This window comes from Haliotis cracherodii, unplaced genomic scaffold (genome assembly GCF_022045235.1).
Source record: "Haliotis cracherodii isolate W230 unplaced genomic scaffold, xgHalCrac1.p SCAF_1, whole genome shotgun sequence".
Lineage (NCBI taxonomy): Eukaryota > Metazoa > Mollusca > Gastropoda > Lepetellida > Haliotidae > Haliotis > Haliotis cracherodii.
In genome coordinates this window covers 76,900,970-77,017,085 of record NW_027266264.1, presented here as the reverse complement: position 1 = coordinate 77,017,085, position 116,116 = coordinate 76,900,970, and the positions used below count along the sequence as shown (strand labels likewise).

Genomic DNA, 116,116 nt, shown 5'->3' with positions numbered 1-116,116 from the left:
TTTTAACAGTATTCCAGTTATACCACGGCGTGTCAGCTTAATGTGGTAGGAAAGCCCCAAGTGATGCAGATCTGAGACGTTTACCACTTCGGTAAAACCCACGAGCACGGGTATTGTCCTGACAAACCTAGAAACATAATTGTGGCGAACCGGGATTTGAACCCACAATCATAGGTTTCTGGCGTGCCCAAGGGACGCACTTCTGCAAAGCGCATCGCGGCGCCTTAAACGTCTGGGCCAGTCGTGCCCCCGCTTGTAGAAAGAGGCGACGTAAATCGGTGGTCACACTTTGTGACTTGGTTTATAGTGTGTCTATATTCTTCGCCATGTACAAGTACGCAGACTTTCAATAATATTCAGTAAAACATCAGTCAATTTACGGAATCTATTGTCCAAGACGCCGCCATTTGCTGTGCAGGGCTGTGTCCCTTCGCATGCCAAAAACCTATGATCGTGGGTTCGAATCCAGGTTCGCCCAGAATATGAAGAAGATTTTCTTATTAGAGTGTCATGCATTGTACAGCATAAAATTGCAACGAAGCTCGGGTACATGCGTACAATGCCCGCCCAGTATGACCCTTGAGACTCTAAAGTTATTAAAATGTTTAAAAAATGTAAAGATTAAAAGATCTTTCCCCACCCCAAATCAATACAACCATCCCCCAATATCTCTGTCGGCCCTCTTGGATCCATACGCATGCCTACATACATACTCCCTCCTCCCACCACACCCAACAATCTCCGCCATATCCCTGCATCCGTCGTACTATAACAACATCCGCTCTCATATATTCCTTCTCGTGCTTTCACACACACACACCACTCTCGCCATACCAACCGTGCGTGTGTGCGTGCGTCCGTCCGTCCGTGCGTGCGTGCGTGCGTGCGTGCGTGCGTGCGTGCGTGCGTGCGTGCATGTGCTTGTACTAGTTCGGACTGATGCCGATTTATAGTGCTAGCCCACTGAGATCATGCCGCAATACCCCACTTAGACACAGTATACTGACTCCGAGAGTACCAGTCCTTGTTTTAGCCCCTTTATGCCGACTCAACTCAACTCGAAAGGGTGCACGGGAATCACGCACGCACGAATACGGGGTCAGCGTTGGGAGTTTCAACGTGCGTGATTCCCTTTCGTGTTGAGTTGATTGGTTCAACTGTGTCATATGGCCCTGTGACGCAGGGGTAGCATTATGCAGATGGCTGTTTCAATGAATGCTCGTTCCACCCGTGACGAACAGGTCTGGTTGTTGATGAAGTATAGTGATAGCTAAATAGACAGATTTTTTTATTCATGCACCGATTGTCATTAAATGTAATATCCAGTTATGTATGACTGTTTAATAATCTCATAACAACTCTGACTGGAGCAGGTCCGATAGTTTTTAGATATTGTAGTAAACGTCGGTACCTTAAATTACCTTCCAGTATGTAGTTGTCCACATACCTCTATGAGATGCAAAAATCTATGTGCTTGTCTAAAAGCTCCACCCACCCGTACTGAGAATTTGTTGATTTGTTGATCAGAGAATTCACCTGAAGCTACCCCCATAGCGTGAATCAAAGGGGTAAATGTCTAGCATCTGCGTCACTTTGGATTTTCTTTTCACGAGACCGCCTCCGTTCGATCCCCGACCGCGTCATACCAAAAGATGTTAAAAGATGGTACTTATTGTTACCCTGTCTGGCGCTCGGCATTAAGCAGCTAAAACAAGGACTGGTCGGCTCGGAGTGAGTATACTGTGTCTGAGTGGGGTATTCATGTTAAACTGCTGCATGGTATCTCAGTGAGCTAGCACTATAAATCGCCATCAGTCCGGACTAGTGCAAGCAGCCACACACACACACACACACGCATACACGTGCATGCACGTCGCTATATAAGAGCAATTATCTTGTACGCGACGTTAAACCCCATTTCACCTCACCTTTTCACGAAAAGGTTGTCGTGATCCTACTGACATACTCCTCAAAACGGCGTTAAACCCACTCACTCACGCTGGCATCTACATTGAAGCAGGTGAAGACAGAGTGCAGCTACAGCTTACATTGACACAATCAAAGACTAAAAATACATGATTCAATCATAGCCAGACAAACATCGACATGAATTACAACCGTTTAATCACTTGTTACAACAAAAGAGTACATAAATATAATCTTCTTGTGGATTCATTATGACAACATATCGGGAACAGTGTAAACAATACATTCTTTATTTCTGTAATTGCAATTATTCACTACTTATCAAATCCAATTTCCCTGCTAAATGGTAACTATCTACACTGTATCAAGTGCTTGCTGTCAAGATTCCATCTTCTTGCATTTTAGTTCTGAAAAATAAGCGCAAACACGTACTTTGAACTTTCAGTTGGCGAAACAAAAGCTGATGTAATCTTGTTCAAAATAATCCATTAAACTGCTCGCTTAAATATGTCCTGTACGTTTGATTCTCGTGAAAAATTACTAATACATTTAAATAATCAATGACGACTAAATGGGGTTTGTACAAAAACAATAAGCACTTACCTCAAACACAGATCAAGCTATTCTCTCCGCCTCGTCTAGTAGCTTATCGAGGTCAGCCATGAGTTCTCTTCTCTTTGGTTCTGCAATAAAGATAGGGCGGAACATGAAGTAAGATGATAGCATAGGGCGAAAAAATCAGGATGCTTTGAACTGTATGTTCGCTATATCACGTCGTGTAGCTTAAACAGTTGCGGCCCGAAATGACACAGGTTGTTAACTTTACAATTTGGTGAAATTCACGAGCATGGGTATGATGTAGAAAGAGGTATATTTGGAACGAAAAACCAATATTTCATAAGAGATACACAACTGCACACTGACTAAGGTCACTGATATAACCCTGCATCCTTTTGCACTAAGAAAACATACTGAATAACTTTGTTATGCGGTCAAAAAACATATTAAAAAGCATTATCTTTACCTGTGGCATGTCTGGATGATATTTTCCTTTGGCCAGACAGTGTGCGCTTCGAATGAGGCTTCCCTGTCTTAGTTGGCTCCATGATCCCGGCATTAAAATGTTCTGTGCCAATTATTGGATGTGAATCCTCGGAGCTCAATGTCGTCACACCATCTTTGTTCTTCGTAATCGTGGAATCACAACCTGCTCTGGCTAGTGACTGAAACTGTGAATAACTTGTGATATCACCAGCTTGCAGGAATGTTTGGAGTTTCTTCCTTTTGGATTGAGCGTCATGACCTGTCGACTTCATCTCGCCAAGTTTGTTTGCCAGATCTTTGATGACCACTGCATACCCAGTGCTTTGTTCGGTGGTCTGGAAGGCTGACAGGGCTCCGGTGTTAACCTTGCTGACAGCTGAACCTCCTCCATACAGCATGTTAACCATATGACGTTGACTTAGTTGAGAGCTGCAACTATGAGATTTCATTTCACCAAGAACATTTGCAATGTCTTTAATCGTGGTTGCAAATCCCGGTGCTTTTGGAAGTGTAGGCATCTTGGTCTCGTTATCTACAACTTCTGAGAGATTTGAGTTGCCAGTGACGATATGGTCATCATTATCATCATCAACATCATCATCATCATCACGATCATCATCATATTTAATTGCATTTAAAGGTACACTGCACCTCTGCTTGTAAGAGCATGGCATTGGTGTTGAGTTACCAATGACAATGTCGTCATCATCATCATGATCATCATCTCGGTTTAAAGGTACACTGCACTTTTGCTTATAAGAACATGGCACTGGTGTTGAGTTACCAATGACGATATCGTCATCATCATCATGATCGTCATCTGGATTAAAAGGTACACTGCACTTTTCCTTATAAGAACATGGCACTGGTGTTGAGTTGCCAATGACGATATCGTCATCATCATCATGATCGTCATCTGGATTAAAAGGTACACTGCACTTTTCCTTATAAGAACATGGCACTGGTGTTGAGTTGCCAATGACGATATCGTCATCATCATCATGATCGTCATCTGGATTTAAAGGTACACTGCACTTTTCCTTATAAGAACATGGCACTGGTGTTGAGTTGCCAATGACGATATCGTCATCATCATCATGATCGTCATCTGGATTTAAAGGTACACTGCACTTTTCCTTATAAGAACATGGCACTGGTGTTGATTTGCCAATGACGATATCGTCATCAGCATCATGATCGTCATCTGGATTTAAAGGTACACTGCACTTTTGCTTATAGGAACATGGCACTGGTGTTGAGTTGCCAATGACGATATCGTCATCATCATCATGACTGCAATAACCTTCAATGTGATCGTCTCCACAGGTTACAGATGACCTAGACTCCTTCATGCACCTCCTGCCAGTGGCAATCCTTTCATCAATATGCTTAATGCCATCTTTTCTGCGGGGTCGACTACCGGATCTTACATGTCCTGGCGCACAGCTTGGTTTCATTGGCTTAGGGTGGAGTCCATTCTTTTTAGACTTGCTATCTGCCACTCTGCCGTTTGATCTGTTCGTGAATGTCCCAACTGTTTCTGATTTTCCAAACATTTTGTCAACCTTCTCACGAACCTCTTGGTCAATCCTCTTCATCACCACGTCTTTATCTCCAGCGTTGGCAGACACGTGTTCATCGGCATTACGCTGGTGTACTTTTGAAGAGAGACGCAGTTTGATCTTGTATGGGTCGTGCTGAGCGTTGACGCAGCCCTTGCATGGATGAGCTCCCTTTATCTTCTTGGTAGCCTTGGCAGGGTCTACTTTGCCTTGTTTACATCCAGAGGTGAAAGGCTTTGGGAGTGGTCTACCCTTAGTACATGGGAAATCTCCTGCATATGTTCTGCTGACATCAGTTGTTGATTTTTCTGAATTTGCAAAAAAAAGATTCAATCAACTTAAATTTTATAATCAACACACATCATAGATGATAAATGTTAAACCTTGTTTCGTAGAAGACCTCGATAAATCGAAGAAAAGCCGTGGTCCTATATTAGATTAAAACGAAATATATCGTGTTGATCTATATATTAAGTTCGAGTTTCTTTCGAGCGATTTTTACTGTAATTACCAAACGTGATCAAATCAGTACACATGACATCATCAACAAAAATGATATTATAACAAATGGTATAATCAGCTCATGTGATGCGTCCCAGTAATAGTGACAATAAAACAATATTACGTTGGGGGCACGGGTGGTCCAGGTATATTCACCGTGCAGAGTTACGTCCCTTGGGCACACCAGAAACCTATGCTCGTGCGTTCGAATCGCGGTTCGCCCCGATTATATTTCCAGGTTTGTTAAATGGTAAACATCTAAGACCTGCATCACTTCGGGGTTCCCTCCCACATCAAGCTGACACACCATGGTGTAATTGGAATACTGTTCAAAGCGGTGTTAACCCAACTCACTCACTCAATATTACGCTTCAGGCATGAGACAACCTTAGTGACATTGTACCTTTAGGATAAACATGCTGTGGCGAGACAGCAGTAGACTTGATCCTCCAGAATTTCCGTGGCTTTCTCTTCTTGGCTTTTGCCGGTCTTACATCGACATCATTCCCAGATACACACGATACACGTAACTGTGAAGAGAAACAATGCTATATATGGGTATATGGGAATTCGAGTCTGTTCCGAATTCGTTTGGTTCTTGAGTACAACATGGTGGTAACAGCCATGCTCTATCAATGAAATGGTGAATAATACCTGATGGAGTGAGTGAGTTGGGTTTAACGCCGCTTTTAACATTATTCCAGTTATATCACGGTGTGTCAGCTTAATGTGGGAGGAGAGCCCGGAGAGATGCAGGTCTCAGACGTTTACCACTTGGGTGAAACCCACGAGCACGGGTATGGTACTGACAAACCAAGAAACATAATCGGGGCGAACCAGTATTCGAACCCACAATCATAGGTTTCTGGAGTGCCCAAGGGACGCAACTCTGCACAGCAAATCGCGGCGTCTTAGACGACTGGGCCACCCGTGCCCCCGTACCTGATTGAAAATATGGACAATATTCGTTTTGTATATGCCACAATTAAACATCCACACTGTTTTGCGAGTCTGCTATAATTTTTCAATAAACGAATGTTGTGAGTTCGCTATTTGCCTTTAAACATACCTGAAAGGATGACACAATCCAGTCGGAGACGCGACCCATGCTGGTTGGCAGAATAACTTTTGTCCTGGAATAGAAATAAATAAGCGTTTCTTAAAGCTTGCCTTTACGATTATAAATGGCCTTCTAGATTGTCATGTATTAAAAATATGAATTCATAAATGGATATAAATCTTACTTACGATGGAATGGTTGTTTTTTAGGTGTAGAAATAAATTCTCTCTCTGTGCTGATGAGAATATTTGTTACAAATTCTCAGCGTGACAGTACGTGTTGCAATTCCAAAGAAGGATGCGTCAACAATGCCGTGACGTCATAAACAAACGAGATCTCGCGTCAACGTTACTGTGAAGTAACAATGTTCTGACGTCACATGCAAGCGACGTCTATACGCTCGGGGTCATTCGGGTTGACGGAAATAGCCGAACGTGAGATTGGCTCGGAGTAACAATAGCGTGACGTCACAGTACTATCGAAATAATACGTATGTCCAGACAAATTCAATATTATCCATATGATTCATTTGGCATAATCAGTATTGGTTCGAAAATGTGCCATATGGAAAAAATGTCATTATGTAGTTTCTAATTTTACTTGGTTTTGTTTGTTAAAAATACGAAGCTGAACAATAGTTAACATGATTCAACACAGAGCTATACAAAGATAATAATCAACTGAAAAAGTGCATACCTCAATATCACGAAACAAGTCGGTGGTCAGGTAAATGTATACGCTTGTCAGACGCTGTTGACAGATTATACGAGAGCTTCCAATAACTTCGTCCTTCCCAGCAGCAGCCGTATGCGACAATGAGCTGACGTCATTCACCATCGCTACGCTTCTGTGACGTCATTATCTCGTGAGATTATCCTTCGCTAATTTGTTTTGACAACAATACATGTTCATAATAAAACTTTTATACCTTATTAGCAGCACAGTTTACAAAAGTAAAACAGTTCAACTTTCGTGTAATTTTATTAAAGGTGTGTGGATATTGTGTTGTTACTGGTTTTTTTTTGTTACCTTCACAATCCGATTTAATGCCTTTATATTGTATTTTCAGGACGAAACATTCGTGCTATTGTCGTAATTGGACATCAGTTCGTTCATTTGTTTTGAGACAACGGAAACAGGAGATGTGTTAATGTGTTAAATCATATTGTACGCATGCTAGGAATCAAACCTATCCGCAAATGCTTGAACAACTATGCTATCCCTCTGCCTCTTATTTCAAAGAAGAAAGACAAGATATATTCCCTAAATTTGATGCAATCTCACAGTACACTTAGTCTAATTGATCCAAAATACATCCAAAAATGTGTTTAATGAAAACAGTAACATTTAAAAATGACTCATGGATAACTTACATACTACTTATATAACTTCTAAGAATGTGAGGTGAGATGACTTCAAGATTATTGAACTTATATAGGACGGGAATGTGTGTCTGCTTAGACTTGTCCGGACTAATGCCGGTTATATGGTGCTAGTCCTGAGATGACATGCCATAGTTTAACATGGATACCCCACCTAATGACTAGTCTTTGTTTTATCCCCTTAATAAGAGCCAGGCAGGGAAAGAACAAGTACCATGAAACGGCCAGGGGATCGAACCACCGACCTTCAGCTCTCTAACGCTCTTCCACTAGAGACGGTCTCCAGCATTGTACCTTTCCATGTTTAGTGGAGCCTACTCGTAATCTTCAGAGAGAAGTTAAAATAAAGTTTGCAAAACGTGTACTGACTGAATATACGGTCAGATCTACATGTAGGCCTATAGTGAGTGAGTGAGTGAGTGAGTTGGGTTTGAACAGTATTTCAGTTAAATCATAGCCTACCAGTTTAATGTGCGGGGAAATCCCAAATGGATGCAGGTTATATGGTCTATACGAGCACAGGTCATAAGTGCTGTCTACTTTTTAGTCAACCCCATGACCACAGGTCATAAATGCTGTCTACTATTTGGTCAACCCCATGACCACAGCACAGGTCATAAGTGCTGTCTACTATTTGGTCAACCCCATGACCACAGCACAGGTCATAAATGCTGTCTACTATTTGGTCAACCCCATGACCACAGCACAGGTCATTAGTGCTGTCTACTATTTGGTCAACCCCATGACCACAACACATGTCATAAGTGCTGTCTACTTTTTAGTCAACCCCATGACCACAGCACAGGTCATAAGTGCTGTCTACTATTTGGTCAACCCCATGACCACAGCACAGGTCATTAGTGCTGTCTACTATTTGGTCAAGCCCGGGAGCACAGGTCATAGGTGTTAACTATTCAGTCAACCACACAAGCACAGGTCAAACCCATGAAAAAAGTGATTATGTCATGAAAAGGGATGCAACTCTGCACAGTGAGTTATGTCAACTAACAACCTTAGGCCACCTATGAGCCCGACAATAACACCAACAAATATCAAATATAAGATTAAATAATCATTTATTGTAGTTCTGTGAATAAATCATGTAAAAATATGTAATCCAAACATTTCTTTGTGAACATGTCCATGAATACTGTCTCTTGAGCAAAACACAACACAATGAAGCATGCTAATACTGACTGAAGCAAACAATTAATAAATTAACATAATCAACAGTGATACAAAATCATCACAGAGCTTCTGTTCTGTAAACATAGTATCTGGCAATAGCAATCATTGTTCTTAAATAGTTTAAAGTGTAAATAAATGTAAACATATAATCTGGCAAAAGTAATCTTTGTACTCAAATAGTTACAGTGTAAAGATGAAGAAGTCAAGCACTGTTACCACATGTGTTCACCCAGATTCTGGCATCAGTTTGTGGCTTCTTTTGTTTAAACTGTAGGTTTTCCAGTCATAAGACTTAGTGTATGTTCACAAAATAACTACACTTCTCTTATGGTGCTCTGAGAACATAATTTGCGAAATTCTTTCCTTTCCATTTCTTATGTGTACAAAAATCAAAGTCAAGATAATGTTTAAACTTTCCCTCCTTGAATTTGAATCATTACGGCTTTCTGATCACTGACTTTACCCATAAACATGGAAAGCATTCAACATGTGCAAGGAGACTGAATATTGTTTGTTGTCTGGGATACGTAAACATCACATTAAATGGAAAAAGTAGGTGATATTCCTCTTCCTCAGGGATCCTACAACCTAATTAGGTGTTGTTTAATAAATTTATAAGATAATGGTATACATGAAACAAATATATATTTAACAACAAACCATTCAACAAGCACTGCATACAGAGTACAGTTGTAAACACTAACCCACTGATAACAAAGCGTCTTACTAACACTCAAACAGTTAGTAAGACGTCTAGTGACCCACTGATGAAGATGTGTAACTGTTATGAAAACAAGATTCACACGATGAAGGGGCAAGAAGTTGCCCTGAAATATCATTACCATCAAAAAAATAGTTATCAAAGTTCCTTATTATCATGTCTTCATGTTCTTCAAACATCAAAGTGCCAATCAACGATTCAACCTAAGGTTACAAAATCTGTTCCCGAAACATCGGTCATCCAATTGAAAGTCAAATTGTTTGTGCTTTCCTTACAAAATAATAAGCCAATACTAGCTGCTTTAATATGAAATTAATGTTTGGTCAGCAGTTTTACCTTCATGGTATGTCTATGTGTGAAGTCATTTTTATTCTTGACATTATCAATTTGAGGAACTTTCTAATCCTCAGCAAACCACCCACACTTACGCATATCACAGAGATGTTAACACAATGCAAGGGATTTAAATTCTACAACTGTGTTTGTAAATTAGTATGATTCTAATCTGGTTTTCTCAGCAAAAGCTAGGGTTGGGCCCAGCAATTCAGGTCTTTGTCCTGGGATATCATTATCCCGATTTGCATCAGCTCTGGACCTTAGAACAGATTTTCTCTTTGATTTACTCTTTGGTGTTCCACTTCTTGAGTCTACACTCCAGTTGTCTCCCCCTGAATCTCCTCTCTGACCAGAGGGTGGCAAATGTGGAGATCTTTTCCCTGGTGGAGCACTCTGAACTTTGTAGGGTGGCGCTGTGGTGGAATCTGACCCCCAGTCAGAGTCAGAATCATAACACAGGCCGGACAACATACTAGATGCTGAGCTGATTCTTTTGGACTTCCATTTCTCAGAATCATTTACAGATTTGGTCTTTCCAGCAGAGCCTATCCCAGAATCCCTACTTGTGCTAAAGTCATTCCTGTCATTTTCACTGTTACATTCTTCTACAGGAGCCAGAGAACCAGTCTTTAGTTTGGAGGATGGCATCTTTGCATTATTGTCTACACAATGCCAACCTGATGCCATGAACTCAGAACCATTTGGTACCTCATTATTTTCGTCCCAAGACATTGACACCAACACATCTTCTTTTACTTTTGAATGTTTGTCAGCATTTGATGATTGAGCATTTCTAAATTTCTTGATTGTCTTATTTTTTTCCTGCACACTTTCCTCAAGTTTCTTTATTTTGTCTTCCTGCTCGGACAGCTGCTGTGACAGATCCAGGATCAAGGTCATGCTTCCACTCATCTCACCAGTCAACCCCACAGCAGTGTCGCCAGATGTTGACGAAGAGGCATCAACTTTGTCTGAAACAAGCAATTCACAAACTTTGTAATCAGCCATGCCTTCTATCAAGAATAATGTGTATGAGAGTACCGTGATGGGATCCGAACCATAGACCTTCTGATCTGAAGTCAGGCATCTTTTCTCCCTGGCCAAGAGGTTAACCCTGTCAGCAAACTTACAAGGTATGGATGTCATCTGTGGGATGACTCAACACCCTGATACATACTCCCCTGTCAATAGAAGGCATGTCCCAGGCCTCATAGCAGGGTAGTAAGACTTTTTTTAATATGAGATGCTCAGCCCACGTTTGGCACAAATTTAGCAGCCATAAATATTTCTGAGTCCCCTGATGGGATTCGAACCTCAGATCTTCTGATCCGAAGTCACCTTTTCTACATGGCCAAGAGGTTAACCCTGTCAGCAAGCTTACAAGGTATGGATGTCATCTGTGGGATGACTCCAGGCCCCGCTGCATATTTTTTCATACAAATATAACATGATTGATTTGAGTTGGGTGCATACGTTCTGGTGACCATATTTCACTCCTGGTGTATGAGATATAGAATGGGGTGTTTGATAATAATCATAGTAAAAGACATACAATTTCATTATTTCTGTCTGAACAGATTACTGGCAACGCACCATATCCTGGGCTTATGTAAACCTTTGGTACAGATGATTATATTTTATAGATTTATTCATTTTTACTGTCTGAGCTTTGCAATGAAGCCTTTTCTTGACAGTCTCAGGCAATAAAGTCTACAGCTGCAGCTCATTCAAGATTGTCTTACTCTTGACAGTCCCAGACACAAAGTCTACAGCTGCAGCTGGAACATGATTGTCTTACTCTTGACAGTCCCAGACACAAAGTCTACAGCTGCAGCTGGAACATGATTGTCTTACTCTTGAGTGCGCTGTTCTCCTCCCTGAGTTTACTGATCTCCTCCCTCAGCTCAAACGTCTGAATCGACATCTCCTGCCTCGTCTCCGTCAGCTGAGAGTTCAAGGACTTCAACTTCTTTTTGTGTTTCATTTTCTGAAGATGTCACACAAAACATGAAAAAAAGCACATCTTGACATAATTTGCATTATGGCTGCATTCATAAGTATCCTAACTAATAATGGCATCCTACAGAAACAAATTTACAGGTAGTGCATTCAGGAAAGAATCACCACTGCATTTTAAATATCATTATTATTGAAATCATCACAAAGTTAACCAACATCTGGAAATTATCTGTGTATGTCATGCCTTGACAAACAAGCCCTATTACTCTGTTACTTTAATTAAACACATATAGTTTGTATTGTATTTTATTTTGTATCAAGACTCCATTTGGAAACCTTTAATAAATCCTTGGATATTATTACTGCTATTTTTGCTTCTTCTATCAACAACTGTGGCATCAAATATTCTTGTAAGTTTAAAAAGACCACATAAGCTTTGCTAGATTCTGTTTGCCAGCAAACCAATCTGATGTGAAGCAGCCATATATATAGTGGTGGTACGTGGTCTTGTGCATAGAGCACAGGTCACAAGTCAGGTGAAGTTAAGCAACGTCTCTTGCAGAGTCCTTGGATGGGTGACCGCATTTTGGCAGCTTGACTCCTAAGAGTTTCTAGGGCTTCGGTCGTACCCCACACTGAAGCACATGTGGCGTCTCCTTGGGCAAGTGACTTTGTTCGAACATGTGCCTCTGTTCACCCAGCAGTGAATGGGTACCCGGTAGGTGTTAACCTTCTAGCATCTAACAGGCAGCATGGGTTGTATATTCCCCAGGGAGATGAGAATGATTGTTGAGTGCAAACTTATCCAATGACAGGGGAAATAATAGCTCTTTGAGCCCTTTGTGGAAATATACGCAATATAAATGGCCAATTATTATTATTATCTTATACCTACAATGTCTGCAACTCACCAGCTTGCTGTTCTCCTGCTGTGCGGCCTGTAGCTCCAGCTCCAGCTTAGCGATGTACTGATCCTTGACCTGCAGGGTCTCCGTACACACCACCTCCCCACCAGCTTCCTGCAGCTGCTCCGCCAGCCTCTCCTCGAGCAGCTGTATCTGGTCCTGGAAGTCCAGCTGTTGACTCTCACTCTCTGCCAGCTGTGATAGAAACAACTCCTGTGTCAGTTTAGCCCTCACCCACTGCCAGCTGTGATATAAACACAACTCCTGTGTCAGTTTAACCCTCACCCCCAGCCAGCTGTGATATAAACACAACTCCTGTGTCAGTTTAACCCTCACCCCCAGCCAGCTGTGATATAAACACAACTCCTGTGTCAGTTTAGCCCTCACCCACTGCCAGCTGTGATAGAAACACAATTCCTGTGTCAGTTTAACCCTCACCCACTGCCAGCTGTGATATAAACACAACTCCTGTGTCAGTCTAACCCTCACCCACTGCCAGCTGTGATAGAAACACAACTCCTGTGTCAGTTCAACCCTCACTCACTGGAAGCTGTAAAGCAGCTCTTAATCTACACTCACATAATAAATCAATATCAGGGTCTTACAAATTAAAGGTACCTACATTGAAACTTAAGATGGACCAACAGATAGTATTTTTGAATGTTCAGTTACACAACTGCATCAGGGTAGTAGATGAGTATACATCTTCTGATCTGTCCCTTGAATTGCCACTCAAAGAGAGTGGATTGCACATTAAACTACGAGGGGGATGCTGGCGAGGGGAACAGCTCAAAAACATACCTGGTCTTTTTAGTACACTGACTTTAACTTCAATATTTACATGGAATAAATTTTATTCTCCCCCTAATATTATTATCCTAGAACTGTAGCCATCATGAAAACATTTCTGAAATGATTCTTGCAACCCTATTTGAGAAAATCCTTCAAGTACAGCTTATGTTTCACTGTGGTTTCTAATTTTTTATCTTCTGTGAAATGCATGCATCTCTGTTGAGGTGGATTTACTTATAAATATTTTATGATCGGTCCTTGGCCCCGTTCCACAAAGCGAACGTCACGCTGAGATCATCACAACTTCCATACTTTAACATAGACTTATGACAATCAAAGTGCTAAGATCGCTTTGTGGAACGGAGCCCTGTAATGTATATACCTGTTTCTCCAGATCTTTGAGCTTGGCATCTGTATCATTTCGATGGCTTTCATTTGTTCCACTTTCAGTTGTCTGAAAAATGATCATTAGAATAATGTAGTGAAATACATGGAGAAAGTCTTGTCAACATGGTCACCAAACAAGCATGCTATCGAATTCTTTTTTACGTCAAAGCATCAAAGTAAACAGGCTACTGGAATCTCCATACATCAACCTAATTGCTGAAAATATTTCTTTTACATGTTCTGGAATACCGGTAATCATGGTAACTGATGGCTAATTTTCCAAATGAACGAAAGGTTCGTTTTATTTCAGTTGGTGAACTGGTTTGATCATAATATATTGACCTCTTTGATTGACATAATCATCATCCATAAACCATTATAACAACATACATATTGTCTGAAGGAATATTACATTTGTCCCAAAACCAGATGATCTTAAGTAGTTGTGCAAGATAGAAACTTTGTCTGAAAACATGTCCATGATATATTGTTTTGAAACATAACATGATTCACCAACTTGTTACAACAACACTGACTGTTTATATTGTTATGGCTGTCAGACTTTAGTCCAAATAACCACATTTATAGCTGCACTGTAGCATTACTATCAGCAATACTGTACATCAGCATGGTGAATAACATACCAAGTCATTTGTCCCTGTCACTGTAGCCTGGATCTGTCTGCCTGCAGTCCTGAAAGAAAGAACCCAGATACACTTTTAGCGTGAGCTTGCAATCTCAAACCCAACTTCTATTCATGCTTGGGTGTATAAATGCAGTTTTACTACAGCAAACAGAGGATATCTGTAAATGAACACGTTTCTACAAATAAATAGCGGGAGATTATTTGGATAGAATTCATTTATGAGGATATTATCAGATAAATTCCTCGAACATACATATTGTATACTTACGAGTACTGAGTAATTCCAGTTATGATAACTGCATTTAATTTTCTATTAATTTCCTGTGGTACTGAAATTACATTCTAGTTTCCTTTAGGTGAGTCAGGCATCAGTCCTTGTTTACAAACACCTCTTCATTGATTTAATACAAGTGTAAACACATGAAATGATATGAGTGAGTAAAGTTTTACGCCGCTTTTAGCAGTATTCCAGCAATATCATGGCAGGGGACACCAAAAATGGGCTTCACACATTGTACCCATGTTGGGAATCGAAACCGGGTCTTTGGCATGATGGGCGAACGCTTTCACCACTAGGCTACCCAATCACCCCGAAATGATATAGAAATCCTTAGTCATAATTATAAAAACAGAACTTTTTGGCAACAATAATAAAATACCTAGCAACTGATGGCATCCTGCAAAGAATCCTACATTTTATAATTAAATAAACCCCCACAGACAAAGGTGTTTACAAACAACATGGATTCTGTTGAAGTAAGAGACATGTTAAATAGTTAAAGGGGATTGCTGTAGTATCCTTAGTGTTGGCTATTAAAGGTTAGATGTACAGATTGACGGTATTAAACTGTAATTGACTTTCACCGATGTCTCAACTACTGATGACATCCTTGTAAGGTGCACACTTTTGACATGAATAAGTCTTGCAACCACTAGTTTATCAGAAGTATTATAAAAATATAAGAAATTCCTTTATCGCAAATATCTTACATGTGTGAAGCAGTCAGACTCCAAACATCGCAACCATTTACAAATCACTGTGCACCTTGTCCGAAGAGTCGGACAATAATGCTTCACCAAATCAAAACAAGCAGAAAACTGGTTACAAAAACAACCTTTCTGTCATCTGTGAACTACGTTTGTCACGTTAATCCTGATCAACAACAAAAAAATATCCAAAATAGTTTCAGGAAACGTTCGTTCCAATGGAGTTACATCAGTAACACCCACTAAAATGTACTGTTGTGACCTACAGCCGCCCATATGACATTCTGCAAGTGAGTGCATGGCTTGGTTTGATTGAATTTAGTTGTGGAATTATATCACTAGATCTATATAATAAGCAAATGCCACAAAATGAAATGCTTCCATTGTCATTACCATTACTACAAATATTGTGCAACATATCTTCAATTATTGTTTTATCAAATAGTTCATGTCAGATGGATATTGTTTTTCATTCACATGGCTAAGGAATAAATTATCTCTTGCATTCTGCGCCATAATGCGCCAGTGTAATTGTTTGTAAAACACCACTCATGATAAATCCTCTCTTTACAAAGATAGCAGCATAACCTTTTCTCCGTATAATCATAAATACGAAGTGAAGTTATTAGGGCATAGAAGTGATATCATGCACGTGATATTTCACTTTTCCCCTTGGTTCTAATAGAATTGTACTTGGCGACCATGTCATATATCTCTTATTTACCTTGCAGACTCATTGTAACCTTTTTCCGTTTCACTGTGGATAGTTTTAACTTGGGTGCTCGCTCCGGAACCCATTCTATCTTAGTAATTTATTCATTAATTAATAAAGTCCATATGTTATAGAGGCACTGCTCCCAAAAATGCGCTCTTGTCAGCCATTTTGTCGGCAATGAAAACAACACATTCGGAGTTTCTCGTGATGAAATAGATCATCAGCTCCAAACAACGACCCTACCATTGCTTTCCTTCAAAAAGTAGCACGCGTTGGTATGGAGCTTGACTACAACTGGACAATCCGAGTTGTGCCGAATGAGGAATTATGTGAATATTACCCACAGAACTAATAATATTTATTGTAATGTGTACTTATGATGTTTATCAATAAAGCAATAAATTAGCTAGATAACTTTACATCACATAAAATATACAACTTAAATTAAATGTAAATGTTACTACAATTGATATTAGTTGTATGATGAGTAGCAGTTTTTGTTATATTTTATGGAATCTAATAAGTTGTCCTAAATATAAACTTGTGTAGTTATTTATATACATTTAGCCAATTTAACTTGTCTATATTATATGAGTTTGTAAATTATATAAGAAACTAATCCATTTTTTAGCAGTTTTATCAATTGTGACCGTAAAAATAATTATAAGAAATATTGTAAACAAATGGGTTGTGACCATCAAAATGGCGACGGACAAAATGGATTGTTATCAATCCTGTTCAGGAGCTCAAGTTTTGAGCAATCCCATCATCTTAAAAAATGTGTTATCGTGCATTCCAATGAAATCTCTTCAGAAATGCGCTAGGTAATGGCAGTCTGAGCTGTTTCAAAAACGGGTAGTTTATTTTAATGTAGACTTAAGATTTTTTCGCCCGATGTAGTGCATTTCCTAACTATTGGTCACTGAATGAGAGTACCGGAAAAAGGCCTACGACGCGTTAATCAAAGACATATATAGATTGCATATACGTCTTTGCGTTAATGAGTTCGTATCTGTACACACTGTACAATTATATTTGTGTGACATTTGTATCCTGGTGGCACAACAGTACCTTATATTATCTCGACAGTTGTCGTTTCTACCGGAATAGAGATCACTGAAGAAGAAGAGATCGCTATCATTCATTTTAGCAAGCAAATGTCAAAACATTGACATAAACTCTTTGAAATAGCATTTCTCATCTTTGCATGCTTCTCTGGTGCAATCAGTGTAGAGACAGTTTGTTAGTTTTGTGCCTGGAGCCAATGAAAACGAGAATGCTACCTAGTATAATTCATAGAATCAACCAAATAATCTGGTCAACATTTATAGGTCACACTAAGAATATCAACATGTTTGTTGAACAACTGTTTGACAATTAAGAGTTGCATCTCTTGCCACACCAGACACCTATGATAGTGAGTTTGAATCATGGTTTGCCATGCATCACTTCAAGGTTTCCTCCCACAGTAAGCTGACCCACGGTGATTTGACAGGAACCCAATTTACTCACTTGACAGTTGTACAGAGTTGTTCGATAGTTGTTCAGCAACTGTTTGACAACTGTCAAAAGTATTCTAATTCAAACGGACATTGTGTCAATATTATTGACAAAGTGTGACCATGAATCTTTTCTTCTGAGAGCAGTTACCACCCTTCAATAGGCACCATCCACTAAATGGCCCTGCAGAATTGTCACTGAACGGCCCTGCAGAATTGCCACTGAGGGATATGCAACATGTATTAATATGGAATATTTTAAATAGTTCCTGCTTTCTTTCTGTTAATAAATTCATCACAAACTCACATTATTCCATTATATTTAGCTCTGACCTTAATTACAAGCATCACATCCACTATTACAGCCCATGCACAAGACAGCCCTATCAGCATCAGTTGAAAGTTTCATCTTACCATTGACACTTATATATTTAGCAACCATGATCATACAAATATCCTCTGATGATGAATCTATATGTAGATAATCCAAGCAACAAAGTTTTTATTTGTTCTTGCAGGTGCTGTTTTCATGTTAGTGTTTAGTTAGTGAAGTACTCAGCTCTATATATATGTATTTGTGTTACTGAACATGTAAGAGATATTATTATTAAACCATTAAAAAGTTCATGGAGAAATGGGTTGTCACACACATAAACTAAATTGACACAAAATATCTGAGCCTGCCAAAGAATTACAGAGCAGGACCCAATAAGATTGGCAACTGCTTGAGTGCATACACTAAAACATTTTCTTTTCTCAGATCAATTGAGTATATGGTGAAAATACCTGGCTGCATCCCTTGGTTGTGTTAAATCTGTATAAATGATCTGAGGTCTACCATGGATCGGAGTCTAACATTTTTATGTTTGTTTTGTTTGTGTGTTGTTTAACACCGCACTCAGAAATATTCAAGCTATATGACGGTGTTCTGTAAATAATTGACTCTGGACCAGACAATCCAGTGATTGGCATCATGAGCATCTATTCACGCATTTGGGATACAATGACATGCATCAAATCAAGTCATCGAGCTTGACCACCCGATCCCGTTAGTCACCTCTTATGACAAGCATAGTCACCTTTTAAGGCATGTAGGGGTTGCTGAAGACCTGTTCTAACCCGGATCTTCACAGGTCCTAACACTTTTACTACATGCTGAGTACTGAACAGTCAATATTTGTGTGGGCGGAATGTTAAGCCAGTTAAAATACAAACAGGTTACTACACAAAGACAAATCTTGTGCATCTCGCTGCGATCCATCGGTCTGTCTGCTAGAGTAACTGCTCTTTGTCAAAGGGAAGCTACTCTAACCCTAGTCTATGAGACGTCACGGCCACGGTCAGACGTTGTTGACAGTCGGTCTGTCCTGTCATATCGCTAAGAAGTGTAGTCAGATGTACACACAGCGACAAAACGAAACAAGGTAACAATTCAAATATATTTCGGCCAAATGAAACTTTTTTAATTTGTGGAGAAGGTTTCAAGCGGTCTACAAGCACAGATATGGCTACTCGTGCCCTCGCAAAATGTTTCGAAATTTATATCTCCAAAGTTGCCAAAACTTATAAAATGCCTTAGCTACGTCACAGTTAGAAACAGATTTTCAGTATATTAGACTGTTCTTTTAATAATGACAGCAATTATCCCTGTAGTTTATCCAGATTCTCGATTGTTAATTCTGACTCGATCGCCGAATGACGAGGGCGACGCCATGTTTGTTTATAAACAGTGAAAGTAGTCCCTACTTGACCTTTGATATTTGCATCTCTATCCGCATATGGCCCCAACGGATATCGTTTTTATCCGTTGGCTTTATCCTGCCGAGAAACCTACCCGTTATATGATAAATCACATTATTACCATGTTACTTGCACAAGGAATATGTTTAATGATAGAACATAGCACATGCATAAAGTTAGAACATTTATAAGTTAAAATGTTCAATATGTTAAGATTATTGATATGTGTCAGACCCCAAGACTGGTGACAGTCATAAAGGTCCTGTAACATTTATTTGTGGACCACCACTTTTGCCATTAGCTGTTGCCACTGTAGATAGTGTAAGGGGTCTTAGAATAGTACCAGTTTCAAGAGTCAATCTCTGAGGAGTCTGGCTTAGAATTGGTCCCCAGCAACTTATGCAACAAACAAACAAGTCAGTGGCTGTGCTGTAGTTGTATGTCTTTTAGTGTTAATTAGGATTCTTGTATCGAGAACACAAGCAGCAAGTCCCTTTGTGTTTTAGAGTATGCCGACTGTGGGCCCTTGAAGTGGAAAAAATCAAGAAGACACGGCATGGCATGGTCTGGCACTACTTCAAGTGTCCCGAGTCGGAGCAGGGGACAGATTTGGATAGCCTTGTCAAGGAAATGGAGGCCTTTATCGAGGTATTGCATTTATAGGCTGATATCAACATAAAGAAATGTTTGTAAGTTAATTAACATGATTGAGAATTCACATTTTTCAAGGTTCAGTGCTTATGTATGTTCAACTGAGTGTAAAGAAATTCCACTGGCTGTATTGCGCAAGAGAAAGATTTTTTCTGGGCCTATTCATCATGAACGTTTAATCATCAAATTAGTGGTGATGTTTTCTTCTGCATAGTGCATTAAAGTACACAGGTATTAATGGAATCATTAAGTCGTCTGTTTTGTTGTAGACTCGAGCAGCCTCCATATTATTAGAATAAAATGGCATAAACATGTTTTTACGTTTCACTGGTGTGTTCACATGTTACCAATGGTTCAGGTTACTGTCCTTTGGTATTTCAATTTGTTGGTTGGATTTTTTATTTTATTTCAAAAAGTCAATTTTGAAAACAGGGACTACTGTGAGTCTAGTTGTGTGCCAGAGTACTACATTATTCCCTGTACCTCAGAAGGTGCAGGAAATGATTTCCATGCATCTATCTTGCATCCTGCTTCACACTCTTCATTTTGAGAGCAGAAATATGAAACAAATGTAGAAAATATCTATGTGACTTTGGTTATTCTTCGAACGTTATGGGCTGGAGATCACAATTGTTCAGTTGTATTTAGTAGGGCTGGGACAAGTCCAAATTTACTACCCCAGTATCCGACCCCCTATTACCAGACCCTACCCGGATACCCTTTGTAGGTCTCAAGAATTGGGAACAAAATGTCCGATTGGGATTGCTTCACCGCAGCCCTGGCAAGAACTATTTCGATACATGTATCAAACAGTCAGATCATATGTACACTGATGTTGACTGATGCTTTACATTTACTCAAACATATACAAGTCCAATGGAAGGTGTGCATCATCAGAAAGAAATGCGAACATTAACAACTTGTAGTGTAACCACTGAGCTATAGTGAGTTTTTGTCAGTAAACAATGTATCACGTGACTAACCAAGGGTCTGGGTAGTACTGTGGGTACACGGGTCATACTCAGGATCTACCCGACCCTAGTACCTGAATTACCCAATCTCATTCAAATCAGATCGCTATCGCTAACGCATTACGGGTCATGTCAGAAGGACCTTTCATCCAACCAATCAGAGCATTGCTTACCAGACCATGAAAGTGACAGTCGGAATGTGTTTTCTAATCATGCAACCACGATATATTTAACACAGGGTATTCCGAATGACAGTTACGGGTTTTATGATAATATCCATAAAATCTAAGCCATCTATAAGCCATTCCAGAATGTTCTTCTTATCAGTTTTAAAATTTTTAATCGAGAATACGTCAAAATATATTTCGAAGCGCAGTCGCCAGTTTGAAACTAGTGTCGTAAAGCTTGAGAAAGCTGCTTTCTGATTGGCCAATGTCGATTTCTTGTCAGTCATTTCATTGGTCGGTCAAAATTCGCGGAAGGTCGTCCTGACGTGACCCGTAATGTGATGTCCTCAGATCTTTGTTTAGCGGTAGATCTGATTTTAATGAGATTGCTGAATTACCCATCCCAGCCCTAGTATTTAGAATGTGTAAAATTTGTTATTATTTCTCTCATATCTGTAGTCACAAGGTCAGTGGAAGCAACATTTGGAATTTTACTTGAAGGGGACGAAGATGCCATGTTCTGCTTGGTTTGCTTTCCCAAGTAGAGATTGATCTGGGGTACAAGGAGTTGCCAGCACCTGGGTTGTTTAACGTTGTTGAATGTTGTGTAATCTAACCCTCACTCATGCTTTGTTCCAGAACCTGTACATCGAGCCCCATGTTTCATTCATCATGTGCTCTACAAATCTACACGAGGAAAAGATTGAACATCAGCGGAGCAGGAATGCGCGATCTGCTCGACGTCGTACAGCTAGGAATAAGACTGAAAACTTAAATGTTAACAGTTTCTTGGTGAAACTGCTGCCATCAAAGTGCAATGTTACTGCAATTACAGCTGATGGCATCGTTGGTAAGATATTTACTGGATCTATGAATGTGTATGAATATCTTTCTTAATGTAAGGGGGAGCACAGACAACACATTTGTCTCTGGTCCTGATGATGTTTCTAGGTTTGTCAGCACCAGGACCCCTCCTCGTCAATCTCATTAAAATCAGACCTTAGTTTCCTGCTACCGCTAAACAAAGATCTGAAGACATCCCATTAGGGGTCACGTCAGAACGACCTTTCATCCGACCAATCAGAGCGTCGCTTACCAGATCATGAAAGTGACAGTTGGAATGTGATTTCTAATCATACAACCTCGAAAACTTTAACACGGTATTCCGAACGATAGTTACAGGTTTAACAACTGATTCCATACAATCTAGACCATCTATTAACCATTTCAGAATGTTCTTTTGTTGAGGTTTCAAATTTGTAATCGAGAATTTGTCAAAATATGTTTCGAAGCGTAGTCGCCAATTTGAAATTAGTGCCGTAAAGCTCGAGAAAGCTGCCTTCTGATTGGTCATTCTATTGGTCGGTCAAAGTTCGCGCAAGGTCGGTCTGACGTGACCCGTAATGGGATGTCCTCAGATCTTTGTTTAGCGGTAGCGAGAACTAAGGTCTGATTTTAATGAGATTGCTTCCTTGTGGGTTTCACCATTGTGGCAAACATAGAAGACTAGCATCACTTATGGCTTTCCTCCACATCATCATACACTATATAACAGGAATACTGGAATACTGTTCATTGTGGTGTTCAAAAGCAAGCTAAATTGTTAACAATGAGAACTTCAGCATGTGACATGAATATCATATCATGTTTTTAGTTTGATTAATATTCAGCAGAACACCCTTGGTGTGCTTGATTTGTATCTACATCCTTTGAACCAGGTACTCCAGTTGTCGTGAAGTATGTGATGTCGTCTGTGTCAGGATTGTTTTGCAGCTGTTTAATTAGATAGCTGTACGGAACATTAGGCTTAAAAAAAAATAAAAGAATTGGTTCTCAGGCAATGGCTTTTGAAAATATAGTGTGGGCAGGCGGAGTTTTTTGTTTTGTTTTTGTTTTTCAAATATACAGTTGTGTACAATCAGCTTGGGGAAGGGCCTCCCCACTGAAACACGGTATTTGACTACCGTTGGACTTGGACTTTTTAAGGAGTTTTGGGTTTTGGTTTTAAAATAGAAATAAAAACAAAACGTACAGCGAACTTTATGATGATGCGGGCGGTGCCTGAGAACCAAGACTATTATTTTTTTCAGCCTTACAGACAATATTTTATGTATTCTGTGTAGATTGATATTGAAACCTCCAGCTAATGCCAACTGTTCCAAAATACATACTTGGTTACAATCTAGGATGTCTAATCTAACAGTTTGATCCTCAGTGGACTTTTAAATACAGAGGAATCTGTCTAAACCAGATTTCTTTGGGATGGAAATGTAAGTTTGGTTCAGACAGAGGTCTGGATTGGTGATATTATGGCAGGAGACAAACAAATAAGAAATATAGATGAGGTTGCATTTTTTTCATTATGAAAGTATTTTAGGGACGTAGCTGTAGTTTGGTATTGACAGAATCTGGATTAATCAGAGTCTGATTTTGACAGATTCCACTGGATTACAATAACAGCAATATATTTCTTGAGTGTAATTATTCCTACAACAACAGGAAGTATAAACAAGTAATGTACCTGTTTGTGTCCTGAAGGTACAAGCTCCGACATGAGAGTCACGGAGGAGATGGAAGGGAAACGATGTCTGTCTCTCGTTGTGTTCTCCCAGTTCAACAACATCAGAATCCAATCGATCTATTATGATCAAGATGAAGGAAACAAGATCGCTAACTGCTGGTCAAGTCGAACAGACTTCAATAACATTGACAAAAGGGTTTCTGATGATGAACAAGTGAAAGGCATCATCTTCCTCTCGGATGAAGCATTTTGTCCACAAGAAATTGGCTTTTCTTTGTACAAGATCTACAAGTGTCCTATGATAGCTGGTGGATTTGTTGACAATGTTGTGTGTCCGTCGTCTTGGTTTAATGATAATTCGTAAGTAACATTTTTGTTGGTTGGTTCTTTGTTAACGCCACACTCAGCAATATTCCAGCTATATGACGGCGGTCTGTAAATAATCATGTCTGGACCAGACCACCCAGTGATTGATATCATGAGCATCAATTCACGCATTTGGGATCCATGACATGCATCAACCAAGAGCAAGCCTGACCACCTGATCCCGTTAGTCACCTTTTATGACAAGCATAGTCGCCTTTTACGGCAAGCATGGGTTGCTGAAGACCTATTCTACCCTGGAATTTTGATTTGGTTCAGGTGCAATTATTTGTGGTTACAGTATAGGTCGCATGCATAGGCGACTAACTTGGATCAACTGGTTGTGTGTCACCGAATGTCTTTTGTCATTGCTCATGTCATTTTCCTGTGGTTCAGACTTGATTATTTACAGTCCACCATTTTGTGAGATTGCCAAACAGCAGTCCCTTACAATTACGGTTGGATAAGATAATTTTCAATAAGCACTTTCTCTAATAACATGAAGACAAGTCCCAAGTAGAACATATTGAAGGCACTACAAACAACGTCTTGACTATTACTGGAAATTCGACCAAACAACACTATTTACAGTGGTAAAGGGAGATAACTCTTTAAATCTTAGGTCATCTGCATAAACTTGTCATATACTGCTCTTAAGTGGGTAAATCCAGTTTGTAATTATTAAACAAGATGTCAGATGGGTTGTTCATCAAAATTCTGGTGCAGAACACTGGTCCCCAAGCCTGTTCAAAAGCCAACTAAAATTGGGATCATTTATACAATGTGATATGATTTACTGTATCATTGTGTCTTCCTGCGAATCATTGTTCATGCTATCATCTATTAATTTGTCGGATTGATTCTGTACAGACTGACATGATGTAGCTGAATATTGATGTCTACAGCATGACACTCACTCATTCATGGTAAACAAAGATTAACCTTGATTGCAGGCGTGACTCCCCGTTCCTGTGCTGCATGGCTTTCTGTGGGAGAGTGCAGGTTGCCTCAGTGGTCCTTAAGGACGACGTAAAGACAACAGAGGGTGTGGACAGAATCATCAAGAAACTGAAAGACAGTAAACTCCCTGAGAAGAACAGTATTGGGTTGATGTTTGCCTGTGTGGGGCGGGGAGAGAACCACTATGGGGAGATCAATGTGGAGTCAACCGTGTTTCGAAAGTACTTTCCCAACACGCCACTGGTGGGCTTCTTTGGCAATGGTGAAGTGGGCTTTGAGTATCCTCATGTGAAGCCAGCAGATGTGCAGAACTGTAGTGCAAAGGACGAGGATGGGAGGAGTAATCACAAGTTCGTACAGGAGCAGTCTTCGTACATAGCTTCACACCCTCCCAAGATGTACCATGCATACACAACAATCATGTCATTGTTTTCATTTCAGTGATTTCAGCCTTCTGTGATTTGAAGTGAATGTGGGGTAGTAAGGCATATTAATTATCATACATGCGAGCAGTTTTGATGATAATTCTATCCATTTTAGCTATGATTATCATACATTGTACATAGTGGATCTGCAGCTGTGTACTGTTGCACATGCTGATGTTTTACAATGTAAAACAAGTGTGAAATGTGCTCCAATCTGATTGGTTGAAACATGGTTATTGGTAAACAGGACTTGAACGTGACCAGATTAATCAGTGTAGAAATGCCTGTTGTGCTATACAAAAGATTTTTTGAAAATAGTGCCAACATGGTAATTGACAGGGTGACATTAAGTGATATTTAGTAGATTGCAAAATGACCTATACATCACCATGTTACTTTGCATAGTCATCCATTCCTTGATATTATTGCATTTTACGAGGTAACATTTCTTTTCATACAATTTTAATGTTTTGAATGGTGCCTAAGGTGCTGCAATTCGCTGTGCAGAGTTGCATCCCTTGGGCCGGCAGAAATCTATGATTGTGGGTTGAATCCTGGTTCACCCTATTGGTTTTAGGTTTGTCAGCACCATACCGATGCTCGTGGGTTTCACCAAAGTGGTAAACGTCGGAACCCCATCAAAGACCTAGATTACTTCAGACTTTCCTCCCACATGAAGCTGAAACTCTGTCATATAACTGAAATACTCTTAATAGCGACACTAAACTCATATCCTCAGTCCATGCATTTATGTCGGCTCCACATCATAATGAGTAACTAAAATTAAAATTTCGTAATTGTCATTATTGAATTAAATAAAAATAAATAAATAAAAATCAATAAGTGAAATTAATATCAATCATATATATATTTCACTTGAGGGATGACGAGTATTAAAACTAATAGTTGCAAGGAACCAGACAAGCAGTTTAAAATCGAGGCTGGTGAAAGATTGTGTATGAGCCAAAAAACCTCTTCTTGCCGTCCCCCTAAATCATTGCTGTAATTATGCTAAATGGTTTTCCTGATGTAGAACATCACTTTGACAGTTATTTAGAAAGTATGGCTTTTTCTCAAATTGGTGCTACAGATAGATACATTCTTATCCATTGACTGTAACCCAGCAGTATGTACAATTATTAATTTGTTACTGTGATTGATAGATATCAAATAATCTACCAGACTATTGCCAAGCATGCATGAATCAACACAACCACAGTATTGTGTAGGAGTTACAATACCAGGGCTGGCTAAAAAGATCCATAATCAGAATTATCGTTGATGGGAAGAGCTATTAATGATTTTCGATATGAAATTGTCATTGATAATAACTTACATAAACTATCATGAACTATTGTGATGAAATAAAGTTTAGATTTACTGAAACAGACTTGTTAGTGTCAAAAATGTCAATTGTCAAAGACAGAAAGCAACTGTTTTTGTTATATCTCAAATGTTCACAAAAAAATGTGTCACTGCTCACAAGTGGCGTGAAATATGTTGATTTCTTTTGTGACTTTCTTGCATATTTGCTTAAAGTTACTTCTCAGATATTTATTGATAATTGATCAATATTTAGTTAGCGATTATCGATCTCTATAATCTAAATCTATGGCCCGCCCTGTACCAATACAATACATTTATTTTGGGCATGCATCACAATCAATTATAACCATGTATCGTGACACCCCTGCTCTAATGATTCCTTATTTGGTTATTGTCTATGCTTATGAGTTTACTCTTAATTATGTTGATGTAGCTTGCATGGAAGGATGCCTCAAAGCACAAATGTATGATGATGATGAAAATATTTGAAATCCATTTTCCTCCAGATAGCTATTACTATATTGCTTTCTAACATTGAATTTCTCTAAGATGCAGTTCCAGCTCTGTAAAATCATCAGCTCTGAAATGGCTGAGGAATCTAAACTTTTACATGTATATTTCTCCTCATGACGGGGGATTGTCGGGTAGCCTAATGGTTAAAGCGTTCGCTCGTCACGCTGAAGATCTGTGTTCGATTCCCGACATGGGTACAATATGTGAAGCCCATTTCTGGTGTCCCCCGCCGTGATATTGCTAAAAGCGGCGTAAAACCATACTCACTCACTCACTCTCCTCATGACGGCATCATATTTTGTTGAAATCATAAGCATTGTCATGTTATTTTTTCATGTTTTCCTCTGTATTTGTGCAGAAAAAAATAATTGAATATCAATATCAATACATAATCTGTTGACTACATATCCAGGTGAGCTACAGTGTTGTCACTAGTGTTGTCACTAGTTTTCCCCTGAAATTTCATACTTTACCTTTTGCAGGTTAAACTACATGTACCTCGAAGTCTAAACATGATGTTTGGGGTAGAGGTGAGGCGTGTGTGTTTAGCTGCATGTCCTAATTTAAGAGTAACACTATTTTTCAGGGCATTATCATTGGCAGAAGCCCTCCGTCTTCCATTAACTGCCCGATGAAGGACGGCAGTTGTAAAGATCAAGGGCTTCTGCCATTGATAATGCCCTGAAAAATAGCATCACCGTTATTATAGCTAAAATGGAAGGAATTTGTTATCAAATAAAAAGAAACAAGATTGGTTTTGAAACATTTACTGCAATCATCTCAAATGACACTGACAAATATGGAAACGTCATAGAACAAATCAAATAACGTCACTATTGAACGTGACGTCACCTATCCCTACCCTATGACGTCACCTAACAGGCGTGATAATGGCCCGTCGTCAAGCAATATGAGGGCATCAAGTTACAGTGGCCCGCTGATTTCTGATAATTCTATGCATTTTAGCTATGATGCCGGATTTATGGTGGGGTCTTGCCCACTGAGATACATGTACCATGCTACAGTGTTAACCAGTACTAACTACAGACTCCTTGTTTCCCTGCCTGCGGCTCAACATTAAGGGTATCAAACAAGTACCATCTTTTTGTATGAAACGGTGGGGATCGAACCACCGACCTTCTGCTCTCCAGGCAGACACTATCCACAAGACCATCTCTTTGGGTTAGAATAGGTCCCCGCACACTATTGGCTGATGTAAGCAGGGACTCAATGAATACAGTAATACATTAAGTTAATTCTGTTAAGTTGCCATTGTTGGTATGACTACTCTTTGCTATGCCTTGCTTTATATTAGTCATTTGAGTTGTGAAAAGTAAATAATGCTGTATGTAGTTTTTTACAGTACCTGTACATACGCGAATATTGAATGCATAATGTACACCTTACAGGAATAAACCTGTTGCTTTCAGATATTTAGTGCTTAAATGGATATTATTTCACACAGGCAAGAGATTGACAGAACACCAGGTACTTGTTTAAACTTTATTGCAGATTTGTAGTTGTGAGTCGTACATTCACCCTGTTTGAGAACCAGCTGCAGTATATTGTCAACAACCCACTGCTGGGGGCATAACTTGGTAAGCGGTAACAGATTGCACTAAGATGTCAACACCGTTGTGTCAAAGCAGTAAACACAGATAACATGTACATAACCATCACCTGGATAGTTGACATACAACTGGACATTCCCTCACCTTGTTGCACAACACAACTGGGTGCAGTTGTACAGAGCAATCTTTGCGCTAAGGTGGTCGTAACTCCCATACCTTAACATAGACGTACGACAGTCATAGCGCTGAGGTTGTTTTGTACAATGGCGCCCAGGCACGGGTCATTTCACCTTCAGAGGGGGCATGGACTGAGACGCCGGAGAAGTTTCCCAAATAAATAATCTGTCCATGTCTATAATTTTCAATACACTTTCTTATAAATTAATAAATAAATTAGAAATTTCTGTCATTTCCTGAAGGTAAAGATAGAACTCAAATGAAAATACCAGAACCCTCATGAACGTGATGTGACATTATCTCTGTTGGTGAATTGTTACGGAAGTTCAGGTCAATTATGAAGGAAACCTATTCATGCTGGAAGCAGTTTTACACTCTTAAAAAATTGCACTTTCAAATAACCAAAATTTGAATGGTTTCACAAAGACAATATCAGAGAAATATTAAATCTTATCTATGCTGAAACTCAACATACTGTCCTTGTGCAACAGGCACATGAAATGACAATTCTATATATGTTCCCTTCCAAAACAAACTGTCCATTCCTCTAAGAATGAAAGGCTGCTCTGAAATATATGATATATTATATTATATACCTTGTTACAGGTACATCATTATTATTTGAGTTTTTCCAAACTCAAAGTCCTAGATTATTCAAAATTACAAGCTATGATCAAAATTGCATTTCCAAAGTAGCAGTGAATAATTCTAACAAATTAATGAAACAGATGAAAATTAATCGTTCAGAGTCTATGAAGAAACCAGTCATAACATGGTACGGATGACTGAACTTGTAACAGATAACTGTAACTGAGAATCTGACCACGAACCTCCGGCATCAGATCACTGGTATTCATGGAGATGGCAAGGCAAGCTAGGGTGTGTCTAACTGGCTGATACACAAAAAGTGTCATAACAAAAACAATTGGTAGTTCAACAGCATATGACAACAGGAGTAGAAGAGTGACCAATCTCATAATGTACATGTTGAATGTATGTTACAGAACAGACTGCTGCAGTGTCATCCAGTATCACAAAATAGTCTATCTGTGAGGACATATTGCTAATTACATTATGTACAGGACTAATTATGTGCAAAGCATAATTGCATGATCGATATTGACTATGATAAATGTCTGTCACCATTATGAAAGCCTTTCAAAGCAGGAGTAAAGTGAGATCTGGAAACATTTTGTATGCTGAAAAATGGCAACATTTCCTTCAAAGTGACGGAAGGTTTCTAATATAATTTTCTTTTTTTTTAAACTATTCACTAATATTGTAAATTAAATGTACCTTAAAAAGAAGTGATGAAATCAAAACATCTTCAAAGAACAAAAAAAACTTGCTACAAGCCCATGCCTTTATCACAATGTAGCTTAAGAGATTGCTGAAGTGATTGAATATTAACTAACTCACAAGGTCATGCCACTAATCTAATGGCTATTAAAGGAATATGAGTTATATCTAAACAAAGTAAGTGAATAATACAGTTAACAATACGAAGGTAGGTTTGGCTTTGCATGAAGAACAGGTGTCATCCATTGGGATGTGCCATTCATTAAGAATCCATCTAGAAGACAATATAATACCCATCTGACTTCAGTTATCTAAATAATATAGACTCTCAGCACCTAGTTCCGTATCTCAAGACAATAACTCCAAGGTGATCAATCCTGGTAGCACAAACACTATTCATAACGCTGCATTGTTGGTAAGAGACTCTGTAGAAGTATTGCATAGGTAAGGTCCAAACCTCACTGGACTAGAGGTCTTTTCTATGGCAGACATTGTCTGGTTCTCAGGAAGAGCAAGCAGCAAATTCCCCCTCACCACAAACAGTAAAGTCTTAAGAAACCAATTCTCATACTTATATCACAAAGGATCTTTATAAGAATTTTAGGACAATATTCTTGATGATTAATTAACTTGCTGGAATATGACAGTGATAAAAATGAGTGTTATGCAGCTTAAAGGAGACGCGGTCTGGGTAAATTAACCTATCGCCAGATATGAGTTAACCATGCCCTAGACTATCAGGCAATAATTATTCATCCACAGATTCTTTTAAAAAAAAAATGACAATGTCCCAATTTCACAAATGAAACATTACAAGGTCTAAGCCTTCATTTTAAAAGGGGCCAAAACATTGGGTATAGTCTCGCTTAAATAAAGAATAATGAACATTAAACGAAATACATCATGTGATATATCACCATATGTATAAAGTGTTTCTGCTCGTCTGGGCATGCATGATATGAGAAGCAGAACAGAAATGCTTATGACACTGTTAGGAATGGGAGTTGAGACATGAGAAAATATGTGAACTTTGCAGCTGTGGCTCCTAATTGAGACAGTGGAGATAAGCAAGTTGCTAAAGCAAACAGCAATACCAATGTATGACATGAATTGCAGGAATAAATGTGGCACAATTAGGAGATAACCCTACTGTGTTTTGAAATTTGATGAAGTCCCACTGTAGAGTACATACCTCATATTTTAATTTGGAACCGAGCGCTTCAGCTCGAGGTTACAAATTCTGATTCACCAAACTAAGTATGACATGTTTTTCTTGTTTCATAGGGAGTAAACAATGTCTTCTTATCAAATGCTCTTGAACAGTTTCTCCCTGTCTAAATGCAAATAATGTATCATATTTGACCAACTTAGAATCTTGCCATCCAATTACAAAGGCAGGGGAAGGTATGATAAGAAACATATTTGGCCTGCAGATCTGAATAAACCGAGCATTGGTTATAGTAACAGTTATGAAAGTTATAAGACACTTCAAATCAAGTAAACATTAGACTTTGTTTATTTCAAAACTTCTGTTGAGGATTTCTATAACACCAACTCTATAAACATAAAGATAAAATGTGTCAAAAAGGTTGAGGTTTCCAGAAACCTGTTACAAATATTTAAAAATGAATAAGTCTTAACTATTGTGTGTCTTAGGTGATGAAGGTTAAGACAGAACAACATGGTGAAATTTTAAAAATATCAGATATATATATCCTACGAAAGCCACGAATGTACTTCTGTGCTATCTCATGTTTCGAGTACAAAAAGGCTCACATGAACTTGTCCGCTAATATTTATAACAATATATGAAAGTTCTTGCTTCAATATTTGACATTCCTAGTGGGCCAAAACATGCCTTTATCATACCTTGTCCTTTAGTCATGATGAGATATGAATCTGAAATAGATTAATAAATGTGCTGATGAGGTCACAAGTATCCCTTGCCTTGCAACTTACATACAGTATGCAGAATACATAGGTCGAATATGGTAGCTAGGACTGCATTAGAAACACAAGACACCAAAACTGACAAGATAATTTGATCAACAGCTGAGCACCAGAAAAAGACCTTTGCACAAAAGACAGTGTATAAGTATAAACCAAGTGGACAACAAAACGGGTAAATAATTAACAAGATGTAAAATGTTTGACAAAGTGACCACTTTCTGAAACAAGGTCATGTATTCCTCTTTCACCTAAACCATAATTACAAACAGATTTGGGGGAAATCGGATAAGATAGTTATGATGTATAAATGCAATTAATTCAGTGTTAATAATTCATAAAAAGGACAGCATTTTTACCTGGCTTACAGATTCACCAACCTCTTATTTTCTCATAATCTTTTCCTCTTGCCTGTTAATCAATTTCCATGATGAAATACAATATTAAAAGATCAATATGAGAAGAGAAATTAGACTCTATATTTATTTTCATAAGGGTTGTCAGAATGACTCTAGGTTTGCAAGATCAAAATATACCAAGATTCTTCAATTTCAATATTTCCTAACACAGCCCAGTTTGTGGGAAATTAAAAGTATTAACGTTTAATGTAGATATTAATAGGTCTGATGAAAACGACAAGCATGTCTGCATACCTTTCTGCGCACAAATGCTTGTTGTGTTTATGACATTTTGTAAATGGATCTCATGCAGTGCTTATATATAGGAACAGTACTTGGACCCTGGCCATACCACGCCCCCTTGGTGAGACTGCCGAAGGTGATCCTGGAATACATAACCCTGATTCTTAAAAGCAAAAGCTGATATGGAACATATCATGTAGCAAGAACAAAAACAGGCAACCTCAAATAAGAGCAATATATTATCGCAAGTATGGAATATTTGAAATATAAATACATGGCCGTGATTGATGTAGACATAGTTATCTATGGAACATGATGTATATAACATTCATACATGATGTGTTGCATATGTTAAAATGAAAGACAATCCACCACGGCAGGTTAACCCTCGTCTCAATGACACACTACTTCCACAATGAAAGTCTTGCATTCTGAAATTAGACATCATACAGTGAAACCCAATATCATGTGTGGTGCTTGAAACAAACTGGACCCTAAGCACTATGATTTGAGATTATTTTTTAAGATAGAAAGTAAACCCTTTACCTCTTGCATCTAGCAATGGTACCACAACAAAGGAAATAACATAGTGAACCAGCTTTACATTACCAATATTCCATATTACTTGACATGCCAAAGGCAGCTTTTCCGAATGTAACCTTATTGCACATTTATCGCTTATCATATTCATCAATTGAAGGATTATCATTTCTCGGTCTAGTAACTATTTAAAATATGAGGTCCTGTAAGGAGTATCAAGATTAAATTTGCCTTTCTATTTTTAGAGAAGGTTAAGGGGAAAGGCAACAGTTAGTGAATACTCGGTTGACAAGTTATAATATTGCAATAAAAATAACAGTTCCTAATTATAAGGTAGATTACTTATCCTATGCAGCATCTTGTATCTAAGAATGTGTAAAGAACTAGCACCACACTTCATTCTGACCTATGATAAAACGAAGTCGTCTACTAGTATTCACAAATCAAACACAAAAAGACGTACCTGTCTTCGTGTTGATAGTTCAATACAACCAAGACCTCTATGTAAATGTAAACCACACAAAATAATAACATCTTCAAACAACAATATAACAACTTAACATTGGACCCCATTTACTATAAACTCTATAATCTGCGTCCCAATACCAATTTCCAAACAATCCCTCATTAATATTACCAAACACATTTCACCACGAGCTATCATGATTTATCATGCCATAAATACAACCATAATGTCAACGAATGATCGGATACTTAATGATATGGGACTCAACCTAAACAGAAAAGTCAATTTAAAATCATTCTAAAATTAACTCTGTACCAGATTGCAGATCACCACAAACATCCAGCTCAAGGATGATCAACAAGTATTCTTGTTTTGAACATTAATACAGGGCAGATACATTATCATTACTGGCATCTTCTTTATCTATTAAATAATTTCCTCAAGTTTGGAGAAATCATAAACGTCTGAGAGTTGTGAACTTTTGTCCTCTGCTAACATGGATTTTGTTATAAGGGTATTCAAAGACTCTAAAATCATGAAGAACAATTCTTATAGATGGAAATCTCTAATGATGGAAGAAATATGGTTCAATACAAACAGCTTGTTAGCACTGGTTTCAGCACAAAGTATAACTCGGCATAATGATGTTGGTCAATAATACAAATTCCAAAATCATATTAAAGGAGACCATTCCATCAACTTTAACTGATAACCCTTAAGTTTGTTTAAAACAATTAAATCAGTTGGAATGAAAACGATAATCTAAATTTTGAGCCAAAAGGTCAACTCCTGACATATTTTGTAAAACATTGATTAAAACAAGGCACAAAAACTGATAACACACAGAGAGAAATAATCTTACACAAACTTCACGTTTCAATTAAATATTTTTCTATGTACAATGTTTAGAAAATAAGATAAAACACAAAGCAAACCCATATTTCTGTTGAAATGATGGATCAACACAACCGTTTTCAAAATGCAGTCATACACTGAGTCATACACTGAATGACATGCATGGCAGCATCCTACATACACAAGCACTCATTGAAGGCCACACCACCTACTTCCAACAAGTCACCTCAGTCACACAAACATAGCATTACCATCACCTTCCTTGAGAATGAATAAATAAAACAGTACAATCAAATCAGTGCAGTACTATATGTCTATGTACAGATCTGATACCCACAGGTATTGTCATGTTCTTATTACAAACATTATATTCATCACATCATTTGGTATGCAGATAGTCTTAGTGGCCCAACAATACACCTGTATCATATAGAATGGTCAAATACATTAGCCTAAATTTTTTTTAAAAGAATTGGTTCTCAGGCAATGACTTTTGAAAACATAGAGCATGTGTGCGGGTTTTTTTTGGGGTGGGGGGGCAGTTCAAACTAGTATGTAACCAAATAAACAGTGGTGTAACCAAATAAACAGTCTTGTACAATCAGCCTGGGAGAGGGCCTCCCCACATAAATGATTTCCTTGATGAGTAAAATACTGGAATACAGTATTTGACTACTATTGGACTTGGAACATTTAAAAATTCTTGTGGGTTTTTTAAATACTGGAAATAAAAACTAAACATGCGGCAAACTTTATGATGATGCAGGCGGTGCCTGAGAACCAATACTATTTTTTTTTAATGCAACGGTGCCTATTAAGGAAAATCCAAAGTCAACAATGTCTGAAAGTCCATAAAAGAAGGCTCTCCATACTGACTGTGTTAAAGGTTGAAACAAAATTGGTTTAATGATTTTATTTCTTGCCTACGGATTGACATTGCGCATTTTCTTGACAACTAATTTAAAATAGACCTGGAAGCTGTTGATTTTCAAAAAGTCTGAGGTTTAAGTCTACTTCAACAGACACATCATGTTACAGATTTTGGTTGAACAGTCATGTCTTGTAGTGAATCATTAATGTACTCCGTTTGACTCATGAAGACAGTATGAGTGAGTGAGTTAATATTTAACGTCACAAAGACAGTATGAGGAAACTATAGATTGAAATGCTTTGCCCTTTGTTATATAGATACGGTAACCCTAAAGTTACATATGGATTATAATGTGCATCCCTTGTATTGTCACATCTACAATATGTTTTATACATCTACATGTTTCTAAATATATTTTTGGCATGTGGATTTCATAGTTTGCACCATCATCTTGTGTTTTTCAGGTGTTTTTTTATGCATCAACAAGTTGTTTCTTTAGGTCCATGCTAGTTTGCATCATATGAATAATAAATACAACATATTTTACCATAAAACATTTGGTCTCATTTGAATACGAATTTAAGATAATGATCATTGGTCTTTTTTTGTTTCACATTGTAAATGTGTCATTTCAATACACTTGACATAATAATCAGATCATTTTTTATTATGCTTCTTTCTAAACACAACAATATGCAATGACGTCTTTTCCCTCAAAAAAACACATGGGTTGGTCCAAGCAGAGACCATATAATAGATGGTCTCTGGTCCAAGTCAACCGAAGCACTATAAATGCTATCTTGTCAATTATAACTATAAGCACACTTCCAAATAGGATGTCATGAGATTCATTGACTAAAATGCTGAACAGTACATATATAGGGATATTTAATGGAGTATTCTCAAAATAAACAAACCTACAGTCTACTTGCTGTAAATGAGATTCGCCCCCAGCTGTTTAATTGCATTTATTACAATAAACCATTATGTAACTTGATTTTTTGATAGGTTTTCAAACAAAAGAGATCTGAAAGCATCAAGTTCTAGGATTGCAAGGATCTCCCTCCTAGTTGGATAAAACAGCCTATATTATCAACAATGTATATCTCTGGCCGACAAGTTCTCCTGGTTTGTCACTTGTAACAAACCTTTTGACAACTTGCTTGTACTTGAGATCCTTGTACTTAGGCCCTTGTTGTACTTGAGATCCTTGTACTTAGGCCCTTGTTGTACTTGAGAGCCTTGTTCTTAGGCCCTTGTTGTACTTGAGAGCCTTGTACTTAGGCCCTTGTACTTGAGAGCCTTGTACTTAGGCCCTTGTTGTACTTGAGAGCCTTGTACTAAGGCCCTTGTTGTACTTGAGATCCTTGTACTTGAGATCCTTGTACATAGGATCCTTGTACTTAGGCGGCCCTTGTTGTACTTAAGATCCTTATACTAAGGCCCTTGTTGTACTTGAGATCCTTGTACTTTGGCTCTTGTTGTACTTGATATCCTTGTACTAAGGCCCTTGTTGTACTTGAGATCCTTGTACTTAAGCCTTGTACATAGGATCCTTGTACATAGGATCCTTGTTGTATTTGAGATCCTTGTACTTGGGCTCTTGTTGTACTTGAATCCCTTGTGCAAACAGTCAAACCAGATTAAATGGCACTTACTGGATTAATGTCTACTTTGAATAAGTGCATAATCCGTGTATGTATACATGCAGCCACGACAATTTAGTGTTAAATACCATAAATGCTTGGTTCCATATATCATATACAAATATAACATCAGTACTACAGTAATAACCTTGGCTCTTAGGAGTCCTAATCCCATGTTCCATGGATTGTGTAAGTCGTCTATATCCAAACTCCTGCATAAGTTCCACTGGACCGAGATGTGGTTGGTGAATGTCACATATAGTAGCTCCATTGGCCTACATTGTCACCAGCTGTAATAAGGTTCCTGTGTCAGGTAAATACCATGGCCCTGTAAGACTGTGTACTATGAGTAGAATGTGAGAACACTGGTTTGATTGCCTCTAAGTAGAAGTATAGGTGGCATGTCCCTTGTGAGGGTGTCTATCCATGACATGTACAGCCCAGCAGAGCAGGTGCCCTTTCTCGGCATAGGCAGGGTCCTGGAACACAAAACCAGAGAAATTATAGAAAAAATATGTAAATGTTAATGATTAATCAATGTTATCATCCAGAAGAAAGAAAGAGATTATGAGACCGACAAACAATGAATTCAAACTAAAGTGCTGAGTCAATAGCTTGCAAACATTATAACTTATAGCAATATTACTTAGGATATATGTGGAGTTATGCATCCCTCCCTTTTATACAACAAGCCGGAAGCGAGTGGCATAAAACCTAATGCAGTACACATTAGCTTGTGCGATGTCACGTGACTTTCATTGACAACTTGCAGGTTTTTGGTTCTTGGCAGGGTGCAATAGATTCATTGTCCCACTCAGAAATCCATGTGCAGCCTGTGTTCTTAGTGGCAGGATATAAGGGATTTATTCTCAGCTCAGAAGACACTTCCCTCTCAGGCGGACTACATAGTATTTTATCAAGATCACATGAACCAATCAGATCCCAAGATTCTGACAATTTTCTAAATGCCCAGGGGGTTATGTCTCTTAAATTATATAGGAATGTTGTTAACAGTCATTGCCTGTTGGAGCAGTTTCAGGAAAAATGGATTTCTCTGTACCAGTCTATGCAGACAGGATTTCTTGTAATATCAGTAATCCTTGTCTACTTTCAATGGCAGTTTCACGGGGTTATTCCATCAAAGGAATATGAATAAATAATATTGGCTTACATGACTATCAGGGATGCATCTCGTGATTTCTCTTGCATCAGCTCTCGAAGTCGAATGTGGCGATTTGTCTGTAACACATAAAGACACAAGTCATCTAGAGATGATATACCCTCCCATTTCCTAGGAAGAGTGCTCCGACATAACACACGGTTAAGAAGGGAATGATGTGTCAAGTGCTAGGTGTTTGTTGTTTAACTCTGCAAAGCAATATCCCAGCTGTATGATGGCGTTCTGTAGATGATAGTCTAGACCAGACAATCTAGTGATTAACATCATGAGCATTGATCTACACCACTGGGATACGATGACATGCATCAACCAAGTCAGCAAGCCGATCCCGTTAGTCACCTCTTATGACACAGCATGGGTTGCTGAAGACAAATTCTACCCCAGATTTTCATGAGTGTCAAGTGCAAGTTGCTGCAGTAAAAGAGTGGCCCTCACATTTAATTCCTGAATTGAAAAACACCTAGACACCTAGGAGAATACATTATGTTTTGGTATCGATACAAAGTAAACTTTTCTATCACAATATGGGTCTGTCATGTGTATTGGTTCACGCCTGACAGGCAAGTCTTTAGGGATATCATGTAATGCAAAAAGATATGAAATCTACACACATGCAAGAATATCTTCACATGGAACAACTCCTCTTGCAATGTTTCTGAAACAGAGCTGTGTTTACACACAACAGAACCAACCATCAACACAATGTGGTTAAATCATACCTTGTCTTTGAGCAACTCCATCTCATCCTGTGTGGTTTTCCAAGGGAACTTTTCCTCTGTCTCTCCTGCCTTGGTGTCCAGTACCCAGTCACTCACCAGATTCTTGAACTCCATCTGACTGGGAACACAAGACAAATGAAGACCTCTCAATAGGTGACATCATGTTTATATCTCCCTGACTAAACAGTCTACAACTATGTCTCTAGCACTTCTCAATACCATTCGATCTCCTCCACATCAAATGTCTCCTGTAAGAAATGTCATATTAATACACCCTGAACAAATGTATTGTAACCTCCAGCATGGCATACAGAGGACTGTGCTTCACGGTCCTGGACCAATTGCCAGGCTAGGTACAAAAGTTAAAGTTAGTAATTGAGTCCCTATCCCTGAATACAGGTAAGAATAATCATTACCTAATACATTGATATTCATCACCTAATTTGAGATAACAGTAAACTACGGTTATAACGAACTCGAAGGGAACACAATTTTAGTTTGTAATAACCGTAGTTCGTCATAAGCATATATACAGCATATGATTGGGACTAAAAAATAAGTTTGTTATATCGGTCAGTTCGTTATAAGCTTGTTCGTTATAAACGTAGTTTACTGAAAATAAAATAATATTTGGTTTACACTTACTAAGACAGCCACATGGTACCAGCCTAGTGCCCATTGTATAGCCCAACAGTAGCTTAAATGAGCCAGGTTTTTGAGTTGGTGAAAGCAAAGGCAGGTGGAACATGAAGTTTGTCTTTGCTGCCAAATTAGCTAAACTTGTGAATGTATAGTTATGTTTGCTAGCCTGACAGAAACAAGGCTATCAGTGAAGGGCATGTTATTGGACCTACCTCTCTTCACGAGGAGCCTTGTTGACATCAGGTAACACAGTCATGTCCTTACACTCGATGCGGAACTTGGACAACAGGGTGGCCATCCTGAAACATCATTTCTATCAGTTGGATCCTAATACTAGGAACATTTCTCATTTCAATCAACATTTACAAGTATAATGTATTGCTGAAATCAATACAATCCTGGACCCAATTCCACAGAGATCTCATCATCATAACCGTCATAACTCCCCTATTTAACACAGACTACTAGTTGACGATAGCCACTGAATTAAGATTACTTCATGGTTCCCGAATCTCCCCACAGGACTCTTTTAGTCCACTAGTCCTTAGTGATAGCAAAACCCTAAAACCCCTTAAAAATGGCAAATTTCCACTAGTCCTTATGATACCTTAGCTGTTGGGGAGTTTGATAAGGACGACAAGACTAGTGCCAATTTCTAGCGCTGACTGGACTATATCTTACTGTCTCTGTTCCCTGTCCAGATCGCCCTTCTTGGTGCCTGCAGTGAAGACCCTCAGTTTGCAGCCCCTCCAGTGAGCCTTGGTTGTAAGGATGTAGGGAATCAGTAGCGTCAGACCTGCACAGACAGCATCATGTCACAATGCACCACTAGACACTTGTACTACAATAACCAGACATGAGAACAGCAAAACTTATTTTTTGAGGAACATCGCCAATCTTGGTGGGCATGGGTATTAAGTGCATTTTACATAATTCTGAGAGGAATCTGGGGAAAATTCTCATGCCTGAATAACAGCCAGATCTTGTGAATGTTTGAATCTATGAGGGATCCAGGGGTCCTTAAACTTGAGAGCAGTGTTCAAAATTAAGGGGGTTCTAGAGCTTTTACAGAATTTGAATCTAGGGACCCTCTAAAATCTTCAAATTGTAACATTAGGGTGATAACAAGGACCCCTTGACTTACATGCTTAATGTCAAACATTGTGACAGCACTGTGAGAAACTGATGCAGATTTAGCTGTCAAGATTAACCTATCAACAAATCCCTGGATGGTAACTCTACTGTATAGACATAACCAACAGTAATCATGTGGCAGGGCATGCTTTCAGTGATAAAAGAACTTTACTGACTATATATTGTTTTGCTAACAACAATAAGGTCAAGATTGTTCAGCATTGTTGGCCATATCAACAGTAGACACGTGTTTTTTTTGTTTGATGTTTAACACTGCACTTAGCAATATTCCAGCCCAATGAATATGGTTTGGACCAGATAATCCAATGATTGACATCATGAGCATCGATCCACGCAGTTGGGATACGATGACATGCATCAACCACGTCAGCAAGTCTTACCACCCGATCCCGTTAGTCACTTCTGACAACAAGCATAATCGCCTTTTACAACAAGCACGGGTTGCTGAAGACCTATTCAAAACTGGATCTTCACGGGTCCAGTAGATTTGTGTGTTCATGGAACAGAATCATACAGGACACAAACTGTAACCACTGAATCTCATCAGTCGGAGGGAGAAGCATGGAGCATGGGACATATGGAGGAAGTAAAATAAGCTGACGTTTGTGATTTCAATACAATACTCTTTCCGTAAACTAACTTCTACAAAATAAAAACAAACATCCATTTTTTTATCTTTTGAAATATTAAATGCTAAGCATACAAAGAGATCCATACTTACCACCATCATCAAACAACCACCAAACATCTATGGTCCCTTTCTTGGGGTGTCGCTTAAACATATTAATTCCTTTTAAGACTTCAATGTTCAGCTTTTCCCTTGATTTGCTGGGACCATTCTGTATGTCCCCAGGTACCAGGTTGGTAGACTTGGAAGGCATGGGAGCGTTGTTGTCAATCCTGTCATAGCTGCTGTGGAGGCGGTGAGGGGGGGTGTCCTCCGGAGTTAAGTCGTCATCGCTTATTTCTAGAACAACAACACATAGTGGAGGTCAGTCAGACACCTTTATCATATCTCGTATCCACTAGTGGTTATCTCAACTACACATACAAATATCAAAAAGACCAAGGAACTGTTACAGATCATAAAAATCATGCTTTCAAATAAATATATCACCATAAAAGATAACCTGTAATGACAAAGATGCTGAAGAGTCACCTTGCCAAATTACTAGAGACATAAAACTTAAAATTTGTGAAGATCAACCATTTTATCTTAAAAACAACATAAAAGCAAAGGCTGGTTCAGCCTATATGTGATAATCTTCATTTATCCAGGTTATTGTCATCATATACGACAGTCCGCTTGGCTCTTAATGAGAACGATGAATTGCAAAATAACCCAAAATCGGGAAAAATCTACAAAATGTCAATACGGTCCACGGCAATGAATACTCTGTACCCAACATTATCTGCTTTTTGTTATTTTTATTCCCATCAGTTGTAAAAGAAACTATCATGTAATTAATGTGTACAAGTGTAAAATGTTGTAAAGTTAGTAAATGAATCCCTTGGTCAGGTAACACTAACAGTGAAGACATGGCAGCGTTGCATTATCAAGTCGTCAACAAGATAAAGTCGAAATACTGGTCACGTGATGGACGTCAGCAAGCAACAGTCCCACCAATAGTTGTGACCATCAGCAGTGACACCAGCAAATCCAACAACAAGGGCTGTGATAGGAGTCACATAGCGATTAAAAAAATCATGTGATGATCCCTCTTTTGGTGTCATTCCCTGTTGCATTGTTTAGCATGTGCATGTTTGCGCTGTTCCTCCTACTGTTGTGCTCCCCTCCGTTCAAGATGTCAACTTGTGCACATGACTGTTTTCTTCAACAACTTTTTCCAGTGATGGGGGAAAAAATGACAAACAGCAGATAGGGTTGGGTATAGGGTATTCATTGTCGTGTACTGTATTGATCTTTAATAGACTATTCCAGATTTTGAGTTATTTTGAAATTCACAGTTCACATCTGGAGCCAAAGACTGTATCTAATGTGTTACCAGTGTTGATTGCGAAAGAATAATTCACTATTTAAAAATAAGACAATCATGAAAAACTTCAGATCAGTGATCCAAACATCATCTAAGTGCACCTTAAGCCTTGACTTTTGTTATTTGTGCAAACTAAACACTGTTACCATAATTTCATGTGCAAGTGCTCTTAAGTTTTGAAAATTGCTAAATTATAAAACCATATGAGATTGTCCTTCTTTGCAACACTGAAGTGCAGAGATGGCCATTCCAATTTTCTTAAAGTCAGATGAATTTGATGTATCATTTATATTTTGCTCCCACATATGTCTCCAAAAATTATACGAATTGAAACAGTTTCATTTAAAATATATTTGTGGTACCAGACTTAAGCTGGTTAATAGAAATGATAAAATTATGTCTGACTGCTACTGGGGCTAGAACTCAACCAGAGAATTGTGTTCAGGGACTTATCAAAGTTTTCAATAGAGGTGTTGGTTGTGAATCTAGACTTGAATTAAGAAACAGCTTTACAACACATGATGAAGTTACATAAAAATGGGTTGATGATTTACACTTTATATTCATGCCACATCACATGTCCTGCCTTTATTCTTGTTGTATCTTGTATCGATACATAGATGCCTATATCATGTCACAAAATATTGCAATTCATCAAACCTTTAGTGATTACATAAACCCTAGAAGGAAGAGCTGCCATCTCTACATGTGACTGTTATGTGTCAGCCTTGAATACCTCGGCTGAGTCATAGTGAGTGATACAACATCTTTGTGAAGTAGGTGCAATACAAAGTATGTAAATGAAGATGTTTGTTCCAATAAACCTGAACGAAACTAACATCTTGTCTAATTATCATGTGAACCACTTTTGTTTTCAGACTTAACATTTTATGCGGACTCGATCATGTAAGTGAACTGCTGAATTCAGAAACTTCAATACAAACTAAAGACAGGTTGGTTTGTTGTTTAACGCAGCACTCAGCAATATTCCAGCTATATGGACCAAACAATCCAGTGATTGACAACATGAGCATCAATCCATGCAGTTGGGATACAATGACATGCATCAACCATGTCAGCGAGCCTGACCACCTGATACTGTTAGTCGCCTCCTACGACAAGCATAGTCGTACAAACATTTGGTTTGTGTGTTGTTTAACGCCGCACTCAGCAATATTCCAACTACATAACAGGTCTGAAAATGCCGATATTTTTCCTAAAAAAGCAAAATGATGCTTCATGATAGCATGCCAGTGCCAAGAGCAAGATGTAAATCTTTTTTGTGTGTTTTGTTTGTTGTTTAACGCCACACTCGGCAATATTCCAGCTGTAAGACGTTGGTCTGTCAATTATAGAGTCTGGACCAAACAATCCAGTGATTGACATCATGAGCATCGATCCACGCAACTGGGATCAATGACACGCATCAAACAAGCCAGTGAGCCTTACCACCCTGGGTAGTTTTAAGATGGTGTAGAAAACCCCACCCTCCCCAAAACAACAACCGAAAATGGTAATGTTTCGTAACTGTTTTGATCCCTTTGCCTCAGAAGTGTTTCAGATGGTCAGTATACATTGTATATACACAACCAAATGTTTTCTCAATTCGTGGATGCACAACTTAGCATGTTCTATTGCAAGTTAAATACACGATGTCATCATACTGGGGTTATATTGATTGTCAGAAAGTTTTTCGCCCCATGGAAAAAGAGACAGCCTTGTGGAAAGCATGAGCGATTCTGTCAGTTTGTTGCTTAATATTCCAGCAGTCTGAAAACAGTTAGGTCTGGACAACATAAACCAGTGAGTGACATTATGACAGGGTTGAGGACACAACAAACCACAGGAGAGAGTCTGCACCATATCCTCTCCTGACACGGGTTCCTGGCTACTTATTCTACCACGGCTTCGCAATGGGGCACTAGAGGAGTAACATGTCATCACCATCAAGGCAAAGGGAAGAAACATGTATTGTGTTGTATTGGTGATGTTTTATGCCTAGCCAACATATTGAGTCTAAAGTTTTGAAGAGATGTATATGGATAGTTACAGCTTTAAATAGAAAATACATCTATATTTACTCCATTGTGCTGCTCCAACTGAAATTCAACAGAAACATCATGCAGTAAGTTTTCATGGACAGAAAGGTTTTGAGGAGGACATTAGCCAGTCAGTTTCATTGGCCGCTGACAAGATTAAATGGACCAGAACGAAACATATCCACAAATTCATGAATGGCGCAGTGAATGTTAACATAAATATTAATTTTATCTCGCTGATTTCATCAATAATAAATTATGGAAAGCAATATAAGATCAACATTACTAATGCCCAAAGTGTGGACAACATGGCATGGACTTAACTCTGTAACACCCTGTGGTTTCTCAGGGTTTGTTCTACCATCTTGCTCCAATTATACACCAGAAGCACATCAACAACAACAGCAGTGGCAGGTGTAAAAGCTAGATAAGCTGTGCTCAGTCAGGTGTCTGACTTATCCCACATCTGCTGGCGATGTTGGCGATGTTGGCAAGTAAATGGGGGATAAGTCAGGCACCTGACTAGCCTCATGCTATAACTAATGCTCTTGTAACAATCAGTCACCCATTGTTATTGTATTGATTTCGTATCACAAAATATTTGAAACGATCGGAACCGAAGTATCACAGGTGTTACATATCACCACTGTGGAGAGACATTATTCTACTTCCTCAGCGGGCAGAAGATAAAGCAGACATCTAACATAGACGGGAAACGCAACATTGGTGCACCGGTGAATCGTGAGTTTTCATGCGCCAGTATGATTATTTTCTTCTGTATCGATACAAGATTGGATTGGTTGGATGGATTGTTGTTTAACGCCACACTCAGCAATATTCCAGCTATATGACGGTGGTCTGTAAATAATCGAGTCTGGACCAGACAATCCAGTGATTGACCACATGAGCATCGATCCATGCAATTGGGATCGATGACATGCATCAACCAAGTCAGCGAGCCTGACCACCCGATCCCGTTAGTCGCCTTTTTGGACAAGCATAGTCACCTTTTATGGCAAGCATGGGTTGCTGAAGACCTATTCTACCCTGGAATCTTCACGGGTCTCTCGATACAAGACGCCATGCTTGCTGAAATACATTACTGTTCATTTAAGGGCAAACGTAAATATGCATATCGAGATACGTATCGTAGCCTTTGTATTGTGACACATATTGTATAGTGACCTTGCTGTGTCGTTTCACCTGTACTCTGATACTATGTACTATTGTTGACAAGATAGACCAGTTGGAAACATTGTGTTCATGTTCATCAACATAAAATTTTATAGAATCTGATTCTGTTAGTTTAGCTTCTTTAACAATTCCATTTACATCATAACTGATATTATCACTGACAAAATAACATTCAAGTATATGAAATTCATCAGTTATACACTTTCTTCTCAAGTGTATTCACTGGCAGAAGCATTGTATTAATAGCCTGAACTTGTCCTGCCACATCTTCTTCAGTAAAGTTTATCTGAGGGCAGGTCATGTTTACCCTTTTCACAAACACCTGGTGTCATCACTGATTTTCAGCGATCCATTCATAAAATTTTCACCACTAATTTGCCTTTTTCATTCTATGGAATCTATTTTAGAGGATAATCGACACTGGCTTTGACGTTTCATAATTAGATATCTTAGTATGAGCTGTGTCATATGCAAGTTTACTAAATACTTATTTGAAACAGGTTCTGACAAGGGACTAAAGTCACAGACTGTAAGAATGTGATAGTATCTACAGGTCTACTGACAGTACACAGAGTTTAATGTGACGCACAAATGTGTGTCCAGTATACAGAAAAGAGTGCCCAGTACGTACAAATGTGTGTCCAGTATGCAGAAATGTGTGCCCAGTACGCACAATTGTGTGTCCAGTATACAGAAATGTGTGTCCAGTACGCAGAAATGTGTTGTCCAGTATGCAGACATGTGTGTCCAGTATGCAGAAATGTGTGTCCAGTACGCAGAAATGTGTGTCCAGTATGCAGAAATGCGTGTCAGATTTTCAAAAATGTGTGTCCAGTATGCAGAAATGTGTGTCCGGTATGCAAAAATGTGTGTCCTGTATGCAGAAATGTGTCCTGTATGCAGAAATGTGTGTCCTGTATGCACAAATGTAGAGAATGGATGCAGAGAAAAAAAGATACTGCTTCCCGAGTTACACACAATAATTGTCATTGTACCTACAGCACATCATGAGCAGTAACAGGTGTCTGTCATTTCATATATCAATCATGATTCATTCATGCTCTAAAGTAATATCTAAATGTACAGTAAACTACACCTTTTCATTACTTCACAGTAACCTCATTTTGCCTGCAAGGACCCTTAAAATTAATTATTGGGGTCCCCCTGACCCTCACTTTGTTAAGACAAGGTAAAATCCTGAGTCCATCAGCCAATACACCACTTTTACCTTCCAGGACAGTGAGTGAGTGAGTTTGGTTTAATGCCACTTTTAACAGTATTCCAGTTATATCACGGCGTGTCAGCTTAATGTGGGAGGAAAGCCCGAAGTAATGAAGGTCACAGACGTTTACCACTTTGGTGAAACCCACCGGTATGGTCCTGACAAACATTCGAACAGCGAATTGCGGTGCTTTAGACGACTTGGCCACCCATGTCCCCTTCTACCAGGACAAATGCCGAGCGATTTGCAATGCTATTTAGGGCTGGTGTGAAACAACAGATATGGCTGACATGATGAGAGGTGCAAATACTGAGGGACAAAGTAATAACAAGCATGAAATACTCACATCCCCTGCCAATATGACATGTCGGGTGTGTGCAATGCATTAGCTCCTGTGATCTATGTTCACTGGGCCTTTTTGTAAAGAAATATAGTACGTTTTTCAAGATCTGCTCCGGAAACGAGGACTACCTCCATTTTCAGTCTAAATCAAAGTCATTGCCATGGAAACTCGAAAAAATAACTTTTTAAAATAATCCAAAACTATCCAAAGGCACCAGTTCACCACTAGACCTATCTATGTGCCAAGTATGACGAAGAAATATGGTACGGTTTTCAAGATCTGCTCCGGAAACGAGGACTACCACCATTTTCAGTCTAAATCAAAGTCGTTGCCATGGAAACTCAAAAAATAATTTTCTTTTTAGACCCAAACTATCAAAAGGCACCAGTTCACAACTAGACCTATCTATGTGCCAAGTATGACGAAGAAATATGATACGGTTTTCAAGATCTGCTCCGGAAACGAGAACTACTGCCTTTTTCAGTCTAAATCAAAGTCGTTGCCATGGAAACTCAAAAAATAAAAAAAATTTAAATCCCAAACTATCAAAAGGCACCAGTTCACCACTAGATCTATCTATGTGCCAAGTTTGGTGAAGACATATAGTACGGTTTTCAAGATCTGCTCTGGAAACGAGGACTACCTCCATTTTCAGTCTATATCAAAGTCATTGCCATGGAAACTCAAAAAAAATTAAAAAAATAAAATCCCAAACTATCAAAAGGCACCAGTTCACCACTAGATCTATCTATGTGCCAAGTTTGGTGAAGAAATATGGTACGGTTTTCAAGATCTGCTCCGGAAACGAAATGTGACGGACGGACGGCACCCATTCCTATATCCCCCTTCCACTTCGTGGCGGGGGATAATAAATATGAAACAACTATTGACAATGTCCTTAATCTCCAAAAATGTATGTTGAACATTGTTTCATCACAACAGTAAAATTCACTACAAATTCCTGAGGGCTCTATTATTTAATTTCAAACATATACCTATTTTAATCTGAAAGCTGCAGTATTATCATGATTATGGCAGGACTGTTAGTGTCAACATTTGAAAGTAACTTAGTTGGTGTCATTGACATTTGAAAAAAATCTTGATCCTCCATTTCTGACCAATAACCTGATCTTTTCATATTACTGTAGTCATTCGGTCATGCCATGACAGATAAAAAATAGTGATGTGAAAAAATCAGGTGGTCCTTAACTTTTTTGTAGCAGTAAAGATATTGATGAAACTAAGCATTTTATTTGAACAGGTTCAAAGTAACTTAACCCTAGAAGCTATGATTAGTACCGGATACTGGGGTGACAGGGGAATAATACATTCTGTACATTACTTGTCCAAGTATGAGCACTCTCAGAAGGAAAAAGGTCACAGAATGATTATTGCTTCCTGCAATATCAGCAACCTTGCAGCTGTTTCCGCTGACCAAAGACAAAGGATGAATGGTCAAGATACATCATTTCTGTAAGTGATATACACACTGATTCAGTTGGGAAAGCATACACAAGAGGCGTAATATGTGCAGGTTCCTCTCTGTCAATATGCTATCATCATCTTAAGTAACACTCATCACTAGAACAAACAGCTGAGGTGTCTGAAAACTGAAAAGAGCATGCAAACTGAAAAGATAATGCCAAGGATTAAGAAATGAAAATAAATAGGATGAAACGGAAATGAAACAGTTATCCATTTCTGCTTCGGAAATCCCCTCTCACTATAGATGACAAATCTCCAAAAACCAATTGAACAAATCAGACTTCACACTGGAGTTATTGGAGTTGTGAAAATAACTGGCAACACCTCAGGCTTCAATCAAAGCATGATAGTAGGGCAGGGTTGAGTCCAAATTTACTACCATGTGGGTACTCTGGTCAAACTCAGTACCCACCTGACCCCAGTACCTGGGTTACCCGTCCCAGCCGTACATGATAGTAGCAGTCCACTTTGCTGGGTTGATGGTTTCCAATATCCACATACTATTCACACCGTTCCTCATGTTACTATCATTAAAACTTTCATACTGTTTATATGCTGTTCACAGTATTTACCCTATTCATGCTGTTAAATCTATCAATGCTATTCATATTGTTCATTATTATCCCCCGCCCAACAAAGTTGGCGGGGGATATAGAAACGGGCTCCATCTGTCCGTCCATCACGTTTCGTTTTCAGAGGTTCTGTGAGGGTAGGGTTTGTTTCCGGAGCATAACTCATAAACCTTTCAATATTTTTTCATCAAACTTTGCAGGTCTGTCAGGTACATGCTCAACTGGTACCTTTTGCTAGAAATTTTAGAAATTTTTATTTTTTTACGCTTCCATGGCAACAAGATGGACTTAGGTTCCAAACTCTTTTTCTTTTTTCACAATTTCCATGACAAGTTCCATCACATTCATAAGTTTTACAAAAGTAATCAAGAATGGACACCTTATAATGTAGGTTTTTTTTCCCTGGAAACAAAAGTGTATACATGATGCATTTACACATCTATGTCATCAGTTACATAGACGTTTCATACAAAATTGTATGTTCCAGGTCTAGATAGATGTAAATACAAATTTCTTCCAGCACTAACTAGTAAGTAGTAAACAAACCCTTATAACATTTCAGAACACCGGTGGAAAGTCATAAAAATTGAGTTTGACTGCATGGTCATTTGGACTTTCCAATCAATGTTTGATCATTCATTTATCGGACATGACTAATCCATACTACTAAGGCTGTTTATTACAGTCACATTATTCACATAATTGCCACAGTCCACATTGTTAATGCTATACATACAACATATACAGCAACTGCTGTTGCCACCTGATCCCATTTTAGTCACCGCTCACAAGAATTAAATGGTCCCGAGACACTGCGAAGTCCGGGAAACAAAGCATTGGATGTTTTACATAGGAAGTGTTCCCTCAAAGAAAACAGGTACATTTTCAACCTCTCCTGTGCATCTAACCTATTTGGCATCTTTCCACATTGTATATAATGATAATCATATATCCAATCAAAATTCTTACTGAAGGATTTCAGTAACAAATTACGATTACTGTCTCCCAAAACATTTATCCGCTGGTGCAAAATGAGATTGCAGGTAGTTCCACACAGTGACAAACACTGACACAGAGCTGCCACATAAAACAAAGATTTTGAGATGACTGAGATGAAGTTACAACAGAGCTCCCAGATAACACATGCAAACAGGCAGATCGGGAGAGACAGAGGACAACATTGAAGGGCACACCAGCAGGTCATGTGACTTCATCTCACCTGGAGGTCGATGGGGGAAACTGAGAATGCCATCTACAAATTGGAGTTATTATTTGAAGGCAAATATCACACTAATATATCACATTCCATCTCGCTACACATGCCTCATAACATGGCAAAACTGCATCAGATATCAAGTAATAAATCTAGAAGCTAAATGTCAAATTTAAAATTTAAAAAAAAAAACATGCTTGAAATTGAATCAAACCAACGTAAGTTTCTTGCATGAGAACGCATTCCAGTCCAGGATTAATAGCAATGCTTGGCAGAGGAGCTGACACAGATGTACTCACCATCTTCTGTCAAACCATCGGGCATGAATGATGCATCCATGTCCACATCCAGACCAAAGCCTTCCTGCAGCCTCAACAGACCCACTCCATAATTCAGGTCGAAGGCATCACTGGAACACAACAGACATGCGTCACTGACTACAACAGTCAATTATACAGAATCATAAGTTGAATGTTGTCTTTGTGTTTTGTCCCATACATTGAATAATGTTTCAGTTGGAGAAAATAAATAATGAGGAAAACTCAGAAAAGTGTTCAAAATGTGTACAATTTTTATCGTGCCTATGAGGTATTTGTTTATAGAACTTCTTGTGTTATTGTGTCCAAAGTAACTGTGTCTAGGGTCCCACAGCCAATAACAACAGTATTGGTTAAGTCAAAAGTTAACAGTATACACCATGAAAACAAAAAACAGATCAGGGCAAAAAGAAATCCAAAACACATCTGTTAAGTTTTGAGTGGGGAGCCATATTGTAAATCTGGAAATTAATACGACTGCTGACCCCTAGCCAAAAATATCAATGCGACTCCCTCCACCCCATCCCAAGTGGAATGATACATATCCTCATCTTAACCCAATCAAACACAAATAGCACCGCTTATTACCACTGAGTGAAGCACTTCTTTCCTAAAAACAACACACAGTTTATATGTTTACTCTGTTGATTGGCATTAAGGAAGTAGTTGAACCAACAACAGTCCTGTGATTGACACGAGTGGGTAGAACTTTTGACAACAGCAGTGATAACCAGATGCCTATTGTGTAATTCCTATTCTTTGAATGACATTGTTATATACTTGTTACAGCTGCTGCTCAATAAACCGTGTTTGTTTTTAGTTTCAAGTTGGTATTCCCTATATCCAAAGTGTGCAATGCGAAGTTAATTCATGCGAGCAAAGACCACTCACATTTTTCGCATTTAAGATTTATTTATTATTTCAAGATTTATAGTATTTCTCTATATTTGCTTTGGGTGATCTGTGTGCATACAAAACTGTGCAGTCACTATTTGTGGTGTGCATAAATGCATGATGATAACTTGCAATAAACAAGCAATACTTTCTTCATTCTCCATTCCTGAAATCTACTTTTAATCCTTTATCTGTTCTAAAATCTTAAAAAAGCAGACTGCATTGTACTAGTAGTAGTAGTATGTTTGTTTGTTTGTTTGTTGTTTAACGCCGCACTCAGCAATATTCAAGCTATATGCAGCGGTCTGATAATCGAGTCTGGAGTACTGGAGAGTAGTGGTAGTGGTTTGTTTGTTTGTTGTTTAACGCCGCACTCAGCAATATTCCAGCTATATGACGGCGGTCTGTAAAATAATCAAGTCTGGACAAGACAATCCAGTGATTGACCACATGAGCATCAATCGATGCAACTGGGATCAATGACATGCATCAAACAAGCCAGCGAGCCTGACCACCCAATCCCGTTAGTCGCCTTTTACGACAAGCATAATCGCCTTTAACGGCAAGTATGGGTTGCTGAAGACCTATTCTACCCCGGAATCTTCACGGGTCGGTAGTGGTAGTGGTAGTGGTAGTAGTATAATAAGTGTGTGAGTGAGTGAGTGAGTGAGTATGGTTTTACGCCGCTTTTAGCAATATTCCAGCAATATCACGGCGGGGGACACCAGAAATGGGCTTCACACATTGTACCCATGTCGGGAATCGAACCCGGGTCTTCGGCGTGACGAGCAAACGCTTTAACCACTAGGCTACCCGACCACCCCCATATGATGATAATGATAATGATGATGATGTAAACATATTCTTTTAAATCCTCTACTTTCATCATTGTTCATTACTTTCACAGCGGCCCAGGAATTCCTGTCACTCACTGTATTATCTTGAAATATTCCTCCACAGCACTTGGCTCACACTTTGTCCAATCAGATTTGAAACCCATGATTAATGTATTAGGTCGAAGCTTGCCAACGCCAACAGTCTACAAAAAAGACCATACAGAGTGATTTATATAACATACATTGACCTTTATATGCATACGAAAATCACACAAACTTCCCTTGACAATTGCCCGTTCAGTAGGAAAGCGCCAGTTGTGTGAAATTGCTTTCAAGGCCACAATTCTAGAGGACTGTTTTTTTTAAGTCGCATAACCAAATTGCCCATCAGGTCCTTTGACCTGCATCATGCTATGCAGAGCTCCAGATAAGCTGCGTATCTGCGTAAAATACGCATCAGAAATGCAGAAATACGCAGTAAAATAAAATCCAAGCATATCAAATACGCAATGAACATTACAGATACGGTACAAAAATAAAACTTGTGTGTATCATCAAAATATTGTGAAGTAACGCTGCGTATTCGATTAGCAAATCAGCATCTTATTTTGAAATTATAAACGGGCATTCTGTCAACCTTGCCAAACTCCACGATGACAGTTACATCATGATCATTTGCCATCACACTTTCGTGTGGAAGTATCGTGGTATTTTTGAGTCCTATAAAGCTCTCGAACCCACACAACACCAGTTTGCAGGGACTAGATGAATAGTGTTTTTAAATATTTAACTTAAATACCCACATGTGAAAAAACTAGTGGGTAACAGAAATTTGAATACCCAGATACAATTACTGATGCCCAATGATTTAAAAATGCATGGGTAAAATACCCACAACACATAAAGCTTATCTGGAGTTCTGCTATATTCCTCAACCCAAGAATAATTCTTGACTCTCACATGCATTATAGACTGGGCACCGTGGCGGAACGATGGGGCAGTAGTGGCAGTGTAGAAGGCCTTGACTCTCCGCTTGCTCAGCCAGCTGTACGCAGCGTTGGTGTTAAGGAGCTTCTTCAGGTTACCGCTCTGCTGACCCTGAAAAACACAAGAGAATACTCATAGCATGTTCTTTGGGAAGAATTGCATCCCCTTACTACACTTACTGCAGAGTCACGATCTGACATGTTTCACAGGCAGCCAAATGGCTATTGCTGGATACTTCTGAAGGGCAGCTACAACTGGCCATTTTCCAGAAAAATAACACTTTGGAAACTAAATAGAAAGTCACCACAGTTTACAAATTATCCCATCATGAAGTTTATGGTTGTCATGCTTCAGAATATTTAGTGACTATCAAACACTTAGTATTCAGTGATCATGGTGATATTATTGTATCTGTATAGAAGTTTGGGTATCTTAATAATCCTTCAAATGTCAGCAATACCATTTTCCCTTTATATGGAGCATCTTGGCAATGTTATTTGAGTCACCTAATGAATGAACGCCAACATCAAGTCAAACATTCAAGATAGAATAAGCTCCACTCTGGGAACAACATAATTAGGGATGGATGGATAGACTGACAGACAGACAGAAAACAGAGATCACTATATCCCACACAACACATGATGGTTGGAGAAAAGGGTCCCGGGTCTGTCTTACCACAGTCTTGTCCCATGTTGTTGATAAGGGCAACTTCAACTGTTGGTGACATGGAGGTAAACATAAGGCCGGGATGTCATTGCCATGTGGCCCGTTCATGGGAAATGTACAGAGGAGGAAATCAAGATAGTTGGGGTCTGGTTTTACTTACCACTATAACATTAGCACACACCATCAGACTTATTTTTTTGCTGATATGGGAAACAAAATCTACTAGGGCTGGTCGATTCTCTGGTAAACCGGACAAGACAAGCATCTGTGGTCTGGTGACAGGAAAATATATCATATAGTCAGATTTCATCAACGCTAGCTGTCTATATTAGATTCAAGCTGTTTCTATATCACAGAAGAATATTTCAATATGTACCTATTTGCAGTTTAAGAGTCAGGAGCTTCAAATTAATGGGCACATCTTGAAAAGTTCAATTAGGAGATATATTTTAATCATAACCTATTGCCACAAAATAAAATACATCAATTAAGGAAACTAAAAAGCCACAATCATAGCAGGTTACCTGAAGTTTTTGATATGGTCTTCAACTGATATGAGTTTAAGGGAAGACTGCAGAGCATTCCGGTACACATGTGCTTGTGTCGATGACCCCCAGTTTACCTCTGAAAGACAATACAATTTCAGTCAGAGTAACCAACATGTCACAAGCATGTGGTGTGTCACTTACTGAAGGTCAATTTTTGTCTGAACAGCATATACATTTTCTTATTAAAATTGTATGGACTGAGAAATATTAGCTTGACCATCCTTGTCCCTGTACATCTGATTAACATGATTAAGTGCAAGGTGCACCAAAGTAATAAGAATATGGGGGCAGGAAAACAATAGCTGAAAGAAAGCATGTGCAATGCTCCACACTATCTACCAGGTCACGCATTGTCGCCATCTGGTCGTCACATTGGTCTTAACACAAACGTAGTATACTGAGGTCCTCGTTTACCCTCTTATCTTAACTCACTAGGGCATTATTAAAGTTCAAATTAATCAACTTTATTAATTTCTCAACAGGAGATCTCAAAGGTGGATTAACATATCTGTCAAGTACAGCATCACCATGCAGCTTTCCACTGTTTATCATATGAAACCTAATCTTACTTCCAGGCAATTACTAGGTCTAGTTGACATAATATCAACTGTGCAATAGCAGTGTCAATACTATCTGGCTAAATCAAATACTGTGTGACATAGTGGTACATCTCCACATCTTCTGTGGTGTGACATGGTGGTACATCTCCATATCTTCTGTGGTGTGTCATAGTGGTACATCTCCACATCTTCTGTGGTGTGTCATAGTGGTGCATCTCCACATCTTCTGTGGTGTGTCATAGTGGTACATCTCCACATCTTCTGTGGTGTGACATAGTGGCATATAACTTGGCTTTTGGACTAGAATAGTATCTGTTATGTGTGACATTGGTACATTGACTGTGGTGATATACAGTGCCATGCTACATGGCTTTGTGTGGTCCAATAGTATACTGGTACTATCTGGTGTCATATGTAACATACTGACTGTGGTGTGATACACTGGCACATTACATGGCTTTGTGTGATACAGTAGCGTACTAACTGGCATAATGTGTGAAAATAATTTATAGACTGAGGTGTGATACAGGGGCTCATTGCCTGGCTTTGTGTGATACAGTAGCATATGAACTGGCATTATGTGTGAAAGTGATTTGTTGACTGAGGTGTGATACAGGGGCTCATTACCTGGCTTTGTGTGATACAGTAGCGTATTAACTGGCATTATGTGTGAAAGTGATTTGTTGACTGAGGCAGGATACAGGGGCTCATTGCCTGGCTTTGTGTGATACAGTAGCATATGAACTGGCATTATGTGTGAAAGTGATTTGTTGACTGAGGTGTGATACAGGGGCTCATTACCTGGCTTTGTGTGATACAGTAGCATATGAACTGGCATTATGTGTGAAAGTGATTTGTTGACTGAGGTGTGATACAGGGGCTCATTGCCTGGCTTTGTGTGATACAGTAGCATATGAACTGGCATTATGTGTGAAAGTGATTTGTTTACTGAGGTGTGATACAGGGGCTCATTACCTGGCTTTGTGTGATACAGTAGCATATGAACTGGCATTATGTGTGAAAGTGATTTGTTGACTGAGGCAGGATACAGGGGCTCATTACCTACCTGGCTTTGTGTGGTGTACATATATAAACAAGGCACTGATGACTCCAAATGTGATGAGTGCAGTCCACCAGTTGATGATGAACATGACTGCCAGGCAGATGATGGCTCCAAGCAAGCTGCACCACTTGTTGTAGAAACGGAATGCTGGGCGCCAACCTAAGATGCACAGACAAGATAAGTGATAATAGGGAGTGAATGAATGTTGTTCGTGAGAGAACAAAGACGTATTAGTGTCTTGAGATAATTTAATCCGCTGCAATCGACGAGAAATACACAAATGGGCTTTGAGATTGAGTTGTGATTGTGTTTTACCCATCATTACTTTGTTTTTCTTCGTGACTGGCATGCGAAATCAACGGCGACATGCAATCCTCTCCATAATAACCAACACAAGGGAGATAACTAAAAGTTAATTATAACGGACTACCGCACAAAAGAAATAATCAAATTAATGCTGGTCATTAACATAGCCACCCCCCTGACAGGGTCAAAAGCATTTGCTACCATTGATAACCTAAATGTCCAAGTAAAGAAAATTATAATCAATAAATCTAGATGAATGTTCATAGGAAATCTGAGCTCTGTGTTCACTTTGTGCAAGTCCTACATCTAAGCGTCACTACACACAGATTCCTCCAGCACACACACCTTAGCCGCTGGTCTGATGTACTGACCATTTTTGGTTTGGACTTTCAAAGTTCGAACACGTCCATCATCGCCAGCGTAAACCTCGACGATCCTTGCCAAATCCCAATGTCCTCTGGGTTTAGCTTCGTCGACCACCAGAACGAGATCTCCAACTGAAACATTCTGAGATTCTGATCTCCAACACCTTCTCACAGTGAGCTCCGGCAAATATTCCTTTTGCCAGCGCTTGTACACATGATCTGCAATGACTTGAGCCTGTCTCCACCGTCGTCTACTATTGATTTCGTTATCATGAAAAACATCAGGTGGAGTACAAATATCAGCTCTCCCAAGAATAAAGTGATTCGGAGTAAGTGCCGTAAAGTCACTTGGGCTGGTACTGTTGTATGTCAGTGGCCTGCTGTTCAAGACAGCTTCAACTTCGATCAAGGCAACTCGAAGAACAGTTTCTCGAACACGGAGATTTTTCAGGACTGACCTCAAGGCGGCTTTGACAGAACGCACTAACCTTTCCCACGCTCCACCAAAGTGAGGACTGAGAGGGGGATTAAAATGCCATTCAATCTTCATCGGGGTGAGGTAGTCAGCAATTTTGGTTTGCTGGATGTTCTGCAAACATTGATACAGTTCATTGTCTGCACCGCGGAAATTAGTGCCATTGTCACTATAAAGATGACCAGGATGTCCACGACGTCCTATGAAACTCCGAAGAACCAACAAAAATTCATCTGTCTCAAGTGAATTTGCAAGCTCAATGTGGACGGCTCTTGTTGAGAGACATGTAAATAGACAGCCCCACCTCTTCACTGTGCTTCTACGTTCCTTCACCATCAGTGGACCGAAATAATCAACTCCTGTATGAGCAAACACGCCTTCAAAAGCACTAATCCGACATAGAGGCACATCTGCCATCTTGACAATGGTGGGCTTTGCTCGTCTACGGTGGCAATCACGGCAACTGCGTAGAACTTGTTTGGCTATTTTCCTTGCATTGACTGGCCAATATTGTTGTCTAACAAGTGCTATCATATGCTCTTGTCCACAATGTGCAGACTTGATATGCATATCTTCCATGATCAGGTGAGTCACTGGGTGATTGCCAGGCATGATTATCTGATACTTGGCTTCATTGGGAATCTGAGCTTTGCGCAGTCTTCCTCCAACTCTGATTAATCTACCGTCAAATGTCGGAGACAACGGAAAGAGTTTTGATTTCGCTGAGAGCCCCTGACCTGCTTCAAAATTAGCAAATTCCTCAGGGAACGCTTCCCTCTGTGTTTCTTCAATCAAGTGATACTCGACCTCTGTTCGCTCCCTCACTGTCATTGTTTTGTTGCGATTTGGTTTCAGTTCTCTGTGTTTCAGGGTTGACAGAAAGTTTCGAACTGCTCTTAAAGTCCATGCCGACAGGCCGACAAGTCGTTGCCAAGATGAAAAGTCAGCTGGATCCAAGATGCCCGACAGCTTGAGGCCTTGTAAGTCAGGAGCTGATTGATCTCGTTTGACAAGACTCTTCATCACACATTTGCCTTTGATTTCTGGGTCATTCCCAGGTGTGTGTCCTGGAATCTCATGTAAAGGCCAGTTGTCTTCAGATGACCAGAGGAATTCAGGTCCATGAAACCATGGATGAGATTGTGTTAGGCTGCATGCATGCAGTCCTCTTGTTGAGTGGTCAGCTGGATTGTCCACACTTGCAACATGACGCCACTGCTTACTGTCGCTTGAGTCAAGGATTTCCGACACTCTGTTGGCTACGAATGGCTTGAAGCGTTTCGTTTCATTGTTCAGATATTGTAGCACAGTATTCGAATCTGTCCAGAACACAACTCTTTCTATTTTCAGGTCCAGCTCTTTTTTCAGCACAACCCACAAACGGATTGCTAAAACTGCCCCCTGAAGTTCCAGCCTGGGTATCGTCAACTGTGGAGTTAATGGTGCAACATGAGTCTTTGCAGCCAGGAATGAGCATGTGTTTGTCCCGGAATTAAGCAAGTACCGAAGATATGCTACAGCACCGTATCCTTTCTCTGAAGAGTCAGCAAATACATGCACTTCTACATGATCAAACTGTGACGAGAACAGCAGGTGATGCCTGGGTAAATTGAAATCGTGTAACTGTTCCAGCTCGCTGTGCCATACTTCCCATTTTGCTTGGATATCTATTGGAAGTGTATCATCCCAATCGAGACCACGTCGCCATATTTCTTGGATCATGAATTTGGCGCGGATGGTGAATGGAGCAAGATATCCGCATGGATCGAATATTGAACAAACAGTACTGACTACAGCTCTTTTAGTGTTTGTCACATCCCTGTGTGTGGGATTGAATGTAAAGCAGTCCTGCTCAACATTCCAGCACAGTCCTAGAGCGCGTTGCAGGGGTTGTTCATCTAAATCAAAGTCTTTAGGCTGATTTGCTTTTTGACTTTCAGGAATGACAGCAAGGACTTTCTCTGAGTTTGAGACCCACTTATGTAAATGAAAACCACCCTTTTGCATCAGATTTGGTAGGTCCTGTGTCATCTGGATCGCTTCAGCTACAGTTTCAACTGACTTCACCAGATCGTCAACGTAGAAGTCTCTCGAAACAGCCTTGATCACTGATGGATGAAATTCATTTGCGTTGTCGCGAGCAGTTTGCTGGAGTGCATAACATGCACAAGAACATGAATCGGTGGCTCCAAAGATGTGTACAAGCATTTTGTAGACATCAGGTGGACCAGGTTGCTGGTTGTCGGCTTTCCATAAGAATCTTAGTGAGTCTGAGTCATGTTCAAAAACTCTTACTTGGTGGAACATGCCTTCCACATCAGCCATGAGGGCAATTTGATATAACCTGAACCTCTGAATCACTCCAAACAAGTTATTCACTAAATCTGGGCCACTCAACAGATTGTCATTTAATGATGTTCCGGCATATGCTGCAGCCGCATCAAAAACTACCCTCACCTTGCCAGACTTATTTGGGCTTGTGACTCCATGGTGCGGTATATACCACGTTCGTGGTGAAACACTGGCTATTTCCTCCTGCATGAGTTTTCGTGCGTGACCATTTGATATATAGCCATTCAGAGTGTTGCTGTACATGATCCCGAAATCTTTATCATGCATTAGTCTCTTTGCCAAGAGCTTGAATCGTTTCTCCGCAGCAGCATAGTTGTTCGGGAGAATGCAATCCGCCTTTTTCCAGAGCATACCAACTTGGTAATGTCCATCCACTAAACAGGTAGTCTCTTTCAGGATGTGTTCTGCTTTTCGATCATCAATGGACGATGATTGCTTCTTGTCATACACAGCTCCAAAGGACTCAGTTTTCCAGAATCGCTCAACACTCTCGTGTATTTCCAGATCGCGTGTAATTGTGAGATTGACACTGGCTTGGACTTCCTGAGCAGCACTACTTTCACAACTTGCCACCCCCATGAGTGACCATCCCAGGGCAGTGCGAACAGCAACTGGTTCACCTTTTTGTCCCTCAATGACTTCAACTTGCAAGTGTGCCTCAGGAATGTTTAAGCCAATCAACATCTTGATTTGTGCTGGTTCAACTGAGGGTATGTCTAGGTGTTTGATATGCTTCCAGTCTGGATTCACGAACTGAGGTCGGCAATCAAAAGCATTTGATTTGACTGTCCATGCTTCTTTTACATGAATGTTAGAGGCATCAAGCATATTTGCTGATGTAATGTTAAGGGAAACTCTGCTTGATGGCTCTGTAGTTATACTATTACATGTTTTCATCTTAAGAGTTTGCCGTTCTCCTTTGATTCCCAAATCCTGCACAAACTCATCATGAATCAAGGTGACATCGCTGGCAGAATCTAACAATGCAAACGTTTTCATAACTCTACCACTCTGTCCATACGCAAGAATTGGCACAATCTGAAAGAACACTGTGTTTCCAAATGACTGCATCTTCTTGTTTATTGCTTCAACTGTTTCTGGATTATTTCGATGCAACAGTGTATGATGTCTCTTGCCACATCCTGGTTCTCGGCATGCCATCAAAGAGAAACACTTATCTGCTGTGTGAGAGGGTTTCAAGCAGTTGAAACAAAGCTTATTCTCAGTGACGACAGTACTTCGTTCAGGAACAGGCTTGTTTGAAAACAGTGGACAGTGATATAGATAATGAGGCTGTTTACACATTGGGCATGGTAACTTTGAACGACTGTCATATTGCTTGACTGAACCTTTTCGAGCAAGCGGAGTCTTACTGTTTTGTATGTCAGTCATGGAAACCGTCGTAGCATATACTGTGCTTTGTCTTTCAGGTCCCTTGTACCCTGAAGATCCGTTATGTTTAGACAATTTCCTTTGGGTTGATGTATGAGCAGCGAATGCAATGGCATATGGGTTGAAATCTGCATCTACCCTGTCCCTTAGCCAATTGTTGAGATCATACAGGTTGGGTTCTCTAGTTCTTGTGATGTGTCGCACAAACTCATTCCATTTTGTGATTTTGTCATTTGGTAAACGTCTTGCAATTCTGAGCACCATATCTGGGCTGTGTAATTCAGACAAATACTGAAATTGCTCAAGTGTTGTAATGCAGTCCCGAATAGTAACGTAGAACTTTCGAAGAGATGATGGGTCGTGACTTGCAATCATCGATCCTGAGGTCACTCTTTCCAAGAAAGCTCTTGCGACCTTGATACGATGGCCGAAGGCACGCTTTAACTCTTGTAGTGCTAAAGCATAGTTGCGACCTGAAGATCCTAGCCCTTGCACAAGGTGTTTTGCATCCCCTTCCAAATGAGACTGAAGTAAGTCCATTCGCCGAACATCAAATATTCCGGGTCGAGTATGTACTTGCGCATGAAACCGCTCGATGAAACAAGGCCATTCAATAGCTTTACCACTAAACTTCGGTAAGTCAATCTTAGGCAGATCTCGCTCGCTCTCTAGCTTGATAAGAGCATGAGTTAGGTGATCTTTATCTGAAGAATTCACCTCGGATATCGTTTCTTGTCCAAGAATGAGGTGATCTATCCATGCGTCAATCGGTTCGTATGGTTGACGGTTTTGCACAGTGACAGGAGGTCGAGATACCTCGAAACTGGGAACATGTATGTTGAGTTGTGTTGGTTGTGATCTGAGTGTTTCTTTCATACTTGGGGTAAGTGCTTCTGAATGAGGGTTTTGTTGATCCACGTTACTACACTTGACAGCTCCATCAGATGCTTCCAACCACTTCTGAATATATTCCTGTTTTCCATGTTCATGAAAATGAGTTTTCCTATCAGCCACATTACTACCTATTTCAAGCATGTCTTCACGCATTTTCACCTCCAAATCTGCCATATCCTTTCTGTGTGTTGCTTCCTGCTTGACCTGTGTGGCCTGCATTTCAGCAATTTGCTTAGACTGATTTACATGAAGTTCAGTCATTTTTGCAGCAAGTTTTGCTGCTTCCTCAGCAAAAAATGCTTTCAGTTTTGCTTGTTCAGCTTTAAACACCATATTTGTATTGCTGCTCTTCCCTTGGCTGTAATTGTCATTTTCACTTTCAATTGATCTAGTGTCACCTTGTGAGCTTATCACAGACAGTGACTTAACAGATTTGCTCACTAAAATGTCTCCAATTTCTTCCAGTGTTTTATTTGCAACTTCCTGCCTTTCCTTAAACCAATCCATTGCCTGCTGACTTTCTGTTTCACCATGCAACACTGACAAATACTGCCTATGGGCATCATACAGAGCTTTTACCGCCGCTTCAATTTTGTTGCATGTGACTGATAATGTTCGTTTCGACCTCGTTTCCGTAATTTGAGACCTTGCCGTATTAATAATTGCCGTCAAACGAGCAGCATAACCACTCCTAGCATACTTCAAGTCTTGTTTTTCTGTGTTAAACTCGTATCTATCGGGATGAATTCCCTTTGTCGATCTACTAGACCGTCTTGGCAAACCAGGCTCAGAACGAGTGCTTCGCAAGTGTTTAGAATCAAATTCAGCATTAAGTGACAGTTTTGGTGGCCCACCTTTGGTAGATTCCATCTTTAAAGGATAACTGAAAGTTCCAACACTTCTGTGCTAAATGAGAGGAATTAACTGTGTTTGAATGCTGCAAGGGGTTCAGTTTTCGCGCACATGAAGAAAAACTTTTTGTTCGTGAGAGAACAAAGACGTATTAGTGTCTTGAGATAATTTAATCCGCTGCAATCGACGAGAAATACACAAATGGGCTTTGAGATTGAGTTGTGATTGTGTTTTACCCATCATTACTTTGTTTTTCTTCGTGACTGGCATGCGAAATCAACGGCGACATGCAATCCTCTCCATAATAACCAACACAAGGGAGATAACTAAAAGTTAATTATAACGGACTACCGCACAAAAGAAATAATCAAATTAATGCTGGTCATTAACAAATGTTAACAAATGTTATATTTGGGATAACACTTTCTCAGTAAAGTACAGATTCTCGTACTTTTTTGGGTTGAGTCCCGTCCGGGATTTGAACCCACACTGCCAGAGTGAGGCAACCAATCGCCAGCACACAAAGTCAGTGATCTAACCTACTCAGTCACCGAGAGGTACACAAAGTACGCAATCTAGACTCCCAGTTGACTTTCATTTTTGTGGAAGCCTCGGTGGCTGAGTGGGTTAGATCGCTGACTTCGTGTGCTGGAGATTAGTTGCCTCACTCTGGCAGTGTGGATTCGAATCCCGGACGGACTCAACCCTAAAAAGTACGAGAATCTGTACTTTACTATGAAAGCGTTATCCCAGATATAACATTTGTTACATTTGACCACTTTCTAAAAGGCATTGTGTGTTCATGAATGAATATTGTTTAACGCCACAGTTGGCAATTTAGCAGCAGCCAGCTTATCACAGTAGTCTGTAAATAAATGAGTCTGGACCAGTTAAAGAAGGGACTGTATGCATTAGCAAAAATACATGTCATGATGACACACATAACGCCAAGGTGATCAAAGTTTAAAATATTAACACCATTATTCTGGGCATCTTGACCTAAATCCCTTGTTTACCAATCTCTTCTGTTGATGAAATCAGCACCACTCATTTTTGGAGAGAGAAGAAGAGGGATACAGTTTGTAAATTTTCATTATTTAAAATATTTTTAATAACTGAGCACCAAAACCTCTTCTTTCCCCCACACAGATTAGCAATAAAACAAATGCTCATCCTTACCTGGTGAGCGGGCAAGTGAGGCGTCGAAGCAGGAATAGTTGATCAGTGTGTAAGACATAAGAAAGAAATTGGATATCACAGGGGCTATGGCATTTAGGTCACCTGAAATAACAACATGAAGATAATCATTATTTTCTGGGAAATGATCAAAAGCCTTTGTGTCATAGTTGATTTGTAAATCACAAAAGTAAAGAAGGTTGGCCTTACTACAAAATGACATAAATTGTTACTTTTGACTCATTTCCAGGTATAATCAGCATGTGTCAAGCCTGATGTAGTTTGGACCTGATGGAACTTATCACAATATTAAAGTACTTACCAATAAAAACAAATCCTAAACCTATAAAATAAGCCAGCAGGTAGGCACGTCTTGGGCTATCATCAATCCCATAGCCTTTTGCAAAAAACTTTATTTTAGGGAAGATTTCATCTTTGCAAACAGCCTGAAAGACAAAATATTATTGTATGTACAACCTTACAGTCCAATCTAGGAAAATATACATATGGTTGTAAATCACAAGAGCTGCAAGGCAGCATAAACATTAGCATGAAGATTTGATGTTGGAAGAATTCCCAAATCATTGTATACATTCTTTTATGCAAATTATTAAAATAATGTAGAGAAGTGAACGTTGTCGAACACTGCAGTCAGCAATATTTCAAACATATCACAGTGACCTGTAAATAATTGACCAGGCAAACAATAATGGAAATCAATACACAACAAAGCGTATAACAGGCATGCAATATCGTCAAAAATATATGAGTCAACTTGTCCAAAACTTTCTCCTTTTCAATAGATTTTACCCCTTACTACGAGGCTTTCATAGGTTTCGTTTGGAAACGAATGTTTTTGAACAAATGAGCATCAGATCCTAGCAAAACTAAGGGATGCAAATTTATAGAGAGAATTTCAATGGCTTAGACCACAAGTGAAATATTCCCAGACCTGGATCCTGTTCCACAAGGCAATCTTACCACTATCGTAAGTCAATGTTAAAGTAGGGGAGTATTAATCCTAAGATACCTCTGTGGAACGAGGCCCAGGATTTGTGGCTGAAGTCATGTTAAGCACAATATTGTGGAGAATCAGTACACTGACGCATTGTTTCATACATGGTTACATACAAAGAGATTTGTAATCATGGGTGGATTTCAAATAGCTGGTGTGTTAAATCTGCACTATCATTTGGAACAGGAGCATACCTGGAAGACTTTAGGGGCGGAAACAAGACTCGCTAATGCCGAGGAAAGTGTGGCCGAGAAGATTCCAGCTGTGATAAGTGGACCAAAGCCTGACATCATCTCCATGGCCTGCAATGTCAACTTTCACTTTGTACATGTACATGGATATGGTTAAATGCCAGAGTGTATACTCTAAGTGCAATATGACAGATGAAACAGATCATTTCTGCCATTTGTAGAGGCACTGTATATAAATGACGTACAGGAAAAGGCTTTAAAGGTTATTTTTAACATTATTGCAATCAAAAATACCTCAGAATTTAAGAAAATAAGAACTTTTAAGATATCCCAAATTTGACCAAAATAATTATTTTGTCCCCAGGGCATTTGGTTTAGAGTTCTATATAAATCCCTGCTGCATATGATGTTAAAGAAGAATACTTAATGGGTGATCAATATTCCCTAAATGAGATTCTGGTGTAAAATAAATCTTTCAAAACAAATGGTAAAGCTAAATAGCAATAATTGATACTCAATTCCATCCAACATCATGAATATTAGAAACTGTATAACAGCTTGCATTACTGACAAGTAATGAAATATAAATCACAACATAAACTTATCTTAATGAAATATCTGGTATCACATGATATGAACTTCATAAGCTTACAAACCTGATAATCATGCATCAGCCCATAAGCACATACGCCATTCTTGCCTAGAGAGCAGTTTCGTATCACATCCACCGTATACACAGTACTTGTTGACGTGTTTGGGGCTTGCTGTGCCGCCGACATCGCCGCCGACATCACCACCGACGCCAGCGTTGTAGTTGTGACGTTTGAAAGCTGTACAACAGTGGTTGCACCCACTGCCATGTCGAGGGGTCCGACAGCATTCCGCAGCATGCAGCCCCCCAGGGTCCAGGCCACGCCCAGATACACAATGGTGGAAATGAGGATGGACAGTAGAGTTCCTTTTGGGATCGCTGTCTGGGCATCCTTACAACATGAAGCAAGTCTGTCAGATGTGTTTCTACGCTGAGTGAGTAAGTGGGTGAGTGAGTGGGTGGGAAGGTGAGTGAGTGAGTGAGTGAGTGAGTGAGTGAGTGAGTGAGTGAGTGAGTGAGTGAGTGAGACATTTGCCATTTTTAAGGGTTTTGCTACATGTTATCATAATAAGGACTAGTGGACTAAAACTGTTAGCTTCTACCGCTGTGTCAGAAATTTACCACTTCAGTGAAACCCACGAGCATGGGTATGGTGCTGACAAATCTAGAAACATAATCGGGGCGAACCGGGATTCGAACCCACAATCATAGGTTTCTGGCGTGCCCAAGGGATGCAACTCTGCACAGCGAATCGCTGCGCTTTAGACGACTGGGCCACCCATGCCCCCTGACATACTTGAACATAGGCTTACGATAGTTGTAGTACTGAGATGATCCTAGTTCCCATACTTGAATATAGACTTATGATAGTCAGTGCTAAGATCACTTACATGCTATCACTTCAATATGATTTATATGTATTACATTTGTAAACAAACAAACAAAAACTAAGTAATTTCCTCCAAATAACTTGTCATAAATCCTGTTAATATCCCAAAATATGTGGAAACCCTAATACGTCCTTACATACATGAAATTATTTTTTTTATTGTAGACAACAAAATGTTATTGTCTAAAACATGTACATATGTATCATATATCACAACACTGTCATATGCTTCATAACGGGAGAAGTTCCATACCACGGAATCAAACTTGTGATTTGTTTCATTCAAGAGCATTTCCCTGTTATCTCAAATATCCAATGTATGTTATCTAGCTGAACTTATTCATAAATTAGTAATGTATTTACAGCAGCTCCTAAATAGCATAAACATTCCTGAAAATTATAGCGAATTGTCTTCTACCAACCTTAAGATCCCCAGAGATGTTGGCTCCAGCCAAAATTCCAGTGGCCGCCGGGAAGAATACAGAAAACACAGAGAAAAACTCCTGCCCCTCCCCAAATGCAGGAAGCATGTTCTCAATAAAGAGATCAGCTGAAAATAAAAGCAGTAAAATTTCAATAGAAAAGTTTTGAAAATTATCTGCCAGCAATAAGATGTTGAAACTGTCATAAGCAGGCAACATTTACATGTACACAGGCATAGGAACGGCCCTATTAAAGTAATTCAGTGCTTGTTTCAGTTTTACTTCACTGACATTACTATACAGATATATGTCATAATTATTACTGGCATCAAGGATTTACATCCCTAGAAATTCATTTTCAAATATACTGATGGAAACTAATATGGAAACAATGAAAAATACAGGGACATTTGCCTTAATGACAGTACTAAGTAAGATAAGAATTTATGGATAAACAACTTCTTTATTACAATTAAGAGCACCTCCTGCTTGTACATATACTTGCCAACCACACTCTTTATATCACTTGCTTGATAACAGTGTTAGAACCTACACCGAAACATCGCTCTTAATTGTAATAAAGAAGATGTTGATCCATAAATTCTCATCCTTACTTAGTACTCCCAACTTCTAAATGCCTATCAAAGAAGTTAATGGCAGTAATTTGAAAAAGTGCAGATACAAATTCAACAAGACAAAATCAAATTTTGTGCCTACTTATTGTTCCCTATAAGTGTTCCCTTTTCATTTCCATCAGTATACATTTGTTTAGTATTGTATTCAATGACAATCGGACCTGTAAAAAATGTTTGAAGAGAAATTGAGGTGATTCAACCTACTTTTAAATCCCACAAATCCCTTGACTTTCTTGGTTTCTGTCGGAGGGATAAGACAACCAACAACAAAATTGATCAGCCCAATCACCAAGACAGCTAACAATATCAGCTGGGCCTAAAATAAACAAATACAATATATGTACAAAAATATCTGAATTGACTATAAGTAGCAAGTGTGCTCTGTTTTGCTCTGTAATCATCAATACGGGGCATGGATGGCCCAGTCGTATAACGTGCCATGATTTGTTGTGCAGAGTTGTGTCCCTTGGGCACGCCAGAAACCTGTGATTGTGGGTTTGAATCCTGATTCACCCTAATTATGTTTCTAGGTTTGTCAGCACCATACCCATGCTCGTGGGTTTCACCAAAGTGGTAAATGTCTGAGACCTTCATTAGTTCGGGGTTTCCTCCCACATTAAGCTGACACGCCATGATATAACTGGAACACTATTCATAGCGGTGTTAAGCCTAACTCACTCACTCACTCGCAATCAGCAATATTACAACTGTATCAGAGCAGCCTGTCTGGGATAAACAAACCAGTTGATGTTAGCATGAGCAACAACACAAGTTGATGATACATAATCAGTCATACATTTCAACAACCAATCCTCCGATCAGTTGGCCCTTATAAGAAGCAAGAGGTCTATGGGACTTGTTCTATCCAGGAATCCATGCAGGAACTACATTGTACAAGAGCAAACAGTTTATTCAACACAAACACACACAGAAATACTGTTCCTTGAGCAATAGAGAAAAGGTCTTTGGAGCAGCATTTGAATAGTCAGTATGTGAATTGGGGTTTAATGCCTCCTCTACCAGTATTTCAGATAAAAGCCCCTGCCTAGGTGATACTTGACATGTTAACCACTTTGGTGAAACCATCAGACATTCTCTGCTGACATACCAAGGCTCTGATCCTGGCATGTAGAGGACAAAATAATGGCAAAACTGGTTGCTGAATGTCAGACAAATGGGCTCACTCCAGGCTCATCTTCCAAATATCTGTTACAGGGGAAAGCAAGGCTGAGTCGTAGAACTTTTCTTTTGACCATGTTGACGATAAGATTGATGTTTGTCCCATAAAACTGTTCTAATTCTAAACCCAGATACAGTACTCCCAGTGGCTATATAGGCCACTCCTTTTGTTTCAAACCTCATTGAGCAACATCAAAACTACAAAGATAGGAGGATTGCTTGTTTGTTGTTAAATGCTCTCAACAATATCCGAGGTTATGTAACAGATGTCTGTAACTAATAAAGTCTGGATCAGAAAATTCAGTGATTGATATTATGAGCAATGGTCCATGCCATCATGGCACAGTGACGTACTATCAGTCCCCTGAAGATCCGGATTAGAATTGTTATTAGGATTGTCTGGTTCAGACACAATTATTTACAAACCATCATCATATAGCTGGAATAATGCTGAGTTTGGCATTTAACAACAAACAAACAAAACATACTATCAACCATGTCCAGCCAATCCACTCAGTTAAGCATGGGTTGCCTGGGTTCGGTTCCCTATTTCCTTGCTTTAAACAATGAAAAAGTCATCCTTTTATACTCACCCTAGCTTCCCAGTCCATACCAATAATAGCAATAGCTAGGAGCAGAGATATCGTGATGAACCCAATTATTCGGATATCATTGGTTTCATCTATCATCAAGGCATTATTATTCTGAAAACAAAAAGTATCTTAAAAGGCATTTTATCATGCAATATTTGTCTTTTATTACCAATGATCACAGGTTTGATAAAAATAAAAGCAGAACTTTTGAATTCCTGTTTTAAATGTTATATCAAATCTAATATCAACCAAACGAAAAGTTAAAGAAATGTTAAAGAAATATGCACATGTAATATAATATGCATTAATCCAAGCAGTATTTCACTGTCTAAAATGTTCAATTAACAAAGTTTCTCACCTTTAATAAATCTCGAACAGTTTCTGCAAAGCCTACTACATACATTGCAATAGCTACAGCGTTGGCGACTGAAAAGATGAGGCCAATAGCACCACCAAACTCAGCTCCCAAACTACGGGATATCATATAATATGCACCACCTGAAAGAAAAGAAGTTTTAGTTTTATTTCTGGAGTAAATCTGTATGGATTAGAATATAACACAAAGAAGAAATTCCAACTTGTCCCAAGGACATGTACCTTTACCAATGGTTACCATTGGGCTCACTGAACTTATAATCACCAATTGACGTTGTCTTATCCCCAAGTCAGCAATATTCCAGCTACCATATATCACCTGCAAATATCAGTCTGGACTAGGAATACAAGTGACTGAAAGGAATTATCCACACTATCAAGCACATGAGTGAGTGAGTGAGTCGGGTTAAATGCTGACTTGTCAGCTTAATGTGGGGGAAAAGTCTGAAGTGGTGCAGGTCTTAGAAACCCAAGAGCATGGTTTTATGGGGTGACTATTGGGGTTATTTCACTATTGCGATTGTACAGCAATAGTAGCTCTCACTATTCCAATAGTATTGCAATTGTTGTCCACTATTGCAATAGTATTTTGATAGTAGTAGAACAGCTTTAAGGCTTGATAATTATATTAATCAATGTAATCAAAATGAATAAAGTATTGCCAACAATTTCAAAGATGGACTCGAACCCAATTTATGACAAGGTTCATACACATGATACAGATATGAAACATTAAACTTCATGGCTACATAGTGTTATTTTCAAGGCTTTGTCAGTTGGGTTATTATCTTTAGTCTGTCAATATTTTATAAAATCCAGCATACATATATTAGTCGTAAAGCGGTATGTTTCACCAAACCAAAAAATATATAAGTCTGACATGGATTGTTCACAGTTTTTCGCACACAAATCTATCACTTGATAAATCTTATTTAATCATCTTCGGTAAATTCTTTCGCGTTCTTTAAAACTTAATTCAAGGCTTTTCAAGTTATTTTGGTGATTTTCAAGGCCTTTCAATGTTGACACTTAAAATCAAGACTTTCTAATAGGGACCTTAAAATTCAAGGCTTTTTCAATCCTGTACAAACCCTGGACTAATTGCAACTATTGAAAGTATGGATTGTGTTATATGTGGTAAGTTGCATGTGATGGAGTTGGTATTCTATGTAAGGAGTTAGAGAGGACCTGGTAATCCCATCTTGAGTCTATTCACCCTCATCAAACTATCCTATCCAACCCATGCTTCAACTCAAATCATTAGATTGCTTTCCATCTTTAACCCTAATTAACAATAGCCAGGTGGCTTCCTAGTGTCCTTGAGATTTTCTGCAACAGTATTTAATTCTAAGAATTCCCTTAATCTTCAACTTTAAACAATACGGTTATGACAAGAACCCCTTGAAGATGATGGTTAATATTGAAGACTCATAACTGATCTATCACTTGGCATTTGATAAATCTTAGGGCAAAAGGAAACAAAAAACGCTATCTCTCATTTCAGAGTTCTGGTTGCTGTTTTTAAACTATACTTAACATTGCTAAAGGTTAGTGTGCTTGTCGCAGTACCTTAGAAAAAACAAAATGAATAATCTTGAAATACTAGGCAGGATTTCTTAATACCTTCCAGCTATGTAAATAGGAATATACCTGTATTTCATCTTTCAGAGAGTGAAATCTGATAAGTGCTTATGACTTCAGGCAATGTGAACTATAACTTTCAGGTAGTAAAATTACTTGTTTCCCACCAGAACTTCGACATATATGAATCACTAGTCAGACATGAGCTGTCTGACACATGGTGTCAAAGCCTGTTATATCTTGCGGCAACTGTCAAGGGCGGGTATTTTTTATAATTTTTACATTTGCAAATGTCTGTCCCTGCAAAACTATAGTAATGCAATACCATATATGACCGCGTATAAGCCGAATTTTGAGGACCAGAAAAAAGATTCTGTAGAAAGGGGTCGGCTTATCCACGGGATACACTTTCATAATAGTATTTTTCAGATCGTGATCTGTCAGAAACATCGGCTGAATGACGGTCCGATAGATTACAACTTCCTGAAAGTTTGGAAGTTGCCACGACTAGAGCCATTATTGTTATAAATTATCAATAGTAGTTTGAGAAGTACCTTCATATTTTTTCAACGTTGATTTCTGTGATTTATTCAACAAATTATTAATACATACCTTTAAATTTTTAAAGAGTGTATTGTGTCATGCCATGAAATCTGAAATATGTTCTTAACAGAATACTTATTAGTCTACAACTCTGGGAACAATAAACAAAAAAAATTAAAAAAGAAAGAAAATGTATTAATACATGACTGACAAGTCATTCAGCTGACTGGGAACTAGTAGGATACCTCAGATTATTGCCAGGCATTTTCTGAAAAGATGTCCAACATCTCTTCAAGCAGAGTGTATTTTTTATCTCAAATAATGCCAAGGCACCGTAGCTCACTTGCTATGAAATCAACATTTTAAACAAGAGTCATCAGAAAGATGACATATCCCCCTGGCAGCTGTCTGTAAAGTAACCACTAGTAAATGTGTAATTCTGTACGTAATGAGTCAACAGTTGAATGTTCTTTAAGAAGTATACATTGTTTACCCACTGAATGGTTTTCGAATTCTGGCCCGGAAACGAACCCATTCCCCAATTGAGTCTATGTCCAATTTCTTTCAATAAAAATTTAAAAAAATAAAAATTAGAAAAATCCCAAAATATCAAAAGGCACCACTTCAGTATGTACCTGATAGATTTGCCAAGTTTCGATCAAATACACTGAATGGTTTTTGAATTCTGCCCCGGAAAATGAAATGACTACGGACGGACGGACGGACGGACAGACTGGCTGATCGCTATATCCCCCGCATTATATGCCGGGGGGATAAAAACAAAGACAGCCACAGATCAAAAGTTGATATTTCATTGAAATTCCAATAGTTCCTGTAGCGATACTAAAAACTAAAACTGAATAATTAGGCAAAATTTGATGCCATGAGGAGACACTAAAATGCCAAAGTTCAGCTCCCTAAATCTGTAAACTCTTTGGTAGAAGAACCTTACATAGGAAAAAATGCAAATTTGGCTGCCATTGAAAATTGGACTCAAACAGTTACTTCCTGCTTTATTTGGGATAGCCTTGAAATGTATTCAAGCTTAGTGAGCAATAATTTGGAGATTTATACTGTTGCACACATGCACATGCAGCTTCTTCTTACTTGTTTCTGATTGTAGTCACAGTTGACTTATTGAATGAATAAAGGTTATAATGCAAAATGATCGTGTTTAATAAGCTTTTCTACCGTTTCAGTTGCTTTTACGAACCTTACAAAGATCTACAAGCCGAGGGCTAGCAGGAAAGCATAGCAGTCGGACCCTGCAATAAAAGGAACTGCAAGAGCTCCTCCATTTCTCCTACAGCACAGTCACTTCAGTGTAATATTAATGTGTTTCTGGTTGCGTTCACATATAGGCTGCAAAAAAGTCTTCATTTCAGATTTTTCAGTCTTCCTCATCATCATCATGACATTATCAACTGATCAAAAACAAAATGCTTGTTTCAATATCAACTTGCATTCCTGAAGTCAAAATCATAAAGGTCCTACTGCACGTTAACTGCTCCCAACGGTCATAAAATATCTCAACAATATTGCTTCAATAGCTCACACTTAGCAAAAGTTGCCACAAAGCCACAATTCTATTGCCATATTCAACAGATACAATACCCAGCATGCACACAAATGTCCAAGGTCAACTTTCTGAATACTTCTTTATGAAACAGAAATAACAAATTCCATAGATAGAAAAAAAAGGAAACCTCATAGAATTATCATAATAAAGAGCACCGGAAATGTAGTTATAAAAATATTTAAGTCGTGTTTATTGGGGCCAAGAGATCAATAATTCAAATATTTCAAAGTCAGACCTGAAGAAGAATGATCCGTATCATGGCTGGTAAACAGGCAACCAATCACTGTACCCATCAAAAATTTTAAATTCATAAATAAACTTGAACATCAAACTACAATTTCATCGCAAGCAACTTCATATATTAAACCTTACAATCTGGTCTTGTTAGACAACGTTATCCGTCATGATCGATGGGTCTCACTTAATCAATACAGCATTCAACAATGAAGCTGGATGATCACATAGCCCCTGCCTGTGGGCAAGTGAAAGTGCTCCCAACCGTTCCACTGAACACTTCAAAAGACCACAGCGTATTATCTGTAGATATTAATAGTATCGTCTTTGTATTACACTTCTAAACACATCATTCATGAATGGTTGCCCGCTTTTGCAACAAAATATATATACGAAAATGACCTTTTCTTTTCATGATCTTATCATACACTAGCATAATGATTGTTCGAAACCTCCTTAAGCATTTGTAGCATAACAGCAATGTAAATATTTGATGGCTTAACAATGGGACACTACATACAGTTCCTAGCTCCAGTTAGGACGTCTACAATATGTCCCAATGGGACACCACATACAGTTCCTAGCTCCAGTTAGGACGTCTACAATATGTCCGAATGGGACTGGTGATTTTCTGTTCCTAGCTCCAGTTAGGACGTCTACAATATGTCCCAATGGGACTGGTGATTTTCTGTTTCTAGCTCCAGTTAGGACGTCTACAACATGTCCCAGTGGGACTGGTGATTTTCTGTTTCTAGCTTCAGTTAAAGGTCAAGTATATTCAAAATTAAATTGGAAAAACGGTAATAGCGTAAGACAATGGACAACACCATAAGCACAATACTATGTCACTGAGCAGTGGGTCAACATCAACCAAGCATCTCGAGAGGTGGCATCCAATTGTGTACAAATTCATTGAGATACTGCAGGTTTAGCTGGATGATACTGAGATCACAATCCAGTTAATTTGATGCCAAATACTTTGTAGTAATGTTAGAAATTATTTTCCCTTGGAAATTGACTTAATACAGCATTAGAAACTGGCACTAGTCCTGTAGTCCTTGCCAAACTGCCCTATAGTTAAGGTATGATAAGAACTTGTAGACATTTTACATTTTAAGGCTTCTGCTATATGTTGAGGACTAACAAATATTAGTTTCTGTAATATGTTTTTTCTGCAACATAGTGGAGGTTAGTTTGTCTCATATTACCTGATTTATCAACCTATTTGACCTAGCTTAAGAGGGATCAATTAAGAATATTAAAAGAAGCATCCTGCCTGAGCAAAGAAGTCAAATCATGATAAGTATATTAACTTGGAATTCAGTTTTACTCTGTTCTGTCATGGTGACAGTATGTCTTAACCATTATGTTTGAAAAATAAGTTAAATATTTGTGTCTTACAGCTACAAAAATCAGCTATCACTATAGCTGTTCAAAATATACCTAAAACATCAATGCCGGAGAATAACAAGTCTCGATTATCCTCCAAAACATATTCTACTGGTTGTAATAGACAAAATAGCCGGGGGAAATATTTGAATGGATCATTGAAAATCACCAACACCAGTGATGAAAACATTCATTGATAGACAAGTTTTCTATTGAAACATACTGATTCCCAAGGATTTCATACAATGCCTGTTTCCTCTTCCTGCTACATCTGTCTGTCTTTGATGTCAAAAGGTTTGTGGTCCCAATCCGGGATTATGATTTTCTGTCACATTAACTGCCTGAACACTGACGACATAAAAGCATTGCTGCCAAACCCTAAGATGTTTAAAACACAGTAAATCTGCTCCCACCCATCAGTTATCAGACAGGCAGAGTGATGTAACTAACTACCCAGCATCAAAAAATCATATTAGCCCACTGCCAGATCTATTTCCACATCCACAAATAAGCCATGTTATCCTGCAGGAAGATGCCTCGCAAAATTCCTTTCACAGCTTTCATCCACCACGATTTATTCTAATACATTTTGACACAATCTGAATAATAATTTTCCAACAATGTACAGATTTTCATAAACCATGAGCTAAAAATGTGGAATATGCAAAAGTAGATTCCCGTAGACATCATAGAAATTGAATATTGATGAGGATGGTCTTAAGCTGCAAACTCTAAGGCATTTTGAGTTTTGCCTCATTTTTTATACAAAAGGTCATATCTTCCCAAACAAAAATATTTAACATTTATCATTTAAATGTCACACATGATCAATAACATTTTTGTTGGCCAAATTGACCATCTAAGCAATGCTTCTATTCTATCAGTTTGAACTCTAGTCCGAGACTGTTGACGGATACAACTACAGACTACCGCTACATGTGGTAAAGTTCAGTGCTATGTCAACTCCATCATATGCAAGGCAATTATCACCATATCTTGCAACTCATAACTCAGAACCAAACTTTTCATGCTATTCTGTACAGTTACATCAGTGCTTCGATTTCTTGGTTTGGTGATTGAAAGAGCAAGATGCCCTCTGTATTTGAAATTGAGGGGACCTTGTGGTACTTAAAAGTTTTCTGGTATAAAACCTTCATATAGGGATCACCTAAAACTTCAACATTATGATATTGTCAAAACCCTACTAGAATCCCATGACTTCTTAATTTCAGTGACATCTATTAACAACAAAAATTGGAAAGTGATCATAGCAAGAATTATCAACTAAGAACATTTATTTCAGGAAATGTCTTAAATGGTTTGATTTATCCCCAGGGAAAGACTCTTGTTACCGACAATAGCTGGTTGGTTTGTTGTTTAACGCACTCAGCAATATTCCAGCTATGTGACGGCGGTCTGTTAATAATCTGGGCAAGACAATCCAGTGATTGACATCATGAGCATTGATCCACGCAATTGGGATCGATGACATGTATCAACCAAGTTAGCGAGCCTGACCACCCGATCCCGTTAGTCGCCTTTTACGACAAGCATAGTCACCTTTTACGGCAAGCATGGGTTGCTGAAGACCTATTCTACCCCGAAATTTTCACGGGTCTACAGACAATAACACCAAGGAACTGACAAGTCAATAACACCAAGGTACTGACAAGTTATAGCAAGGGTCGAAATTAAGTGGGGTCCAAGGGTCTTGCGATTTGTTCCTATTGCCATGTGATTGCAGTGTCTGAAATTAAGAATAAATAGGGGTCCTTGTAACTCTGCTAAATGTCCCAGAACATAGGTGGTCCATCGATGCTAATTCAATAGGGACACAAGAGCCCAGGGTTCCCCCTAGACTCCAATATCTGAGAGTCACCTTGACTCAGCCTATGAATTTTTGGGAGTCAAAAATATTTTTTGAGAGTCAAATGTTTTATTGTATGATTAATGAAATTTAAAGTGTTCACTGTTAATGTTACACTTAAAGTTAAGTATCTTTTAAATATAATATGTCTTTAGTTTAAGTTAACAAGTGCTAATTAATGTTCTAAGCTGATTGTACTACAGAGAAATATGAATGAAAAACAAAGTTTGTTGGTTTTATTTTTTCACAATCTTTAATTACTTCACAGGTCATGAAACAATTTACAGTGACACTAAAACAGGATGAATAAATAACATCAGTCTCAACTGTGAGACATAATTTTTAATCATGGATGGATATTAAAATACATTTCATGTCAGATTATAATTTAATACCACTAACTCATTTACATGTTTTATCTAGTTATCTTGTATTATCTATCAACAGTGAAGTTGAACTGAAGAATTGTGAACACTTGTAATATTTTCTGGTTGAATATAGTTTATTAGCAACAACAACACGCCCAAAGCTTTGCATTTCGTATATACCATATTTATTCGTGTATAATACGCATCCCTAATTATGGGCAATTAAATCCTGAAAAAAATATCTGTCGTGTATAATACGCACAGACTTTTCTTCAGTCTCATTTCAGGCTGTCATGATCCGTCATCGGAAATAGCATAACAAATCCGAATTGAATTACGCAAGTTAATCTTGTTGTTACACTATCTGGTAATAAAAATGTGTTCTCTGTATATCTGACCTTATGTTTGTCACCTATTTTATTAATTTTATTTAAAATTTCATTCAATAATGTTTACCTAAATTTCGGCAAAAACCTGTCCCTCCGATACTTACAATTTCCGTTTACCCAGTTCCATAGGTTCCGCTTAACCACATACTGTGACCGCGCCAAATCACATTATTCACCGCAACAATGATAATATTTTCTTCTGTTTCATTTTTTACGAGTCTACACATCTAGATAAACATATGTCATGGTTAACTTTTAGTGAGAAATAATGCCGAAACGTGAAAAACCTTGTCCATTTGCGGAGTTTTCCTTTGTTTATATCACATGCTGTCATCGAAGCCACACGGAGTGTGAGAGTTACGTTCACTTATATATATTTTGTCGTGTACCTCACAGTCCCACAGTTTTAGTAGCATATCTATATAATTATGCAAAACAATATGTAAAGCCCCCGGCTGTTTTGATTTTAGCCTTTGTTTTAAAACGAGAGAAAAGTCTGGTCATGTGACAGGCTATGCAAATTAACCCATGGCAGTGGTGTTATGCGAAGTTATGTTACTTCTAAAAACGACGATTAATTAAAAACTAGACGTAAATTTTAAGATGTTTACATATATTGTCTTCAGAAAATGTTAATTAATTAAAAACTAGACGTAAATTTTAAGATGTTTACATATATTGTCTTCAGAAAATGTTTATTAATTAAGTTCAGGTGAGTAGTTGTAATATTTTCATTCCAAAGCTGGTAAACAACAACATAGATACTTATTTCTGGACGTATTTTTCCTTAATTGAGAGTCATATACGCAAGAATTCTGCGTCAGGGGAAACCCTGCAAGAGCCCCTTTAATAACGAATGTTGCATAATATATGAATCTAGGGACACCTTAATTGCTACCTTCTACAGTAAGGCAATGACAGGGACACCTTGACCTAATGCTTAATTTATTAACACCTGTCATGTACGATTTTAACATGAACATGCAACAAGCAATAGGCAACAAGAGTCATCAGAAAGATGACATATCCCCCCGGCAGCTGTCTGCAAAGTAACCACAGCTAAACGTGTAATTCTGTATGTAATGAGTAAAGAGTTGAATGTTCTTGAAGAAGCATACATTGTTTACCCGCAAAAGATGCACCATGGTCGCATCCATATGAAATGGAAAGTAAAATAAGTGTGTTTCTGTGGGGTTTTTTTTTAATGCAAACAAATGACAAATTACAAGAAACAATAACTAAACAAGCATATAGTCAACGAAGTCATCTATATCCCCCGCCCATTTTAACACGTTATGGTCCCAAACCGGCAACTGACCCAACATTTCTCATAGACCATGTCAAAATAGCTGCAATGGAAATTCTAAAATAAACATTTCTAAAACTCCTTAAAATCAAATGGCACCAGTTCAGTATGTGCTTTATATATAGACATGCAATGTTTGGCAAGGAAATATTTAACAGTTTATTTGTTATACTCCATCAGTGAACCCACCCTATATTAAAACTTAAATCCAACTTGTTGCCATGTAAACGTAAAAAATAAAATTTTATAAAATTCCTAAATAGCAAAAGGCACCAGTTCAGCATGAGTCTGATAGACATGCAAAGTTGTGTTGAAAAGTTTTGAATGGGTTTTGACAGACTGGCTGATCGTTATATCCCCCTGCATTATATGCCGAGGGGATAACAAAACACAGTATCAGTTTGGTTTGTTTGCATGGACTTTTGCGTTGGTCACCTAGCCCCTACACAATGGTTAAACAGCTCATCAATTATTTGGGCCCCAAAGGTAGCATTGCTGCAAGGGATCGATGTATTAAAAGGAAAACAGTCAGAGATCAACCTTCTATATCTCTCCACACAGGCTGCTGAGCAACGTGGCAATAAAGGGACCATATGCTGACTCCCAGGGAATTGGGCAACATCCCCACTCCAGCATCTCTTGCATCACCATGCACTGGTTGGCAGGGATTAGTACACATCAATAATTTACAGTGTAACTTCACCTCACCAGGGAGCTGTAGAAACTCAATCTGACAGACCACTGTACTGACTACTTAATGAAATTGATTGTGTGAATTCTCTTGGTCAGATCACACCTCTTATGAAAATTCTCACTGCTGACAGATACCAATGATTTGTTAATTACACTTTTTATACCATTTGGGAAATCCTTGCCAAGTCATGGCGCTTCTAGGAAAACATCAGTGTCAAGATTGAGTAGAACAAAAGACTTTCACACTTCACAGAATAAATCGAATTGAGACAATAAAGAGTTGGGATGTGATTCAAAGCACACAGTAGGTTCTGAGAAGAATGCCTTTTTCCAGATTACACTGCCACGGCCAGAGATAAGAGGTTCTACATCCATGGCATCTTCGAATTGCTTCAAACAGGCATCTGTGATTGCTTCAAAACAGGTCTTGCTCTCAGTAATTATTTTACACCTACATAAACAAGTCAACATCAACTATAACGTCCAATAGGACTCCTTTTTCTATTCAAAAAGCCATTTGGATCTCATCATACTCATAGTTTGGCTATTTCCTTTTCTGAGCAATATTTGTTGCCTTGATCTACATATCTGAAATTAAGATGATCATTTTCACAGGTAATCAATCACCAGCCTAGAGCTCAGCACCAAAACATATGCTCTCAACAAGCTCATTGAAAATAATGTTCCAAATGAGGAATATATTTGATGTCTAGTCAGAAGGGCTACAAGATTAGTAAATCACACATATCTGATCTCATTTTTCCATTCAGGTTATATGAGTATAGCTAAGTGACTGTTGTTTGTCACATTTTATAGCAATCTTGATGATAAAACATACAGAAAACAAAACCTACGACCAATCTAGAGCAGTGCTCGAAATTGAACATTAAAGTCAAAGAGCTTTGTCCCAAACCGAAAGTAAATTGTAAACATTTAAGGGGACACGGTTTTCCTGGTCTGACTTACAGGTTGCCATGACAATATGGGTGACAGCAGCAACAATATCATTCACCCACTTACCCTGCAATGCCAGTATGGTCAATCTTAACTTAAAACATGTAACATAGCCTCATTACATCTAAATCTGACTTCTATGAACCATGACTATTAAATTCCATTAAATTAAATTAATTGTATCCAAACATAAATTAATGTTATAATGTGTCAATGCGCTTGCAAACATCAGTTATTACCAAACATGTGTAATGTGAGTGTGAGTGAGTTGGGTTTAACGCCGCTTTTAACAGTATTCCAGTTATATCACGGCATGTCAGCTAATGTGGGAGGAAAGCCCCAAGTGATGCAGGTCTCAGACGTTTATCACTTCGGTGAAACCCACGAGCACGGGTATGGTGCTGACAAACCTCGAAACATAATCGGGGGCGAACCGGGATTCGAAATCACAATCATAGGTTTCTGGCGTGCCCAAGGGACGCAACTCTGCACAGCAAATCACGGCGCCTTAGACAAATGGGCCAAATCCTGTTGGTACGGGTTGTAATTGGGAACATGTGTCCTTGATCAAGAGCCTACAGTCTAGTATTGATCCTATCTTTGTATCAATTCCAATGTTATCATCAGCCAAATAACACGATCTCCAGGCTTAATTACTTTCTGATGGCCCTTGCTTGTGCCCATCTCCCTCCTGGAACATTTACTTGTCACTGAAGCTCTTAACACCAGTAGGATGAACTTTGGCAATCAATCTTGCCTATACAACCCAAGACGGCTGGTCTAACTTAACAATGTTCACGACTAATACTGCTAATACAACACAACAAATCTGCAGATAGGGCCAATTAGCATTACCTTGATTGGTAAGTGTGAGTGAGTGAGTGAGTGAGTGAGTGAGTGAGTGAGTGAGTGAGAGAGGTTTTACGCTGCTATATCAAGGAGGGGGGCACCGGAAACTGGGCTTCAAAACATTGTACCCAGAATTACCATGAAGTAACAAGTATGATAGATGACAATGAACACAAATTGTGTATCAGTCTTTATGACGATACAAAATAAACATTTGTTTTCTAAAAATCATTCATTCAAAATCAACTTGACATGGGCACATAAAAGTAATCTGTAAGCAATTTAAAAAGTAAAACAGTCATATACGGTAACCAACATTTATAACGTACAAAACTATAACGAACTTATGTTTTGGTCCCAGCCATTTGCTGTATATATGCTGTGCATATGCTCATTATGAACTACAGTTTTAACAAACTAATATTAGGGGTCCCTTTGACTTCGTTATAACCGCAGTTTACTGTATATCATGTGTTTAACAATATAGCTGCAGTCCCAGCATCCTCAGATAACAAAGCAATCATTACATAGATATCATTTCTGCAATTTTACTTCAAGAGCATCAGACCGCCTCCGTGTTCTAGTGGTAGAGTGACCGCCCGGAGAGCGGAAGGTCCGGGGTTCGATCACCGGCCGCGTCATACCAAAAGACGTTAAAAGATGGTACTTGTTGTTACCCTGTCTGGCGCTCGGCATTAAGGGATTAAAGCAAGGACTGGTCGGCTCGGAGTCAGTATACTGTGTCTGAGTGGGGTATTCATGGTAAACTGCGGCATGGTATCTAAGTGGGCTAGCTCTATAAATCAGTCCGGTCTAGTACAAGCAGCCACACACGTGCATGCACGTCGCTATATAAGTGCAATAATATTGGACGCGACGTCAAACCCCATTTCACCTCACCTTCAAGAGCATCAACAGTTGTCAGGTTTTTTAGGAACATTTACCAATGATAGAACAAGCACATGAAGAATATTAAACAAACCAGATTAATAGTGCAATAGGGACACATAACATTTGATCCGTAAGTTAATAACAGGAAAGACAGTTTATTGCTACACAATCGCATTGGTACTTCTTCAGTGTAAATAAATATTTAATATGTTTAAGGACAAGTGGGGATGCGGATATTTTCCTCCAGCCAAGCACTATTGCATTTCAAATGATAATATGTGTATCAATAGTTGTATCAATAGTTGTATCATGTATATGGGATGTACATGCAAATTCATTGTACCTATGAAAGGAGAACAAAATAAACAAGTGCAAAAGTGAGCGTGGCTCACTAATACCCCCAACCGGCCTAGTGGGTCAGTAGTTTCAAATTAAATAGCTAGGATAGGGTTAGGGTTTGAAAAATTCATTTTAAAAAATGGAAAATTGATAAAAACATATTTTTCTTCTTTTGACTGCACCCTTCCATATGACACAGATTATATGTACTAAGTTTGAGATGAATCCACTGAATAGTTTAAGAGCAATCATGCGGACAAAGTTTTCGGACGGATGTTAGGGTTTGAAAAATTCATAAACAAATGGAAAATTAATAAAAACTTCTTCTTTTTTTCTTTTGACTGCACCCCTCCATATGACACAGATTATATGTACTAAGCTTGAGATGAATCCACTGAATGAGTTTAAGGGAAATCGTGCGGACAAAGTTTTCGGATGGACGTTGGGATTTGAAAAATTAATAAAAACATGGAAAATTAATAAAAACATTTTTTTTCTTTTGACTGCACCCCTCCATATGACAAATTATATGTACTAAGTTTGAGATGAATCCACTGAATGAGTTTAAGGGAAATCGTGCGGACAAAGTTTTCGGATGGACGTTGGGATTTGAAAAATTAATAAAAACATGGAAAATTAATAAAAACATTTTTTTTCTTTTGACTGCACCCCTCCATATGACAAATTATATGTACTAAGTTTGAGATGAATCCACTGAATAGTTTAAGAGAAATCGCGTGGACAAAGTTTTCGGACGGACGGACGGGAACCTTGGTATAACTATATACCCCTGACCTAAAAGGTTGGGGGTATAATAAAACAACCATTTCAATTGATACATAGCAAGTGCACTGAAAGAACCTATCCTATTGCTCCAAGTAACCTCCCTTATTCATAGCTACTGATCAATTCAATACAAGTACATTGACACTGCGTGTGCTTCCTCTGCTAGTCACCTGCTAGTATGGCGGTACAGTTCAACGTGAGTTCTGAGCCACCTCATGATGGGCATCTCAAGATGACAATATCATTATGAACTTGTAGCCCACATTCAACATGGTATGACAAGAAACTCCAAAAGCAGTTAACAAGCATATTTCAAGATATTTCCCAGTGCTAGCATGTCCTGCAGTGCTGTGACCCACTATCACCATTTCCAGGGAGCTATGGACTATGTGTGGTATATCTATCAGTTTAAGGAATTAATTGACGGTTGATTAAGCAATCGGCACTATGACCAGACATGTCAAGGGTATAACTTTTTATCCTTCTAACAACGCGTGTCAGTCCGACGTTGATTAATGAATAATTTGCATATTCGTATATGCAAGAGGCGACGTACGTTGATTAATGAACAATTTGCATACTCGTATATGCAAGGGGCCGACGTATGGTTCCTGTGGGAAGTGACAACTTTGAGACGATGACTTGCGGTATATACAGTTTTACTTTATACAAGTAGATATATACATACAAAAGACACTTTGTGCCATGTCAGCACATAGTGGTTGTGGTTGTTGTCTTGGTGCCCCAGAGCACCCAGCCAAACCCTAGCTAGGCTAAGGGTAGGACCTTTCTTTTCTTCTTCCTTTTTTCCCCTCTCTGGACCAAGGCTTATATATAGCCATGGTCACCTGACATTTAGTTAGTAAGTGTTTCAAGGCATATAGATGTCATGGCTCCAGGATAATGAGCCTTTGCAATCAAATGTTCTTCAGACAATGGATGTCGTAAATCAGTCGCTATGACACTTCACTATCATGTTCCAATGTTAGAGAACAAGGAATTGTGGCATTGTCATTCTTTTCTGGAATTAATGTCAGGAACAATATTTCATTCATCCAATAATGTGGGGGGAAAATCCAGTGACTTTGGCTGCAGGTCGTCATCACACTGGTGAACCCATGAGCAAGGGTGTGGTGCTAAGAAACCAAGGATAATTAATAACAAATATAATTATAGCAAAGACGGTTTTAGATCCATCCATTTTCTAGGACATTGACTGATTGCCATCCAAAATGTCCCAAACAGGTTTTTTCAAATGATATACAAGAATGTCTTTTCAAAACTTGACAAAATAAAAAATATCCTAATGCCATTGTCTCAAGCAAAATCACTGGGAAACTATGGGATTCAAACACATGACCAGCAGATCCTGCAAGGGGTGTAACTCTGAACAACTCAAAACATCCAAACACACCCCACCCATGAGACTGTAACAAAGAATCATTGTTGGCCTCTTACACCTTGTGTGAACAGTGAAAAGGAACAAGTGAGGAGTATTACTGGGTTAACTAAAATCTGCAGTAGGCAATTTGGATGAAGACATGAACTGGAATTATTTTATGATTATTATCATTGTTATTATTATTACAAAGTAAGTGTTGCCATCCCTGCTTGTGAATTTCAACCTTGACAAGTACATATGGTTCATAAACAAATGGTTTCACTAACTACAACCAGTCAGGATAAACAATCTTGTAAACAATGTCACCTCTTAGGCAGTGAACCCACTTAATGGAATTATTTCATGCTTAAAATATATTGAAAACAACATATAAACAGCACATTTTGAATGCAACGTAGCGACATAATGATAGTCACAAACTGTAACCAAGGTAACAGCAACATATGAGAAAAAATATTTTATTGGTGACACAATGAACGGATGAAGTGTTCACTTAACATCTGGCAAACATGTGCACATTTATCACAACAAATACTTATTGTGGGTCAAATCTTGGCTAATGTGAAAACCATGTCACAACTATTTGGCAAGGTGAGGGAGCACAAGCTGGTTCAAATCCTGCAATGTCTATAGATTTTTCCTGAGGCAGAAGGGACCTGTTGGGACTAACCGGCCTGCTCCGAACAATCAGTCAGTCTAGGTCAATGAGCAGCTGAGTGACCTCAACACAATGAAAGTCAACTGTCTTTGGGACTCGGTTAACCTCACAATTACAATTGAAGCTGAGGGTAGTTCGACCCTACAATTGTTAGATAATGACCATACCAATGTATCACGGAAGTAAATGGGATCAGGCTTCCAATATCAGTGACTGTCTAACAAGTTCATTACCCCCCTTGGTGGTAATTTCACTGTCAGATGAAGCAAGGTCTGTTTGACCTCTCCGTTCAGCGGATTGTTTTTATATTGGAAATCTTTAGATACAAATAAATTCATTCTACACTGGCAATTCCAAACGTAAAATCCATTTACATTCTGTCAAGCCAATTTGAATTTGTTTTTTAAATAGATGAAGAGGAAACAAAAACGCCTTGTTTCGTTTGTTGCTTTTCAAAAGCAGACTACACTTCCTCGTGATAATCAACCTGACATTTATAACACACGGAATTGAAAGTCTATACCATGTGTACATTAACTTTGAAAAATCATCCTCATTAAAAGCTTACTTCAAGGGGTTATGTATAAAGTACTAACTATTAACTATGCCTGATTTTTAACGAGTATCAATGTGTTCATGATTAGCACATGGCCGAGCAAACATTCAGTAGGCCACTATGTTACTTCACAAGAAAACTTAAATATTCTATAATCATACGAATGATTTCAAACCTATCAGACAGAGCGAATTCATTTTTAGTTTCTATTTAATTCCTTTAGGTGCAGGAGAGTAAACAACATAGAGATGCAAGCCCTAATTGAAGCTTTGGAACAAGGGAACAGTTTGGTGTTGGATATAAATCTGATTCCATCAGGCTTAGGGGCTGGTGTTAATGGCCCTGCAAGTTTTCCATCCAATGAAGTCAACTTACCTGATTTCTCACTGTCTTTCATAGAAACTAAACTAAACCAATCCTATTTTTGTTCATATATTGTAAGGAATTGTCATAGTGAGTGAGTATGGTTTTACGCTGCTTTTAGCAATATTCCAGCAATATCAAGGCGGGGACACAGAAATGGGCTTCACACATTGTACCCATGTCGGGAATCGAACCTGGGTCTTCAGCGTGATGAGCGAATGCTTTAACCACAAGGCTACCCGACCGCCCCAGGACTTGTCATAAATACATCCTTTCTTCCACAAGGTTGGGTTTTATCGTCAAAACTTTAGTCGAGGGGTGGTATGCCTCCAAACTTATGGCATAAAGATTTTTGTCCAACATAGAAATTTTGAACCGATCCTAATCAACAAGGCAAAAAAGTTTAATTTCAGGTGAAAAAAAGTAATGTTAACAGTACTATGATGTGTGTTTTCTGAACGTAAGTAAATTATGGGGTCAAACTTCCACACATTCATAAAAGTCATCAACATTAACTGTTTTCAGAAAGACAATGTGGTGTTCCATGTTCCAAAGTAACACTGTGTACATGCTATTACTTCTTCCCTATCTGCATCCCCCCAAATCAACTGATAAACTGACTTTGAGTGTGTCTTCACATAACAACCAATGACACCTTGTATCACTGAGTAATGGATGCTTTGGTTTAACACTGTGAATTTAAAGCATGAATCTCCTTGTCATTAAATGTTTCCTGTAGAATGCTTCATGTCCCTCGTGCATTAAAAATATGTTCTCTGTGATATTTTATGGATGTAAACAATTTTGGGGGGAAGTGACAAAGCGTACATTGGAAGAGGACAAAAATAGCGCAATTCTATGCTCAAAATCCCTACCATCAACCCAAACTAATAATGATTGGCATGTCATCACTATTCAAGCTGTATCCCAGTGGCCCCTCTGTAACTAAATCTGTATCAGCAAACCAGAGCAAGAGTGAGTAAATATTACCAAATCAACAATTTTACAGCTATCTGGTCAAGTAATCACAGGACTTTTGTCATTTATTTTAATTGTATGTTGAAGACAGTTTTCAAGGTCAGCACATAAACAAGTCAGAGGTTTCTCAAAGGATCTGACTGAATCATGAAGATCTCCACATGTGTTCTTCACTTACCTCCCTTTACTTCTCCATTTGTACAAATGGCTGACATGGATAGAGCAGTAAGTGTGGTGACAACGCCGGACAGGAGGATGATGACTGCAGTGAGGCCCATGCCAGCCTGACCGACCACCCACGACAGGCGGATGAACAGCATGACACCCCAGATATTTAGCAGACATCGCACCTACGCACACAAAAACATTCCATACATGAATAAACAACACAAACATGATAGTTATTGTGAACAAAACTAGAAAAAAAGACTTGGTCGGAGGCCTTTTTCTGAATGAAGAGTCAATCAGCATGAATATGTTTTTTTGTTTCTTACACAATATAACAGATTAATTAACAATGTTTGAATATTGTGAGCTAATATTTTGTGAAAATGGGACAGTAGAGATCTCCAATTAACAACACCAGTCTGTGTCCAAAAGCCGAGTTTTGTAAGTTGAGCTATTAATGATACATTTGTTAAGTCACATAAAGCTAACAAAATTGATCCCAAATGACACATTTGTGCTAATAAGATCAAAGGTTTTTGACACAAGATGATGATGATGATGATGATGATGATGATGTTTGTTGTTTAACACTGCACTCAGCAATATTTCAGCAGTATGACGGCGGTCTGTAAATAATCAAGTCTGGACCAGACAATTCAGTGATTGACTTTATGAGCATCGATCCATACATTTGGGATACGATGACATGCATCAACCAGGTCAGCGAGCCTGACCCCCTGACTCCGTAAGTCACCTCTTACGAAAAGCATAGTCGCCTTTTACGGCAAGTATGGGTTGCTAAAGACCTATTCTATCCCGGATCTTCACAGGTTTTGTTTACACAAGCAATGTAGGAACACTAACATGATTAACTTGTCTTAAGATTTCATATATTAAGATATGCATCCAGATGAGCATAACATATTCGGTTTAATACATAAGACTCACCAGAACACCTTTGATCCAGCCAAATTTCAAAGCCCCTTGTTGTGGCTTCTTGTCAGTGGAGATTGCCACGTTACTGTCACTGACCAATCTCTCTTCCCCGGCCAGGAGGGGATCTTTGTGTCTACCTCGCATTTCTTCATCATCCTGCAACATCAAAGAATCTCAGCATAACACTCGGTACACATGGTAGGAGCAGCACATTCAATCACTTTCTTAAAAGCCCCAAAATAATGGTTAAAGTGAACGACAGTGACCGTTTTATTTAATGAGCAACGTGTGTTATTATTGAGTTTATTGATCATATACTGTGATCATTCACAGGGTGTTTTCATGAAAGTATTTACGGTAGATTGTCTGGAACAACTGTACATAATGGTGTGTTATCACTGAGTTTATTGATCATATACTGTGATCATTCACAGGGTGTTTTCATGAAAGTATTTACGATAGATTGTCTGGAACAACTGTACATAATGGTGTGTTATCACTGAGTTTATTGATCATATACTGTGATCATTCACAGGGTGTTTTCATGAAAGTATTTACGGTAGATTGTCTAGAACAACTGTACATAATGGTCCTTATTATATTTGGAGAATCAAACAGCAATGTATGCCCTATGTGCAGAATCGAAAATGGGTTGTTGACATGGGAGTATTCATATCTGGAATCAAAAACAGATTGACCATATTGACATGCAGATGAACCTATGGCGCATCAAACTTGTCGACTGCAGAGGAATCAATGTGTGGGGCATCAAACAAGTCTTGTCTGACAATCATGATAATGTCTGAAAATACTTTATTGGTCAAGTTGGTTGAGCAACAGGAGTTGAATCCAGTAGAGCAATCTTTTAGAGAAAGGGAACTAATGTGTTGGTTCATATTACCATGGTTTCAAACAAATTAAAATAAAGATTTATTGCTACCTATCTGTTTTGTAACATATATTCAGATATATAACATATTGTATAATCAATCAGCCAGACTTATCACAGTGCTGCAGATTGCCAGAGGGAATGGGTCATCGTCATTAGGAAAAAACTATCAATCCATCTATCCATCCATCAATCACTCATCAATCACTCATCTGCTACCTGGACCATCATTATCATCTATACTTATTCAGATAACCTTATGCTCTCTTCATCACATATTCCATAACATAATACAATTACTAGGATCAACACACACAACCATAAGGTCAGTCAATTACCATACGATCAGAACAGAACAGTGTTGCTACATTATACTATAATCATAAATGGAAAAATTAATCATAGGCTGTGACACAGGCAGTTTTCTATTAAAACATAGCTACCAGTCCAGAGCAATATAATGTTTTTCACGGAGTTATTTACTATACATACTATACATATATCAAAAACAACAAAGCATGTTTATGGTTTAATAAGAACAGATTTCATGTTCTCATGTCTTCAGGTGGCCTTTTTGGAGATATTAAGTACCTGGTAGTCATCAAAGGGTCTATGTACATTTGACATACCGGGTAACCCTGAAATGTTTGTTAAGGTTCTCAGGTCAGTCAGCAGATTAAACCTCTACATACTAAAACGCTATAGCCAGTGATTGCAGAAAACCTTGAATACTGAATATATATGGGGTTTCAGATCGATCATTTTTGAGGACCAATAAAAGCTTTATAGTATACAAACACAGAGTTATATCAGCAGTTTAAACTGTTCAACTGACAGAGCTGCTGTGATCGATGGAGCAAGCGTCTGAGTAGAGGGCACCACAGACATCACTTCAGTGATTGATTATTCCAGAAATAAGGTTTCAAGAATGTTTCCTCAATAAATCGTGAAATTTCGAAAGTCTTTCTGGGGAGAACATGGTCCATGGCCCGGAGCCAGCTTCCTGCCTAAATCTAGATATTGTGCTTAATACATGCATGAAACGTAGTAATTTTCATTAAATGGTAAATTGGTATACATAATAGAATATGAACTAGTAGGGGACCAACTGTTATTTCAGAGACAAGAGAAGCATACAACTTCTACTTGGTCATGCCTGGTCTCTCTTTAACACAAAACTGATGAACACTCATCTTTAAACTGCGAAGTATGTACGTCATAAAATAAAAAACAGAGACATCAACATAACTTCATTATTTCAGTTCATTTAGTTCATTTCTATCACTACTCTCTTCCATTTTCCTTTATTATTTACATGGCAAGGTGCTGAGGGTAATGGTCGTACTTGACAGCCCACCTCTAACCTATAACACTTGTGAAGCATTCAAAGATGGCCACTTCATCTCATGTATAGCTCAGCAACGTGTTTCACTAGAATGTTGACACACATTGCAGCTGGTGTATACATACATTATACATATTTCATGGCACTTTCCGCATGTCCAGTAACCATGTGTCCACCTTCCCGCCATTCATAGAAAAAAAACATGGAATATTGCCTGTTTTAATTACGGTACAGGTTTACTAAAATGCACGTCTGCCAATACTCTATCCCAAGGCACATTCACTAAAATGGAGCACATAGGTGCCACACACATCACCAAGCTTACAATTCCTTCACAGGGTGGATGTTAATTATGGTAAACCAGAATGTCTACTTGTTTAACACTTGGGTCACTAGGTCAAAGTCCTAATTTTACTTGCAGCTCTTCATTCCAAATTGTACATTACAATCACATGCATCAGTTTGTACAATCACATGTATCAGTTTGTACAATCACATGTACAATCACAAGTATCAGTTTGTGCAATAATATAAAGAATTAATTCGATGGAGTCAAATAAGCTACTCTTATGGTTATTATTATTTTTAATATATATGGTAAAAGCTGCAAATAAAATAACACGATAATGGAATTTATGTCATAAAGGAATAATTTCACGTACATTTCTTCCGATCGTTGCATCAAAATTCTTCGATGTTATATTATTGCATATTTTTTTATCGAATCAGCAGTAGATAGGTAAAAAAGTGCGTATATGCGTATATATACGTTATTGCTATTGATGTTGACCGATAGCGCTCGGTAACCCTTGCAAGTCGCGTATACACTAATCAACAACAAAAGCACATGTCAGGGTGGCTGCACCTCTTTATTTTATATCCTTCAGTTCATTATGATATTCAGTCTCAGGTTGTAATGTCCGGCAATTAAATCCTAAAAAATATTCAGTTGGCAAATCATAAAATGTCCGACTCCGGTTTGCACTTTTTCAAATCGGACATTGTGCAATCACAACCAGACATGACCTGTGCACAGATCGGCTTTCGGATCCCTGGTTCAAACATTGATGAAACTAAAACTTCCTCGATAACAGTTGCTGGGCAATTATATAGCACTTCTACACTGCTGTGTTTTTCTGGCAAAAGATCTGTACTATACACAATAAAATACAGCTGCGTGGATTGTTCTCGTATCTTCCAAGTTTGATCATGTCTTCTTCCAACACCTAATGGAGCTTCACTGGCTGCCAGTTGCAGGAGTCAACTATAAGATCCTCCTACAAGTGTTACGCCGGCTAACCTCAGTGAACATTTAACGATTTACTCTCTTCACCACACTCTCTGATCTCAACAACATTCATTCCTCAAGTTAACACTTGTACATTTCGGAAAAGAGCATTCTCATACGCTGTGGATTCAGGAAACTCTTCAATCTGGTCCCATTATTTCCACTTTCAAATCTCAGCTTAAACCTGCAGAGAATATTTATTTTGTGAATTGTTGCGCTATATAAATGCATGTAATATTATTGTTGTTATTATTTTGTTGTTGTCATTGTCATTTTCAGGCTTCCTTTGGGGAGGGATTGTTATAAAGATTACCAACAGACTGGTCTAGAAGCTGATCGGGGGTCCCCCATTGGAGCTGGGCACTTAATACGGCAAATGCAGTGAATACGGTAAATACGGTGAATACTGTGAATAAAGTATCTGCAGTCTGTGACTTTAACCAGTACTCCGAAACCACAGTCCATAAAAATCTATTGTTGTCTAGTAAGCTTATAATATTCCGTAAGACAAAGAGACTGCAAGATGAGTTCAGGCTTGTAGATTAAAAGTATTTGCCACATATGATATCTGACACCTGATGATATCTGCTTTGCTGTTTAAATACATGGTATTTAAGCTTGGAATCAAGATGCAATAAAGAAAAGAATCCAGCTCGGCTAGTAGATTCTAATTTGGCTAGTATGTGTTTTCTATGAATGTCAATCCATACTTGGGATACTCCAACAATACACATGATATGGGAATGAGAATACTAATTACCGTATTCGACGTAATAAGCACAAAGGGCGCTCTCAAAACTAGAAAAAGGGGGCTCTTATTAGAATATTATTTTGGTGGAAAAAACAGAGTTGAAAGATAAATTTTGTGGTTTATGCTGACAGACTGAAATGTTTATATGCGACAGATATATTTTTCCAGAATTTAATTGCCCATAATTAAGAATGCATATAACACACGAGTGCGTATTATGCACGAATAAATATGTCTTGTGTACATTGATCAATGGGAAGGGGTGCTAAATGGGATTGTTCACAAGCCAATATATTAGCAAATATCGCAGTGGGTGCTTATTAGAGCGGGGCCCTTATTATGTCGAATACGGTATCCTTTCTTATGCTTGAGTGTAATACTGAGATGAGTTGTACAAACCTAAAAGAGACTGAGATGCAACCAATAAACCATTTTCCATATTAATGGGAATAAATACAAGTTCCAACCTCATCATTTACATACTTCTAGGGGAAAATTCTTTATCCCAAAATACAAACGACAATAAAGATTGATGGCATCTTCTTAATAGCTAGGTATCATGTGTACATACAGATACAAAATCAATTGAAGCCCAACCCCAGCCACATAAATTCTATTGGCTGATAATGAGCTCCGTCAAGGTAGTATTATGAGCCATCATAATCTAATGAGGCTGCTACAAGCAGAATGCCAAGTATGCTATTCCTGACTACCTTGGTCAGGATGGATGGAATCTGCTGAAGAGATTCACAAGTAGTCAGATAATGGGGTTACTGTGGTAGCCTTAAGCTCGTCAAGTAGGTAGGGCCAGAAGAGGATGTGTGCTGCTGTTGGTTTATGGTAAGGTGTGATATTCTCACTACCCATATCTTATCTGATCTTTCAACTAGTAAAGTCAGAGTTTGACAAACTAAAATACCTCTGGATGTATGAATCATCAAGCATTGTCACGACAATGATCCACCTTTATATAGTAATTGCATCAGGCATGCCAAACTACACCAAATGAATTAACTACCCCCAGCAGCAAGAGAATGTGATCTGTCACACTCCTGCCGGCCCTGTTAAAGCAGGGAAATGAAATAATGTTGTTACCTCGCTCTAGAAATTACATGATCCAGTATCTGCAACATTACCATTGATTACTGTCTACCATCTAGTGATCTAGTTGGAAACACGATGGAATTAGTTTTCATTTGCAAAGTAGATGGCTACCTTTTCCCATTATTTTTTCCTGGAATGAATTAATGCATCTTATTAATAATCTTGTAGTTAATTTGAAAGATAAAATAATTATGAAAAATATTTAACTGATCTCTCAGGGTTCTGCCTTGGGGTACTAATCTCGAGATCTCGGGGACCCTGAATAATTAATTTGATAATTATAGGACCTTTATATTTCTTGTCAAAGATCTGGCACAATATTTAAAAATTGACTTTCACTTTGTATGCATTCACTGGAGTATGAACCTTCATAGAGTGGGGGCCAAAATTTTTTTCAGAGCTTGCGACGTTAATACAGTTTTGTCCTCACTCCATGAAGGTTCATACTCAAACGAACGCAAACAAAGTGACAGTCAATTCTTATAATTACTTATTTATCACTCATTTATACCTCAAAGGATCTAGATCTAAATGCGATATTTAGTACATGTGACTTCATGTTTACACTGACAGGCTGCCAAACAACAACCAGCTATATCGCGGAATAAAATACTTCCTCAAAACGAAAGGTGACATGAATGTATGTATGTTCAATATGCTCTACAGGAACAATTTTTGAAGTTTCTTTACAACAAATGTATTCAAATAATATCCTCATTGAATAAGAAATATCTGTAAATAACTTCCTCAGTGAGTCAGTCACAATGACAGCGCATCATAATACATTTGCATAAAGTACAAGACGTCAAAATGGCTGACACGATAAACGTAACAGGTGAGATTACGGAAGTTGTTAATGAACCTGTGGCAATTACATGTTTTAGTCATCATTGATAAACTGGCCGAACACTGAAAGGTGATTAAAGATGTGTCAAATAGACACTTAGGTAAATTCATAGATAGCCGTAGACCATCACTGTCAGCCTAGACACATTTTCCCAGAGGCAAGAGAGTTAACTGACTATAAAAGTCCAGTTTCCACCCTTTGACAGAACTAGGGTGGTATTATGGAGTTACATTTTGTCTGGACTAACGAGTCTATGCATAGTCCAATCACAATGGCGTAACGAATTCGAAATCCGGTTCGTAAACTGTCGTGCAGATTACGGTCGATTGCAGGATTTGCAAAACATGTGCACCGCCAACTCGTTTACAGATATTTTCCAAATATTGTCATGTTTTTAATCAAGGTGCTCATATGATTTGGTGCAATTCACTATGTAAGACTCGTTTTATCACAATAGAGACCTTGATTATCAATCAGATCGTCACGACTGGGCGCCACTGTTTTGTTCGAAGCAAATGCAAGTGATACGAGAGGTGGAATCTGATTGGTCTAAAGGAGAGGCTTAGAAGGGACGTGACTCATAATAGCCACTGGTGGCGTTAGGGTAGAGCCCAGGAATTCCAGCCTTGTTCGGCAAGGGTGGAAACTGGACTTTAACAGTCAGTTACCTCTCTTGCCTCGGGAAGATGATCCAAGTCGAGACAACGATAGTTTGGATGTACATTTCTTTGTTTTGTTCACTAGGATGGGGCGTAGCGAGGATATTCATGAACGATCATGCTTTAAACTAGCTGATGTTTCAAGATTGACAGGTCAAAGTTATCAGAAAGAACACTTCTGTGTGTATTCATGCTAGGCAATTCCCAGAGGTTCCCCATGAATGTGGGAGTAGTCTGCCAGTGTTTATGACATTTCAAGAACACGGTCTCGTGAAAAACATACGAACCTCAAATTGTGTGGTTCATACACTTAATTATCAATGTCAATTTCACCATCTTTTGACCGACCTCTCGTCGAATGGAAAAGCTGTATATCGTGTAAACTTTAATTAAAAAATTATATATATTGCCGTCCATTCTATACATTGTGCGTGCTGGATCTTGTTAGGCCACCATTACAGTCCAAAACTGACTGGCATCATCGTCCCATGGAAGCAATCAGATCCCAAATTGTTGTCTGGGGAATGTTCATCAACTTTGCCCGCAGTGCTTGTCTCAACTGTCGGAGGTTCTGTGGTTGTTGCTGACATCCTCACATACGTTGATCCAGTGCATCCCTTAAAAGTTCGATTGGTAGACCTGAAGGCCACGACAGGACCTAGATGTTGATTCCTCAGGAGTTGTGTGTCGTCTTGTAGGAAAATGGCGTCTGTGTGTCCAAAGAATGTCATCAGTGTAATGTTGTGCCTTTAAATTCTCCAAGTCTGTTCAACTAGTGTATGAGATGGCTGCCCACATCATCACACTTCCTATATGCAGTTTCGTGTCAACACGAGGTCAAAGCATAAAATGTGACTCGTCACTAAACCAAACTTGTCTCCAATGTAGTTGTGGTCATACTCTGTTACCTTGACACCATTAAATTCGCAGCTGACGATGCAGGTCCATCGAATGACAACTGAAACTGGTAGTCTAGCACGAATACCTACCTGCGTAAACGGTTCTTCGCCGTCTGAGCTAATATGCTATGCAATCCTGGTATTGTCATAGTTGCAGAGGTGGCCTTGGTGATTCTTTCACATAAGTTATGTATGAATCTGTCCCATGCTCGACCAGACCTGGGAAGGTCACATGTTGTTCCGTGTGTCTGATAACGGTTTCACGGTCTCGTAATGGTGCTTTGTGCTACGTGGAAAATCTTGACTACAGTAGAAGATGATTCTCCTTTTTACAATTGGCCAATGGCTTTGTTGCTTTGGGTTTCCGTCATTTATGGCATGTTTTCGCTTTTCCCTTCTTGTATGAATGTGATGGCATGCAAATGAAATTTGAAGTTTTTATTGCCCAACAATTGATGTGCATGTCATGTTGACAGGTTTCTGCAACAGGCTCTCCCGTGGTTGTGTTTTTGCAATTTTTCCATCTTTTCACCAAATTTCTGCCGTACCCCATTCTCTCCTCACAAATCAATCCCAGTCCTTGCAGAAATGCCCAATTCATTTTTGGTATTAATTTAGTAATGATGTTGGCAACACTAAGATATTTACGATTTTATTACCATGACTACTTTTGTGTTTCTTTTTTTGAAGAGCACATAACATTTATAAATGTCACACAGTATCAAATGTTAAAGCACCAAAACTTAAAATACAAAAGATAAACACATGATAAATCCAGGTGTGAAATAGGTATCATGTATTGCCTGTATCCCACAATGATAAATTTGCTGTCATGATAGCCATGCTTAAAATCTTGAATGGATCATAACTGCACATATAATTCCAAGATCGCAATCAAAATGAATAAATGACTAATTAATGGATAAATAATTATTGGCAATAGCATGATATGGCTGGATTGTAATTCAAGGTTTTACTTAGCGCACAAATACAGCTAATGGACGCACAAAAAGAATACAAGAGCAGTTATGGATGTCTGTCATTGTATCCATTAATCATGACCGCTGTCCACATGACTATTGATTCATTCCAGGCTCTAAAGCAAGTAACAAAACGTACAGTACATTAAACATGCTAAACCATTTCAAACACTTCACCAGGATTACAGAACCCCTATATTGCCTCCAAAGACCCTCAAAATTAATTATTGGGGTCACCTGGAGCAACACTTTTGTAAAGCAAGGTAAAACACTGATCTCTGATGATCTATTTCCATATTCTGAAAAATCAAAACAATTATCAACAAACAAATATTCTTTTGAAAAATCCAGTTTCTGTGAATTTCTATTGCAGCCGGCAGTGTGTGACTTCAAGTCAACAATTTGGGTCAGTAGGTTTAAAATAATAATGTGAAAAATGTGTGAAATATTAGGTCACTGTTGTGATGGCAACAGCTTGTGTTCCGACTGCTATCCAATAGATATCCAGTCATCATGATCATAGCTCCCTTAACTGTTATGTTCACCCATTGTCTAGTATTAATGTTTCAACAGTGTTGTTCAAGGGGTATTTGCTGAATATCATTTGTATATGATATGAATCAGGCAACACTTACTCATACAATGTACACACCTGTGGGGATTCCGAGGAGTGAGTGCGAGAGTTGGGTTAACGCCGCTTTGAACAGTATTCCAGTCATATCACTGCGTTTCAGCTTAATGTGGGAGGAAAGCCCCAAGTGATGCAGGTCTCAGACGTTTACCACTTCGGTGAAACCCACGAGCACGGGTATGGTCCTGACAAACCTAGAAACATAATCGGGGCGAACCGGGGTTCGAACTCACAATTATAGGTTTCTGGCGTGCCCAAGGGACGCAACTCTGCACAGTGAATTGCGGCACCTTAGACGACTGGGCCACCCCCGGGATTCCGAAGAAGAATATGTCCCCAGTTATCTATGCTTGTAAGGTCGGGTAGTCAGGTTCAGTGACTTGGTTTACTAAGTATCTCCGTGTATCAATTGTGTGCATTGATGCCCAAAAATTCAGTCACTGGTTTGATAGCCAGACTTGACAGCTTAAACATTGTTGAGTGCGACAAAAATCAAACACACAAATACTTTGTAAATAAAATGTACACAACACAAGATCTTATTCCACATACAGTTAACTGTGTCAGTGGTTGATAAACTGTCTTCAATTTAGTAGGTATTTAAATGGATACTTGGTATGGCATACATCATTAATGTCTTAATATCAGAAACATGTCCTGAATATCAGTTTAACATGTTTGAGGAAGTAGATGCACAACTTTCACATTTCTGAGGAAGAATATGATTGCCCTGTCAAAATACACAAATATACACAAATGTATACGTAAACGCAGTGCAAATACAAACTGAGTGCAAATAGTTACACGGTCTCATAACCTGATTAACAATTGAGGAAAGTATTATCACGATCATAATGTTTATATTTTCCATAACCTACACACTAAGCACCTGTTACGTATGCTGAGATGAAAAGAGTTTCAAGGGTGGCTGCTTATGACTGCCCATTCCACTTTTAGCAAGTCAAGCTTCCAATGATAAACAGTCAGTCCGTGCCAAAATGTTTGAGCCTACTAGCCCGCATTTGGCTCTAACAGCATTAGAAATTGGAACTAGTCCCATAGTCCTTGCCAAATTGCAAAATAGTTAAAGTATCATAAGGACTAGTAGGAATTTGCCCATTTTAAGGGTTTTGCTATATGTTATCATTATCAGGACTAGTGGAAGAAAACCGTTAGTTTCTATCGCTGTCTAAGCATCTTTTTCAGTACATTTTAATGTTACCATAATTATAATTAGCTTCCTAGGGTCCTTTTGCTGCAAAATCGTACCATTGAAATACAAAATAGAAATAAATCCGAACACAACAATTTGTCTTAAATAAACATAACAGCTATAGGGCGTCGCGGAACAAAGGGGAGTCTAAAACTTCTATTCTGAAATATTTTTATTGTCACCGTCATTGTTACTATCAACTGAAATAACAAATCAACTGAACTAACGAATCAACTGACAGTTGCATGATCCAAACCATCTTTTTTACAATATGAAGCTTTAATTCCAGTCTCAACTTTGTCAGCTACTTCCTCCGACATGCAATAATCATAATGTAAAATAACAAGGTTTTCAAATCACCTGTGAGTTTCATCATGTACCGTATTGTAATGATACACTGAGCGCGTTGTTTATTTTATTCTTTGCATTTGAAATCAGCTGAATAGCAATACCAAAAACATCACTAACATTGCTTTGATAATATTTTACGGATTCTCATTGTATAATCTGTATAATAACTACTATTGAAAGATATGCTTTTGATTTGGACTTTTCATTTGACATGATTTTTATTACAGAAAAGACAATAATGGGATGGCCTAACACTCGCAAATTTCATGTGCAAATGTAGGGCTGTTCAGTTTATAGTGCAGACCCCCTTGTAACAACATGCATTAAAACACCAACAATTACATGTGAATTTGTTCAACAACTTTTTCTCTACTTCATGACAATATCTGAAATTATAGTGATGAGCTGATGAGTTGGTATGGACAAATAAATAACTATTATGCCATTTAAGACGAATTGTTGCTTTTTGATTAATATCTATTTTGCATTTCATCGGTCTGATATTGCAACAAACGATCTATAGACTATTGAACTGATGCTTACTAGACTCAGGCTCCACGCTAGTGTATTTTTAAAAGTCACAGGCTGAAAACATGGTAAGTTTCACTGACAGGAAGGAAATCTCTACCGGTTATCTTACTAAGCCAGTACAACAATTGGCGACATGACATGTTCAAATGTGATCACAAGATTAACGTCCATGGATACTGTCCTTAAGCTCCTCGTACCTCTTAAACACTGAAAACAAGTAGAACAAATGACCATAATTAGTCATTCATAACTCAATCTACCAGGTTGTTTCTTTTTAATAAGGACTTCATGTTTCATGACATTCCTAAGCAAGCAAGTTAACATGTCATGGATGTGTTCTATTTCCATGTTTTCTGACAGTAAAAATTAATGTGCAGTGTATCATGCTGTATCAACTGGCTATATTTACATGATTTAGAAAATACACGCCACACTCAAGTTGAAATTTTATCGAAAAAATACATAAATCGTTTCCAATAATTCCTGAAAATAATAATGTTTCATTTTGTTGGGAAAAATAAAAATTATCTGCCGTAAAAATGACGATGTCCCTAATGGCAGGCAGTCACACAGCAACTACCGATAGCAAGCCGGCATTGTTAGCAGACGGCCAGTGGCCCTATAGATTCATGAATCCAAGTCAGTTTTAAGGGCCATCATGGCCATTGGCAAGGGTGCAGAGCCTCTCACATCAATACAAACATCCTCAACCTCACATCACCCAAACCCTAAGGAAATCATTTTGTTTCTAAGCCTGTGTTTCCATCAGTTGTTTAAAGCCACACTCAGCAAGATTCCAGCAAAATGACAGACGACTGTAAATGATCAAGTCAAGACCAGACAATCCAGTGATTCATAATTTTGTAAGCAGCAATCCACGACTTCGGGTTATGTTGACACACAGTCAACAAAGTCACCAAGCATGACCAGCTGATCCATTAATCTTACAGAGAGAAAAATATTTTATTAATGTGTCGCATGTTATATAAATCTGAAAAAGTTAACACAATAAAACACTCATTAAATATAACATCTGCCCAAATGGACTATGAAACACAAGTATGACAATACTATGAATATAGAAAAGGTAGTTGTAAAACTATTATACAATGGTAAAAAATAGCATAGTGCAACGATACGTAAACAGTCATTAATTATGCGGAATATTTACGTCTATTGTACATTTTAAAACCTAATGCGTCAAAGCGCTTTACCCAGCCTTACCCAGTAAGAATGTGGCCTGGTCAATGGGTGAAAGAAGATTGAAAAATGGATTTAGAGTCAATACATCTTTCCATATAATTTGGGAATCTTACTGCCAACACCTAGGAAATACTTACATGCCTTATTCAGTACAGTACTAATACAACTGACATTTTCTCATACCCCAAACTGCTGACCTGCAGGATAAGATAGGCTGGACAAGGTTATTGTACAATGTGTTTAAGATGTTTATGCCAAACCACCGACAGCTTTTTATTTACATATAGTGACACCGACTGCTCAGCTAGCAGATTTCACAATGTCTCTGACTGTATAACATAAATCAAGATTTTCTTGCAGCCACACCCCTAAATATTTAACACGATTGCCTATTTTTAAAACACTTGAAGATCTTTTAATACAAGGGTGGTAAGGTACAATATTAGTTTTCTTCATATCAATAGTGAGTCACCATCGTTCACACAAACTGTCAACACAGTCCAACATCCTCTGTAGAGATAACTCCTCCCCTGCTATTACTGCAATATCATCACCATAAAGTAATGTACTCAACGCAAGTCTATCAATGTCAACATGGTCAATACCACAGTTAAGGCCATTGATTTCTTCAGCGAAATTGATAATGTAGATAGAAAACTATATCGTAGACAATACACATCCTTGTCCAACGCCCGAATACACACCAAACGCATCAGTATAGCGATCACTAGCATGTACTCTTGTCATTGAATTTCCATACATGGATTAATTCTTAGTTGTAATAATTTATATCCTGAAACAGTGCTGGTTTACTTTGTGGAACAACTTCACAGCATCGATGAAGCATATATAAGTTGATTTCTTGAATAATTTTCTATTGATGACTGAATATAAACTGTGGAAATTATCGTGGGTACTACATTTGGAGCTAAAACCGTTCTGTTCCTCGACAAGCATATCATGTGCTTCAAACCATTTCCTCAATCTTACATTATTGTTTCTTTGGTTTGTCAGCAATATTCAAGCTACATGACGGTGGTCTGTGAATAATCAAATCTGGACCAGACAATCAAGTGATTGCAATCTTACACTACTTGTTTACGGGAGGAAGACACATGACATCACTCACGTGTCTTTCCTAATGTTGTATTGAAGACTTTTTTTTAATCATTTTTGGATAGATATTTCTCTCTTCTAATTAAAAACAAGCAACAGTAAAACGAGATGCGATTACTGGTCCTCTTGTGGTTAGCTAGCAGTGGAGAAATATTGCCCAGATTGGCATTTTCAAACTCTGCACCAGACAAACATAGCTAGAAGCACTGGTTCTATTTGTTTTGAACACAACCAAAATGATGCTGTTTGGATTTATAATAATGGTGGTTCTAAACTAACACAGATATGATGAAAGAGACAGGCAAGTGTGATAACCTCAGATGCAGTGACAACTGAAGCATAGGCAGCCTGTATACCAGACCCACATTTCTGTGTCAAGCAAACCCAGCGTTAGAAATTGGCACTAGTCCTATAGTCCTTGAGAAACTGCCTAATAGTTTAGGTATCATAAGGACTAGTTTGTTTGTTTGTTTGTTTAATGCTACACTCAGCAATAATCCAGCTGTATGAGGGTGCTCTGTAAATAATCTAGTCTGGACCAGACAATCTAGTGATTGACATCATGAACATCGATCCATGCAATTGGGATAAGATGACATTCATCAACCAAGTCAGCGAGCCTGACCACCCGAGGTCGTTAGTCGCCTTTTACGACAAGCATAGTTGCCTTTTACAGCAAGAATGGGTTGCTGATGACCGAATCTACCCCAGATCTTCATGGGTCTATAAGGACTAGTAGAAATTTGCCCTTTTTAAGGGCTTTGCTATGTTATCATTACAAGGACTAGTGGACGAAAACTAGTTTCTTCTACATAAATCTAAGTATGGACACGATCAATGTCATGGAGGCAGATGGTTGCTCCTACCACTTTCCCCTGAAACCTCTAGTCCAACTGGGTCACGCTCCCTGAGCAACAATGTGGTAGCCTGTAACCAATAAAGTCCCATGGCAATGATGGTAATTCAAGCATTCTTGAGAATTGACTGTACCGTATAAAATAATTGCAGCACTTGAGAGATGGCATGGAAGCATTTTCAGCCAGGCCTAATAGGGTCATGGTTATAACAATGTGAGATACACTCATAGCCTGGTAGTAGCAACTCACTGTGCTGTAATTATGACAAGCCTTCACGGCTTGGGTATTCTTTGTGACTTCATGAATGGGAGTGCAGTCACAAGTCATCAAGTATAAGCATATGGTTACATGCAGACATAGGTCATCTGGTGCAAACCTAATTACATACTCAGTCTTACTTCTCATTTGTTATAGTTTCAGTCAAACTGGTTAAAGAAAATTAAACTATGTTCATCCTCTCCATAACATATCAAGTCATTTGCAGTGTCGACCCTTTGACGGGTCATGGGGTCCTTTTCAGCAATTGTATTTGCAGCTAACATTTCTATATTGTCTGAGGATGCCTAACTTTACCTAAGTGTCTAACATGAAAACTGTTACAAAAACCCTAGAATTCCATCCTCAATTTTGACCTACCAAGAATATTAATCAAGGCAAATCTTGGATTCAACCCAACATCAGCCATGATCAGCAGATCCTGACATTATGCAGGCAAACAACCGTGAACAGCAAGCTGCATTACCTAAGCCTGCAAGAGACCCGTGAAGATCCGGGAAAGAATAGGTCTCAAGCAACCCAAGCTTGCCATGACCGGCGACGAACGGGATCAGGTGGTCAGACTTGCTGACTTGGTTGATGCATGTCATCGTATCCCAATTGCATAGTTTGATGCTCTTGATGTCAGTCCCTTGATTGTCTGATCTAGACTCGATTATTGACAGACCACCGTTATATAGCTGGATTATTGCCGAGTTAAACAACAAACAAAGATTACCTAAGACCACATGGAACCTGTGCACTTATCATGATACATAACACAATCTCTGTATTTAAATATGTATCCTATCACATACTCCACTTGAACGACTGTCTAATCATCCTTTAGGGCCAATTATTCATAGCAATTAGTATTATTTATCTAGGATTCTTGACAAAGTGCCCCTAGCAGGCAAATTGGGAAAAATATGTATTTTATTCCAAACTTGGGATTTCTTAAAGTTCATAGTTTCTTAAATTCAGAGGTATTTTGAGATTGCATTTAATGAAAAATATATAACCAGGCAATAAAACCAGTTCCTTTTTATTTTATTGGTCTTGTTATAAGTGAACACAGATTATTTCTACAAAGCAACCAAACTACTTATTAGTTATACACATCAATACACTGTAACACGAATTGGGACATATTCAGTTCCAAAAAGGGAGTTTTTATAACATTTGCTGCAGACTTGGGCCAAATATTGTCCTCTGAGCAGGTCTAGATAAATCCCTGAAATATCACTCAATATCTCACACCATCTCTATCATTATGCTCTATTACCTGAAGTATTGAGCAAGAGATACTGACAAAACTGTTCTGCTCTACTACTAGCTAAAACAGTTGGTGCAACACATAGATTTGTTCTAGATATCTGTGTGGTGGTGTACGAGTCTTACTGCACCCTTAGCAGCAGGAAACAAGAACATGTATACATGTAGAAGGTCAAGTTACAAACACTACTAATGGACAAACAAGGAAGTTTCTGAACTCCTTGACACCCAGGTCAGTCCTCTCACTAGCTACCTAATACAAAATCATCAATAAAACAAATACAAAATCATCACTAAAACTAATACAAAATCATCACTAAAACTAATATTATACAAGTTCAGTTGGTGACTACATCATGTACATCATCTTCATGATAACACTAAAGATTCAGTCAAGTTGCTCTTTTGATTACAACTTAATCATGTTAATGTATCAAAAAGAGTTAGATATTTATATGTCATAATCAATATTAACAAAAGAAAACTGAAAATGACTGCTATTCAGGTAGACTATTCAAACAAAGAAAGTCAAAGTCAGTTGGTCTTCAAGAACAATCTTAATGTTTCGGTTTACACAAGCTATGTTATAAAGGATTTTTTCTCTCGTATAACTTTATAATTCATAATTCTACAGATGTAGGTAAAAAAGATAACAACAATGTTTGTTTGTTTATTTGATGTTTAACGCTGCACTCAGCAATATTCCAGCTAGACCAGACAATCGAGTGATTGACATCATGTGTATCGATCCACGCAATTGGGATACGATGACATGTATCAACCAAGTCAGCGAGCTTGACCACCCGATCCTGTTATTCACCTCTAACAACAAGCATTTGCCTTGTACCGCAAGCATGGGTTTCTGAAGACCAATTCTACCCGGATCTTCACGGGTCGACACAAGAATGAGATCAACTTCATAAGTCACATGCTTAGGCATGATGGCTGTGCTGATCCTGCACATGTGCACATGTCAAGTCACTGGCGGTTGATGACCGTCAGCCATTATCAAGAATCAAGAATCAAGAATCATGACTTGCCTCAGTCTTCTATCACTATCAGTAGGGTCATGGTTATTGTTACTACGTAAATCCAAAATGGATCAGAAGAATGAATTTCTTGTGTAACAGAGGAGATAAATAATCCATGTCAAGAACAAACAACAGGATTCGGGAATTCCCCTGATCACATGCTGTTTAATGAGTTGTCCTACAACAAGTTCAGCCATGCGATGTAGCATGAGACAGGGAGAAAGGCTACACAAGGTGATGTGACATCAACATGATCAATTACCTAGCTGGATGTTCTGTGATGCAGACAGAATCAATAATTTTCAAAACATTGATCACTCAACAAGGGCTCTAAATTAGTGGTAGCAAATGGCAAAATGGCAACTATAAAACTGTTTGGATACCTGGATAATATGTGGTTGAATATTCCTGTAACTGACACGTACCTGACTGAACTCGTGGTCAAAGTGCCAGTTTGTCATTAATCTTTCATGAATTTATAAATGAACATTATATAGTGATACAGTACAGTTTGGGGTGAATAAGATGAGACAGGTGATAAGAGTATGAATAGATTAATCTTCTGAACTAACCCAGGTAGCAAGATGTTGCTTGGAACTCGACAAAACACATACTATTTGGTAGGGATGTGCGGTTTTATCGGTATACCAGTATATTGCAATACAAATTCATCACGATACGTTTTTGGCGTATCGGTTTTTCCCTCATTATTCAAACACCACCTGATAAAAATATGTATTCAGTCCGGACTAGTACAAGCAGCCATACAAACACACACAGGTAAGTGACCTATCATGAAGACTAGGATTTTATGTTACTTTCCTTTTCTCAACTTGTTTTTGCTGGCTGTTCACTATCCAGAATACATAAGAAAAACACATTTCATTGTGATCACAGTACTGGTAGTGGTAAAACATTTGGAATTTGACCAGTTGTATCTTTTGACATTGAGTGTAATTTTTTTCACAATGTTTGATGAGAGACAATGACCGACATGGAATTTGTCATGATGTATGATTCTTATCAAATTTATGTTAATGTTAATGTTAATGTTTTTCAAACTGTTTCAGAGAGTTAACATTATTCAAATGTGATTGAAAAAGGTTGGAGACTGTGACTGACATGTATATGCCATGATATATAGTCCTACCTTTTTAAATCAAAACAAAGACAAAACAAATGCTTCATACTCTTTATTTGATTGTCGATAAAAAAATAGTACAATTTATTAAAATTGGTTCATAATTTTGACCAAATTGTTAACATTGCAGCTTTCATATTGATATTTGTCAAAGGGATATGAAAAAAAGCTTTTCTCTAGTTAGAAATTATTTCCCAATATATTGCAATAATATTGCAATATGTTTTTGAAATATTGCAATTTATCGCAATACACTTTTTGGTCCAATTCCCAACCCTACTATTTGGTTTCCTCTATGGAATAGTTGTTACATCACAATGCCTATATATATGACAATATTCATCACTGTGCAATGCAATAACAGCAATACAGCTGAAACATAAAACAAGTTAGAAACAGAGACATGTTCTCCAGGCTGTTACTGACAGACTAATTAATATTAACATTTATTAGGCCACCTATTTTTTTAATTGTTTAACAGATTTTTTAATATGTTACTTCATACTTCTTATATCCTGCTTCCAGTAGAATCACATTTAGTCCCAGAAATAAAGTTATCTTATTTGAAAACATACATTAAAAAAATAAACAAAACAAGCATGAAATACTCATATCCCCCACCAATATGACATGTCTAGTTGTGTACAAAACATTAACCCCTGTGAATTTTGTTTACTTGACCTTTTTGTAAATGGCCTAATTGCAAGCACTAAAACCATTATTACTGGTGTTTCTTGCCATCTGCTGTTTAGGACAGAATACGTAACTGTATTTGTGATGAGTCGTATTATTACTTAAACAATAATTAGAGAAGTAAGGGAGTTCTTACTTTACTTAGAGATCAATGAGAGCAGGGGTTATCATGAGGTGTACTGAGAAGTACAGCACCAATCATCTGATGATCTGAGTAGTAGACTGGAGTCCGGAATGCCATAGCACTGGCATGATCAGTAAACAACAAGTCCAGTGTAGCTCCAAGACAGTGAGTTGGAGAGTGGATAAGTTGAGTCATTTTCCGCACATTAAAGAAATCTTCAAGTTTCAGTTTTTCACTCAGATCACAGTTGAAATTCCTAGTAACAAGGACATGTTCACATTCATGCTTGTCGGAGAGACCCTAAAGTTTCTGCATCAAATCAGTAAGTTAATGTGACAACCGTGTCCATGACACTTTGGAAGGAACATACACACAAGCAATGCCGAACTTGCCAACAAGAAAGGAAATGTATTCAATACTGCGAGACAATGTTACATCACATAGTTGGACACTGTTCTTGAAACGTGTTGCAGAACTTGCCAACAAGAAAGGAAATGTATTCAATACTGCGAGACAATGTTACATCACATAGTTGGACACTGTTCTTGAAACATGTTGCAGAACTTGCCAACAAGAAAGGAAATGTATTCAATACTGCGAGACAATGTTACATCACATAGTTGGACACGGTTCTTGAAACGTGTTGCAGAACTTGCCAACAAGAAAGGAAATGTATTCAATACTGCCAGACAATGTTACATCACATAGTTGGACACTGTTCTTGAAACATGTTGAAACATACACAGCAATACCATGTGTATTGTCTCCTGTACAGACTTGATATTCTTGGAGGTCTCCTTCACTGTCATCACTGATGTGAGCTTCTGTGAAACACAAAACATGAACCACACGACAAACTTATCATTCTTCATGTCTTCAAAATGAACATTGAGTGATCAGTCTTTTACATTCTAGTTATCTCAAAAGGCGACTAAGCTTGTCATAAGAGGCGACTAACAGGATTGGGTGGTCAGGCTCGCTGACTTGGTTCATGCATGTCTTCAGGTCCCAATTACGTGGATCGATGCTCATGATGTCAATCACTGGAATGTCTGATTCAGAATCCATTATTTACACACCACCGTCATACAACTGGAATAATGCTGAGTGCAGTGTTAAACAAGAAATAAACATACAAACAAAATGCTTTTTTGTTTACTACAATTTTGTGTTAATCAAAACCTACAAGTTTTAGACATTTCCTTGATTTGACCCTACTTAGCATTCTAATACATACACTTGACCATGTTGACCAGGCTGGGCCCTTAATTTCAAGTGGTATACATCTCAGTTAGGTAATACTGGTAATGGTTCTCAGACAACCCTGCATAGATCTTTTTCTAGAATGTGTAAACTGTGCCCATGTAATGCTCTGGAAATGAATGCTCAAAAAGCACCACTAGACCTGTCTATGTGCCAAGTTTGGTGAAGAAATATTGTACAGTTTTCAAGATATGCTCCAGAAATGAGCACTACCACCATTTTCAGTCAAATTTGTTACTTTGGAAACTCGAAAAATAAATTGTTAAAAAATCCCAAACTATCAAAAGGCAACAGTTCACCGCCAGACCTATCCATGTGCCAAGTTTAGTTAAGATATTTCTCAGTTCTGAGTTTTTTAGTTCTGCTCCAGAAACAAACCAACTGACAGATAGACAGACAGCACCCATTCCTATATTGATATTCAATAATATAATACATGTACAAGAGGAGCCTGGAACAATACTTAATTTCTACAGCTGAGGCAATCTAGACTTGCCAAATCATTCCAGACTTGAGTTGGACTTTTTTTAATTTATTCTCTTGGGTCTCAGAGACCTACCCTCTAAGTTCGTTTTTTTATCAGGGAGCAAAATGTAAGTCTAAGGATTCAATCATTTTTTCCAAAAAGCCATAACTGACTCAGAGTTTGAAATAGGGCGCATGTTGGCAGGGATTCATTGTGAAGAAGGATAAAGATGGACATTCAATTGTATACATTTAACAATAATGTAAATATTTTCTTTTTGTACAATATCATCTATTTATTATCATTTTTATAAATTAGTATTTAAGAGGCCACACATAAATATGTTGTGAGTCTGATTACAGCAATGTTCAAAATTGGGTAGGTGGGGATTCTTTCTTTTCTTTTTTTAAAACAATTTTGATCAATAGTTCCAAGAGGACTACAAAGATTAAAAAACTGAATGCTTTACAAGCTCCATTGCAATCGCAAAATTGGCAAACGAGAAAGGACAGAGTAAATTTCATTCACTTAGATTAATAGTGAGAAAAGATTGGTGTCAGAAGCATGTTATAGTGTTGGTCAGGTAATCGGAACCACAATATTTCTTTGGAACGGCTTAAGTTGGTGTTGCAATTTTCAACAGGGCACAAAATACCTCCAGAACATTTTTATGCGAGTTGACATTATTTGAATCAGAAATAACTATAGTCGCCAGTAATGTATATTTTTAGGTAGCCAACTGGCAAACAGTAGATAAATATATGTCACCCATCATAGTTTTAAGTCACATTGGCGAAATGTAACAAGCAATAAGCAAATGTCCAGGTATGTAACCATAGCAAGTTCATCTCCAGCTACCCTTCACAAAACACACTTCGATGTCTTGGCAGCTGAGCTATTTCTGCATTTATCCAACCAGCGGCAGAACTATTTTGAGTTGAATGTGAGGAAGAACTCCACATCAAGCCAGCAGATAGATTATTGACCAGCAAATAGCTCAAATCAATAGCTTGAGACTTCCTGTCATTAACCATATGTCTAAATGTATATGATGCCTTTACAGACTCATTTGGTGACAATGATTCATGACATTCAGCATTGAAGGGCGCAAATAGGACATGAAACTGATGCATAAGGACCTCTATACATATCTGCCTGTCAGATCCATCTTTCTCAATGACTGACCATGTGCAGGTCCTCTTCCTATCTTGACCTTTCTGTGCTCTCTCTCCCATGGGCTGATCTAGCAAGGCACAACATACACGTAGCAACTGAGTGAGACAGATTTTACGCAATAGTCAGAAGAATCAGTTATCTGGTCAATAGAAAGCAAACCAATGTCTGGCGTCGACAGCATGATGAATTCATACTGATGAGCAAATCTGGAGACTTGGCTCTGGAAATTAATACTTAATTACTTCCTAGTACAGCATGTTCAGGGTTGGAAATTAATTCTTATTTTCACCAGTCAAAAGGGGTGAATCTGTCATTGAGTTATGGGGAAAGTGGTAGTCCACAGGGAAATGACACTACTCCTGAATTTACTGGTCTTCGAGTGAGTGAATGACTTACTTGGGTTTAATGCCGCTTTTAACAGTATTCCAGTTATATTGTGGTGTGTCAGCTTAATGTTGGAGGAAAGCCCGAGGTGATGCAGGTCTCTGATGTTTACCACTTTGGTGAAACCCACGAGCACAGGTATGGTGCTGACACGGGTATGCCCCCTACTGGTCTTGGAATAGCAGACTTATGTTAATTACAAACCCTCCTGCTTAGCTAAGCAGGCAACAAGTACTAGTAACCAAGAGTCCACAGAAATAGAAATAGAACATTTAACAAATCAATGCCTTCTCTAATTCAGTAACAAAAATGCCATTGTGACCATCACCTTAAGACAAAAAACTAGAATTTCTTTTTCACCAAACACTGCATCAGGTTTTCTAGGTATTGATATTAGCCACAGAGCCAAAGAAAGACATAGCCTGAAGACAGATCATTCACTAACAATAATCATGACAACAGCTGATCAATAGCTGACCTATTGTCCTGAGGATCATCTGTCACTGCAATCAGGTCACAGATCGATACCTGTAGGTTGAGGCTCCCATACAGTCATACAGGCAGTTTTGGTAACCACCTCAATAAGTGAGAAATATGTTGCTGCTTCACCATGATGCCTGGGTGTGTGTACATGATGCACTGAGTAAATGATTTCATGCCATGAGAAGCAAAAGGTAAGACAGCTGAGATGTCATGCCTGTCTCCTAGGACTTAATTAATTTACGTTCACAACGACCTGAATGTTGATGAGTCCTGAGGTGTTTCGTGTTTGACCTGAAAGATCTTCAGGTTTAAACTAAGACACCAATCATGTCAATGTCACTGCGACCCTTTTAGAATGTTTAAAGAGCACAAGCATGATAACTATCCATGTTCCTGGCATTTAGAACATATCATCACAGCAATGCCAAAACATGAAGACAAATTAACACAACGTGACACAGAAAACAAGGACTTTTGTTGTCAAAACATATGTTGGCTGTGTCTACATATTTCTACAAATAAACTACATTCTTAGCTTGCCTCAGTAGGCAGTCCTATGGCCAGAGGCTGTTCTGTATACAGCAAAAACCCATAAGGCACACAGCAGGACTTACAAGATTTGACAATCAATAATCAGACTGTTCTTAAGATAATTGTTTTGCTTGGTCAGTTAGCTGTTTGGTTCAAAATAAACTGTTGCCGAACCATGCATGAAACTCGAGTGAGTGAGTTGGGTTTAACACCGCTTTTAACAGTATTCCAGTCATATTGGGGTGTGTCAGCTTAATGTGGGAGGAAAGCCTGAAGTAATGCAGGTCTCAGATGTTGACAACTTCGGTGAAACCAACGAGCACGGGTATGGTGCTGACAAACCTAGAAACATAATCGGGGAGAACCAGGATTCCTACCAACAATCATATGTTTCTGTCATGCCAAAAGGACGCAACTCTGCACAGCGAATCGCAGCACCTTAGGAGCACACCTTCATGACACCTTAATTCCAAACAATACAGAATAATTGTGCCTGACTTGCCAAAATAATATCAAACACTACAGCTTAAGCTGATATTTCTATCTATCATTTTCTTCTGCAGAACTGGACAGATGTCTGTGGACTAGTGAACAATTCAAAACAAAACAAAAGACCCTGTTCACACAGATATATTGATACTATACTAACTGGTAATGTTTTAACTGCTTATTCTTCTTTTGTCTAACAACATATTAAATTTTCAATGTGTGCGAAAAGCAGGGATAGACATGACCACTTGTTTTCTAAGTCTGAAACTAGCGAAAATCCAGAAGGACAGTTGTTTTTTCCCCAATCCTGTAATGTGACATGAACCACTAGTCTGAAATTAGCTACAAACTAGTTTTAATATGGCCAAAGGTGTCAACCCCTTAATAGATGTATTTACAAATGACACTGACACAGACGATATAAGGTTATGACATGCGACAATACAAATCAGCTACAAATCACACAATGCAGTATCACATTTTTCTTCTGCCACTTTCAATTTCATGTGAAAATGCTGCACAATATGCATGATATGACCACTGATTATTCACTCTACATTGTAGCAGACTGTTACGATTCCACAGATTGTCCAACACTTGTTCCCCAGTCTGGTCACAGCTGAGAAGTGACCTTTCCAGGTGGTCCACCAATTACTATTCATGCCACACAGATGTGTTGACAACCCATTCACACTTTCAGTTGCATATCACACACCATATGGGATACCAGTGGGACCTATTCTAACCAAGAATCTGAAAGGGGCAACAACAGTGGAACATAATCACCATGGTGATGAATAAGGAACAATAATCTCTATGCACCTAATGTCCTTAAATCACTGCTTAATCAACCAGAATGACTCATATAAGGTAACGGGTCCTTAATACTTAATTGATGATGTAACATGGTGTCCCATGTCTAACTTATTGACAACTTTAACACGAGAGAGTACAAGTGGATATCTCATACAAAGAAAATCTTGACGCCTTGCACAGAGTTTCACTTCATCTTCCTGGATCAGGAAGTTACAACAGCATATGGTAATCATTTTCTCATGTTAAGTTTACAAAACCGAAAATGAACAACAATGTTGTTTATCCATAGATCTACATGTAATAATTATATCAAGTTGGGACAGGGTTCACTCTCGAAATTTTCTGACAGGGATCCTTTATATTAAAATTTCAAATATTCCAGAGGTACGCCCATACAACACAATGTTAAAATGCCCCATTGTATTTAAAAATGTGCGCCTTCTTTTTTCAAATTTAGGGGCTAAAAGCATAAGGCTCCACACTAGCACTGACTAGAATTATCCCATCTGGTTAGTTTCGATTCAAAATTTTATCAACCTACTGCACTTTACTATTCCTCATAACCAAATGTGTTAACGTTGTACACATATGTGCTAAAGAAGGTTATATACATTTTCGGAAAGACTTTCGACTGTATCTCCCCTCCCAAATTTGTATGTATGCACTGCCGCTCAATCCTTTTATTTATATAATAAGTGTAACCAACAAAGGTTCTTTATTAATAAATAAAAAAAATACAATTATTTGAAGGAAATGTTTTTATAGACTAAGCGTTGGTCTCAATAAGCTTCCAAACCCTGAAGTGCATGACAAACCGGAAGAGCAGACGCCACCCTTGCCGGAAACACGTGAAATATGACAGTGAACGACCAATATTGTAAACAATCGAACGAGCCTACAACGACGCTTCACTACTCTGTTGTTATTACATGCGTAATCTACAACACTGAAGTTTAAATGGCATATTTTCAGTCACACAATAAAAATTTAAAATGTCAAGCCCATTTTAAAGTTGGTTGTCAACAAAACAATCTATCCACGAGGATAGCATGTGGAGTGACTCACCATTTCCTCGTGTAGCTGGGCGAGTGTCGGTCGCGATTTCATTCCTCCTGTCGCCGACAGTATGTTCCTGTAATGGTCAACACACGGCAGAGCCTCATGAGTATTCATTGCAAAAGTTTTCAAATTATTGGTATCTGAATAACTCCGAAAGGAATCGCCACTGAGAGAGAAGGTGGCTGAAGGAGATTCCGGTCCCTTATCATACACATTGCTTCTTGTATCCTTTGGTGATTCTTCAAATTTAGTTTCATTAACACAGTCCACACGGGCCACTTGAAACCGAGAGCCGCTTTTCTTCATTTCTTCTCCTATTTCGTCACCTTCCACGCTACTAGGCACGAGTAGCTCTGCTTTCTTCATTTCACCCGGCTCGGTAGACTCCATGTGCGCCATTTTTTGATTTATCCAAGAAGGTCACTTGCCTCGTTCTGATTGGCCTATAGTTGGTCACATGGTCACTGTAAACAAAGGTTTGACGCAACCCACGTGCGTGACCAAAATATCCCCCACTTACAGGAATTTCGCCAGACCGACGCTGTGCCAGGAATGATTTACTGACGGGATGTTAATTGGTCACGGATGACATGGTGACACGTTTAAAGGAAAGCATGTCACGGGAGCGGTCTGGTAATGTGAGCGCTTGTGGTGAATGGCGTACAGTAAATTTAGGCGGAACTGCCTCGATCAGATGGGAGCTAGCTCACGCTTCGTTGACGGTCATGTGAGACAGATTTAAACCGAGATTCTGCCGATTCAATCTGGCGTAAAACACGTTGTTAACCGGATTTACGCACTTCATCGTTTGTATAAAGTACACTGTAGTGTACGGGGAC

At 38.5% G+C, this 116,116-nt stretch overlaps 4 protein-coding genes across 5 annotated transcripts; 1 reads left to right on the top strand and 3 right to left on the bottom strand.

The window, feature by feature from the left end:
- Window positions 1-2,541: 2,541 nt before the first annotated feature.
- Window positions 2,542-6,141, bottom strand: LOC139469035 (uncharacterized). The gene is made up of 5 exons (XM_071251167.1): window positions 6,103-6,141; window positions 5,437-5,563; window positions 4,214-4,840; window positions 2,951-4,027; window positions 2,542-2,609 (listed from the first exon to the last, which is right to left on the bottom strand). Exons 1-5 carry the CDS (start codon window positions 6,139-6,141, stop codon window positions 2,542-2,544), a joined length of 1,938 nt encoding a protein of 645 aa, XP_071107268.1.
- Window positions 6,142-9,040: 2,899 nt separating this feature from the next.
- LOC139476942 (uncharacterized) lies at window positions 9,041-16,256 on the bottom strand. The gene is made up of 6 exons (XM_071259523.1): window positions 16,121-16,256; window positions 14,408-14,456; window positions 13,759-13,830; window positions 12,591-12,779; window positions 11,575-11,707; window positions 9,041-10,691 (listed from the first exon to the last, which is right to left on the bottom strand). The coding sequence occupies exons 1-6, from the start codon at window positions 16,192-16,194 to the stop codon at window positions 9,874-9,876; spliced, it is 1,335 nt and encodes a 444-aa protein (XP_071115624.1). The 5' UTR covers window positions 16,195-16,256; the 3' UTR covers window positions 9,041-9,873.
- Window positions 16,257-16,809: 553 nt separating this feature from the next.
- LOC139477038 (F-box only protein 22-like) lies at window positions 16,810-27,207 on the top strand. Its single transcript, XM_071259629.1, has 5 exons — window positions 16,810-16,935; window positions 19,857-19,998; window positions 21,779-21,989; window positions 23,678-24,020; window positions 24,977-27,207. The coding sequence occupies exons 1-5, from the start codon at window positions 16,814-16,816 to the stop codon at window positions 25,425-25,427; spliced, it is 1,269 nt and encodes a 422-aa protein (XP_071115730.1). The 5' UTR covers window positions 16,810-16,813; the 3' UTR covers window positions 25,428-27,207.
- An 801-nt stretch (window positions 27,208-28,008) lies between these two features.
- LOC139476716 (solute carrier family 12 member 2-like) lies at window positions 28,009-115,828 on the bottom strand. Of its 2 annotated transcripts, XM_071259437.1 has the most exons (24): window positions 115,284-115,828; window positions 89,440-89,583; window positions 88,502-88,673; window positions 70,582-70,721; window positions 70,224-70,334; window positions 68,656-68,767; window positions 67,817-67,944; window positions 66,570-66,896; window positions 65,917-66,024; window positions 65,030-65,153; window positions 64,711-64,812; window positions 56,899-57,054; window positions 55,249-55,348; window positions 54,885-54,996; window positions 54,029-54,166; window positions 53,165-53,271; window positions 51,321-51,430; window positions 51,028-51,060; window positions 41,678-41,923; window positions 40,483-40,597; window positions 40,014-40,100; window positions 39,160-39,277; window positions 38,432-38,499; window positions 28,009-37,739 (listed from the first exon to the last, which is right to left on the bottom strand). In XM_071259437.1, the coding sequence occupies exons 1-24, from the start codon at window positions 115,674-115,676 to the stop codon at window positions 37,604-37,606; spliced, it is 3,387 nt and encodes a 1,128-aa protein (XP_071115538.1). In that variant the 5' UTR covers window positions 115,677-115,828; the 3' UTR covers window positions 28,009-37,603. The 2 variants fall into 2 exon arrangements, with proteins under 2 accessions (XP_071115538.1, XP_071115548.1); XM_071259447.1 differs by lacking the exon at window positions 51,028-51,060.
- Window positions 115,829-116,116: the final 288 nt, after the last annotated feature.

Coding starts and splice junctions, on each gene's coding strand:
- LOC139469035 (XM_071251167.1), bottom strand. CDS start 6,141: ATGGGTCGCGTCTCCGACTGGATTGTGTCATCCTTTCAG. Junction 5,564..6,102: donor GGATTGTGTCATCCTTTCAG/GTATGTTTAAAG, acceptor TTCTCTTCACAG/TTACGTGTATCGTGTGTATC. Junction 4,028..4,213: donor CAACTCAACACCAGTGCCAT/GTTCCTATAAGC, acceptor ACTCAACACCAG/TGCCATGTTCTTATAAGGAA.
- LOC139476942 (XM_071259523.1), bottom strand. CDS start 16,194: ATGGGTTCCGGAGCGAGCACCCAAGTTAAAACTATCCACAGTGAAACG. Junction 14,457..16,120: donor GGTTACAATGAGTCTGCAAG/GTAAATAAGAGA, acceptor TCTTTCTTTCAG/GACTGCAGGCAGACAGATCC. Junction 12,780..13,758: donor TCAAAGATCTGGAGAAACAG/GTATATACATTA, acceptor TTTCTATCACAG/CTGGCAGAGAGTGAGAGTCA.
- LOC139477038 (XM_071259629.1), top strand. CDS start 16,814: ATGGCGACGGACAAAATGGATTGTTATCAATCCTGTTCAGGAGCTCAA. Junction 16,936..19,856: donor TCTCTTCAGAAATGCGCTAG/GTAATGGCAGTC, acceptor TTTGTGTTTTAG/AGTATGCCGACTGTGGGCCC. Junction 24,021..24,976: donor TCTTGGTTTAATGATAATTC/GTAAGTAACATT, acceptor CCTTGATTGCAG/GCGTGACTCCCCGTTCCTGT.
- LOC139476716 (XM_071259437.1), bottom strand. CDS start 115,676: ATGGCGCACATGGAGTCTACCGAGCCGGGTGAAATGAAGAAAGCAGAG. Junction 39,278..40,013: donor AAGGCTCCTCGTGAAGAGAG/GTAGGTCCAATA, acceptor TTGTGTTCCCAG/TCAGATGGAGTTCAAGAATC. Junction 38,500..39,159: donor TGGAGTTGCTCAAAGACAAG/GTATGATTTAAC, acceptor TATGTGTTACAG/ACAAATCGCCACATTCGACT.